The sequence below is a fragment of the Uloborus diversus genome, chromosome 2, assembly GCF_026930045.1.
Source record: "Uloborus diversus isolate 005 chromosome 2, Udiv.v.3.1, whole genome shotgun sequence".
Classification (NCBI taxonomy): domain Eukaryota; kingdom Metazoa; phylum Arthropoda; class Arachnida; order Araneae; family Uloboridae; genus Uloborus; species Uloborus diversus.
This window is the reverse complement of record NC_072732.1, coordinates 41,094,400-41,198,955: the sequence shown is the minus strand read 5'-3', so window position 1 is coordinate 41,198,955 and position 104,556 is coordinate 41,094,400. Positions and strand designations below refer to the sequence as shown.

At 35.2% G+C, this 104,556-nt stretch overlaps 1 protein-coding gene across 1 annotated transcript; it reads left to right on the top strand.

Moving 5' to 3' along the window:
* The first annotated feature begins 34,436 nt into the window (after positions 1–34,436).
* On the top strand, positions 34,437–94,936 carry LOC129216993 (dopamine D2-like receptor). Its single transcript, XM_054851218.1, has 6 exons — positions 34,437–34,495; positions 57,370–57,828; positions 87,795–87,903; positions 91,128–91,460; positions 92,354–92,477; positions 94,826–94,936. The coding sequence occupies exons 1-6, from the start codon at positions 34,470–34,472 to the stop codon at positions 94,906–94,908; spliced, it is 1,134 nt and encodes a 377-aa protein (XP_054707193.1). The 5' UTR covers positions 34,437–34,469; the 3' UTR covers positions 94,909–94,936.
* The last annotated feature ends 9,620 nt before the right edge of the window (positions 94,937–104,556 follow it).

The following is a 104,556-nucleotide window of genomic DNA, read 5'->3' as shown; positions in this document are numbered from 1 at the left end:
AGAATTTTCGCTTTCACTAATTATTAAGGAAATAATGAAAACTAACATTATTTTGAGAAGCTCGAGAATACTACTAAGGGACGAATTAATTTCTGTAGCTGAAAGCAAACTAAGACACATCGATTGCGTTAATAAATACTCAGAACAAACTGCCTGTGTTTACGTCAACAGACACACATGGAACGCAACGTGGCAAAGTTTTAGTTGCATTCGCAGTTTTATAAATCACCGCAAGGTAGCGTATTCGAGCGCTGGAGTTCCGAATAGTAGTTGTGACGCATGTTCAACAATCAGGCTTGAACAAAAAAAAAATCAGATTGCGGAAAAATAACCAAAAAGTAAACATTTTAAATTCTTCGATTTCAGGAAAAGCCTCAAAACAAAGCTCAAAATTTTATTTGTTCACATTCGAGGAAAAAATGGCAACAGATATTTTTTCTCAGTGATTTTCTTCACGCTACAAATTTTAATAAAAGTGTTGTTACGGAAAGTTGAGATGGAGCATTCAATAATAATTTGAATGGAGGAAAGCCTTAATATTTTACCTTAAAACACAAAATATGATGTTTTAATTGAATATTTATGATTTGAATTTCTCAATTCCAAAGATATTTGAATTTTTTTGCGCCGACTAAGTTTTTAGAAGCACCCCTCCCCTCTCCCCGCTCCTTGTAATGTTTTACAAATGAACTCCCTCATTGTGGCCGTGTGACATTTAATTCGCATCTTTACTCACGTGCTTTGGAAACGATAGGGTTGATAGCAAGCGTAGAGCGCCATATTTAATTCGCTTCTTGATTATCATAACGTGGGAATGCCACAGAAAGATGCGTCAAAGTGCATCATTTGTGACGTAATAAAGACAACGCAAAGTCTGAAAAATCTGGCATATAAAAAAATAATTAAAAAATAAGTTTAAAAAAAATGTATTTTCAGGGTCCATGTTATTTTATTTACTTTTTTATTTTTTGCTTATTTAATCAATTTTAGTGACGAAAAGTAGTACTCTTCACTGAAGGAAATAACCCCATTATCAAAATCTTCCCACCAAGATTTATATCAGTGGGAAGTGTTCTCTAAGATTGTCCACACGAAAACAGGGAAACTCACATTCTAACTCAGTACTATGCAAACTAAAAATAAACTGCATGTAAATCACTCATTTACTTTACGACGTGCACGGTCCTCCTCGAAAATGAAAGTTATGTCATGTGACGCGTATTTAACAATCAGGCTTGAACAAAAAAAGAAAAAAACAGCAAAATTTTGCTGCAGATTGCGGCAAAATAATCGAAAAGTAAACAACTTAAACAGGAAAAGCCTTAAAACAAAAGCCTAATTTTATTTCTTTATATTCGAGAAAAAAAATGGCAACAGATCTTTCATCTCAATGATTTTCTTCACCCGCTATACATTTTAATAAAAGCATTGTTATGGAAAGTTGAGATGAAGCACTGAATAATAATTTGAATGGAGGAAAGCCTTCGAAAAATAGGGATTTGATTTTGAAATCTAAGAGTCATAATTCGCAACTCCAACGAACTATAGGGGGCACTGAAGTCACTGTCTAATGGCGGAATTGAAAACTACAACAAACGCACATGGTAACGAAGAAAATGCTAAAAGTGTTGTGATTTTTTTTCGTACGTATGATTTTTTCGCTTTATTCTTTTTAAATTAATTTTCAAAGTCTTGTGGATATTCTGGCCCACGTAGAAAGAAATGAGAATTCAAGAAGCATTACTAAACGTCAAAGATTCATGCAAACTACGTAGTTCGTAGTTCTAAGCAGCTATTTCCACGATGTTGAATTCGATATTTATCAATTCTTGATAAAACTAAATAATAATTGTGGCCTGACAAGAATAACAATTAATGCTAGAAAATTCAATGTGACATTACAAATTGTTATCGAAAGAAGATGATACTTTTTTGCCTTGCTTGGCTAGCGCTTATTTTTTTTCCATTTGTAGCTTGAGTTATTTCTCTCGAATTCCCGAATCGGTTCATTTAAAATTTTTCTGTTTCGATGTTTCTAATTTCTGAGTTACGATTTAATTATGTCATGTTATGCAAATCATCAACAAAATTCTCACGGATATATGGTGGTAGTTTTCTTTTCAGTTGATTGACCATTATTTCCTTTCACTTATCGAATTCTGTAATCTTACTACCATTTTATTCCACTCATGATAAAAATTAAAAATGGTTTAACTAAAAACGCGAAATCTCGCCAAGGCTACTTTGCTCGCACAATACTAAAAATTAATAACCCTAAACAAATTTGGCGAAACCTTTCAGCTGAGAATAAAAGGAATAAAGTAAATTCTTTCTCGGTTATTCATTTTGTTCTACGATAATATATTCAAGAAAATATTTTGCATACTGTCCATTCCAACTAAATGTTGCTGTAAAATATGGTAAGTTTAATTAATTTAAGATTAAAAAAAACCCCATATTCTTACAAATTCATACAAAACAATAAAAAATTTTACCTTGTATAACGTTATCCAAGTTTGTTAATCCAGAATTTTCGCTTTCACCAATTCCAGGAAATAAGAAAACTAACATTATTTTGAGAAGCTCGAGAATACTACTAAGGGACGAATTAATTTCTGTTGTTGAAGGCGTTCTTAGACATGTTGAATGCGTTACTCAGAACAAACTGACCGCGTTTACGTCAACAGACACACGTGATGCGCAACGTGGCAATGTTTTAGGTGCAGACGCAGTTTTATAAATCACCGCAAGGTAGCGTATTCGAGCGCTGGAGTTCCGAATTAATAGTTTTTAATTGATATCTCCGCTAATTATTATCGGAGGATTATGTTAAATAGCCAAACATGAAGACGGGAAGATGACGAATCCATCGATACCTGGTTCGATGGTCAGTTCACTGTCGTTCGGGAGAAGAAGCTTGGACATAGATAGATAGATAGATAGATACTCAGATTTTATATGTATAAGATAGATGATAACGATAAAAATACTTCTGTAGTTGAGGTAAACTTAATGGTAGCATTGTGAAGGCTAAGCAGATCCTAACCACTGCAACACCTCGCTTCCAGGTTAGGTTTACCCCCACTATGGTGCAATAGCACTGAAGAAGCGAAGATTTCGATAATTCACATAGGGTTACTATAAATCAGCAGGGTTACCAAAATAAAATAATTTACGCCAAAAATGAGACGACAGCGCCAGATTCCCGATTATCGAAATATCCTCCTAAAGAAACCTGATGCTTGAAACTTCAGAGAAGCCTTCATTCAAAATTATTGTTACAATTACTATTAATGCCGTAATTACTGTCGTATGGCACCAAACTTTCATTATAATGGGTTTTAAAGTTAATCATTTAATAGGGAAATTGCGTGAAATTTATTGTTTTTTGTCCATAACTTTTTTTCTAAAGGACAAATATGGTCAAACAAAGTAATGGGACCTAAGTTGAGGCATCCCCTATCCATTAAAAAAATAATCATCAAAATCGGTTCACTAAGTGAGACGCTGTGAGTGGACAAACAAAAAAAAAAACATACATACGGTATGAACTGATAACCGCCTCCTTTTTGAAGTCGGTTAAAAATCCAGTGTAACATGCTTCGTTCATATTTTTTTCAGAAAATAAAAAATTAGGAACGCAACATTTTTATCGTTACTTAATGATGCTGTCATCAATGCATAATGAAAGTGGTAGTGAAGAAACTGGGCTTGGTTAATTTTTACTTTCTTCTATATCTAATGTATAGAAGAAAGTATTGGATTCGTGCAAATTTTCGAATTTCGAATTTTGACGGATTCGAACGTTTTGAGGTGTGCTGAGTCCATTTCGACTATTTTTGGAAAATGTCTGTCTGTCTGTGTGTATGTGTGTGTGTGTGTATGTGTGTGTGACCAGTTTTTTGTGGCCGCTCTACAGCAAAAACTACCGCATGAAATCGAACGAAATTTGGTACACATATGTGTCCCTATGTTAACTTGTGCCCATTGGTTTTGGCGCGAATTCCTCGAAGGGGGGTAGAGTAATGGGACGTTTTTTGAGTTACGCGTGCTTGCTATTCCTCAGGAAGTAACTGGCGGAATCAAACAAAATTTGGTCCATATGTTGCCATTAACAGGAACAGGTGCTGATTCAATTTTGGTGTCAATAACTCAAACGGGGGTTGAGCTATAGAACGTTTTTGTCGTCAATTGTGACTGCTGTATCTCAAGAAATAATGAACGGAATGAAAGAAAAATTTATCGGCAAGTAGCCCTTAGTGGGTATAAGAGCTGATTTTATTTTGGTGTCAACAGCTAAAAAGGGGGTAGCGCAATCGCCCGTTCTTTTTTTCCATTGTGAGTGCCCTATCTCAAGAAGTAATGCTACGTTCTGGTTGAAATTTGGAATATATGTGAATCCATATGTAAACAGGCTTTGGTTCAATTTTGACGCCAATCGCTCCAAGAGGTGTCGATTTTTTTTTTTTTTTTGCGAATAAAAATAGCTTTATTCGGAACTCCAGCGCTCGAATACGCTACCTTGCGGTGATTTATAAAACTGCGTCTGCACCTAAAACATTGCCACGTTGCGCATCACGTGTGTCTGTTGACGTAAACACAGGCAGTTTGTTCTGAGTATTTATTAACGCAATCGATGTGTCTTAGTTTGCTTTCAGCTACAGAAATTAATTCGTCCCTTAGTAGTATTCTCGAGCTTCTCAAAATAATGTTAGTTTTCCTTATTTCTTTCAAAAAAGTATTAAATGGTGGAAGCGTAAACAAGAAAACTCTGGATTAACAAAATTGGATAACGTTATACCAGGTAAAATTTTTTATTGTTTTGTATGAATTTGTAAGAATATGAGTTTTTTTTAATCTTAAATTAATTTAACTAATCATATTTTACAGCAGCATTTAGTTGGAATGGACAGTATGCAAAATATTTTCTTGAATATATTATCGTAGAACAAAATGAATAACCGAGAAAGAATTTACTTTATTCCTTTTATTCTCAGCTGAAAGGTTTCGCCAAATTTGTTTAGGGTTATAGTAGTTTTAGTATTGTGCAAGCAAAGTAGCCTTGGCGAGTTTTCGCGTTTTTAGTTAAACCATTTTTAATTTTTATCATGAGTGGAATAAAATGATAGTAAGATTACAGAATTCGATAAGTAAAAAGAAATAATGGTCAATCAACTGAAAAGAAAACTACCACCATATATAAACTGTGAGTACACATTTTATTTATTTTGTTCTGAGTGAATTTGAATAAATATCAGTTTTTCAATTCGATGAAAAAAAAACGAACTTAACAACATTGACTGGACACTTTTCTTAACCTAATTCCACATAAATGATTTAAATAAAATTTGTTACTACAGTATCCTACTGAAATAGACAGTATGCAAATAAATTTTCTTGAAAATATTTATCGCAGAACAGATTGAAAAATCCAGAAAGAACGTTAAGAATTTGAACAATAAAAAATAAAAGTTCGCCAAAAATCTGTTTATAGTGTTATGGTTTTAAAATTATGTGAAAGAATAATGTATCTTGACAAGATTTCGCATATCAGGTAAATCATTTCCATGACGAATGAATTAAATGCATGATTTCTTTGGATATCCAATCATATAGTCATAGAAATAAATTATCTAGTGTTAAACGTTACTCTTGACAGTCTGCCACGTATGTGCACTATGTGACAAAAATGTCAACAAATGCTGGAAATGTCACGAAACTGAACTTAATATGTACTAATGTATAGAAAAAACGGTACAAAATGAAAATGCCGTTCGAAGCGAACCAAAAATTTATGAATTCCGAATTCAACATCGTGAAAATGGCTGCTTCAGAACAACTTACTGTGTGTTCTACATTAATTGTTTACTTTCGTAATACTTTTTGGTTTCTAATCTCTTTCTATATGGGTCAGAATATCCACAAGACTTTGAAAAATCTTTTCAAACGAATAAAGCGAAAAAATCATACATACGAACAAAAATCACAACACTTTTAGCATTTTCTTCGCTACCACATGCGTTTGTTTTAGTTTTCAATTCCGCCATTAAACAGTGACTGCAGTGCCCCCTATAGTTCGTTGGAGTTGCGAATAGATTGTCGTCTGCGTATATCTCGTGATTTTAATTGTATGGAAATGGAAATATTATCTCAATGATTTAAAATTTTTGACTGTTGCCATCTTATGTTTGTTAATAAATAAAATATTTGTAATTAATTCAAGTAAGGCTTTTAAAGTAACTTTCAATTTTCGCTCTTTGTTTTGTTTTTACAATAATTCAGACATTGGGATCATAGACTAATAATAAGAGTAGACCGAGCTATGGCAACCCTTTTGCTGCTCATAAACCAAACCATGTGACTGGTGGATATCCTAGCAACAGTGGGCGTTGATCGTAGCAGACGATCAACGCCAGCGCGAAATAAAATAAATAGAATTTATGGAACAAGTAAGAATGATCTTTTATGGAGTCCGATTTGTAAATTTGTTATTCTAAGCTGTCAATATTTTGTTAATATAGTGAGTTTTTCGTTTAGATAGTATTGTGCATTTTCTTTAGTCAATTTCAATAACTCTCTAAGTAATAAAAGATGCAAGCGACCAAGAAGAATCCGCAAACGGTAAGATTTTTACCTACAGTTTCAATTTAAGATACCGATTAGTACATTTTTGCGTTAACGCAAAACGTTTACGCCATTTCGTTCACGCCAACGCTGACAGCTCCAAATGAAATAAAAGTTACCGAAAACTGATCAAAAACTATTACTAATGTCAAAATAATGCATAACTAAAAAAAAACAGTTCAATCTCTGCACCTGGAAGTTTTTTTTAATGAAAACCACATTGTCGTAAAATACATGTCGAGTGCCAAACTGTAGATAATGCTGCCATCTAGCAACCATGCTGCCAAAGTCTTCGCCAAGCCCTTCCACTAGTCACATGATACATCTATGAATCAATTTTCTTCATCAGCAAGAATGAGAAAGCTCGGTCTACTCTTATTATTAGTCTATGATTGGGATGGTCGTCAAGTTTTTGCATGTGTCATTTTGTTTTTGCTGGGAATATTGCTTCCTCGTCAAGCATGGGGAGGGATCAAAAAAAAAGGAAAAATATAGAAGAAAGTTTCGTGATGGCCACAACATACTAGTTTGAAGTTGTAGTTGAGTTATGGCTGTGAATGATTTTATCTATCGTTTTTGCGCCAACTTCAAAAATTATGTTTAAAAGTATTATCGATGGTGTTTAAAGAATAAAATTATTTTTCACTTTTTAGAGCACTTTTGAAGTCGGTTCTATTTTTTTTTTTTTCAAAATTTTTTATTTTATTCTTTTTAGTGTAAATGTATTTCAGAAATAGTAAGAAGTTACTATCACGAAACTTCACCTTATTTTTTTCATAAAAATGCTCCATACTAAAAAAAAAAAAAAAACAATAAACACGCCTTAAACTTTAAGCGATTGGCACTAAAATCTTATCTTTGCTCCTATCTGGAATTCATTTGCATGTTAATTTTTTTATAACCATTTAAATGTTACGTTTTCCCAAACTAATTTACATTTCACAGCATACAAGATGCTTGTAATGCAATCCTGTATCTCCTTACTTAGCCCCCATCATTTGTTATTGGCATAGATGATAACGATAAAAATACTACTATAGTTGAGGCAAACGTAACCTAGTAGCATTGTGAAGGATAAATCCATCGATAATAATTTTAAACATAATTTTTGAAGTTGGCACAAAAACAAAAAGTAAAATCCAGAGTAACGATGCTTCGTTCATATTTTTTTAAGAAAATCATCCGAAGTTAGGAACGAAACATTTATATCGTTACTCAAATATGCTGTTATCAATGCATAATGTATGTGGTAGTGAAGAAACTAGGCCTGGTTAAACTTATAGTTGTAGTTGAGTTATGGCTGTAAAAGATCTTTTCTATCGTTTTTGCGCCAACTCCAAAAATTATGTTTAAAAGTATTATCGATGGTGTTCAAAGAATAAAATTATTTTTCACTTTTTAGAGCAACTTTGAAGACGGTTCTATTTTCTTTTCAAAAATTTTTTTATTTCATTCTTTTTAGTGTAAATGTAGATATTTCAGTAAAAGTATGATGTTACCTAGTAAGAAGCTCGGCTCTATATCACTATAAAGCCTTTATTCAAAATTATCACTACAATTACTGTTATATGGAACCAAACTTTTATAACAATGAGTTTCATATTGTCGCGTAGATGATGATAGCGAAGACAATGTGAAAGTCAAATGAAGCGAATACTCGTTAGTCTCAACTCGAGATCTTTATTCAGAACCACGAATGAACGTTACATCTCCTTATATACAACTTGAGAAAGTGCTGGAACTTTCCAGACTTGGAAAGATGCAGAAATTAATAGAACATTCGAGAAAATACGGGAAACAGTAGAAACGAAATTTTAGTAAAATTCACTTTGTCCTAGTCGGGATTTGAACCCATGTCGCTCGTGTTGGAGGCGAGAATTCTACCACTGAGCCACCGTTTTTCACGGATGAATAGTGCGAACTTCGCTACAATATCATTTTAATCATTTAATAGGGAAATCGCATAAAATTTACTGTTTTTTGCCCATAACTTTTTTTCTAAGGAACAAATATGGTCAAACAAAGTAATGGGACCTAAGTTGAGCCATCCCCTATCCATTAAAAAAAGAATCATCAAAATCGGTTCACAAGGTGAGACGCTATGAGTGGACAAAAAAAAAAAAAAACATACATATGGTATGAACTGATAACCGCCTCCTTTTTGAAGTCGGTTAAAAACTGAAGCAAAATAAACTTCCTACGAAATTTTCTACGCATATTTGTCAACTTTCCAGTAATTTTCCGGGTATATACTATGAAAAATCGATGATTTTCGGAAAAATTCTCTCTTTTTGTCAAACATTTGCTCCTAGTGCCTCCCAGGATCAGTATTCATGAAAATTGTCAATGACAAAGTTGTAGAACTTTAATTTTTTTTTTCAATTTAATATGCTATTTTGTTATATTTTATTCAATCAATCAAAAGTTACAGAATTTCAAACATGCAGTTTCATGGCAAAAAATGGAACACTTGCCACTCACAAATTTAAAACTGACTCGAAAGGATCGCGCACTTGCTCTTTCCTCAATGAATTCGACAATCTTTATGGACAATAAAGAAGTACTATTTGTGGATTACTTCAACACTATTGATATTCAGGGTGTGGGGGTGGTTGCGAAATTGTGACAAGGGGGAAGGAAAGAGTAGGAAGTGTGACATCAAACATTTTTTAAAAACAAATATGTTTATGAAAATTAGTTTATGAAAAGTACTTTGACAATTGGAGAGAAGTCAAAAAAGTCGAAAAAAAAAAGGATTAACTATGGACAGCCCCTTACTTAGAAATTGGACGAAGATTTGCAGAACTACGTGTATGTAGTATGAATTAGCTCCATACTCATGGCATTATTTAAAGAAAGTGATATGAGGAAGTGCAGAAAGCCAGCACTTCCTCAGTACGAACTTTGTTAGAATTAATTAATAAGTAAATATACTGAAAGACTCCGACCCTGGGGGGGGGGGGAGGGGGAGCGAAAGGTGGGAAGGGGGAGCCAAATTTTGTGGCTTTCGATTATATCTCGGAAACGGCAGGAAAAATGTATTCCGAATTAAAGTGAAAGTTAACTAAATTTATTGTGAAATTGTTTTCATACATATATGTCACATTTGCAGTGGGTTTTTAGGTATGCGTTCTTGAAAACCCATACTTTTCGGAAAAAAAAAAAATCTCGTTCTTTTTGTCTCTGTGTCTGTGCCAAGCAGGCGCTCAAAAAATCTTGTGCAGCAATCATGTAACAAGGACCATGACGGTGTTATGTGTCTTGAAAATCCATCGGCTGAACTCTTGAACTGCAAATTCAAACCTGATACCAAAGAAATACGAAGTCTTTGGCCGATCACCGCGACACCCAGCTGACAAACAGTGAAAAACTGTGATGCATGTACTCAATTTCGTCACTCTTATTGAAATGAATATGTGACGCTACAGCATGATGATGAAAATTTTAATAATAGAAATAAGTTAAATGTAGCTGACCAGCAGCACCTTTTTGTAATTATAGTTTTTATTACAATATTACTAATCATATTTTGAAAGTGCTTATATGAAATATGGAGTGACAGTAATTAAAAAATGAAAATATCATCTTTAAGGTGGCATCTTCGTTTTATTCTGAGGCGGAAGGGTCATGTCATCAGCAGTGGAAAAGTAGTTCTAAGAAATTGGTAATGCATTGATGTCATCGCCGTCCCCTTCGTCTTGGATAAATATTTTGATTCCGTTGTTGCAACTGCCCTTGCAATTCAAGCTTACCGCAGAGTAGTTTAACGATAATTTTCTACTATTGACCTTCCGGTCACTCGTAGAAAAGCAGTCGGTCAAAATTATCTTCAAGATTCTGTCAGGAGCAACATATTCAATTCCGAGAGTATTGGCACGAGTTGGTCATTCCTCCTTTCCCAAATCCCCATTCCGGTACTTCACCATTAAGTTCCTAGCTACAGGTGTACCTGGTGGTACGGCAGAGTTAGAGATCAGGCTTGATATTTGCAGCTACTTTGATAAATGATCTGTAATGGAACTCGTTGAGGGACTTTTCTGTGGCTAGAGCACCATACCATGAAAGATACATATGACCCCAGCAGCCTCAATAGATTCAGGGGAAAAATAATTGTTGATATATTTGTTGATATATATTTGAGATACATGTTATATGATTACAAGGGGCCGTGGTAGCCCGATCGTAGAGTGTCGGATTCGGGGCCGGAGGGTCCTGAGTTCGAACCTCGATGGTCGAAGACCCACCGTCGTCATTAAAGGGGACTGGGCGACGTTAAATATGCTCGTGGTCTCAATGTCCTCCAAGTGAAACGATACCTCTGGGGGTGCTAGCACCAGGTAGCTATTAGCTCTTGGACTAGTTCTAAATTCTCATTAACTGTACGATCCGGTGATGGTGCTGCCATCTATCGTTTTATAAAATAATGGAGGCAAGGCACTTAGTATGCAGTCCTCGACATAAATACAGTTGTAGTCAGTTGTGACTCTGAATAGGAATAGGAATATGATTTTAAATTTCTGGTACATTTTAACAGCAGAACGTCGTGATCAGTTAGGGATTTGGCTATCAAGAGAACAACCAGGAGGACTTCCTTTCAAATGATAACTACCGAAGAATTTTGCCATCGGAAGATAGCCGTCTTCGCAATATCAACATCAACATCATCTTTAAACTCGGATCGTATTTGTCGCGATTTTCAACAGCTTTTTATTAGCGGATTCGTCAGCTGACTGTTATTATGAAAGTTGGACAGAAACCGTTTGACCGTCGTTTCAATTTTCTAACTGACATTGATGTCCACATGGTTTATACGGTCATCTCATTTTGCTTAACAGTTTTGTAGACCACCTATCCTCAGTAACAACAAATTCAAATTATAATTAAATCATTGTCGTTATTTTTTCCTTAAATAGTATGTATAGTGCTGACTTTCTGCACGTCCTCAGTCCACCAATTCATACTGCATATACGTAATTTTGCAAATCTTCGTCCGACTCCTTGATGACTCCTACATGATTGCTGCACAAGATTCTTTGAGCGCCTGCTTGGCACAGACACAGAGACAAAAATAACGAGATTTTTTTTTTTTTTCGAAAAGTATGGGTTTTCAAGAACGCATACTTAAAAACCCACTGCAAATGTGACATATATGTGTATAAAAACAATTTCACAATAAATTTAGTTAACTTTCACTTTAATTCGGAACATATTTTTCCTGCCGTTTCCGAGATATAATCGAAAGCTACAAAATTTGGCTCCCCCTTCCCACCTTTCGCTCCCCCTCCCCCCCAGGGTCGGAGTCTTTCAGTATATTTACTTATTAATTAATTCTAACAAAGTTCGTACTGAGGAAGTGCTGGCTTTCTGCACTTCCTCATATCACTTTCTTTAAATAATGCCATGAGTATGGAGCTAATTCATACTACATACACGTAGTTCTGCAAATTTTCGTCCAATTTCTAAGTAAGGGGCTGTCCATAAATGAAGTTACTCTTTTTTTTTTCGACGTTTTTGACCCCTCTCCAATTGTCAAAGTACTTTTCATAAACTAATTTTCATAAACATATTTGTTTAAAAAAAATGTTTGGTGTCACACTTCCTACTCTTTCCTTCCCCCTTGTCACAATTTCGCAACCCCCACCCCACCCCCTAAATATCATTTGTGTTCTAGTAATCCACAAATAGTACTTCTTTATTGTCCATAAAGATTGTCGAATTCATTGAGGAAAGAGGAAATGCGCTATCCTTTCGAGTCAGGTTGAAATGTGTGAATGGTAAGTGTTCCATTTTTTGCCATGGAAGTGCGTGTTTGAAATTCTGTAACTTTTGATTGGTTGAATAAAATGTAACAAAATAGCGTATTAAATTGAAAAAAAAAAAAAAAAAAATTAAAGCTCTACAACTTTGTCATTGACAATTTTCGTGAATACTGATCCTGGGGGGCACTAGGAGCAAATGTTTGACAAAAAGAGAGAATTTTTCCGAAAATCATCGATTTTTCATAATATATACCCGGAAAATTACTTTAAAGTTGACCAATATGCGTAGAAACAGTTTCGTAGGAAGTTTATTTTGCTTCAATTTTTATTTTAAACGCATTTTTTCCACCTTTCGGACATTTTCTTGAAAAACCCAACATTTTCTTTCCCCCTCCCTCCCACCTTTAGCTCACCCCCTAGGGGCGGGGACTTTTAGTATATTTACTTAATAACTACCCCTAACACTATTTTGAAGTCAAAAATTTATCGCACATTCCATGTACGCTACAATGCGTTCATTGACTGAACTCTCATCAGACCATGCGTCGTAGTAAAAGAAAATACTTTCTCAACTGGTGCAGACTTATTTTATTTCTATCATAAATAGCTGGCGCCAAGACGTGCGTTTTCATTTTTCATACAGTGCGGTGAAAAAAAGAGAAAGTAATTATTCTAAATAATCCTTCTTAGTTATTATTTCAAAACATTTTTGGTCGTCTATAATCAGATTTTTTTTTTTTTTTTGGACGCCAAGTAAACCGGCGGGGACACCGGGATTTTGTCTGAAATTCGGGACTGTCCCAGTTAAACCGGAACGTCTGGCAAGCCTGGGCATGAGTCCCAGAAAAGCGTCAACAGATCCTACAAATTCCCATCAGTAATTGGGAAAAGAGTCCCCAAAAAATTTTACTTTAGTGAGGACAAGTCTTTTAAAATCTTCATCAGAGTAAGGACAAGAGTCCCCGAAAATTCCCATTAGAATGAGGTCAATAGTTACCCAAACTCTCCATTTGAAAAATAAAAACACGCCTTAAAATTCCCTATATTATGATAAATACATTAGTTTCTAATGATCGCTGTTTGAATAAGGACACAGTTTTCAAATAACATAAAGTCTCTTTTGAAATACCTGCTTAAGGAAAATAGTTCCAAAGCCCCCTTTCAGAATGAAGAAACAATTTCAAAATATCATCTACATTCTCTCATTTAATCCACATCAGAGTTGGAACAATAGCTTCAAAAAATTCCCATTTGAAAAAGTTTTTTAAGTCTCCATTAGCATAACAACGTTAGTCCCTCAAAATCTACACCAGCATCAAAACTCTGAACTGTTAACAGCAAATCTAAAAGTCCCGATTAGATTAAACATAACTGTCAAAGTCTCTGTGACTACAACTAAAATCCGAAAATATCTTTTACCAGCAGTACAAAAAGAAATCGCGGAAAAATAACCAAAAAGAGAAGCAAACAATTCTAAATTTTCTGATAACTTGAATATCCCCAAGCAGTTCGAGACTGAATTAAATCCTAGTGGAAAAGAACAGTCCAATTGCTTGCTTTTGCGGATGACACTGATATTATTGGGCGAACTAAGCAAGCTGTTGTTGAAGCTTTTATCTAACCATCAATGAAAATAAACCAGGGTTGGCTTTCTGCCGGCAGAAACTAGTTTTTGCCATGCCAGTGGCAGAAACTGGTTGTAACCGGTAAAAACCGGCAGAAACTGGCAAAAACTTAAAAGCGTCTTCAAGAACTCAAGTAATTACTAAATGATATTTATTTCAGTAAACTAAAAAATTAAACTTCATTTTATCATTGTAAAAAATAAAAAATAATGTGTCCTTGATTTAGTTCAGAAAGGGAACTTTTCAATTGCAGATGATCATAATATTTGGATTAATCTAACAAAGGACGAAAAATCATATGGGTGCTTAGGAAAGAGATGTGACATACAGAATTAAACAGTACTGATTGTAATTTGCTCGCTTATATGCTTCATCTAAATTGCTTGTGATTGAAATTATCATGTGCTTCAAGAAGAAAATGCCAAAATTTTACTTGCCAATATTAACCTAGATTTTGAACCTAATGTCACAGCTTTGCAAAACAAATTGGCCCCATTTCTCAAAACTTATTTTTCCAGTCAAATTTTTACCACTACCTTAGTTACTACATGGTGGACCAGTTTTAAAAAATATGCAATAGATGAAAGTTTCACGAGCATTGCTTGTTCCTTGATGAATTGCCTGCTAGCTCTTCTTTATTCTAGTTTCTTATTTATGCATATTAAATTGAGAAACTGTTTAGATTTTTGAAACCACCTTTTCTGAGAGAGAAAGGTGTAAACATTGTAACATTTGATTTTGAATTGTGATAATACTATTGTAATTGAATTGTGCTTTGGTTAACAAAGAATTATTTTTTCCATGCGTTTTCTATTGTACGTCAATAATTTTTTGTCATTTTTTGAGTTTTTGCCAGTTTCTGCCGCAAATGTGGCAGAAAGTAGTTTTTGCCATGTCGGTTTTAACCGGTTTCTACCAGTGGTTTTAACCGCCTCGGCAGAAACTTGCCAACCCTGAAATAAACCTAAATTTATGATAGCATCAAACAGAAATGTGGATACAGCCCCTCTGAAAGTAAACAACTATACATTTGAGAATGTCAAGCAGTTTAAATACCTGGGTACAATGATCTGAAGCTGCAATGACCTATATATTGAGATGAAAAACAAGCTATCCATGGCTAATAGGTGCTTCTATGGCCTTAAAAACCAATTAAATTCAAATTACATCAGCATTAAAACTAAAATAATTCTATATAAAACATTGATAAGACCTGTTGTCCTGTATGGGAGTGAATGTTGGGCTCTCAACAGGACAGAAGAAGAACTGTTATTGATTATTGAAAGAAAAATTTCAAGAAAGATTTTTGGATCAATAAAACAAGATAACTGTTGGAGAAGAGCTTGAACCATGAAATTTATAAAAAGTATAGTGAACCTAACATCTTAAAGGTTATAAAGGCATCTCGCATTAGGTGGCTGGGCCACATATTTCGATATGCAGATGCAATCCTCACAAAAAGAGTCACCTTCTCCAACATTGAAGGAAAACACCGAAGAGGAAGACCCCCTGTCAGATGGCTGGATGGGTAGAAAAGGACTTAAAGGTGGTCGGATTGAACCGATGGAGGGCCATTGCAGGGGATAGGGTTAGGTGGGAAAGACTTCAAGAGACGGTATTGGCCTGCAACAGGCTGTAGCACCAGCGAAGAAGAAAAAGGAATAACCTGAAAGCAAAAGCAAAAACTTGATTCGTTCACACCCGAGAAAAAATAGCAGCAAATCTCCCTTCTCAACGATTTTATTTGGGCTAATTATAACTGAGTTAGCGGCAGATGATAAATTTCCAACTTAAAGTTGATTTTTTCTTACTTGAAAATTCGGGTTTCCAATCCCGCACCGAATTCAGTCCCGCGGGATTTCGGGATTGTAAAGAGCCAACCCCGCGGGATCTTGACTTTATTCTTCTAAAAATTAAATTTTTACGACCGAGAAAAAGTCGTGCTTTTTAGGAAGGACTGCTTTTATTACTTGAATTACTATTCTTCTTGAATTCTGTACAGCAATTGTAAAGCACTACAAAGTCAGATCCTAATTAGCAACTATCGTTTGGTAAGCAAAAGTGTGCCGTTCACATGGGATGGTAAAGTATTTTTACTCTAAAAATAAGGCGCTTGATGAAAACGCGTGCTGTGGCTCCACTGCAATTGGTTTTACTAAAATTAAATAATTGTGGACATTTAGAAAAAGTTCCGCATCAACTTCATCACCTTCTGAAATAGATTTTTCTTTTTTTATGCTGGTTTTTTTTTGCTCAAGAACTGCAAATTTCGGGCCAAAACGATGTCTGTTGGATATGTGTTTTACTGTATCCCAATTTAACTTTCATCGATAATACCTTTGCTGCTTTATTAACGTTGTTTATTGTATCAGTGAATTTGATTCATTGCAGCAAGAGGCTGCAATGAATCAAATTCACTGCTTGATTTCACCAAGTCACAGTCTGAGTAAAAGTGTTTGGATATCTTCGCTAATTTTACCTCTCACTTTGAAGAGGAATTCAAAAACATGAGCAGCTTAACTTACTGCACTGTCATGAGAGTCATCCTGTGTTTCATACAAGTTTCTGTCACCCCTTTTAAAGTCGTGATGAATACATAAATAATGTCAGAATTTTCATTGATTTCTCCTTTGGTAACTTAACTTTTTTTTAACTTAAAGGTTTTGAAGCATTATTAAAACTTACGAAAGTGCTCCAACATTGCATTCAGGCTAGTTAGTAGAATAAATTTACTTGCGCTTCTTGCAGATATACGAGGGAGAAGGTTCAAACTTCAGATGATGCTTGTGAAAACAATCGTTCTATGAGCGGTAAAAGCTGGAAAACGCTTGAATGGAAAAAAAAAAAAAAAAAAAAGCGGTATTGAGAGCGAAATCCCGCGGGATCCCGCGGGATTCGGGATCGGGATTTCGGGATTGGAAACTCTAATGAAAATTGTCATCTGCAAATTGTCTGTCAAGTCTTCAGCCTCTCGTCCTGATCCAGAGAGAACAGTGGCAGCGACTGGGGCTTATAGGTGGGGAGGGGGGGGATAACTAAAGCCCATGAAACTTTTAGCGGCTGCAAAAAATGAAACTATTGAATATTATCAATTCAACAATTTAATAATAATATTTAAACACTGGATACATAAACTTAAAGTCATTGCTTATGCTTAATAATGGTTCGTAAACAGATATACAAAGCAAAACAAACAATTTTGTTCCGAAACTCTTGACATTTCTGCTTTTCTTATATTACTAGTTTTGGTTCCTAATCGGAAAATAAAATTAATCAATTAACCATAAAAAGTAAGGGGGCGGTTAGCCATCCCCCCTCCCCTCCCTGAATCGCTGCCACTGGCAGAGAATTAGGATTGTTTGGAGCAGAGAAAATTTGGTTAAGGGCTGTCGATAAATGATATCACACTTTTTTTTCAACATTTTTGACCCTGCCCCTCCCCCAACTTTGGTCAAAATGTGTCCACTTCACCTTATCTCCTTCCCCTCCCCTTGTCACGCGTCACGATATTTTTCATAAACACATTTTCAATAAAAAGATGTGTGATGTCACACTTCTTGTCCCTCCCTCTCTCCCCCTTGTCACAAACTGTCACACTTTCGTGAGCCTTGCTCCTCCTCAAAGCATGACACCATTTGTGTACGGTCTCTTCCTTTGATAACCAAGCAAGTCTTCAGCTGACAACCGACATCAGACTTCATGTACAATGCTCCAATACAGTAAAGTCTCGATAATCCGGGCACCGATTTACCAGATGTCAAGTTAACCGAATCAGACAAGAACCTTGCTTTATTTGCATTATACTCTTTTTTTTTAATGAGCAGATTTTTTTTAATCTTTTTCACACGCATTAATTTGTGTGTATACTTCCGTTAGTTTTTTTTTTTAAGTTTAAGATAAAATACTAACTTTTTAACAGGCCATTTGTGAAATTCTCTTCTGTAATTGCTAGTCCTAAGCCTGGAAAAGGTGAAGGGAATTTATTTATAAAAAAAACCATCGCCATAGAGGGACGAATACAGAAAGTTTTTGGAGGGGGCACCGGAGAGTAAAAAGTGGCTCTCCTCAATTCAATATTTAATAAAAAGCTCTCATGAAGTTCTTTTAAAATGATTTTTTAGAATCACTCAAAGTAAGGAAATCTACTTTGAAGTACAGGTATATTATTTACTAAGTTACGTCAAATGCAGACGTAAAATATCTTTATATCATTTTAAGCGAATTAAATACTAAACCCTAATTTCCCCCAAGTTCTGAAACAATGAGCTATATTAATTAGAAGCATTACCATAATAATTGTAACACAAGGACTAAGTTTAAACAGACCTATAGACTCATGTTGAGTGTTTATAACCGCTTGGACAACAGGTCGTTGAATTTATCCTTACTATAAATGCAAAAGTGGCTTTATTAGTTACCTTTTCATGCCTTAACTGCTCAACGGATCATCATGAATTTTTGCATACACGTGCTCAGGGGCGCCGGGCTGAACATAGAGTAGATGCCTTTTGTTTAGAAAATAAGTATTCCATGATTTTTGTTCCAATTTTAAAGAAAACCTTAAATTTGAGAGTTATCGCATCGAAAAAAGGGTCATATTTGTTTGATTTTTGTAGTGCGTTAAAGCCCATAAAATGCTGCACAAGATGAACTTTACATTAAGTTCCAGGAATAAATAGAAGATCCCATAAATCGTCATTTTAAAGTTGTTTTCATATTCTAAAATGAGGTTTACCTTGATTTCTACATACTACTTATATTCACAGTAGTTTACGTTGGATCTTGACCAAACTTGCCTGAGAGGTACTTTTACACCGAAAAAGGGTCGTAGCGGGGGGGGGGGGGCTCCGAACGTCAAAAAATACCGAACCGGTCGAATTTTAATTTTAATAAAAAAAATGGCTTAAAACGGCTCTTTCTATCCGAATTAATGATCAGATCGGTTCGATTTTAGTCTCACTCGAAAGCGCACGAAAAATATCCCAATAATGGTTTTTTCCCCTGATATTTGAAACCAAAAAAGGTCTAAAATCACCAGGAAAAAGTTTCAAGCATTTTTAATAGGGTTTCCAATCCCGAATCCCGCAGTATATTTAGCGGGATTGATCCCGCGAGAGTTCGCTCTCAATCCGCAGGATTCCCAATCCCGCAATTTTTTTTTCATCCAAGCGTTTTCCAGCTTTTACCGCTCATAGAACGATTATTTTCACAAGCATCATCTGAAGTTTGAACCTTCTTCCTCGTATATCTGCAAGAAGAGCAAGTAAACATATTCTAAACCCGCTGAGTAGCCTAAATGCAATGTTGGAGCACTTTCGTAAGCTTTAATAATGCACTCAAAACCTTTAAGCTACAAAAAGTTAAGTTACCAAAGAAGAAAGCAATGAAACTTCTTACATTATTTATGTATTCAGCACGAATTTAAAAGGGGTGACAGAAACTTGTATGAAACACAGGATGACTCTCATGACAGTGCAGTAAGTTAAGCTGCAACGTTAATGAAGCAACAAAGGTATTATCAATGAAAGTTAAATCGGATACAGTAAAACACATATCCAACAAACATCGTTTTGGCCAGAAATTTGCAGTTCTTGAGCCGGGGAAAAAAAAATCTACTTCAGAAGGTGATGAAGTTGATGCGGATCTTTTTCTAAATGTCTACAATTATTTAATTTTAGTAAATAATGCTGTACCAATTGCAGTGGAGCCACAGCACGTGTTTTCATCAAGCGCCTTATTTTCAGAGTAAAAATATTTTACCATTCCTTGTGAACGGCACACTTTTGCTTACCAAACGATAATTGTTAATTAGGGTTTGACTTCGTAGTGCTTTACAATTGCTGTACGGAGTTCAAGAAGACTATTAATTCAAGTAATAAAAGCAGTCCTTCCTAAAAAGCAGAACTTTTTCTCTTTGTCTTAAAAATTTAATATTTAGAAGAATACAGTCAAGATCCCGCGGGATTGGCTCTTTACAATCTTGAAATCCCGCGGGACTGAATTCGGTGCGGGATTGGAAACCCTAATTTTCATTTGAATGATGCGAAAGCGGAAGGAGGATGTTGTGGAGGAGGAGGAAGTGGAAGACTATTTACTGTCCTTTTCGGCGGCTGTTTCTCTGCGCATTTCTCTGGAACACATTCCGGGAGGAAGAGGTGAGTACCGTTTCCCTCTTCTGCACACCTAAAAATAATGCATATCTTTCGTTTTCATGTGCATTGATTGTAATTTGTGTTCAGTGATGAATCATCACTCAAATGGTCATTTCTTCATCGATCACAATGAATATATTTTTTTTTTCATATGCATTAATTGCTATTAGTGCTGAGTAATGAATTGTCACTCAAATGCATATCTTACGTTTTCAATAGCATTGATTGTAATTTGTGTTGAGTGATGAATCATCCTTCAAATGCTCATTTCTTCCATGCTTCATCGATCACAATGAATTTATTTGGGTTTCATATGCATTGACTGTATTTTGTGCTGAGAGATTTATCTCATCACTCAAATCTCGTTCATTTCTTCAATATTTCATCTATCACAATGCATATCTTACGGTTTTATAAGCATTGATTTTGATTTGTAAAGAACGATGAATCATCTCACTCAAATGTAGTTCATTTCTTCAATGTTTCATTGATCACAATGCATGTCTTACGTTTTCATATGCATTCATTGTGATTTGCATTGAGTGATGTTTCATCACTCGAAGACAGTTCATTTCTTCCATGTTTCATCAACCACGACACTTTGTTGTAAGGGCAGGTTTGCGGCAGTATCCACAAACTTTTCACCTTTGATTTCTTTGCACTTCTATTTTCTAGCTAATCTCAATTTTATTGTACAATCATACTTCCGATGAACACAAAGCACGAATATAACTTCAAATTTTAATATTTTACTGGTATTTGTGGAAAATCAAAAGCGTATTTCTTCAAATAACTGTAAAACTCATTTCCATAGATAATGCCATTTACCTGCCCATGGCAGAATAATTAACAGCTTCGAGTTTTTTTTTGATTCGTTTGGGAAGAAAAATCGGATAGACAAATGGACTTCATGTTATTCTTTTTTTTATTTTTTAATATGACAAAAAATCATGTGAACCTGTCAAAGTTCGGTCGACTAAAAATTAGTTTTTTTAATAGTTAATAGAAGTGATAACTTCTTATGGGGGGGGGGGGGGTAAACCAATTTTTGACATAACGCGCGTAACGGGGTAAATTTAATTATAATATAGAATGCTAGGAACGCAGGATATGCGTAGCTTCAGTGGCTCGACCTGAAGACGCGGGCATCTCGAATCGCATCGCGATCCAGTGGGCGTAGGTTCGAGTCAGCCGTGAGGCAAATCTCAAAGGGCACTTTTCGATGAAAATCCTAAACGTTGGTAAAAATGATTTGTAAGGAAACAATATATATACGCAGGGCCGCGCCAACCCTGATCGGCGCCGTCGTGCAAATGTCTCGTGACCGCCTCTATGCTCTGGCGTTCAGGGAAAATATGATTAACACCTGGATGGAGGTTTTGTAGACAAATACAAAATGGAAAAAAAAATACGTTAGGCACTTAATTCATGTAAAAAGTAATGCGTCAATATTAACTTTGGTATGTGGTATAAGGGGCTCCGTTAAAATTTGTAGAAGTTGAAGCCTTAAAATGCAATTAAAGGCCATATTTTTTGACGTTAGAACAAGGGATGGAACTCTGGGATTCCACCCGAAGTTTTTTTTTCTTTCTTTTTGAAAAATAGATAGAAATTAATTCCCCTTCTCTCCCCTCGTATCTTTTGAAATTGAACTTCGCAAAACGCAATTGTTGGCAACTTTGAAGAGTTTTACAAGAAGGGGATTCTAGAGCTCCTCCCCCCGGGAAATTTTTTTCAAAATTAAAGTCCTAAAAACTTAAGCAATATTCTATGAGATTGGGGGAAGGGGTTCAGTGGCTTCACTTAAATTTTTCGTACTAAGTCATGTTTGAAAACCTATTTTTTATGATATTAAAGGAAGGCGGTTCAGAGGTCCTAGCCCGAATATTTTTTGAAATTTAAATTTTAAAAACGCGATTGTAAGACCATATTTGGTAACATTAGGACCGGCAATCTTTCGAAATTGAAGGTCCAAAAACGCAATTTTAAGCTATTTTCGAATGCAGTTTCAAGTGATGTTGTTTGGTATTCTGGGGCTTTCCTTGGAAATTTGCGAAATTGAAGATCTGGAAACGAAATTTGAGATGCTTCGTAATGCTTTCGCGGGGGGGGGGGGGGACTCGGTGGAGTAGCATTTTAAGACTTTCTTATTTTCAGACGAATTAGAAAAAAGAAAAGTAATGAAGAAAAAAGAAAGAAAAATAGGACGCAGGGAGACGAGTAGCTGACCAATTAGCTGTAACTATTGAAAACTTTTAATTCTAAAACTTCTTTTTCAAAATTTTAAAGTTTTACCCCAACGTAATTATTTTTTTCTTATTAAAATCACTTTGCTTTCTAAAGACGCGTTTTTTTTTAATTCTCTTCCATAATAAAGAATATTTTGAAAAAACATTCAACCCAGCATTCTCGAGGGAAGGGGGCATGGGGTGGAGCAACCAGAGTGGTGTCCTGTTGACCCCCCCCCCTCTGGTTGCACCACGGAGCAGGAGGGTACTGTTTATATTTCTAAATTGAAGGATAATATTGTAGAGAATATTCCACCTTAAAATCTGAAACTAAAACTTGCCGGTAAAACGAAAAATTCTAAATTACGGAATCGTTAAAAAAGGCATTGAATCTAATATCTGAAACAAACACATTGTCCAAAGCTTTTTCTTTAGCTTAATGCACAAATAGTTGAAGAAAAAGGGGGTGGGGGAATCGAGTAATTATGGTCAAGTCGTTACTTTTCGGAACTAAAATATTAACCTTATTTATTGTGTACAATATATGTGTATTACGCACAAGTAAATGATATGCAAATGTGCTTACCGTATTTTTTCGTGTATGATAACATAAAAAATATACGGTACAGTGGAGTTACCTCGAACAATAGTTAAAAATCACAAAAAGACATATTGCACAAATCATAATAAACCACATTCATTATAAGAACCAAAATGGGGAATAGCAAATTCCTTGTGCTTCGTATGCTCAACCGTGTGAAATTATAGACATATCGAAATGGCATTGGAGGATTGCTTGTTTTAATGAGCATTATAATTTCACCGCAACTGTTAGATATAATGAAAAATTCAATTATATTTTTTTGGGTGGTGAAGCTCGGCGCCTTTTAGACTCTGGCGCCGTCGTGCTCTGGACGACCTTGCACATAGGGACGGCGCGGCCCTGTATATGCGTAGATTGTTATATTTTTCTTATAAATTAACCGATAATCCTTATATATTATTTCTAAAGCCTGTTTTTTGTTCCTATGCGAGAACTTCCTTATTTCTTGATCGATTTCTTTGATTTACCCCTCATTTTAAATCTTATCGTGCAGGCTAATGACGAAAAATACACCCACGTTCTAAGAATTTTTCTGTTTTTTTTTTTTTTTTTTTTTTTGTTAAAAAAAATCTGTTTTAAAGCACCGGACTGAGTTTTCGGTTAATTTTATAAGTTTTACTTGCGCTGTGACTGACAGAGCTGAATGGCTCGATCGGCAGAGCGTTCGACTGGTAACCGGAAGAATGAGTATTCGAGCCCAGCCCGGACTATCTGTGTCGAAAAACACAGACTAATCACGCAATACATGAATACTTAAAATACAATAAATAACGCAAGTCAGGCAATAAAATAAATGATATTGGAATGCTCCTTGCTGTTACGAAAACTTGATGCAACCTGTAGCTAAATTGAAAGGATTTTTTTCTCTTCTGTTTTTGAAAATTAGGGCTCCGATCAGAAAACTAAAGCATAATAGAAGCGAAAATATAAGTATCAAGTTTAAGATTTCAGACTACAATAAAATAATTTTTGCTCAGAAAAAAAAAATTGTATACTAAAATGTAGATTCTTTTGCTGACATTTTTTGACCCTTTGTACAAATAAAATAATTAGTAGCCCAAATTGAAATCACGCTTTTTATTTAGCTAACCTATGAATATTTATTAGAATACGAAGCAAAACATTAAAATTACAAACAACTCGATGGGTAAAATATTATTTTTTTTCTCTTTCGGAAAAAACAAATAGCCAGTCACATTTTTACTACATTCAAAAACCTACGCTTAAAAAACGAACTTAGTTCAACTGATTTTGTATTTAACCGTGCGGTTAAATGATAAACACGTGGGCCATATAAGCCATAACAGTTCAAGCAGCCTGCGATAAGAAATTGTAGGAATTTTCGAAAATAAAAACACTTCTCTTCAATATCTTATCTTAGATATTATTTCTGTGGATAATTTTTCTGTCGGTATGTGAGATCTTTCTTCTTTCTTGAAGAAATTCCCTTCTCATATTAAAGCTTACCGGGGCGGCTAATGACAAAAAATATCCTACGGTCTAAAAACCAATTTTTCGGAAACGCCCCTTGCTGCTGCAAAACCTTAATCGAAGGATTTTCTTTCTTTTTTTTAAAGTTTTGACTCCATTCAGATAACTAAGCATAATCTATCTATACTAAAAATATAAAGCAGTAGAATTTGTTTGTTTGAACGCGCTAATCTCGGGAACTACTGGTTCGAATATAAATATTCTTTTTCTGTTGAATAGTCCATTCAATGAGGAAGGCTATAGGCTATATAACATCACGCTATGACTAATAGGAGTGGAGCAGCAATAAAAAATGTTATGAAAACGGGAAAATTTACATTATAATATAAAATATTTGGATCGCAGAATATGAGTAGCCATGGTGGCTTGACCTGAAAGTGTGGGCTTTGCGACCCAGTGGGCGTAGGTTCGAGTCAGCCATGAGGCAAATCTCGAGAGTACTTTTCAGAGAAAACCTAAACGATGCTAAAATTGGCTCGTAAAAAAACATTATATGCGTATCATTGTCTTATTTTTCTTAATAATTAGCTAATAATATAAAGCTGAAGAGTTTGTTTGTTTGAACGCGCTAATCTCAGGAACTACTGGTTCGAATTGAAAAATTCTTTTTGTGTTGAATAGTCTATTTATTGAGGAAGGATATGGGATATTTTTTGAGTGATGACTTCTTATGGGAGGGTAAACCGATTTGTGACATAACGCGCGTAACGGACCAAATCTCGTCTGGCATTCCTTTCGTTCGCACATGTGACAGAAGTGCGCATGGTCGGGGAAATTTTGTTTCTTTACTCTTTGGGTCAGCTTTAAGCGTAAAGTGATAGTAGCAAGTAACAGAAGATGGATGATCGTCGCAACATAACGCAATCTCCTAATGAAAGGTGAGTTTAAGAATACAATATAGTAACAATAACTTTGTAAACAATATATGTTCAAAACAGCATTCAATCCTTAAATTTATTTTCAAAACAAAAACATTTTTGCAATTAGTTATACTAAAAATATCTCGCTTCATTTAGGGTTTTGAACTGTGATAAGGTGTACATATTTTAAACGAACTTCATCCCCGCAGACTTCGCAACGCGGGGGTTGAGAACGACCGAGAAAACAAAAAATAATAAATAAACGTTTAATTTGTGCATCACAGCATAAAATCTAAACTAACTTTAACTTTGAAACATTCGCTCGTTAAAAAGTTAGTTATTATTATTATTTTTTCCAATGAAGTATGCGGTTAGGGTCCCTGGTGATTTTTGCAAGGGGGTGGGGCAAAAATGGTGATACAAAAATTTTGCCATCTTTTAAGCGTATTGTGCAATTAAAGCGTCAAAATAAAAGAGCAGGAGGCGTAGCAGTTTATTAGAATGATCTTGATTGCATGAATATTGTCACTCCAAATATAGGAATACATGTTAATAATGCTAGAAGCTTTAATACGGCTGCACAAAACGATATTGGTGAAATGTGTTGAAATGTCTCAATGAAGCAAAGAAACAAATTATTATTGCCAACATATATATATCCCCAAACAAAAGTATTTTAAGTATTATTCAATGTATTCATAAATAGCTTCTAAACTATACACAAGAAGGTTCTGCTTCAGTTAATGAAGATTATTATACAATTCCTTTAATTTTAACCGGAGATCTTAAGGTAAATTTTGCTTCTGATCGAACTAAAAATTTTACTATCGTTTCTACAATCCAAATTACAATTACAAATTATTAATAAGCTAGAAGAAGCAACTACGAGTCACGGAACTATACTTGATATAGTATTTGCAAGATTTTTAGATAACATACAATGCAAAAATTTCGGTGCTTATTATAGCTACCATAAGCCAATTGTTACTTTCATATGATTAAATAATAATAATAATTCAATCCTATGAAAATTATCACTTCTGCCGAGCGTCCCGTGACGCATATTTTTTTTTTTTTTTTTAGAATTAAAATCTTACAGAAACTAGGTTACTCAGAATTTATATGCTAACTCTCAGAAATTATTTGAGTGGCGCATAAAACTTTTCCCCAAACTCCTAAGAATTAACAACTTTTGTCGGTTGAACATACAAAACACAAAACACTTTAATTTCGAAAGACTAAAAACTTCTAGCGAAGTTTTGGAAATTTTCAGTTACATTTTACACAAGGTCAATTTTATTTAGAATTTTGACAATAACGGTAACATCTGTTTTGAGATTTATGAGTTTCTTTACAGAGTTTTAAGTACACAATTTTTAATTTAGATTGGGACAAATTAAAATTGAAATCCACATCATCTGAAAACTTTAGAATAACTATCTCAAGTTTAAGAAGATACTTCAACACCAAGCTAAAATAAGCACACACAATAAAAAATTAAAAATAATTATTAATGTTTGAGAAGTAACTTTTAGAACGAATAATCAGCCAGCAAAGAATTAGACAACAAAGTAAAACGTTTTTTTTCCTTCACCCCCCCTCTCCCCCCCCCCCCCGGCATTGATCAAGAAAATCAACACTAGCGATTTACCAGAGCAAATTTACTTATTTTTATTTTTATCACAGTAAATTGCATTATTCAGTTATTCTGAAGTTATTGTTTCAAAACTGTTTTTGAAGTTGTTGAAATTTTATCGAAATTGCTCTTTTAAAATTGTAACACTCCATGCAATATTATAAATTATAAAAGTCTGGTGATGTTGTGAAGTACACTGCCGTGTGCAGGTAAACGGCAGTATCTTCAGAAATAAGTTTTCAAGATATTTGAAGAAATGTGTGTCGGATTCAATACTAACTATTGGGACATCTTGGAATTAGACGTCTTTTTCGCGTCTTTTTTTCAGCAGAAACCAAATAAGCGAGCTTGTAAAATAAAGATGACGTACAATAGATGACAAAAATGCAAAAAAATGAAACATTTGCAGTTACTGCCCTTTACCTGCACACGGCAGTACAGTAGGGGATGTTTAAACATTTAGAATTTTTTTCTGTTTTAAAGTTGTCCTACTTTTATTAACAGAATTTATATCACAGCCGCCTCTAGCGGCGAATGGGGGTTGTTGAGCAAAACGAGCAGGGAGCCTAGCCTATACTATTAAAACTTGTGCGCGTCTCTTTCTCTCTGTGTGTGTGCAACTCAACCTCCTCCGGACTAGCAATGTCTATCAGGTCAATTCTGGTCCCGTTGGATACAGGACATCCAGGGAAAGCGATTGCGCCCTGCCGAGCATCCAGCCCAGAGGACATCTAGGAATGTCCTGACACGCTGAAAGGCATTGAAATCATCAATTGTCACCCGACGTAGGTCCTCACAGGTGGGGGTTGGCGAGCGAAGCGAACAGAGGCACCGCCTACCTACTGGAGACAGCAGTGACAGAGGTCGGTGCCCCCTAGTATAAACTATTAAAATATAAGTGGGGTAATTTAAAATAGTGAAATAGTGGTTCAAAGTTACTTTGAATGGCTGTATGTATACGAAAGCGGAAAGTATATATTTTATTATATGTTCAAGCTCGCATATAGCGAGCACGATGAGACCCCGATATATTTGTCCATTATAACCGAGTGCTAGTAAAAAACGAGTTCATGAAATAAATCGTCAAAATTCATGCATACAATGCTGTGCGTTTTTATTTTTCTACAGTGCCAAAGACATTGGTTAATTTGCATTGAGCAGTCTTATTGTGTCTTTTTGTGTTGTTGTTTTCAAGAAATAATCATAACCCGATAACCATCCCCGTTTCCACCCGGGCTTCGAAAATGTTTGAATTTCTTCTGCATCTCAAAAGCCATCGAGTTTGTGGTGGATTGTCAAGCTTCAAATAATCCACATTAATGAGTTGTTATCGTCTTCGCATTCATTATTTTCCTTATCTGCATTAGCTCGAATTAGAGCTACAATATACCCGGAAGTATATCTAGGAAGTGATAACGTTGGCGTTAACTTTTATATGATTTTCAACAGCTTTTCTACTTTGCAAACTAAAAACAAGGCCGTCATCACTTGCTCTCAGGAATAATGAGTCATCACTAAGTTTTGATTGACTTTCGGGACGTTACAGGAATTTCCCAAAAAAGGATAAGCTCAGCTGAAAGTCAATAGAAATTTTATGAGCCAAAAAAAATATTGCTAAAGCTTGACCGCGAAGAGAAGGCGGATGACCTTGAAGCAAAACCTCATTTTGTATCATTTGTAATATGTATCCCACCAAAAACATTCTGTAAAAAACTAGCCAAGTCTCGATGGAGCTGCTTGTTTATCTCTAAAAAGTAATGAAATCTAGACAAAGTTATGACAAGTCGAAAGTTCCTTACTGCGATTTCTGTATTGTTATAATGTTGTGTGACTTGGCCGTTAAACATTCTTTATACGTTAGTGGGTACAAGTCAATTTTGTTTACACGTTTTCCAAGTGGCAATTTTCCATCGTCAATGGGTAGCAGTTCTGGCGACAGATTGGTGCAATCGTGTCATGAAGCACCTGGAACAATAAAGAAATCGCAGTAAGGAACCTTCAACTTGTCATAACTTTGTCTAGATTTCATTACTTTTTAGAGATAAACAAGCAGCTCCATTGAGACTTGGCTAGTTTTTTACAGAATGTTTTTGGTGGGATTTCACTTCTTTTTGTAGAAACATTTAATTTGTGTAATATTCGAGTAGACTAAAGTTATGCTAAATTAAATTAGAAGATGTGTCCCACTACGCTGGACTTTTGCAATGACAGTCGATTTTTTTATGTACCAATAGTAGAAGGGGGCATTACCATATCTCTTATACAGCTGAGACCAGCTGAGGGTTCTTCATTAGATACTTCAGACTTTCGATTTTTGACATCAAATGAAGCGGCCCACCAAGTTGAATATTTTTTGTAAAAGCGGTATGTCGATCTCTAATAGTTTGGTTGGGATCTTGTGTTTTCTAATCAGGGTCACTCCAGATCTTCGATTAGCCTAGTTTTTATAGTTTTCCCTTTATGTGGCCATTAAACCCTAACTATGTACCAAATTTCACCTCTCTGAGTTTATGGGAAGTACTAGTTCTATTTTGATGATCATGAGTGAGTGAGTGTCATGAATGCGAAACTTTGCTTTCGCTTAACTTCGGAACTAAATGACCTACAGACTTGAAATTTCGGATCTTAAGTATGTGATTATAGCTTACTGGATGACGAAAATTTCTGCGTTCTGGTCTCATCAGAAAGTTCTCAAATAGGGGCCTGAAAATGCGGCGAAATGGTTCCAGTAAAGGATGGTACGGCAGTGTTTGCTTCGCGCTCGACTTGGCGGGGGCACTGCCGTGCCCCCCGATAATCAGTCAGAAAGCACCTAAAATGAAGCGTCGTTCTCACCGATCCAATCTATTACAAAATAATTATCAACCTATTACAAACGATGCAAAAGATGTTTTTGCTTCAAGGTCATCCGCCTTCTCTTCGTCGTCAAGCTTTAGCTTTAAGCGGGGTTCAATCGTAAAAAGCGAGCTATGCTCCCCCAGACTTGACATTGTACCAACCAAATCTTTCTGAGTTCAGCGTCAAATCCAGCTTCTTGAGCTTTAGTGTAAGCGAGTTTGACTGTTACTGCCATTTCATCAGTAAATAATTAATGCATAGAACGTGTTAACAAATTAAAGGTAATTATTAGATTTTTGACGCTTGCTGTTTTCTTTTTAAAAAGTTCAATATTAGGATTTGTACGTAAATTAAAGAGGAAGTGAGATTTCTAATTAATTATTGTTTTTTCTCACTATTAAGAATTTAATAGTAAGTAGAGCTGATGAGCAGTAAAAGAGGAAATGAAACTGATGTGACAGCACGTGCTTTTTTTTTATTAGTTAATGAAGTTTTCACATAATGAGGAAATGAGATTCCTGGTAAATTTCGTTCATTCTTCAAAAATATTCATGGATTCATTTGACTGAAAATTTTACAATAGCACTACGTAGCCATGATAATTATTAAAACTACTAGTACTTTTGCATGAATTTATGGATTCGTTTGACTGAAATGTTTTATGGTGTCATTACGTAGTCATAGTAATAATTAATACCATTAGTTCTATGTTGAACTTTCCGATACCTCTGCAATGGTTTTCAAAATAGGCATGAAAAATTTCTTCCCGAAATAAAGTCGATTTCACTTTTATTCCTATTCGAGAATTTGGCTAATCGGTACTGCAGTTAGTTTTTCAATTTAATTTTTATACTTTTTTTCCCGTTCATATAATTTAACCTATTTTAAATTTTTACTGCTAGCGATTCTTACGAATAGTTCACTGTTACGGAAAGTAGACTTCATTTCTTTTAAACTGAAGCTTTTTACTTCCTTTTACAAAAAAATGAAGTATTGTATTCACGAAAAATTTTTCACTCAAAATTGGGCCTTAACTTCCATTTTGCTTACCCCCGAATTAATGTTGAGTTTTTTTTTCAACCCCACACGCAGATAAGTGCCTAAGAACGTATAAACACCCGAAATATCCATTTTGACATTCCCCGAGTTAATTACAACGATTTTTCTCGTGACGTCCCTAGTTACGTATGTATTATATGCGTATGTACGGATATGCGTATGTATGTCGCATAACTCAAGAACGGTATGTCCTAGAAAGTTGAAATTTGGTACGTAGACTCCTAGTGAGGTCTAGTTGTGCACCTCCCCTTTTGGTTGCATTCGAGTGTTTCTAAAGGGGTCTTTTGCCCCTTTTTGTGGGGAAATCATTGTTAATTTCGATGTATACTCAAGTGGTGTTATAATTTAGCGGACACTTGGCGATATATCGCCAGTTTTTTGGTCGCCAAGTTTTGACGCCAACTTGGCGACAAATTTGGCGTTTTTTTTAAATTTTAAATCTGGTTTCAATTTGGCCACTGGTGGTGATATTTAGAGAGCAAACTATTGAATCACATTAAAATTGCCAGTAATGGGAAAATGACATTAAAATTGGAGTAAAAGGAAGTCATGTGATGTACACATCAGCTCGTTTTGAATAATTTTAACTAACTTAAGCGATTTTGCGACACTTCTTTTGCATTTTTTCCCGCTTAAACCGGATACAAATTGTTCTACCTCAAACATACGTGTGGGTTGTTAAGAACACATAAAGAGTGCACGGAAGTCAAAATGTCATATTTTTTCTGCTTGAATTGTCTTCAATTTGGCAACACTGAGTGTTCGTAGAATGCAAGCTATTATTCTATTTAAACAGGTGAGAAATAAAAAGGATCACGGCGAAAAATCATTCAAAAGTTTATTGTACGATGAAGAAAGACTGGAATTTTGAACTTTCAGCCGTACATTTCTCTTTTCTCCCCCATCTTAAATAGAAGAAGAAATTAAAAACCGTTGTACGATCCAGTTGCAAGCTGGGGTTACTTTGTGACAGTTTGGTTTTTCTGTTAAAACTTATGGAGAAAGAACGCAGTAATAAGGTAACCCGCAAAACTTTTTTTTATCGTACGGTACAAGTAAAAAATACCTACATGCAAATACAACCCTTTCAATTTAAAATTAAAAAAAAAACCATATAAATAACTTTTAAATATCAGGCTTTGATAAAAAAGAATACTTATCACTTCAGACGCTGCAGTATATGCATTTTTTTTTTTAAATTTCCAACGCAGCAGCATTTTGGACATAATAGTAACGCCATAGAAGAGATCAAATACATACTGTATGCAAACAAGTTACATAAAAAAGAAGCACAGTACAAAAGAACAACAAAACAAAATAAAGTAATTAAGTAAAAAAAAAATCCTCAATGCACCAATGCCATAGAGGGGGGCAGGCAGGGCTATCCACAAAGCCACTAGCGCAGCCAGAAATACCTTCTGGAGGTTTTTTTAAATCAAAAAACCTTCTAGAGGAGGTTTTTTGATGAAAAATACCTTCTGGAGGGGTTTTTTTTGATGGAAAAATATCTTCTGAAGAGGATTTTTTGATAAAAAAATAACTTCAGAAGGTTTTTTTTTTTGGATCAAAACAGCCCTTTCATACGCATAAACTAAAATGTATTAGAATTTGCATTTATGTTAAAACCAATAGATCTGGGGGGTATTTTCACCCCCCCCCCTTCGATGCGCCACTGCACCAAGCAAAGTCTATACAGTCACGTTGAGTCGTTAAACAAAAAGCAGTCATTGTAGTGAGCGATTTATCCAATGTTTTTATAGACTAAATTCTAGGCATTCTAGACTAATCAATTGGAAAAAAAAACTTTCTTAATTGTTTGGGTTCGTCTATGCTGTGCAAAACTCCTTCGTCAAAAACATAGCATCGGGCTTTGAAGGCCATTTTCAACTTTTCTTCGATCGCTCCCCGTTACAGAAACAATAAGTCACCAACCTGTTTCTCAATGAGCTTCCAAGAGAACAAATTATCTTCATAAATGAGAGCATTATTTGAACCATAAAAATCTGTTATTACATTCTTCAGTTATTTGTTATTTTGCTGCAAAGGTTTCTTGATTTGGATTTGTTGTTCCTTCACAAAAACAACCTTTTTCGGGATCGGACAACTGCTCACAAAAAAAATTGTAATTCACCGACATTTTGACAATTTTCCATCTGCCACATAGTCATATTCATCCCACCAACCTTTGAAGTTTTGATTATGTTTGTATAACATTAAAACAGAAGGATATAAAATTTTCTTAAGCATTAAATGATTGCAGATGAACATGGTTGTATATATTCTGTAGTGGGAAGGACTTTGAAGATGCAGTATCTGCAGAAATGAATTCTTGAGATGTTTGAAAAGAAACGCGTTTTGGATGTCATACAAACAACTCGCAACTCCAATAAACTATAGGGGGCGCTGCAGCCACTGTCTAATGGCGGATGAAAAAGGTAAAACAAACAAATGCCGTAACTTAGAACTTGCTTTGACGCTTTGTGAATGACAGTAATTTTTCATCGTGTTTATGGGAAGCTTTCTCTTCTATTCTTCTGAAATTACATTACACCACAAACTGTCTGAAGCCTGTAATTTACCCCAAAGAAAACACGTGGAATGGATTGTTTTACCTTTTTCGAAGTATTGTTAATCACCGCAAAGTAGCGTATTTGAGCTCTGGAGTTGCGAATCGGCAAATGTTGGAATTTTACGCTTTTTTTTCCTGCTTTATTTCCAGTATAAACCAAATAATCAAGCTTGTACAAGAAAGCTAAAGTATAAGGATGCAAAATGTAAAATTTGCAGTTACTGTGTTTTACCTTCCCCCGGTAGTATTATTTCCTATAGAACCGCCAACAAGAAACCTGTATGTTGTACATTACAAAATTTGTAAGTTTTATCTTCCGATAAAAAATACAATGTTTGACTGATACACTGTATCATTCAGGACAGTTTGCCTAGAAGTACAAGTAATGACCAAATACAGCAGCACTTGCCTGACACCCGACACAATCGTTCTGCAATATTTCGATCTCTCGAAAAGTTCAGTGTTCTCTATTAAATCATCGGAAGAAATGTTTTGTATGATGGTCGAACCTAACATTCGATCAAAAGCTACTTTTTCCAGTATGTCAAGTTAGATAACAAAATTATTTCAAATATTTTGGTAGAAATAAAAAATAAAAAAATCTTATACTTTAAATAAAATGAGTTGCATTGCTATCCTTTTCAACTTCTTTGTGTTGCATATAGGAGAAACAATGTCTTATATTCAAAATGAAAATTCTAGGCTTGTGATCAAATTATTTTTGAACGCCGCATCCTCAACCATTGGGGCGGATGACAAAAACAAGGTAAATAGTTGAAATAAGTCTCGGATATTAAGATCCACTAAATTAAGAAGCATTCCTTAGTAAAGATTAACTGATGGCAATAAATCCCGTGAAAGTCTGCTTGTTATAATCAACGCTTGGCTCAAATCTCGTTTTATAGCCTGGGGGCAATGGAAGAAGTTAGCAAAGAAACGTCGATGCGTTTCAGATTGATTTGCTTATTACACAACAAACTGACCTTCAAAATAAAAGGCTGGTTCTTGAGTTTCGCCTGCTGAAATGGAGCGGTTCGAATACTCTTTGCCGTAAGTTGGCTATTAAAAACTTTTTTAAATACTTTTTTTGATATAAATTTTATAGCGTTTTTGAAATTTAAATTACAGGCTAATTTATCGTTTCTTTAATTCTTCACTGATTGGTTAAGGGAAAACCGTGAATGAAACGTGTCTGGAACAGTGGTTGGAAAAACTACATTTTATTTGTAGCGAACTACAACTACTTTATTACAAATGTAGTTAACTACAACTACTTTTTCCAAAATGTAGCAACTACAAACTACTTTTGAAAAGTAGTCGCTACTTCGCTACTTTTTAGCTACTTTAAAAAAATTAATAAATAAAAAGCATACACCGTTTGAGGATTGAACGAAGATTCAAAAAATGATTTAGAATAATAAACTGAATCATTTGAACATGGAATATTACCAAGAATTATTTATTCTTTCCGTCGTTTGCTGAGCCAATTTGTCATTCCAAATATTTTAAACGATTTTTACGAATATTTGCTGCAAGAAAGGATTTAAAAGTTGAAGGAAATCAACCTTAAAAATTTTAATCCTTTCCTGACAGTGAATATTTCATTCAAGACAAGAAGTGCAACTCGGCTACTTGAAAGTGTAAATAGATGCAGTCAGGGGCGTGCACGGGGGAGGAGAGGAGAAGGGACAACTTTTGTGTGTGGCCCGGGCCCGAGTCTGAAAGGGGCCCAATATTTTTAAAACTAGGGGTTTAAATAAATCTAGGGGTAAATATAGGGGTGAACAATATGGACGGACCCCAAAATTTCTGTGCACGCCCCTGGATGCAGTCCATAATTTGTTTTAAATTTTATATAGTCATACATATATATATATATATATATATATATATATATATATATATATATATATATATATATATATATATATATATATATATATATATATATATATAAATGATTTAGATCATGAAAAACATATTTTAAACAAAAGAGAAAAACTTTAATCTTCATTATATCAGTTAATTTTATAGGAACTTTTTCTTTTTTTTTTTGAAGGAACTAATTAATTGATCTTGAGCTTCAAGCTAGAAGTTCGGACTAAAACAACATCTCCTTTTTTACGCCACCCATAAAATGAAATAAGAGCATTTTTTCAATTTCACCGAATAACCTCAAAAACTTAAATATTTAATAATCGACTTTTATCACGTTAATATATCAACATTCAATCATTAAAAAAGAAACAATAAAGAAATGGGAAAATATCCCAAACGGTACTAGTATTTATAATCAAATATTAATAAATATCTGAAACATGAAGCATAAATAAGAATGCTTACTTTACTTCAATGTGCAATTTAAAACTACAGTGAACTCTCGCGACAGCGGGATTCGATTTACACGAAATGCCTTTATAGCGATCTTTTCTCGAGTAATGAATTTAGAGCTAACGCGAATTCCTCACCCCGTAACACGAAAAATTTCGGATGGGAATCGCAGTTCCTAAATCCTAAGTATCACCTTCTTTACTGGCTACTGAATATTAGTTTCGTGAATGGACTTTCCCTTTAGCATCAGTGAAAGCGGAAGTTCTCCAACCGTACTAGTCGGAACATGGCTTTGTTAATTTACAAATCGCCACTCCGCATGTTTTTCATTCTAAATATGAGTTTGATGAAACATAAGTTCACATAAGCAGCTGTTTATTTAAAGTTTGAAAATGGAAGGAAAAATACTAATCTTTGACAACTAAAGATTCTCGATATGCTTGAACAACTAAAAAGTGTGTCGAATATAATTACGGTATCTATTGTAGTACTATTGTAGTGTGGCATTTTTTTATTGCTACAGGGGCATTCCACGGTATTTTTGACATTATGTAGAGTCCGTAACGTGACCTTTTTTGCCATAACTTTTTAATTTACCGTTTGATTTGCAAATTATTTTAATTTGAGCTGGTGTGTTGGTAGGAAAAGATCAAAATAAAATAATATGCTAATCAAACAGTAAATTGAAAAGTTATGGCAAAAAAGGTCACGTTACGGACTCTACATAAATGTCAAAAATACCTTGGAATGCCCCTACATACTATACGTACCGTTTCATTTTATGCCATTATCTCCCACTGATTTTGTGCACCCTAACAGTATTTTTATTCAATAACACAACTTTTTTTAAAATACAGTGAAATTTCACTTCTCTGTTCTCTGTTTAAATTCGGTAATAGGAAGTTAAGAAATGGGTTAAAACAGTTTGAGGGACGTTTTCAAATGTCTCAAAATGATTTTGTATACTCATAAAAAATCGTATACCCTTTTCCACGACGCGAAATTTCAATCTACGCTAGGAGCCTTGGAACGCATCCCTCGCGTTGAAATTCGACAGTAATATGCAGGTGACATTGATACCGTAAGCTTTTTGAAAAAGGAGCAAATTTGCAAGAAACGAAACATTCCCGTGACCATATATTTCTATAATACTGTAACATTTGTTAGCCGGCCAAAAAAAAAAGGCAGTTCAATATCATCGTCTTCCATAACATTTACAGTAGCTTCCATATTAGGTGGATATTTTGGCACAATAGTCTCATTGAAATCTAAAATGTTCATCCACGGGACATTCTCAGCTGCCAGAAAACACAAACGCGGCATGGGCGCCCGTATACAAAGTTTTAGGGGGGGGGAGGGGTCAGATATTTTTCTCATGGTTTAGTAAGATATTTTCACATAGAAACCGATTTCATTACAGATTAGAGATGTTTTTACATTTTTGCGAAGAAAAAAGTACTAAAAGAAAGAGGTAAATTCTAAAGCAGGGGGGGGGAGGGGCTTGAGCCAAAACGTGCCTTCCATATGAGCGCCCATGAAACGCGGTACTACATTGGCAGTTATCTCTTATTCTTTTCTTTCTAAGCCATAAGGTGAATATTGGGGAAATGTGAAAATTTCGATGCTAAACAAACTAATGGCGTCAAACAGATAGAACGTATGGCGTCAATCTGAGATCAGCTCGTTAATTTTCAGAGTCTTCCGAATCTGATTGGTGTAAATTTTACTCGCGTAAAATTTGCACGAGTCAGATTCGTTTGAAACCTCCGTTCCTTTCTTCTTCTCTTTTTTTTTTTTTTTGAAACTATATTTAAAAGTAGTTTTCAGAAATCGCTACAAACTACTTTTTTTTTTGTATCGAACTACTCGCTACACTGCTTTTTTTAAAAAGTAGTGCGCTACACTACAAACTACTAAAAAATGTAGCTACTACAGTAGGGTCGCTACTTGTAGCGCGCTACTTCCAACCACTGGTCTGGAAGATTGTAAACAAAATATTTAGAGAATATGCTTGAGCATTGTTGGATAACAGAGGATGCGATTAATATTGTGGCTGCGTTGCTATGAACTTTAATTTTTGTACGACTCAGCTATAATTCGCTAAATGTATAAAAGTAAGACAAAAAAGTCGAACGAAAGAGGGGAAAGAAACCATTTATGGTAGCTTAAAAAACAAAGTAACTTTTGGAAAATTTCAAAAAAAAAAAAAAAAGTAGGGGGGGGGGGATAAACCGCAGACTATAAAGTACATTTTTTTGAAATTTAACATTAGAATAAATCTTGTAATAGTGCTTAAAAGTTACATCATCTTTTTGTCATTTATTGAAAGTACAATTCCACTATTTATGATTTCGAAACAAGAAAGTAGTGAAATAACAATAATCAAGATTGTTTATTGCAGTGACTTTGCTTAAGGTACAATGTTTCTCCGAATTCTGTTGTCTTTGTAATTGGTATAAAAGAGTCACGTGATCCAATGTTCGTTTTGTAATTGGTTGATAGCGTTCATTGTCCTAAGACAGGTAGATACTGTAGTAGAATGATGATAATTAAAATATTATCCAACCTAAGAATTTTGTGTGCAAAAAATAATTGAATAATTGAATGTTTCGTTTCGAGTGATTTTCATTTTCATTTTGTTTGCTTAAAAAATTTTTTTTTTGAAAGTTACATTTCTTACCACACAAATAATAAAATTTTTGGTGAGTCCTTCATGTATTATCGGTAATATAACAAATACAATGCTATATGAGTGTTCTTCTTTTTGTATTATATTTAGCAGTAGTGGTACCCGCATGGCTTTGCCCGTAATAAAAATTAAAAGATCTTTTGGTTCGCCTGTATATTTACAAATAATGTATGGTGAATTTTCTCGCCAATTGGCTTGTACCCATGTTACGGTTCCACGTTATGATAATTTCGTAATTTACTCGTCCATCTTATGATAGTTTTGTTCTTAAAATTGGAATTGAAAAAGATCCACATCGAATTTTCGAAAAATCGCTTCGAGGTGCACACCCCCATGCTACAAACTAACTTTGCCACGAACGGTCTGGGCGCTATGCGCGTCACAGAGATCCAGACATCCAGACATCCTGCGGACATCCAGACAGAGAGACTTTCAGCTTTATTATTAGTAAGTAAAGACGAATAAAAATCTAAAGAACGGGACTGAGAGAGAGAGAGAGCGAGAAATTTATGCATATATATATATATTAGGGTGCGTCTTATTTTTGAAGATGTTATTTTTTCATGAGGCACCCTCTCATTTTGTTCCTTTAGATGAAAAAAAAAATTCACATATCTTAAAAATAAAAATTGAATAAAATTTAGAGGTTGCTACCATTGCTGCATAATTTGAAATTCTTTTTTCTTTTTTTTTTGCATCGATTATTATAATATTTATTTATGTTATCTTTCTGTCATTAATTTTAATTAGTAATAAATTAGATTGTTACTGACTTTCAAATTATTTCATATTTTATTAAATCATGTTAATTAACTGTGGCTACAATCAACTCTCAACTTCTTACCTAACTGTTGGTTAGCAACTCAAAGAAAGACAAGTTGTCAGTTAAGAACTCAAAAAGAAAATTAAAAGAGTTCTATTTCAATAATCAAAAACAAAATTATTGGAATCCATCATTAGATTACTTTTCTGAACTTGCTCTTGCAGATGATACTTTACGCAAGATTTCACTTCCAGGTGAGAAATTATTTCTAACTGAAAGAAAACTATGAGGACAAGGCGAAATTGGTAACAAATAAATCTCTATTTAAAAAGGCAACAGAACTTGCATGAAAAGAAATTTTGAAAGAAAATCATGAAGAATCTGAATCAACTGTAGTGAAAGTATTTTTTTTTAGGCTCTGTTGTAACTGAATGTACTTTGATTTTGAATCTGAAGAACAAGATTTTGCAATAAAGTTTATCTATATTTGGTCTTTTGTTGTTGAAAAGAATTTTCACTTACAAGAAGGAAACTATTGCTTCAAGTTACTTTATTTTACATCTACGTATCATTTCTGAAGAGACACATACTCCAAATTGATCTCTTTCTTAAAGAAACCTAAAAGATAAACTCCTCCAATGAAATACTGAACAGCAAATGTTGTAGAACTAATACCAAAGGGAAAAAAATAGAGGATTTCATTACAAACATTCAGATTTTTCACCATAAAGGTCTTTTCATCAAGTTTTTTTGAAGGGATGTTATCAAATAGTTTGGATGATGAGTAGCAATCAGAAAAAGGCTTGTATGTTTCACATTACTATAAACAAAGGGGGAACAATTGCAATATTGGTGAATGTAAAAGACTGAAATCGTAAACCAATAATATGAATGGCGTAGTGGAACTTTTGCATGAGTTTTGTTTGACATTATTACACAGCATAGCAACCATGAAATGCTTATTATTTTTTTTTTTTGTATGGATAGGAAATAAGTATTTGAGTTGTTTTTTTACCCTAACCAACCCGATTTCATGTTGATGTCAAATATTGTAATAGAAAATTGGGAATATATTTTTGCTCTATTTTTTCACAATGAACTTAACTTTAATCGCTGGTAGCAACCTCTAAATTTTGTTCAAATTCTATGAAACTTTTAAGTGGGTGTTTTTTCATCAAAAGGATGCAATTAAAGAGATGCCCCATAAGAAATTCAAAAATTTTTCAAAAAGTGCATTATAAGACTCACCCTAATATATATATATATATACGTTTTAACTTCTGTGACATGGTGTTCAGAGTACAGAGAGGTCAGTCAGCCTGTGTTAAGTAAGAGGTCAGCCTATGGAGTTTCGCCGGGATCATCAAATAGTGTTCAGAATATGGGGGTGTTCACCCCTATATTCGGGGGTGGGGAAGCGTTCCGATAGAGAGAGAGTCCATTGTACCTATTACTGATTTGAATTTTTACGTTAATTTACTCGACTCCGCTCCCTGCCGCTCACCAAAGCCCGAAGATCTTATTATGTATATCCTTCGTAATCTTATTTGGTTCGCAAAGATTTCAAGTGCCTGATAAGAAGAATCAGATAAAATGAATTTTCCCGAAAATTATCGATTTTTCATAACATATACCTGGAAAACTACAGGAAATTTGACAAATATGTGTAGAAACAGTCTCACAGGAAGTTTATTTAACTTGAATTTTTATTTTAAACGCATTTTTTCCACCGTTTCCGACATTTTCTAGAAAAACCCAAAATTTTCTTCCCCCTTCCCTCCCACCTTTTTCTCACCCCCTGTGGCGGGAACTTTTAGTATGTTTACTTACCAACTGCCCCTAACAATATTTTGAGGTCAAAAATTATCGCATATTCCATGCACGCTACACCCCTGTTTTGAGCACTCATTGGTTGGACTATTATTTTGAAAGTATTTTGTTACAGAAATTTCCTATCGTACACCGCGACCACCCTCTTCATTGGCTCAGTACCCCCCATTTACTTTTGGTTCCGATGTCGTACCCATAGTTGGCTGCTGTGCCAAGGACGGATACTAGGGAGGGGCGAAAGGGCGATCGCCTCTCCCTTGATGCACCCTGCAATGACGGTTTTTCTGAATTGGAAGCTCTAAAACGCGTCCTTTTTGATGACGTTAAGGAAAGAAATGGGGTTCGAATATCCGTCCTGGAAACAGTTTGGAATTGAAGTTTCAAAAAGGCAATTTTAGACGATCTTTGGCGATGTTAAGAGGAGATGTTTGCAGTGGCGGATCATGTGATTGTGAGGCCCCAGGCGCAGCCTGATCCTGAGGCCCTCACAACAAAAACGATACAGTCTTACTAATATTAACAATGCTGGAAATCATAACTTTTTTATTTTTTGAATAAACGAACAAACTTTTTTTTTGGGGGGGGGGACAGTTACATTTTTATTTAAAAGGGAAAAAACAACATTTCTGACCCCCTCCCCCCCCCAAAAAAAAATTACAGTGAAAAATTTTGCCTACTATATTTGTACGTAATTTAGTCAGTACAGGGGGAGAGATCCTCGGAGCCCCGCTTTCTGGCATTTACAGGGGTCGGAGTGGTGATTTCAAAAATTTTAGGATACAATTTTGATAAAATTTTAAGACAACAGATATCAAGTTTTTTTTTTAAACTTAAACGTAATGTATAAGCTTGATTTTCGCTGTGGATGATAAAACGTTTCAAATTCAATCTTGAAAATTACAATACAATGCATTCAATCTTTTATTCTTTTAACACAGTGATCAGTATGAAATAAAAATAAATGTACATATGTCCGATTGCTTCTTTACTTGCTTTGTTGTTGTTGAAAAAATGTCCTTAATAAGGAGGGTTTAAAAGCAGAGTGCAAGGTGCAAGTCCAAAATTCATTGCATTTTTCTTTTTATCAGATAATCTGATACTTTTTGATACCTCAAAATCATCAAAAATACCCCTGTAAATTCCAGATAAATCATTTAAAGACGCAAATGAATAATTGTTTTTTATGGCCACTAAAACTATAAGAAAACCTCCGCTTACGAAATTTTATCTTGGAGTGAAATTGAAACAAAAACTTTGGATTGCTTCATTATAACCAATATGTTTTCAGTAAAAGACAAAGAACATGGAATTTAAAATACGGCTTGATTTTTCAAGCTACTTGTCAACCTCTTATGTCTCGCCGCATCAGCATGAGACAATATCTGTGAAAATAAAATTCTTTAAATTCATCCCTGTCTGCATGGCACCATGTGCTAATTTTGCACCTATTTCTCTCTGCCTTTTCAACCACAGGGAAGAGAATTTCGTTTCCCATGTCATTTAAATAAAACAAACTGTTATTCACATTTTTAAAACAAAAAGTTAGTGACTAAATTTAAAAATTATATGTGCAAGAAATAATCCAACTTCACTGAACAGAAACACAAATAAAAGCAAACTGAGTCTTTGTATTGGAAGAACAAGCTAATGCTCAAACTATAACGCAAGATAAGCATTATAAAAATAAATATTACTTCCCACCTGGGGACGAACCATTTAACTTTTGTTCTAAATAAGCTTTTTGAACCAAGTGCTTACATTTGGGTTCTTATTTTGTTGTATAGCTTTTTTGTAGAAGAGGAATGACTGCAAGATTTAGAAAGTATAGATAAAACAGTTTTATATTGAGCATTTGTTTTTGCAACTGCAAAAAAAGTAGCAGCAGCAGTTTTTCTCTTTCTTAAAAAAAAAAAAAAAAAAATAAGGTCTACGAAGTTTATTTTGTCTTAAAATAGGCATATCAGAATGAAAAGTTTTATTTTTCTACACAAGTAGGGAATATAGTGTGCACATTGTAGAAATTTTAGGAAGTTTCGGACAATTCCTAACCCTGGGCATTTAGCAAAATCCGAGTTTTCCTCAGCTTACCAATGCAAGTATAATTCAGTTGTGCAATCAGAAAAAAGTCTAAGGAGGGTGATGCACTTAGCAAAAAGAAGAGAGAGAAAACTTGTAATCTGATAAGGAAAGGGGGGTTCGGGAGTTCTCCCCGGGAAAATTTTTGAAACTTGGAAGGTTTAAAAACGCCATTTTAGACTTTCTTTGCTGATGTTTATGGACAAAAAGGTGAAGTTGTCTCAGCTGAAAGTGGTAGAAATTGAAACCTTAAAAACGCGATTATAGGCCATTTTATTAACGTTAGGGTAAGGGATGGAGCCCAGGGAGTGCCCCCAATATATTTTTTTTAAGTAGATCGAAATAAATTCTCTGCCCCCCCCCTTTCCAATTTCAAAATTGAACTTTCAAAAACACTATTGCAGACAAAATTTACATGATAAACAATTTTTACGGGAAAGAGGTGCTAGGGCTCTTCCATGAAATTTTTTTTTTCAAAATTATGGTCCTAAAAACTTCAGCAACATTTTATATTCAGGGGCTATACCATTTTAATTTTTTCTAAGTGTATTTTAAAAAATTTAATTTTTTATGATATTAAAGAAAGTCTGTTCGGGGACCTTTGCTCGAATATTTTCTGAAATTCAAAGAGTTCATCGGCTTTCGGAGTCCTGGTGGTAATCCTAAGGCGTACGCTAAGAAGTGGGGTGATAAGGAGAAAAGATAATGAGTTCGCGCGCATGCGCAACTATGAACAAATCCAAGTGAAATTCTTACTCTCATATTTTACTTTTCCTGAAATTATTTATATACTTCTGAAATTCAAAATTCGTAATTTAATTTCCTTTAATGTTTGAAAATTCTAATTCTTCAGAAGTTTTCAAGCAAATCTTAAAGCCTATGTTTTTTTTATATATAATCATTACCATCATTTTTTTTTTTTTTTTTGAAGCCGTAAAACATGCTTTTTAGTACATGGCAAATGTTGGTGTACTCCTGAAAATAAAACTGAAACACTTCAATAGTTGGGGAGAAACTAACCTGGCAGCATTAAGAAAGCTACGCAGATTTTAATTATAGCATTACGACGCTGTCAGGTTAGGTTTGCCACAACTAGAGTTTTTATATAAAACGTTTGTCTTTAATAAGTAAATCAATCTTAATGAAGTTGAAAATGTAAAATATATTACAACAAATGGCACCAGTGAAAGAAGGAGAACACTCAAGGCATTTAAAATTTTATAGTAATTTTATAAAGCGTATTTGTAATGAATTGACAAATGGTTCTTTTCTCTGTAATGGAAATATGATTTAAAGAAGAATTAACAGTGTATTCTTTTTTTCAAAAGCAATACCTTTGTACAACTTTAATTGTAGCCTATTATATTTCAAAATTTAAACACCAAGATTGCAGCATAATTCTAAAAATAAAATAGTTATTAAAACATATTCAACTTATCTCAAAAGGAATGACGGTCTTGTCGTTGATTGGAGACACAGAGCAAAAGCACGAGCACGAGTGAATCAAAACAGCAAATGACATAACTTCTTCGTTCTTCCTCCAAAAAAAAAAAGAAAGAAAAAATTCCCGCCTTTTCCAAACTGCTTATTTAGTTAAATACGTCACAAAACTATCTTGTTACGGGTTGGTCACTGATGGGAAAGTGGGAAATTTAGCAAAAAGTAAAGAAAGAAAACACAGGAAAACACAGCTGTGCGCTGTGCCCAGCGTGTGAAAACTACTTCGATCTGGACCCCCCACAGATCTGTCTTTTCTCCCTTCAGCATTCTAGATAAGGAAAGGGAATATAATTGTTAGTCAAGAAGAGTGACCATTCCAAGAGGTCGAGTTTTACAACCCATGTTGTAAATCCTGCTGCCTGCTCCCCTTATTTAGAATAACACCGATTCGGGCGTAATCGCATCGCACAAATGACGATTGGTATATTTTGAGGACTGATATAATACTGACACAAAAATGACGACTGGTTATCAGGCCCAGATGTATAAATTTTGGGGGCCCCCTGCAAAAACTCTGTAGGGCCACTCCCCAGAGGCCAGCAGTGTGTACATTCGTACCGTTAATAAAAACTTAGTGCCAGTTTTTTTATTTTTATTTATTATTATTTTTCAATTTCTTGGGACATTGGGCCCTTTTAGGTCGTGTCCCCCCCCCCCGGCATTGCGTGGTTTGCGGGTACGCAGGGCCTGCTGGCAAGACTAACTGTGCATTTTATCAGAATAATTTTGTCAAGTATTTTACGAAGACAATTTTATGCTGAAATTGTGGGAAGAAAAAGGAAAATCCAAACTCTAGGGAAAATCCAAACATAGGTACCTGAAGCCAGGGGCCCCCTAAGACTCAGGGGGCCCTATTGGAAGAAATTAGCCCGCGCCTAAAATTCATGATTAAATATCAATTTTCATGAGTTTTGAACATTTTCCACTCAAAATTATAGCTTTCCACGACAAATTCTCAAAACAAAAATTTTAGTTTTGAGGATAGGCCAGTTCGCAGCTCCGAGGCCCCCTGCTTTTCTGGAGGCCCCAGCTAGCGCCTCATGCGCCTATGCGGTGATCCGCCACTGGATGTTTGGAGGTCTTTACCTGGACGTTTTGCAAAATTTAAGTCTTAAAGACGCGATTGCAGACATCTCAGGTAACGTTTGGGAAAAAATGGGTTAAATAACTTTCCTCCAGTAATTTCTGGAAACTGAAGTCTCAAAAAAAAAAAAAAAAAAGCGCAATTTTAAACGACTTTCAACGATGTTAGGGGGGCGGAAGTTTTGAAACATTCCCCCGCAATTATTATGAATTTGAAGTTCTAAATCGCGTTTTTAGACTCTCTTTCAACAAAAAAAGAAAGAAAGAGTACCTCCATTGCAAACGCTCTATATTTCAGTTGTTTTGAGCAAAAGTGCTGTCGCAGCCCCCCTCCCTCCCTAAGCATGTGTAATAAGATATTTAGTAAAAAGTAAGTTGAAAAAATAACCGCTCCCTCCTTTAAGCATTTCTGAATCCGTCCTTGTCCTGTGCCCACTAGGATTCGATATCGCCTCCGTCAGAAACCACTGAAAGATTAACAGCGTCTTCTAAACTCTTTCCGCCTGTCCGTCGTTTTATATATAAACAAATAAACTTCATTACAATTCTTCTCATAAATGAGGGCCATTGCACCCTTAATACCACGAGGTAGCAACGATGAAGAAAGCCTTTACTCGTAAAAGGAATGTTAAATTACGTTCCGTGTTATTTATACTCCCACGTTTACGTTTGTCATTTGAGAAGGTTAACGGTCGCGATTAATTAAGCGCCCATGCATACCTTGGGAATTGCGTGTTGTTTTGTTTATCACGTAATTATTGATTTTGACTCGCTAGGTAAACCAACAGCGCAATACTCTTTGTAGACATTGGACATTTCGCGCCGTCAGTAATTACTTGATCCAAGGTGTTTTCGTTACATAGTTCCTACTACCAACATTCAAAGGTAAGAAAATATATCCCTACCAGGGTCAGTCTATAACTGCATGCCGTTAAAAAGCTTCATTACACGTTTATTCTTCATTTCATGTTAAACTTATACAAATGAGTTTTATTAACTAACAAACATAAAAAACTCAGGAAAATGTACGAGTATTATATTGCTTTGGATGGCCCAAACTGATGACCGATGGTACTTTTCAATTGTTTTACAGCATGGATAAGTCTCCGTCATTTCAGCCGTGCCACTGCTATTTGCTATTACAAAAATAAATTGAGACTTTTGTGGTAATATTCATGTTTATGATTGCTTTTAAGAGTTTATTGACGGTCAGAAATCGTCAATGTTTTCTTCTAAACGTAGGCGATTTATCGCAGGGCCTGTAGTGATAAGAAGTGCTAAATCATTACTGGTTTATTTTTTTCTTTCTAAACTATCTCAAAAATTTTTGTTGTTCTTTTAATTGAAAATAACTCGCAATTGTATTTAAGTATATGTGCATAGGTAATTTAATACCTGTTAGGAGAAAGACAGCCTGTATTCCTCTGTTTCATAAAAAAAAAATGTCTACCATCGGGTTCACTTTTATTCTTCGAAAACTAGTGCCTTCCTTCACCAGTTGGATTTTTTTTCATCATTTTTATCTTTTTTTTTATTAATACATTTATTAACTCACTTTTTTAATTTTCATTGAATATTGATGCTTGCATGATTTAGAAGATGGTTAATATGTAGAAAGCAAATATTTGCAATTGAAGACATAACACTACAAATAAGACGATGAAGGAAGCTAGCCCTTGAAAAAGGTTCTCCGAGGGCAAGTGTAAGAAAATATTTTACTCCAAACATCGCTATGACTCTTTGGCTATGATTCTTAGGATGTGCAATCTGCTTTACGAAAAGGCAAGGTAATTTTCGAGGATCCCTAGTACTATATTTGGACGAAATCACATGTTTAACTTTCATCAGCTCTCGGAAGTTTGCTGACTCTCTCTCTTCCTTAAAACAAATAAATTTTCTTTCAAAAGAAGATTCGCCGAGACTGCAGAACAGTTCCTGGGTGTAAATCGAACAAATGCTTTGCTTCAAGGAAATGATAGACGCTTTGTGCAGGTGATTGCGAAAAATCATCTGCGAATTACGTGAAAAGAAATTTCTCTGTTTAGGTCTGTCATATTTTAAACAAGAAATTTATATCACATGCATTTATTTTTCTCTAAATTTATGTTTGAATTGAGGTAATCGTTCCAACACTCTATTGCACTACCTATTGTAACGGATTCGGTGCGACTTCCACTTTCTTGAAATGAAGACACAGTTCTTGATAAAAACACAGGAGCTTTATTTACACTATGTACAGGAGAGATCGTCAACAACTGCTAAATTATTCATCAGCAATTAAGCAATTATCACACAACACCGTAAACTCAACGTTTACACACGTATTTACTTCCAAATACGAAAACAACACAGCGAAATGCCTCGCAATAAACAGAGAAAATACGCTCTCAGTTCGAAATCTCAATCGAAACTCCCTCTTTATCCAGCGTAACGGTTTATATACACACCGAAAGAAATCTCTCAAATATTCCAAACGCTTCTGGAAAATAGTAGACCGTTATCAAATTTTATCAATGAACAAAAAAAAGAAATAGGGGGATCGTATACTTTAGCCATATGTTAATGGGTTGTATATTCATTACGGGAAACTATTTACAGGTGACGTTACTACAATAATTACTATTTACAGGATTTGTAACACTATGTTTTAAAGTTATGCTTGTTATGGGATGTTGACGGCAGGAGAAAACTGAAAAAAAAAAAAAAAAAAAAAAAAATGTGCGTCACGTTACGCTCGGCAGAAGTGATAACTTTCATAGGATTAAATTGTTATCATTGTTTAATCCTATGAAAGTAACAATTGGCTTCTAGTAGCTATAATACGCAACGAAATTTTTGCATTGTATGTTATCTAAAAAATAGAACCGACTTCAAAATTGCTCTAAATGAAAAATAATTTTATTCTTTGATCACCATTCAGACTACTTTTAAACATAAGTTTTGATGTCGGCGCAAAAACAATCGATTAAACACGCGTCCTTTCTAAATGTTTCGTTTATCAGAAAAAACACTCAAACTTACGAAACATTTTAGATTTTACCCTGTGATGAACAAATTAAATGTTTATTTATTATTTTTGTTTTTGTTTATCGGACCCATAAAAAAAGCGAGGTTGACCAGTGTGCCGGGAAATTCGAATTTTCCGGCATGCCGGATAATTCAAGGTTTATTTTGAAACCACACAAAAGTAAATTTTCCCCTCTGCTTCAACCGCAGAGCAAACTCTACAAGGAAAAATAATAATAAATTCCCAAAGTAATCTCCTTTTCAAAGACAAACCAATAAATTTCAGGTCGTCGAGATGAAAAAAAAAATCGTTTTAGTTAAATAATAAGTTAAATAATTCCTATAGTTAATAAATATTTGCACAAAATTAAACTGTTTATTAATACTAATAAACTGATCTGTACTGCCGGGCTAAGCACAAAAATGGAACCTGCAGCTGAGCTCAAAATGTGAAATCTGAAATCACTTTTCAAATTTTTATGCCTCCATGTATTTTATTTAGATGCCACTTTGTCAGGAATTTTATTTTAATATTTCCCATTCACAAATATTTATAAAACAATGTATTTAGGTAGTATATGTTACAAAAAATCACCTAGTGACAATAATTTGGATAAAAAGTGTAGATTATACTCATGTGCATAGCACACCAGTAGAGAACTTATATTATTTTAAAAAAAAGTTGAATATATATTTGTTATAGTATTAAATTGTTATTATTTTTTAACCTTGTTTTTTCCGGCATGCCGGAAAGGACCAGGAAAGGGTTGTAGAAAATCTGGAGACCCTCATATTTTGCGGCATGCCGGCAAATGCAGGGTAATACGGTAGTTTGTTCTAATTATGTACACCTTTTCACAGTTCAAAACCCTAAATGAAGCGAGATATTTTTAGTATAACTAATCGCAAAAATGTTTTTGTTTTGGAAATAAATTTAAAGATTTAATACTGTTTTAAAATGTTATAATTGTAAATAACTGTTATCACCATAAACAAACCACAAGGTTAAGCTTAAATCTGAAACGATAAAATCGGCGTATTATTACGACCAGGCTAGGATCTATATTCCCCACCCCCTGCAAAAATCACCAGGGACCCTAACCGCACACTTTATTGGATCCCCCCCCCAAATAACTAACTTTTTAACGAGTCATTGTTTTAAAATTACAGTCAGTTTAGATTTTATTCTGTGATGCACAAATTAAATGTTTATTTATTTTTGTTTTCTCGGTCGTCTCCAACCCCTGCGTTGCGGAGTCTGCGGGGATGAAGTTCGTTTAAAATATGTACATCTTATCACAGTTCAAAACCCTAAATGAAGCGAGATATTTTTAGTATAACTAATCGCAAAAATGTTTTTGTTTTGAAAATAAATTTAAAGATTAAATGCTGTTTTGAATATACATTGTTTACAATGTTATTGGTATTATATTGCATTGTTGAACTCACCTTTCGTTAGGAGATTGCGTTATGTTGCGACGACCATACATCTTCTGTTAGTTTCATTACTTTTTCTACTATCATTTAACGCTTAAAAATGACCCAAAGAGTAAAGAAACAGAATTTCCCCGAGCATGCGCGCTTCTGTCGTATACACAAACGAAAGGATTGCCAGGCGAGATTTGCGCCGTTACGCGTTATGTCACAAATCGGATTACCGACCTATAAGAAAATATCACTTCAAAAAAAAAGCGCGTTTTACCTGTTACTTTCGACGTTATCCTAGCCGGTCAGAGATCCACCGCCTTCATTAATGGTGACTGGGGAACGTTAAATATGCTCGTTGACACAAAGTCCGCCAAGGGAAACGACACCTCTGGGGGTGAAGGTATATGGATTGCTCGGTTTTCTGGTTTGGAACAAAAACTTAGGTCCAATCCAACTGGTTAAACCATAAATAGTAGGTTCGGGGGACCCTGGAGTGAAAAGCGGAAAGTGTCAACTGAGAGGTGAGAGGTTCAAACACACCTGTGACAGTGATATTCAAAAAAGCGTTGGATAATTTCTTCTCCCGACAATTATTCGGACTCCGACTCCCGGATTTCGACTCTGACTTCGCAGCTTTGGCAAAAATTTATACACGGAGGAGAAATGACGGACTCCGATTCTTAGATATTCGTCTCCGACTCCTTATCCCAAAATGAGTTTGACTCCGACTCCGCAGCTATGGTTTAACTGTGAAATAATTATTGTTGATCTGACTTGTTTTTATTTTCACGCTCAAGTTTTAATTTAGGTATTCAATTTTCGGCGAATAAACTCGAAGTCATTTATGTTTCTACATAAAGACGATTTTTTTTTTTTTTTGACAATGAAAAGTATTTCTTTAAGTTGACATTTTATTGTTTTTATTTATTTTGGTAAGTGCATTAATTCATTTAAAAAACTTTTTTTGACAACAGGGGAAAAAGAAACGATTTTTTTGATATGATGTATTTATTTTAATGAGCTTATTAATTTTAATTATTATTTTTTCGTTTTGAAAGCTATTAAAGAATTTTTTTTTAATGGAAAAAAGTTTATTAGCTGCTTTGTTTAAAAGGTGCTGCTAGAAAGTAGTATGGGTATACGGGAAAGTAGGCTCGTATAGTTCTAGACGGAACTTCTTGTTTTTAAACTTGATTGTTAAACATGTGTCACAAGACGAAACTTTTATTTTCGAGGTAGACCGTGCAACGTCGGGTAATGCAGTAGACATATACATTAAAGGTAAATTTCATAGTTCTGTGTGCTTAATGGGTGTATGGTGTGATAGTTTCCAAAATTTATAGCTGCATTCTTTAAAGATTTATTATTAGTATTTTACCTAATGTTACTAAACTAAGAAGTAAAAAGTCTTAAAGCAAGAGCAATTAAATGATTAAAAATAAACTATTTAAGACGTCAATACGAAATATAGTTCAAAGTACATTCAAATTATTGCGACTGCTCAAATTGAAAGATATAAACAAAACATTGAATTGAATATTTAAAACTTTTTCGTTGCAAAGCACTTTTGTCATGCATTTAGCTATACCATTTGCACGCCCCCCCCCCCTCCAGGAAAGTTTTGAATTAGAGAAATAATTGTATTTATTATATTTGGAAATGTTTTGTTGTTTTTCGATACAATATGTTCTGAACTATAACCTTTGCATCCCCCCCCCCAAGAACAAATCGATGTATCGAAAATATCGATATTTGGAGAGCGATATATCGCGGTATTAAAATTCTGATATCGCCGAGTCTTAGTAAAGAGAATATTGATCCAATGCTAGAAAGTCGATGTTGATATACGAGAAGTAGGCTCGTTTAGTTCTGGATGGAACAACTCGTTTGTCTCCGAGGTGTGCAGGGATTAATTTACATGGGGGACTACTTGAGCTCAGTCCTGTACTTCTATTCAATTTCGAGTGAATTTTCCCATATTGGATGAAATTGAAACTATTCAGGTATATATATGAAAATAGTTTCTGAATACTATAGGACTCCCACGCTTCTTTGAGTAGAAATTAAACCTCGGATTTGAGTACCTGCATCATACTTCTGTGTAACAGAAATATTCACGAGTTCAGATACATTGTCAAAGGTCATGAATTATGTGTACGTAATTCCGATAGTGCTACTTACCAAAATGATGCGTTGGTGGGAAATGAATATATGTATTGTACATAAATGTAGAAGGATGTAATTACGTTGGTATCACTCAGCGTGGGTGCGTAATTCATTTTCATCTTTATACATAAATGGCTACTTCTGTATGTATGTCCGGGGTAAGCTTCAAAACTACTGGACCGATATTAACAATTTTTCCACCATAGATAGCTGCATTATCAGGAAGCAACATAGGCTATAATTTATTTCTAATACACTCAGTTCAAAAAAGTTATGATGGAAAACAGTAAATTTCATGTAATTTCCCCATTAAATGAATAAATATAAAACCCATTGTTATATATACAAAAATTCGTTGCCTTACAACAGCAATATTAATCGTTATCATAATAAAAATTTTGAATCAAGGCTTCTCTGGAGCAAGCATGAAATTTATCGCTTTCTTAAGATTTTGATCGTCATCTATGCCAATAATTGATAACGGAACGAAGTAAAAAGACAATTGATTTTGGCAACAGTTGGAAAATAGAAAAGTCTTTATTGTCAAAAATTACACAAGCCTGAAAAATTCGGGTCATGAAAAAGTGATTGTACGGTATTGGGTGACTTTTATTCTACTGGATGCGCTGATTTCAAGTATGACATCCATTTTTCTCAATCATAAAGATATTTTCACCAATTGGACTTTTACCTATACACTGTTAAAACCAGGGGTTCCAGACGAGTGAAAATATTCCCTCTAAGGTGAAAGCATAGTGCCTGAAGGTGCAACACAGGCTAGAAAATAGAGCAGAGGAGCCAGAACATCATACAATCGCAGAAAGACTCATTGCGCATGCGCTTTTTGCCTTAGGCATACATTCAACCACCTCAATATGGCGGACAAATGATGATTGCGTTTGTGTGTCTTTGACATTGAATGAAGTACACTATTGGATTAAAACCCAACTTTTCTAGGATTAATTATCCGAAATTACAAGTAAGTACAGCTTTTGATCACTTTGTAGCTTTTAGGGCTTTCAAACATAGTTAAGTGTTTAAAAGTGCATTTATTGCTTTTCAGTAACCGTTAGTCTTCTAGTTCTCGTTTACCGTTACTATCGTGAAATTTCCATCATTCAAAACGCTACTAAAAATATCTGTCATTATTTTCTCGAATACTCGATAAGCAGCTTTTATTAGTCACCAAAAGAACCTTAATAAAAATGTTTCTTGTGCTTCGTAAATTATAACATAAAGCTAGCGAAAAAAAAAAAAAAAAATCTCTCTCAGTCTAGCTCTTTTTTTTTTGCTTTTTCATTCAAGTGTTAGAATCATTTCCTGTTAGCGGTCCTCGAAAGCGTTAGAACTTTCTTTTGGTTTTTTATTTAACTGTTGAAAAGCTTTATGTGCATTTTCTTTTGTTACTCTTGATTAACGTTTATGAAAAGATTTTGTTTTTCCGTAATTGTAATATCCCTGAATATTTTTGGCTCATCATTTAAATAATCCATAAGTACAGCTATGCTTCATTTTCGGAATACGTCAAGTTTTAGTAAATGTATAATTTCTCACATGTTTTAAATAATTACTCGTTTTTAAATTATAACGTATTTGTGACAGATCTTTGATACAAGTGAAGGGGTAGATATTTATTGTTTTATTAATTTTTAACATTACTTTTTGTAAAAAAAAAAAAAAAACATCAGAACCCTGAATTTTTTCACATGTTTCTTAACGACCCCAGAGTTATCTTAAGGTATCCGACTGCGTTCGAAGACATTTTTTTGAAAAATAACCTGGACACTTTTTTAAATGTTATTTTTTAACAAATTTTTTAATAAAAAAATGTAAAAACAAGCTTTTAAAATATTATTTTTTTAAAAAATGGACAAATTTGAAGAAAAATAGCGAGAAAATGTGTCTTACGCTAACAGCTATGGACAAAATTTGGTTCTAATCACACACAAACCCTTGTAGTAATACATTTGTATGACATTAATGTGTGTTTTGCTCTAAAAGTTTTATTTTATTTTTTTTTAAAGTACTGAAATATAGCCGAACAAAGTTCCTATACTGGTATTTTTTGCGGAAACAAACGCCTTTGTTTAAACTTATCCGCATGAAAATATTACTTAAAAATGAAATTAAGCTTAGCTTTTAGAGGAAAACATCAAGCATATTACAAAGAACTATCTCAGAAAATTTCACATCAATATTCGAATAACTTTTTGAGATATCATTGTTACAGTAGACAGCTTTCTTCAAAAATATCGTTCTTCAGAAAACGCGTTTAAATGCAACTTCCGTTCTGGAGTTCAGTGTAAGACTCTGTAATAATACAGCTACAACTCCAGTTGTAATCCACGTAGAGTAAAAACTAAGACAATTTTGGAAAGCTAATGAATCAGACTACAAAATGAAATCATAAAAACAATTACGAATATTTTATCGAAAATGTCGATTTTAACGCAGTCGGATACCTTAATATATAAAAATCAATGTCCTGAGATAACATATATATATACATATATACATATATATATATATATATCAACGCACAGCCAAAACCACTGAAGCTTCAGACTTGAAATTTGGCAGGCATGTCCGCATGATTACGAAAGTAACCACTAAGAAAGGATTTTTCGAAATCTCAATTAGTTCGGGAGAAATTAATTAAAACCCATTAATTTCTGCGAAATTAAAACCTGTCATTGAAATTCAAATCCCTTATTTTCGAAGGCTTTCCTCCATTCAAATCATTATTCAATACTTCATCTCAACTTTTGGTCGATAGCGAACTATAAATTTGATATTGTTTTTGTTTCTCACGTGATTCTTCGAGGCTTTTCTCAAGTCAAATCATAATGTTTCTGTCTATTGCTTTCATTTTTTCAAAACTAGAAACGAAGTTTTTAAAAACATCATCACAGGCGGACTATCCTTTTGAATTTAGAAGAGTGAAGTTTCCTGTTAAAGTTTGCTTTGCAATAACCATTAATAAGTCACAAGGAAAGACATTAAAAGTAGCAGGGACCGATTTAAGAGAAGACTTTTTTTCACACGGCCAATGTTATGTAGCTTGCTCCAAAGTCCGTTCATCAAGCAGCTTAATAATTTTAGCACCAGAAAAAAAACTAAAAATGTTGTATACAAAGAAGTTGCTTAAACATAGGTATATCAATAAAATGTGGATGGCCTGTGTTTGCAAAGATAATCAATACTTTAAAAGGATCGTTAATAACAGTTAAAGATCGGTTAAGGACAAGGGCATATATGTAAGGAGTCCAGGGGCCCCGGGATCTTCCCCAAATTAGAAAAAGTTATAGGTAATAAGTAATTATTATAGGGGATTTTCGAAACTAGGTGCACCAAGCACTGTTAACCCCTGCTAATTCCATTACCCGAGCAATGCCGGGTACGGGAATGCTAGTTATTCATATTATTTATTTTATGATTTTTTAAGAAAACGATAAAGATTTCACCGGTCCGCAAAGTTTTTCATTTGCTTTTACCGCGCCCGTGGGTCAAAAGAGGTTGAGAAGCACTGAGTTAGAGCACGATCAGATGAATTAACGCTATGAGCACTTCTTAACGATGTTGAAAACTCTGAAATATGATCAAATGCTGTAATTACATGTTTTAATCATTTCCAATACCGAGTTCAATGTGAAAAATGTCCAAAACGTAGAATATCATAAATCAAAACAAAACTAAAAAAAAAAAGTACACAACTGTATTCAAAAACGCACACAATACGGGGGAGGGGGGAGGAGGATCTATAGTAAGGGTGCCATTTCTCTCTCCGAAGGATCCTTTTTTTCACTCCGGCTGTCTAGTTTTTAAAAGGTGCCTGTTTTTCACCCTATTTAGAGGTGCGATTTCGGCTCCGTATTGGGTGCCGCTGGTGAACAAGCGTTTCTCCCCTGAAAGGTGCCGAATGCATCCTGTAGTTTTAACAGTGTAGGCAGAAAAACATATTTTTTCCTATTCTGAGAGAAAGAGTCTTTTTAAAATATGTGAAAGTTTATTACTTACACTTACAAACGAGTTGATGCATCAAACATACAATTGGAAATCAATTACTAAATATAAATATTAATTTCATAGAAATAAGAATATAGTAATAATTTATCATACCGATTCAATTATAACGGAAGGCAATCTTTTCAACTGGCGCTGTTTTTGCAGTCAAAGACTACGTAATAATGTTGAGTTTTATTTTCGACTCGACCATACGTGCATATATACCTAAGAACGTATGGACACCCGAAATATAAATTTTGACAATCCCCGAGTTTATTACAACGAGTTTTCTCGTGACGTCCGTATGTGCGCATGTGCGTATGTATCTCGCATCCCTCAAAAACGGTATGCCGTAGAAAGTTGAAATTTGGCAAGTAGACTCTTTGGGGGGTCTAGTTGTGCACTTTCCCCTTTGGTTGCATTCGGATGTTCCAAAAGGGGTCTTTTACACCTTTTTGGGGGAAGTCATTGTTAATATCAATATAAACTCAAGTGGTGTTATAATTTGGCGGACACTTGGCGATATATTGCCAGACTTTTGGTCGCCAAGTTTTGTCGACAAATTTGGCGGGTTTTTAATTTTTTTTTTAATTTGGTTTTAATGTGGCCACTATTAGCGATATTTAGAGAGTTAACCATTAAATCACATTACAGTTGCCTATTTTGGGAAAATTAATCTATGTAAAACAGTTTTTTGCTTTGTTTAGCAGCAAACTAGGGGTGAAAATATTTAAAGCGTTTCCTTGCTTATTCCAAGGCATTTTTATCATTAAATTGGCGTAAAAGGAAGTCATGTGATGCACACATGAGCTCGTTTTTATTTTTATACTCAGTAAAAGTCTGAGCCCTATGCTGAAATGTTATTTGCTCACTATTTAGAGATAAAGATAACAAATCAATTGTTTAAAAAAACCATTTAATACTTTTTACTTTGTAGTGGTCAAATCTTTTATCTCATTATCAAGAAACTTCATTCTCCTCACTGTGTCTTCTTATTTTGCTTTTCTTTTTATGAAATTTGACGAGTAACACATCTCTTTCTTCCAGGCCTCCATTTTCGGCGAAAATGAATTCTTCAGAATTCAACAGCACCTATGGAAACCAAACGCGGCATATAATTCCATCTTCGAAGCAATTCATCTTGATTGATGATACCTATTTGTTCTATGGTTATCCGGTAGTCGTTCCTATGTCTATCATCATCATCCTCATCATCATACTCGCTATCGGTGGCAACATCATGGTCATCATCACAATTCTTCGCCATAGAGGAATGCGAACTAGGACTAACATGTTCATCGTGAACTTGGCTGTAGCAGACATACTGGTTGCGGCAATGGACATGCCAGTGTCTTTAATAACTATCCTGAAAGGACGTTGGGTGTTTGGATACCCTCTGTGTCAACTAAATGGGTTCACAATGGCCCTGTTCCTCATATGCTCCATACATACGCTCATGTACATTTCTGTGCATAAATATATTTCAATTACAAGGCCATTTTCTAGGTAAGATTATTTCAATTTTGTTCTTTAAATGTGAAACAATGGTAAAATAATAAGTTTGATTTAAAGTTGTTGAGCGATAAATAGTGCCGCATCTTCAACTTTTTCTCAGGGCAGCTGTTAGCTGACTCCTTAATCTCAAAATCTATCCAACTTCGACTTCGCAAGCACTGGCGAAGTTGTGGACCTTGAGGGAAAACGAAAGACTCCGACTCTTGAAATTTTAAACCTTCGACTCTCGACTCTGACTCCTTCACCCAAAATCAGTCCGACTCCGCAGCCCTGCTTTTTCGAGCCGGGGCAAATCATTTAAGTACCTCTTTTACCACTTTCTCTCTATCTCCTTTCAATTTCTTTTTACATCGAGTTTCAACGAAAAAACACCGAAATAGGGTGAATTTGCAGTCACTTTGAAGTTGCTGCCAGGGGCAAGGTTCCCGGCTTGCTTTCCCTATATAAGGCACTGGCGACAAACAGAATGGTATCAGTAGCATGGATTTCGAGTTTGAATTCCGAAGCCAAGAAATTGAATCCCAATGGCTAAAGCTGATAATCTCGCCAGGGAACCACAAGCATATTGTAACAATGAAACTATTTAAATAGATAGCAATCAAAAGCTGAGAACATTGAGATATTTTTGCCTCAAAAAGTATTTGTCCTCGTTCTCTCGTTATCGAGACATTAGGTTTTAAAGTCTTCCGAAATCTTCAGAAAAGCGTTTAAGACTCAAGAAATGGAAGATACTTCGCGATTTCTCCGTCTGCACGTGTCAAGACCATCTGCAAAGTGTGTGAAAGGTATCTGTCCATTTCTGAACGAAAGTCATTAAATTTGGCTACTTTTCTTAAATTTCCAGACTGTAAGACTTTATACTTCGATAACGGGGACACGAAAGCAAATAATTTATGTGTAGGGTCTGATTACTGAATAGGCCAAATAGGCCATGGCCTAAGGTTCCAGTTTTTTGGTAGAGACGTACCGAGTACTCAGTAACTGTTCGGTATTCGGCCAAATTTCGATCAGATACTCGGTCAATACCGAGTAGTTGTATAATATAGAACATTTTTGAGACACATTTTACAATTAATAAGGAAGTGCAACCATATAATATACTGCAATCATTTACAATTCAAATTAACAAGTAAAATTAAAATTTTGAAAATAATGAAGTTTGTTATGCTTCAATGGAGTCAATCTTTATTTTAATGTGTCCAAAGTTAATAAAACTTATTTATTGAAACTGGGGCAGTGTAAAAAATATGAATTTTTTTTTATTATGTTTGGTGGACTAGAACTATAATAGATTGATATAATTTGTTTTAATTCCAACGTAATTAATCACACCTTTTATTTATTTGTTAATTTTTGAATTTTTTTAATAAAATTTTTGACACAAACAAAATCTTTTACATAATAATGTATAGTTAAATTTCAGCTGGAATTTTGTTTTAAAAACTATTATATGCACATGGAGGTCTATACTACTATTCCAATGAGTTCGAATTCAATACGTGTGTGTCGGTAGTCTTCTTAAAAAATAATTGGTAGAGGAGACTGTTGTACCTTGACCATGGTGTACCTTGCGCCATGCACTCTAATCAGCTAGCGCTTTTACCTAGTGAGGAATCACGGCACTATTATGTCAGCCATGACAGTCTCTCCACCTGCAAGAGTGAGTTGTTGGTTGAAATTCCAGCTTTTATGTGGACAGTGATTGTTTTGTGATTTGTGCAAACAAAAGTGCATAATTCCAGTGTTACTTAAATGAAATTGGACTTTTAAAGACTAGTGTTACCCAAGTGATTGACCATCATATCTATTGCCTATCTCTCGGTAAGTGTATTCAACATTTAGTCTTTACTTTTTACGTAGCTGTTAGGTTAGGGTTGCCACTTTTGTATAAACATGCACCCTCGTGTACCTTGAAACCAAGCTCCATCTTGTATTTTGAACCACTGGATCAAGGTACAATAGGTTGTAGTGATTGTTTTTTTTTTTTTTTTTTTTTTTTTTTAAAGGTAGGATTTCACCATGCCTCGAAGTAAAACTGGAATCAAGAGGGATCCAGTAGATGTTGAGGCATTGCAAAATGCTATTGAAGCAGTAAGAAGTAGTGATCCTGACCAAAAAAAATGACTTTTAGAGAGGCCGAAAAAGTATTCAAAGTGAGCAGGTCAACCATTACTAGGCATTTAAGAAAAGTTAAGCAAGTAGAAGAGGTCTGTCTCAAGGTACACGAGCATCATGTACCATGGACCAAATTACATAAAATTTGAAACACATACAAAAGCAGAAAAACCTTTTATTATAATCCAAAATATATTTTTATTTATGCAAAAAGGCTTGAAGTCAAGATTTAATAACTAAAAACCATAAAAATCCCACATTCTATTTTTGAAAACTAAAATGTTTTAGAAGTGGTCCAAGATACAATAGTCTCCCCTACTCGGTACTCGGCCGAGTAGGGAAAGGCCGAGTACTCGGTACTCGGCAACTCGACCAAAGTGCTACTAGGTACGTCTCTATGTTTTAGGAGCCCCCAAACGACTAAAATTGTTTTCACCGGAGGTAAAATTATTTTAGAGAATTTCAAAGTTCGACTAGAAGGGCCTCTGAAAAAGTGTTTGGCCTAGGTCCCTCAAAATCCTAATCGGGTCCAGTTCATGTCTCCCCAGAAACATGTTTTATTACGCTATCTTTTATATTTTTTTATTAATTTTTTTTCATTATTACACTATAGTATGATTTCCTGGTCCGAATTATGTAGTTTCACTTGGCTGTTATACGACTTCCCTTTAGTTGCCAAGAATTCATTTGTCGCTTATTCCTCACTACCTGCGTTGCCCGGCTTTGCCCGGTCTACCTTGAAAATAAAAATTGTGTCAAGTGACGTATATTCAACAATCAGGCTTAAATAAAAGGAAAAAAAAAAAAAAATCATGCAAAATTTCTCTTCCAAACAATGACGACAGATATTAAAATACTGTTACGCCTTCGGTGCAACTTTACACTTTCTTTGAATGACGACACAGTTCTTGAGAAAAACACTGGAGATTTATTTACAACTATGTACAAGAAATATCGTTAACAACTGCTAGACTCACCATAGCAGTTAGGCAAATATCAATTAACACCGTATACTCATTAACTCCGTATCAAACAACACCGTATAGTTTTAGATGCAAAATAATGGAACAAACGCCTAATTTATCCAGATTACAACAAATTAATCCCAAAAATAATTACTATTTATAGAATTTGTAAAAATACTTTTAAGAATTAAAATGAGAAAGAAGGAAAGAAACAATGGATTCAAAAAGCGTAACCGTGGGAAGGCGAAATAAAATTGTTTAAAACTTGAATGGAGATGAGATTTTTCGAACTTGTTTTAAAACGGCTTGTAACTTTTTTATTTCCGTTTATAAAAAAGGAAGTATTGTATTCGCGAAAAAATTTTTACTCAAAAATTGACCTTAATTTTTATTTTGCTCATCCCCGAATGAATGTTGAGTTTTTTTCCCGACTCGACCACACGTGTATATATACCTAAGAACGTATGGACGCCCGAAATATCCATTTTGACGATTCCCGAGTAATTACAACGAGTTTTCTCGTGACGTCTGTATGTACGTATATATGTCGCATAACTCAAGAACGGTATGTCCTAGAAAGTTGAAGTTTGGTACGTAGACTCCTAGTGGGGTCTATTTGTGCATCTCTCTTTTTGGTTGCATTCGGATGTTTTCAAAGGGGTCTTTTGCACCTTTTTTGGGGGGGGGGAAATCATTGCTAATTTCGATGCAAGCTTTCGATGCAAACTCAAAAGGTGTTATAATTTGGTAGACACTTGGCGATATATCGCCAGTTTTTTGGTCGCCAAGTTTTGTCGCCAACTTGGAGACAAATTTGCCGATTTTTTAAAAAATTAGATTTCAATTTGGCTATTGTTGGTGATAGTAGTAGTTAGTTATTTATTGAATCACATTAGAGAGTACAGTTAAGATAGATTGTACAGTTAACTATTGAATCACATTAATATTGCAATAATGGAGAAATAACATTAAATTGGTGCAAAAAGAAGTCATGTGATGCACACATCAGCTTGTTTCTTGATGAGATAGAAGCTTGGTTCTTCGACCAATGGTCCACTCAGATTTGCTCAATACAATGTTGCAAACAAGTTGCTCTATACAATGGTGTCAAAAAGAAAACTACGACAATTTGTTCACTTCTTATTGATTTATTTAATGACTAGTGGTACCAGCAAGGCTTTGCCCGTTATAGAAAAATTAAAAAGTCTTTTGGTTCGCCTGTATATTTACAAATAATGTGTGGTGAATTTTCTCGCCAATCGGCTTGTATCCATGTTACGGTTCCACGTTATGATAATTTCGTATCTCGCCAATTGGCTTGTGCCCATGTTACGGTTCCACGTTATGATAATTTCGTAATTTACTCGTCCATCTTATGATAATTTTGTTCTTAAAATTGGAATAGAAAAAGAACCACAACGAATTTTTGAAAAATCGCTTCGATTTGCACACCCCCATGCTACAAACTAACTTTGTGCCAAATTTCATGAAAATCGGCAGATCGGTCTAGGCGCTATGCGCGTCAGAGATCCTGACAGACAGAGAGAGATCCGCACAGAGAGACCTTTCAGCTTTATTATTAGTAATAAAGAAGAAAGTAGTGCCTAAATTCCAGCTAAGGCTAAAAAAATAGAGCTAAAAACGCAAATAACTTCTGCCGTAATTAAGTTAGAGCATTGAAAAAATTGCTTACAATGTAGAAAATTCTACCCTTTCCAACGATATATATAGTATTAATATGGGAAAGTAGTCGTCCCCCATATTCAGGATTTTCTGTGAAAATTGAGACTGAATTGGAATAAAAAGAACAATTTATCGGATCTTTTTCGAACCGGTCTGTAAACCTTTTCCGGACTTAAAGAAACAAAATGCGAAAATTTCAGCGAAATCGACCGGATAGTTCTCGAGTTTTGCGCGTTCAAACACACAGACGCTTTTTGGAGACTTCATTTTATACTATGTAGGGACGAAACACTGACAAATATTTGTGCATTCGTAATTTAGTAACTAACGTAAAAATTTTTTCGTATGTGTTAGGCATAACACGGGTTACAATGTAAGTACTTTTGTGAGTCTCATATGGAGTTTAGTGTAAAGAACAGGTTGTTAATAAGATTTAGTACCCGAATAAGCTTGAATCAGAACCACTGCTTCAAACTGCATTGGGAGGTACGAATACGATCGGTTTGGAAGGTGAATCCCATTTCTATAAAACAATTTTACGAAACTTACTGTAGCGGCGATCTCGTCGATAGATTTGTTAATTTGGAAAATCAAGTTAGGGGTGCAAATGACACAAGGAACAATGACTTTTGAATGAAGATTCTTTTTCGCTATAGGATGATAACAAATTATTAACTTCGGAATATAAATACGAGTGCATAAAAAATTTAAAGTTTCTTTTTCATTAAAAGAAAGTAATAATTTCTACTTGTTGTGGTTGTGACATTTTACGTCACGCCACAAAATGTACAAACTCACTATATTTTTAATGTGCATCAAATTTTCTTAGAAAGTTGATACAGTGAATCCTGTGTAAGTTGACCACTTGTGGTGCAGTACTGGGGTGGTCAACTTACACAGGTGGTCAACTTATAAAGGGTGGAAGTGATTTTTTTTGTCATTTCTTGCATCATGTTTTCATTTTTTTATTAATTGACACTTACTCTTTCTGTTTAACTCACTCTTATTGTTTAACATTACTTTGAAACAATAATTAAAAATGTTATTCAAATATTTTTATTTTTTTTCCCTCGTTTTTTACTAAATTAGACACTGTAGTTTTAGAAAATCTGTAAGTGTCAGCTAATTTACTCCAACTTTCTACCTTTTCAATTAATTTCAATATTTCATACTTTTTATCAATCTCAAGTTCAACTAACTTTCTTTTTGAAGCCATTTTATGTAAAACTTACGAGGCATGTTTTTAAAGTAAGTACCGTTTTTATATAAAAAAAGAACGAGTACAGATAGAGCAAAGAAATTAATTGCACAAAAATCTACCATCCTTACGCTATTTTTTGACATTGCTCCCGTGATTTTCCAAGCATTTGTCATAGCGTGGTACAGGTTTTTGTATACCTATTCATAGAAAATTGCCGCCTGTGTAGTCAGCCATGGGATAACATGTTCTCTGAGCTCATTATTGCTGTTGTGCCACAGACCACCTACGAAAGACTTTAGATGCCGAAACAAATGAAAGATGTTGCGAGCGAGGTGAGGGCAGACCAGAGGATGTTCAAAAACGCCCCAGCCAAAGCCCTGTAAGAGTCCTCATGGTTGACTAAACGGGCGGTAACTTTTTACGAATAGGTATACAAAAACCTGCACCACGTTATGACAAATGCTTGGAAAATCACGGGAGCAATGTCGAAAAATAGCGTAAGGATGGTAGATTTTTGTGCAATTAATTTCTTTGCTCTATCTGAACTCGTTCTTTTTTTATATCAAAACGGTACTTACTTTAAAAACATGCCTCGTATAACACAAATAGCAATAAGCTGGATTTTCCTAGTTCATAAGCTGAAAATGAAAATGTTGTATCTTTTAACGCCTTGCACCAGAAATAAGTAACTTTACTATTTAGCACAATTCCAGTGCTACCACATAACATTCCAACTGGAAGAAAAGACTTGGCACTTTTTACTGACACCTGTTTTCAGTCAACAGTAAAGGTTATCTCAAATAGAACAGCAAAAGAAAACCAAGTTTGGAGAATAGAGTAGCATATGCTGCTGTTTTATTTAGTTGGTAAAATGCTGGTCTGGCATCAAAGCATTAAAATTATTCTTGGAAAGCTATAAAAAAAATAAATAAAATAATTTGCTTAATTAAGTTTAAAAAAATTAACCACGTGGTCAACTTACAAAGGTTTTTTTTACAATACTCCAAACCAAATTTGGTGTACATTAGTGGTCAAGATAGAGAGGTGTTCAAGTTACAGAGGTTTTCCGTTATTATATAAGATAGGACTAATTCCGTTCCCGGCAAAAGTGATCAACATAGGCAGGTGGTCAACTTACAAGGGTGGTCAACTTTACAGGTTTTACTGTACCTTATATCAAGGGTACCAAACCTATGGCACGCGGGCCACCTCCAGCCCGCGACCCGTTGGTTAGTTCAACTTTACCAAATAAAAATCCCGATTTGTCACTATTTTACAAATTTAAAGACAAATTCTCAAATATTGGTTTATGAAGAACACGCGGGCCACATTCAGCCCGCGAGCTGATCCGTGCGACACGTTGGTTAGTTCAACTGTATAAAATGAAAATCACGATTTGTCACTATATTACAAATTTAGAGACAAATACCCAAATATTGTCTTCTGAAAAATAGAAGATACAAACTTCGCTTTAACAAAATAAGCGTCTAGTAACGATAATAACAATTCTTGGTTTGCAATTTTCATTTATTTTCCTTGTTTTTCCATGCTATCTAGAACTTTTTAAAAATTTCATATTTATTCTGGCCAGCGACAACCAATTTAATATGAGGCGTGGCACTCGGATAAAAAAAAGTTGGGCATTACTGCTTTATATTAAGATAATAATGAGTAGTTATACAGTGCTGGTAAAAAAAAAAAAAATGCATCACCCTCGCACTTTCACAACAATGGGATTATGTGAGAAGTTTTGGTCGACCGATTAACGATGAATGTATGTGAAATTCTGCAAAACTTATGAAATAAACATTTAACAGCAGGAATCCGATAACTGTTTACGTAGATGGGGGCTGTTTCCGGGCCAAGGCAAACTGCTGACCCCATGCTCATTTTTCCATTTTTGAACCTGCGTGTGAGTTCAGAGAAAAAAAATTATTTAACACCATTTCAATTTAAGTCTAATGGCAGGATAAAGGTTTTTAAATTGTTACTTACCATTTTTACCCTATGGCGCGGAGCAGAATCATCCTGGAAAATGACGTTTGGAACTGATGTAAAGTGATTCCGTATAGTAGGAAGCAATTTCTCCTCCAAAATACCAATATACACCTGAGCGTTTACTTTTCCTTGCACAAAATGAAGCCCACTTTCCTTTGCGTCGCGAGTGATGCAATTTTTTTTACTACCACTGTACTTAAATATATAAAACTAGAGGCCCGTTCCAACCTAGTTCGGGTTAATAAAAAAAACTATCTACCTTAAATTAATGTTATAAACATACTATTTAATTTGAACATTTATCGCAAGTAATATTTTTTCCCCCTTTTATGAGGTTTGAAACAAATTGATTTACCTCATTTCCAGATCAAGAGAGACCAACATATAATTCCCACTGAACAATACTATCTTCCCGTATGTAACGTTGCACTACATATCAAATAGTTGTACGTTTGATGATGGTAATGGCATAAGAAGTTTTCATTGGATATTGTAATCGCTTAAATTGGAATAGAAAGTATACGGGGACATGGGGACACAAGAAATATGAGTCAAATGATCTGCTGCTGGTGCAGTAAGAACAATACTCGAAATCATATTATTCCGTAGTGAATTATATTGAAGAGATTAGACAAATTAAAGTTGCGCAATAATATTATTAGGATATCGCCTTTAATTTTAGAAGCATAAAGATAAGTTCAGAAAAGAACCCTACTAAAGAAATTCTCCCAATTGCCCGTTTTTTCTCGTTAAAAATACGGAGTCTTTCTGTAGGAGATATTCAAAGTAGTTTTAATGTGAAGTGGCTAGTTTTTATACCTCTAATTAAATTCCCTGCACTTCCGTAAAAAAAAGAAACATCGCAGAGGCCTGTTAGTTGATTTTTGATAGAGTAGAATTTATTAATTTTTTCCAGTTCCACTGGGTATGCCGAGAACATTAATTTACCTTCCTGGTTTTCATGTACCAATCATATTTCAATAGAATTTTTTCGTTGATTCTCTGCGGCGGTGACAAACAAAAGTCCCCTGTTGAGTGTCCTCTTCATTCAGAAATTTTGCCTTTAATTTTTATATCGCTTGACATTGAACGACAATCAAAGTATTTTTGCTGACGCTGTCCTTGCAATATGTCGTCAAAGAGATATTTTTTAAATGTTTGCCATAAAGCATAGGGTTAAAAATTGACATAAAAGTTAAAATAGTTGTAAACAATTATCTGAGTTTAGGAGTGGAATCAAAAAGTTACATACATAAACTAAGGTTATTTTCACTGATATGTCGCCGTCTATAAGACTGAGTTCTTTATATGCTGCTTGATAGGTTGGCAGGATCTTTAACTGTTAATCGACTTTGTAAATATGTAGTACCACGAAAATATTTCAAATGTATTCTTATGTGACCGAATTCAGATTAGCTATTAGAATGAATATTGTATATTCTACTAAGAGATGAGTCTTTTTAAAGCTAAGGATGCCTTTTAAAATGTTGTTCTCGTTTCCACCGGGAAACTTGCTTTTTTCATGTGCCTCCATTTTTTTTCTTTTTTTTTTTTGAAATTTGCTTCTGATAGGATATTTGTGAGCTAAATTAGTTTATTATACCGTTTTTAAATGCTTAAATGCGGTCATCATGAAGAATAGTTCCGCAAATAATTTTTATTGAGCAATCACGATTGCTTATTGTTCTCATTTGACCATTTTTGGTGTCCGTGGCTTTTTCAACTTGGACCAGAAGCTTTGCAGCACCACCGCCCACCATCCTCTGCTGGCGGCGAGGCGCGGCTGCTCCGATTTTGAGCTATCCGATCTCCTGGTCGGAGGCGTCCATGTCCTACACACACGCACGTTCACACACATACACACACACGACTTCACACACGCCTACGTGCTACACACAGGTCTACGCACACACACAACTATGCACACGTAACCGCCCAGGAGGAGAGGCAGGCTTGGGGGGGGGGGACAGGAACCGTTTCTAGAAACAATAACTCCAATGAGTAGGGTCCTGTCTCAGTTTGTGATTGCGAAAAACATAATTTGGATTCAAAATTTCAGAATTCAAATTAATTTTTTTTAATTTTTTTCTCTTTGTCAAATTCTTTCCTATCCACTGTTTTTTGTTCGTTGTTGTTTTAACTCTTAACGTTGAAAGTACGGTAATTGTTGCAATTACTCTTTTAATTAATAATTTTCTAAGCTAAATGTACTTAATTGACTGCATGCAAAATTACAACTTTCAGAAACACGGATTATTATCATGTATCTACAATACTCGAATTCAAAAACTATTAAATGATTTTCGAGAAGCGAATCGCAGGTATATTTCAGTAAATTAAATTTTGAAGCTTAAACATTATGTGACTCTAAACGGTTTTCAATGTGCTAGACTAATAGAATGCGACAAACCCATATTCTGCAGCCTCAAATACAGGAAAAAGTTTTGGCGGTTCTCCTGGTGGCATCGTGATATTTTTATCTTTCACATGTGCGTGTGAAAGATAAAAATATGATTATTCTGATGAAATGATAATGTGCGAGTTTAAAGTGGAACCGTTAGCCATTTTGTCATTGCGGATGCAGAGCAAACGGGATTCGTTTTTACGAAATAAGAACAAGACAGTACGAAACATAAACTGGTAGCAAAGAGAACTTATTAGTTTTAAAAAATAGTATAAAGACATAAATGCATAATTTATAGCCTATATCACTCAGTAAGAAAGCACCTTTCACATAGTGAAGGAATTTTTCAAACAGGTGCAGTGGTTCCAGAGATTACCTCGAACAAATAAACACACACAAAAATTCGCTCTCTCTCTTTATAATACAGTGAAACCAGTGTAAGGTGACCACTTGCGGGGCAGTACTTTGGTGGTCAACTTAGACAGGTAGTCAACTGATAAAGGGTGGTAGTACTGATTTTTTTTTTTGTCATTTCTTGCATCATGTATTCATTTTTTGACTAACTCACACTTACTCTTTCTGTTCAACTCACTTTCATTGTTTAACATTATTTTGAAACAATAATTAAAAATGTTATTCAAATATTTTCGTCCCCCCCCTTTTTTTTACTATATTAGACAATGCAGCTTTAGAAATTTCATATGTGTCAGCTGATTTTCTCTTGCTTTCCCCCTTTTCAGTTAGCTTGAATATTTCATGCTTTTTTATCAACCTCAAGTTCAACTAGTTTTCTTTTTGAAGCCATTTTACGTAATACCTATAACACAAAGAGCAACAAGCTGTACTCTCCTAGTTTATAAAGGCAGTTGAAAATGAAAATGTTCTATCTCTTAATCCCTTGCACCAGAAATAAATAACTTTACTCATAAGCACAATTCCAGTGTTGCCGCAAAATATTGCAACTGGAAGAAAAGACTTGGCACTTATCTACTGACACCTGTTTTTATTGAACAGAGTATAAAAAGCTACATCTCAAATAGAACAACAAAAGAAAAACAGCTTTAAACACTATATCATGCTTGAAAATGTTCCTCCGGGAAATGCGGAGCAAGATAACTTTTTTGCGGAGCTGCGGAGTTTAGCTATTTTTGCGGAGCAGTTGGCAACCCGACAGCAAAGCATTAAAGTTATTCATGCAAAGCTATAAAAAAATATTAAAATAAAATAATTTGCTTGATTAAGTTTAAAAAAAATAACGTGTGGTCAACTTACAAAGGGTTTTTCACAATACTCCAAACCAAATTTGGTGTACATTAGTGGCCAAGATAGACAGCAAGATAGACAGGTGGTCAAGATAGAGAGGTGGTCAAGATAGAGAAGTGGTCAAGTTACAGAGGTTTTCCTTCATTATATAAGATAGGATTAATTCTGTTCCTGACAAAAGCGGGCAACATAGGCAGGTGGTCAACTTACAAGGGTGGTCAACTTTACAGGTTTTACTGTATTAGTATAGATTAAGACCCGAACTTGAAATTCCTAATTTAAATTGCAAATATATACGTAAAAAGTCCCACCTGCACCATTGGATTGAGGGTCTGAAAAATAAGTTACTTTTGTAGAAGTTAACTATTTATTTGGTCCATCATTGCTTTTTTTTTTAATTCCAAGCAAAAATTTTGCATCCTTGAGTACCAACAAAAAACAGGGAAAATGTTTGTGATGCAAATTCTTTCGTGCAAGTGGAAGTTGAATGTGTACCGGGCATTAAGTAGTCAGAGACCTTTATGATGAATGACTGGTTTCGGTTCAGTTCGTTTTCTCTGAGGTGCAAGGGAAAATACACTTACGATAAGTCATGCTTAGTCAGATGAAATATGTTTTAAAAATTTACACTTTTATTTACTTTTCTCTGTCCCAAATTAGTTGCTACACGGTTGAAAATGTTGTTCCAAATTATTTTCGATTACATTTCAATACTGTTAAGGATCCGGTGCAACTTCAAACTTTCTTTAAATGACGACACAGTTCTTGAGAAAACACAGGAGATTTATTTACAACTATGTACATGAAATATCGTTAGCAACTGCTAAATTAACCACAGCAATTAGGCAAATATCAATTAACACCGTAAACTCAACGGTTACACACGTACTGTTCAACCACGGATTGCATGGAATTTTCAAACGTGCAGATAAGAAGAATCTATGTGAATAAGGGGGAAAAGTAAAAATTTGATGCGCATATTCCGCTCAATTGAATGAGACTTTGCTTCTGCAAAAGCTGACATCGCTAAAAAATAATAGATTCGTCATTTTCCGGCTGTAAAACGGATGTTTGTCTTTCCATACAATCCGTGGTCAGACAGTATTTACATCAAAATACGCAAAAAACACAGCGCAAAGGCTAATACACACAATAACAGAGCTAAATACATGCTCTTCAGCGCAACGGCTAGGGTTTCCAATCCCACGCAGAATTCAGTCCCGCTGGATTTCGGGATTGTAAGGAGCCAATCCCGCGGGATTCCGGGATCCCGCGGGATTGTTTTTATTCTTCTAAAAAATTATTTTTTATGTCAAATAGAAAAAAATGTGCTTTTTAGGAAGGACTGCTTTTGTGAAATTAATTTGAATTGGTAGTCTTCTTGAATTCTGTAAAGCAATTGTAAATCACTACAATGTCAGTTCCTAATTAGCAATTAATTCCTAATTAGCAATAGTATCCAATTTAACTTGCATTGATAATACCCCCTTGTTGCTTCATTAACGTTGGTCATTGTATCAATGAATTTGATTCATTGCAGCAAGGGGTGAATACAGCTTGAATTCACAATTTCATCAAGTCCCATATCAGTAAAAGTGTTTGGATAATTTCGCTTACTGTACCTCTCACTTTAAAAAGACAATAAAAAACTCGAGCAACTTAACTTACTGTCCTTTCATGCAAGTCATCTTGCGTTTCATACAAGTTTCTCTCGCCTCTTTTAAAGTCGTGCCGAATATATAATAAATAATGTCAGATTTTTCATCGGAGTGCACTTTTTGTAACTTAATGGTTTTAAGTGCATTACTAAAACTTACAGAAGTGCTCCAACATTGCATTTAGGCTACTCCAGTGGGTTTGGGAATATGTAGTATACTTTCTCTATTTTTTCTAAAGCGTAATTTACTGGATTTTAAATTTTAGTTTTCGAAAATGCTAATAAGTATTACGCATTTTCTCAATAGCTGAAAGTATGAAAGCTAAAACCTCAAATGAGAATAGCAAGTCATTCTCAGAAAAATACGAAACAGTTTTTCTTACTCTTTTTGCAGATTTCTTTTTTGCAGACGAGTAAAAAGATTCAAACTTCAGATGGTGCTTGTGAAAACAATCGTTTTATGAGCGACAAAAGCTGGAAAACGTGGGAATGGAAAAAAAATTGCGGGATTAGGAATTTCGCGGGATTGAGAGCAAAATCCCGCGGGATCAATCCCGATAAATCTCCTGCGGGATTCAGGATCGGGATTTCGGGATTGGAAACCCTAGCGACGGCTAATACGATTAAAGAGCAAAAACTAACTCTCATTCACATGTCACACTGCTTTTATACTCAGCAAATAAATATCCAAATCCTATTTCGTTCTACAAATTTCTCATATTTTCTTTTTATTCCATTCACAAATCTTATCGGGACCATATACATCATACGAATGTTGGGGGGGGGGCTGTATATTCATTACAATAAACTCTTTACAGGTTACGTTTCTACGACAACTTTAGATGAAAATTAATGGAACAAATGTCAAAATTAGCCAGATTACAACAAATTAATTATAAAAAAAATTACTATTTACAAAATTTGTAATATTGCCCCCTTCCTAAGGACTGCACGTCCCGGGCAGTACAATCCCCAGAAAGGAAGCCAAACTTATATCACAAGTTTACAAATTCACAATTAAACAATAACTAATAAAACACACACAAAAAAAAACGCAATAATTACACGAAATATTACTAAATATTAAAAGAAAAAATTATCTACAACTTTTATGTTATCAACCTTGGTTGTTTACGTAATTACTCATGACCTATGGCCATAGTATGGGGCTAGCCGATCATAATGTACAACCCTAGGTTTTACGTTAGGTGATTTTTGGATCCTCACTACGACGTTATTCAGTCGGTTAAGGACTTTATAGGGTTCATCCCAATGCGACTGCAATTTCGGAGAAAGATCTTTCCGTCGGATGGGATTCCATAACCAAACTTTGTCACCTTCGTGCAATTCATGTCCAGTGGACCTTGTGTCGTATCGGGTCTTCATCTTCTCCGCCGCGATGTTGATTCGCTCTCGTGCGAAGTTATAAACGTCTTCCAACCGGGCCTGGAGATCCTGGAAGTACTCCTCAGCCGATGAAGGCGTATCCCGGGGACGACCGAAGACGAGACCACAAAGTGGCTGAAGCTTTCGACCGAAGAGCATCTGAGATGGGGCATATCCGGTAGTTTCGTGGACAGCACTGCGGTAGGCCAGCAGGAAGAGAGGTAGCTTCTTGTCCCAATCCTGTTGATTTCTGGAGACCATAAGCGAGAGATTATTCAGGATTGTGCGGTTAAATCTCTCTACAATGCCGTCCGATTGTGGGTCTAGTGGTGTTGTCCTAGTTTTCTCAATTTTGAGAATTTTACGTAGGCCCTTAAACACAGCAGAGATGAAATTCCTCCCTTGATCGGAATGAATCTACAAAGGTGTTCCATATCTCGTGATCCAATGCTGGACTAGAGTCTCTGCTACAGTGGTATTTTCTCTGATCTGGAATGGGATGTACTTCGGGCCATTTGGAGAAATAGTCAATGGAAACAAGGATGTATTTGTTCCCGTCAACAGTTCTTGGTAGAGGATCCAGGATTTCGATCCCGATTCGTTCGAAAGGAGCTCCAACGTTGTACAGATGTAGCTTCCCTCGGCTTCCTTTCTTCGGTCCTTTATGGGCAGCACAGGCGTCACAAGAATGGCACCACTTCTCCACGTCATCCTTCGCCATGCTCCAGAAGAAGCACTCTTGAACTTTATTGAGGAATTTTAAGACACCAAAATGTCCTCCAGTCGTACTACTATGTATTTCCTTCAGAACAACTGAAATCCTTGATCGGGGAAGTAGTAACTGCCACCTGGATGTTTTACCATCGTCAGATTCCCATTTTCGGTACAGTACGCCGTTCCGTAAATGGAGTGAGTTCCATAAAGCCCAGTATCTGTTTGTCGCAGGACTGAAGATGGAAACGTCCTGCCAGCTAGGTCGCCGACTGTCACTTTTCATAAACTCCATAATAGGTTTTATGTCTGGGTCTTCACGTTGATCTTTTCGAACTTGGCCGTCACTTCATGGATCAGGTTCTGATGATGTTGAAGTCACTGTCACCTGAGAGGCAGTAGGGCAAGTCGTTCCATACTGTTTCTCAATGCGGGAATAATAGCGGCAGTTCTCAGGACAGAGTCTCCTTGATAAAGCGTCTGCATTACCGTGAGACAAGCCTTTGCGGTGTTTGATCTCCATGTTATACTCCTGGAGCCGCTGTATCCACCTGGCTATCTGAGCTTCCGGATTTTTAAAGTTCAAAAGCCAAGTTAAAGAGGCATGATCTGTCCAAAGCAGAAACTTCGGCCGTAGAGGTAATAATGGAAGTGTTCTACAGTTTTAACTATGGCCAGCAACTCTTTCCTGGTGACGCAGTAATTTCGCTCCGACTTTGATAAGCATTTGCTCCAGTAAGCGATGACATGTTCGTTGCTGTCTATTTCATGGGATAAAACAGCTCCGATGCCCTCGTGACTCGCATCAGTGTCAAGGATGAAGGAGTTTTCGGGCTGAGGGTATGAGAGAATAGACGTTGATGTTAAATCCTTCTTTAATCGTAGAAATGCATCTTCGTATTCTTTGGACCATTCAAACTTTTGTTTGCTCTCCGTCAGCTTATGCAATGGTCGTGCAATGTTGGAAAAATCCTTCACAAACTTCCGGTAGTACGTGTAGAGCCCCAGGAAACTTCGCAGCTGATGGACGTTTTCGGGAAGACTCCAACTCTTGACCGCAGATATGTTTTCTGGATCGGTTTGTATACGCCCTCAGAAGAGATGATGTGACCAAGGTAGTTCACTTCCTGGCGGAACAAATTACATTTGGACGGGTTTAATTTCAGGTTGGCTTCCTTGGGTTTTTGCAGCACCTCTCTGAGATTAGCCAAACGTTCTTCGAAACTGCGTCCCATGATGATGATATCGTCTAAGTAGACTAGACAGGATTCGTAGGAGAGTCCTCTTAACACTCTCTCCATAAGACGCTCGAACATGGCTGGTGCATTGCAGAGACCGAAGGACATCACTTTGAACTGCCATAAGCCTTGTCCAGTTGTAAACGCCGTCTTCTCTCGGTCATCAGGGTGTATCGCTACCTGCCAGTATCCGTTCTTCAAGTCCAGGGTCGAAAACCTCTTGTGTCCAGACAGGGTGTCCAAAGTTTCATCGATCCGGGGAAGAGGTAACTATCTTTCTTGGTGATGTCGTTCAGCCGCTGGTAATCACACAAAATCTGGTGGAGCCATCTTTCTTTCGAACCAAGACGATGGGAGAGGACCAAGGACTCGACGAGGGTTCGATGACGTCATTCTCCTACATCTCTTTCAGGAGGGTCTCATCCTCTTCCTTCTTGGCAAACGGTAGTCGTCTTGGATGCTGCTTAATAGGGGGATGTTCTCCAGTGTCGATCCTATGCTTCGTTAAATTTGTACGGCCGACGTCCTCCGATGTGGATAAAAACAAATGCTTGAAGTCGTCTACTAATTTTTCCGCAGCAGTTCTTTGATCTTTCGATAATGGCGCACTCCCAAAACTCAGAAGACACAGTCTCGGGGTAATTGATTCTTCTAATGATGCAGTTTACTGGAGTACCAAGTTGCCAACACTTCACCTTTCCGAATATTTCTTGGCCTTCTTTCACTCACGTTGGCGACTCTCACAGGAATTACATCCTTAGAAAGGTCCATAAGCGTAGATGCTACCAGCACTGCTTTTGGGTTATTGCTTAGATTTGGGTATTTGATGAGGCCAAATCGAAAACTATTGCTTTCTTCAATGGAGCCAGGTATTAATAATTCTACTCTAGAGAGTGTATGTGAAGTCCATTTGTGCTATTAATTGATGAGTGGATTTTACGTGATTTTCTGCGTGGAAAACGGCTATGTCTTCTCTCATCCAATGCAGCTCATTAGTCTTGAAGTCAAGAGTGAAGTCATATTTCTTTAAAAAGTCCAGTCTGAGAATGAAGCCGTCCGTGATGTCAGCAACGAATGCCGTATGATAGTAAGTGGCATTCCCGAACAGTATTTCCAAGTTCACTTTACCGTCAATCTCGATTTTGTCACCTGTCGCAGTCTGGAGACTTACGCATGACGATGTCCACAAAAGTTTCAATCTAAATTCGCGAGCCACATCTGTTCTAATAATGGTCATATTGGTTCCTGTGTCGAAAATCAGCTTGCAGGGTGATCCATTTACATACCCGCAAATGAAAAGTCCATTACTGCCACTACTAGTAGAGGAAATCTGCAGAGTTCTGGTGGTGGTGATTTCCTTCCCTAACATAGCTTGGCGAGCCGAACAACTTCTTCGCAGGTGCCCTTCACTACCGCATTTCCAACACTTATGCTCTTGTTTCTTTTGGGCTTTAACGCTGTTCAAATGTCTTGCCAAGTCAACGAGTTGTCTCTCAAGTTAAGCGTGGTGGGACGACCTGGAATCAGACTCATCAGCTTCTAGAGTCCGGATTGGATGGTGATCAACATGGGCGGCCTCGTATTTCATCGCATACACCAAAGCAGATTTCAGGTCGTTTACATCCGCCATCCGGAGGGCCTGCTGGATTTCAGGATCCCGAACTCCGTTGATGAAGTAACTAAGAGCCAGGTGGTCTCGAACGTGCAGGACAGTCGTAAAACGCTAGATGAGACAGTCCCTCGACGTCCGCGCTAGCTCTTGCAGGGTCTCTCCTGTCTTCTGTAGACGAGATTTCAGCTGGAGTCGCCTAAAGTCTTTCTGGCCCTTCTCACCGAAGCGAAGCTCCAACGCAGATGTGAGGGCGGTGAAATCCAGGCGTTGGCTGTCCGGAAGGGTCTGAAGAATGTCTGCTGCGTCACCTCTCAGGGATGCTACAAGATGGTAGCCTTGGTTACACAGACCCACCCATTTGCTTCGGAAACTATTACGAACTGCGTCTTGTGCACTTGCCATGAGGATTTGCCGTGAAATGTGGCGAGCTTAATTGAAGGTCGTGTAGCCGAATGCACAACGTCAGCAGCACCGCTTCCAGACATTACCAATTTCCTTTCAAAGTCTTTAAAGATCTATTCTTTAAGTAGATGAAATAATTTTCTACAGCGTTGAATCGGCCTTCAACCGCATTCAAATTTTCTTGTTTTTCTTCGATTGCGTCAACCCTATTTTCTATTACATTCAATTTGTTTTCCATTACGTTCTTGACTGAGGCAATTTGCTTTTAATATCTTCCTGGTATGAAGTAAACTGCTCTTGATTATAAGCCAATTCACTTTTCAATTGTTCTTGATTTGCAGCCAAATCACTTTTTAATTGGTCTTGATTTGCCGTAAAACTTTCAGTCAAGTCATTTTTCACAGGTTATCAGTTGAATCAGTCTTTATTTCATTTTTCACGGAGTTAATGGCTTCCAACAATTTCTTCATCTGTTCCTCCATTGCGCGAGTTATCACCATAAAATCAGGTTCAAATACAAAGAGTCTTTATGAAAAAATGTCCAAGGTCACAGTTATTCCAAGAAAGTCCTGAAGAAACCCTACGTTGGGCGCCAAATTTTTAAGGATCCGGTGCAACTTCAAACTTTCTTTAAAATGACAACACAGTTCGTGAGAAAACACAGGAGATTTATTTACAACTATGTACAAGAAAGATCGTTAGCAACTGCTAAATTAACCATAGCAATTAGACAAATATCAATTAACACCGTAAACTCAATGGTTACACACGTATTTACATCAAAATACGCAAAAAACACAGCGCAAAGGCTAATACACACAATAACAGAGCTATTGTCCGTTTTTCAGCCGTTGAGACTTGGCCACGCCCCCAACACGTGGTATCGGAAGATTCTATATGCGTCTTTTGGGGATGAGGCTTCAGACCAACACTGAGGAAGGTTGCCAGTTGGCCATCGTTATCGCAATGGAAGAAAACGAGTGTTATATGATTTTCTAAGAAATCACCAATCACCTTCTCTCTCGAAGAAAAGGTGTGCTACATTTCTTAAGATTTGCAGTGTATTTCTATACGTTTCGGGTTAATTTATCTTTGATTTTGCAAAGGAAATCCTAAACTTTCTGTTTTTCACACTAACTAAACATTTTCTGCAAACACGGTGAACAGTTACAGGTGAAATTGGAACGAAAATGTTTTATTCTATTATGCTGAAACTTTCACAGAACTCAAACGTGGGTTTTAACGCATTTTCTAATTATAAATCTCTGATTGCATTTTGTTAACTTTGTTGGTCAACCATTTCTCACCTTATTTTCGATCCAATTTTCTTCTTTAAAGCGTTTTTTTCAGTATTACACAGTAGTATGGGATAAATGAACTACTTTTGCAATATTTCGAACTGTTTTATTTCGCATATAATGAAGAATTAATACATTTTCGAATTGCGTTTGTTGTTACTTTGCGAGTTCGACCCATTTTGAAAATAATACGTAGAATTTGTGAAGTAAACAAGCAAAAATTAATACCAAACAATCTTTTAACCACTGCATTGAAAAATAATAATAATAAAAAAAAGAAAACGACAGACGACAACTTTAATTTCGAAATTTTCTGAAAATTTTTCTATGTCACCTCGTTTTTGGCCCATTTCAAACAGTCAATATTTCGTAAAAAATGTTGGGTTGATGTAATATAGAGACAGTATAAAAAAGTATTTAACTACTATTTCAATTTCTAAGCACTTCATTTTTAACAAAACACATTTAAAGCGTACGAATAGTTTTGGAAGCCACAGTAGGTAAGTTGCACTCTGTGTGCCACATTTCAATACTTTAGTACTATTTTTTTTTTCAATATAACTTTTATTCTTCAGAAATGAAGAAAGGAACAAAACACAAGTTAAAGTTTTCACATGCCATTATGGTTATCTACAAAAATAATTGAATAAGTGCCTAAAACAACGTTTTATGTTACTGTTTTGACCTATTTATTTTTGTAAATACGAAAAAAATGTATATGCTTTTCTTTTTAAAGTTTTTGCAATTACTCTAAAAGTAATTCAGTTCTTCCAGTACTTTTACGGAACAGCGTTACGTGTGGGAATCATAAGATAGGCAAAAATTTGTTGCCCGTATTCTAATACAGCTCTGAACACGGACGGATATAAGGGAGGGGCGATCGCCCCTTCCTTGAGTCGAGATGCAGAACTCTTCCACGGCATATTTTTGATACTGAAGTTGAAAATTGTTTTAGCCTATCTTCAATAGTTTTACGAAGCTCATGCTCTCAGCAAAATGAAATTGTTTCACATATCTTAACACTTTAGAGATAGGGATCCGAACTTTATACAGGAAGTATTTCAAAGTTCAAAAAACTCAATTTTAGACGTTTTAGTTTTATTAAATAGGGTTATAATATTTTAGGTCTCTTCTCAGGAAAGTTTCGAAAATTGAAGTCCCCTCTCCCCACCCCACCCTCCAAAAAAGAGAAACTATTATGAGACACCTTTGATGGCGTTAAGGTAAGGGATGCTGTTTGGTACACTTCTCTGCAATTTTGTAGGAAAAAAAGTCCACCCCCTCCCCCCCAAAATAACTGAAATGAGACGATCTTTCATGGTGTTTGGAAGGAGGGGAGCGGAGGTTTGCGAATTTATAAAAGGGAAAAAGTGTGAAATCAATCGCCCCCTCCTTGAATAGTCTCTGGATCCGTCCTTGACTCTGAATGTAAAAGGCGTAATTTTTAGCAAGAAACGTTGCTATAGTCGACCTATTCAGTTGTTCACCGTATCGCACATTGCTCACCTCCCCCTCCGCACCATTTAGGTGAGCTAACTTTGCGATTTTTGTGTCGAGAAAGAGCATTAAATTTAGAATTTAAATCAGTAGCGGGTGCGGTTTTCCAAATTTTGAATTGTGTCACTTTCCTTGCCGGGGTGCAATATCATTCTTTGTTAAAAACATACATGATCTTAAAAATATTGTGACTAACTCTATCCAGGGGGAGGGGGGAAACCGGTCTTTTCCCTTAAAACAATTGTTAGTGCGATTTTGGTGACTTAGAGCAAATCTAAGTAGCCGTTCACAAATGATGTTACGCTAGAAAGGGGTAGGGAGGGAGGGTTCATGAACTTCTGATAGTTAGTCTCAAGGGGGAAGGAGGGGATTACAAGAAATGTGACTTCACACATTTTGGTACAAGTAAAAGCGTTCGTTATAGCAATATGTTCATCGAACATTGCGTGAGATGTGACGAGGGGAGAGGGTAAGGTGAAGTGTAACATCCTTTATGGACAATCCGTGGGGACGTTAAGCTACTGTTGTACTGAAGTGTTATAACTAACTTCGTTTCTGCCCCCCCCCCCATAGAAACAAAGTTAATTAGCCCCCCCCCCCCCGCGCTGGCAAATACTCGCCCTGGGGGGTACTCGTCATCTCTTAAGACGACCCTACCGATGAACCTATAATTTTAAAACAGTATTCCAACCAAAGTCACTTTTTATAAAGCACCGAAAATTATTACATATTTCTAAACATTAACATTCATGCAATACATAGAGAAATAATCTTGATTTTAATAGTCAATTGCATTAATATATTTCAGATTGATTTTTTTTCTCATTTACTTTTATTTCTCACATGTAAATCCTTTCTGGAACAACTGGTCAGTCCCCGCCTCTGGTTCAACCAGTTTTTTTTTTTTTTGGGGGGGGGGCGGCAACTTTTGTTCGAATAATGTTTTCAGCATTTTTTAAAAATAACTGCTACTGTAGATCTACTGATAGTGTATCCACTCTATATGATCTGAAATTTTGTACAATCCATACACAAAGACCCAGCCCCTGAGAGTTTCTGAGTCATCTCCCCCCCCCCCCCTCAAGAAAAGAGAGAGAGAGATGGAGAGAGATATGCTAGTCTTCAAAAAGAACGCAACCCTTAAGATTTCAATGCCACAGTATGTGTGGCAATGAAATTTTTCTGCCCCCCCCCCCTTTTTTTATCAGCGCACTTGCAATTTCGAATATAGGGCGTAAGTGTTTAAAAGGATATCGTTCGAAATTCAGGAAGCCTAGCCTTAATAGAAATGTTTCATTTGGAAAACAAAATACCTTTTTTTTTGTGAATACAATATTTATAGTTCTGAAATTTTCAGTTTAAAAGGTAAAGATTCCGCGTAGACGACAATTACGCGAAGTTAGAAACGAAAGGAAAGAACACAAAGACATTTTCGCAAATTTAAATGCCCGCCAAAATTAGGGTTGTCTCAACCGACTTCTTGCAGTTTTGAAACACTCGTACACAATTTTCATTGTAAATCCCTGCATAAATACGTGAGATTCAAATTGTTCATGTTCATTCCTTCAATTGTAGTTGGATAAGTTCTTATAAATTTCATAAGAAGTCATTAAATCGCAAATTAGAATAATAACAAAAATCGAAATAAATTAAAAAAGTTTCATTTCTCAAGAAAATTGCATACTTAAAACAAAATTATAAAAAAAAGACCTGTGACCCACTTTCCCCATTCAACTCTAATTTGAATTCTGGAACTTTGAATTCAAATTATGTTTTTCGCGATCACGAGTTGCGACAAGACCCTACCCATAGGAGTTATTGTTTCTAGAAATGGCCCCTCTTCCCCCAAGCATATCCCTCCTCTTGGGTGGTTATGTGTGTATATATAGTTGAGTGTGTGTGTGTGTAGGCCTACGTATGTGCACGTAGGCGTGTGTGTGTATGTGTGTAAAGGCATGCGCGTGTGTGTATGTGTGTAAAGGCGTAGGCGTGTGTGTATGTGTATGAGCATGTGTGTGTAGGACACGCACATGGACGCCACCGCCCAGCAGAATAGGATTCCGGGGGACAGTGCTCAGGAACAAAGGAGCTGCGCCGGCCGGTGGGCGGTATTGCTGCAGAGGCTCCTGGTCCAAGCTGAAAAAAGAACCACAGCATCAAGGACGGTCAAGTGGGAACAATAAGCAATCGTGATTGCTCAAAAACTGCGTGACACCATCTAAATATTCAATCGAGTACAAATTAAAGTTCAAAGAAGACAGGAGGAGTTATTTTCGAGAAACATAAAAACAATCATTTATTAGAAATATGACGCAGTTATTACATGAACAGAAAAAGATAATTTAATCGGTTTGTTAGAACAAAGGAAGAACACATTTCGATGTTTATCAGACAGACGTGAAAACCTAGTATTTCTTATTAATGAAAGACATTGTTTACACGTGGCGGTATTCAAAAGGGATATATCAGATAAGATTGAACAAAGTTTGATAATAAAGGTGATGTAAAAACAATCTGTTTTAGAATTTTTATAGTAAAGTAGAGATTTGAAATGCTTTTTTTTTTAACTTGAGTTTTCTCGGAAACGATCCTTCATTTAGTATTTAAAAGAAATATACTCTTTTTTTTTTTAACACGCTTTTATTGGCTTCACTTGTATTTTTGTGAGAAACCTCCTTTGGACTAAGAGCTAGTGGCTTATTATTGTTAGTAAATTCCACCACTTTATAAGCGTTCGTGGCAGAGCGGTCTAAGGCGCGGGTCTTCGCTGACGTCCACCTCCGTTAATTATTGGGCGTGCGTTCTAATCCCGTCGACACCGAAATTAAATTTATAATCTTGCAACTCAATTTTCGCCCACTTTTTGTGATCGGATTCTTTTGAAATTTGTAATTCAACCTCAGACCCGATGACAATGCAATATTCTATAATCAAATTAATTTATTAACGATAACTTATTAGATTATTCTAATTAACACGCTTTTATTAGCTTAACTTGTATGTTTATGGGTCCAACTTTTCCTTGGACAAATAGCCAGTGGCTTATTTGAATTACTTACAACGTAGAAATCAGAGCTGCGGAGTGTAACAATGTTTGCACATGAATTTACCAGAAAGATTCAAAATGTCTGATGCAAATAAAATAATAGCTTATAAAACTAAAAAAACACGCTTTTGTAGCAAAATGAACTAAAAAGTAAAAAATAAAATAATAGTTTAAAAAACTAAAAAAACACGCTTTAGTAGCAAGATGAACTAAAAAGTTAAAAATAATCTTTGGATGACAAGTATATAAAGTAATAGGGAAGTTTTCGATTTTTCAATTTTATTTTTATATGATAGAGTAACATGTATGAACATCATAGGTGAAAAAAATTTTGCGATACGATAAGTAGTTTTTTTTTTTTTTTAATTAATTTTTAAAGTTCAAGCCCTTGTGACGTCAAATGGCATAGGAAGTGACGTCATGCGCTCTTCCGATAGGAGAGAAACGCTAGCGAACCGGTTCTCATGTCATGGGAGAAACCGAAGAACGTGCATTCGACTTCGAAGACGAAACGTAAAAGGCTTATCTCCTCGCATTAAACTCCTCGCGTTTCTGGAACATTAAACCTCTCATCCTCTCGGAAATATTCGAATATCGTCATTGATATTATTTGAGGAAGATTATTTAGATTGTGCTTTAACGAATCCGGCCTCCATAGTGTGTTCAAAAGGATTATTGAATTTCTAAAAAATAAAAATATCAGCGCGCTCAAAATGTCCCTAGCGAAAACAAGGGATCTTCGGCGGAAGGCTGCCCATTCGCGCCCTGTGACGTAGGCTCGTGACGTTTCAGAAGAGCGCACTTTTGCGCGTGGATTTTTAAAAATTCATTAAAAATTGACCACGGTGTTTTAAAATTCGGCAATGGTGAATTTTTTAGTTTTGAGGGTCAATTAACAATATCCAATAGCCAAAATATGAACATTTAATAGGTTGCAACTTCCCTATTGACCAAACACTTATTTTTACTGTAATAGAAAAAAAGAGTGGGGGGCTTCTTATCAGTTGTCTTAAATTTCTTCCACTTGTTATCCATGCAAAAATAAATAGGCAGCCCCCCACGCTTTTTTTTTATTACAGTAAAATTAAGTGTTCGGTCAATTACTTTATATACTTGTCATCCAAAGATTATTTTTAACTTTTTAGTTCATTTTGCTTATAAAACGTGTTTTTTTAGTTTTTTAAACTATTATTTTTTTAAAATTGGGAAGAGGAGGGCACATTGGGACACGGGGTACAATGGAACAAATGGTATCTTTTCTATAATTCAAGTATTAAAAATTAAAAAAGAAAAGTGCTCCATATTTTAGCTCACCTGTACGACAACACCGCAGAGACTAGCCACTGCAACATTTCATTTTGTAGGGAAGCTGCGGCTCTTTTCATTTTAGCTATAGTTATGCTTTATTTTTGCCAGTTTTTATTTTTGAATTTGGGCTAGAAATTATTATTAAATGACGTACTAAGGCATTAACTTACGGCAGAAACTGTCTAAATGTTCTATATTCCATTAAAAATGTTGTGCAACTTTTGAGTCTTGATTTAAAAATTCTGCTTTGGTGGTGACCTTGGGGGGGGGGGGGGTACAGTGGGACAGTGTCCTTTTTGTACCTCCAACATTCCTCACTATAAAGTAAACATATTGAAATAATACAAAGTAAATATAGTATTTTAGAACATCAAGATTAAAAATTAATTTATTAGTGGACATTGGTTTTAATGAGGCCTTATTTAAACTGTATTTTCAATGGCATTTACGTACTTGGCGCATCATCTTAATTTTGCACATACTAACCTATTTGTCTGATGATACTATTATTTTTTTACTGACTAACCGCCTGCGGCGACCAGCTGATTCTCCTTTATACGCCATTTGCCTTATGCAAGCAGACACCTGCGGTGGCAGTTTGGCTAACTTGTCAGTCACTTTTTTATGCCACATTTGCCGCCTTCGGCGGTAGTAATCAATTTATATGTCTTTTTCAATATTAATTTGAATGAAGTATTTTCTATATCTATCTGCAGTTGCGTTTTGTGAGATTCACCTTTTTTCACCAAGATTGAATATTTGAACAAAAAATATGTAATTATTTTCCAAAGAAGATACAGTCGGATCCCGCTACAACGCGATCCGACTTACACGAAATGGCTATAACGCGAGTTTTTCATGAGTAATGAATTTTTCATTGCGGACACAAATTGCTCGCCTGCTACATATTTTTTTTTGTTTTTTTTTGGGGGGGGGGGGAGGAGCGGCGCGGTGCACAGTGGTTCAAGGGCGGAAAAATAGCCATTTTTAAGTTTTAAGATAAAAAATATTTCATGCCGTAATTACTTAGCCCTTGAGTTGTAGTAACTTACTCCATAAGAGTTTTTTGAAAAAAAAAATCGTTTTTACAAAAATAGGCCGAGATTGTTGAACAATTATGTTTTTACTTTTTTCGGACGTACTCCTTATACTTCAGTTTTAATTCATTCGTTCAATAAGGAGGACTAAAATTTAATAAAAGTCATTTCTGATTGATTTTTCACACTTATAGGATGCATATTACATTGTAGTTAAAAACTAAAAATTCATCAAAATTGAAAACTACCTGAAATAAAAAAACATCATTTTCTTAAAAATATAATGAAAAGTATTGTGGAATATACTTTTATCGGCGGCTTCCGGTGAGCTAAAATTTACATGTATCAATAGTTTAATCCTTCCTGTAAATGAACAACAACATTTTAGCTGCGACCACCTGCGACTGCAGTCGTGGCAGATGTTTATGTTTGATCTTCGCTATTTACGAATACCAATATAGTTAGTTAGAAAATAACTCGTAACGGTATGACAGGGGTAAATTGCTTTTTTATCAAAGAAATTGGTCTTCAAACTTGATATGCTCCAGACTAACGTATATCTCAGTTTCACTACTTTGCAGGAGAGCCTAAAAACGTTTGTTTACTGTTTCCGAAAGTTGGGGCTTTTGAAACATTCATCAATAAATATAGAGGATTTTTTAAAATAAATTTACGTTGTTATGGCTTAATGCGGAGCATTATTCTACATGCAATGCAGTAGTAACCTGAAAATAACAATTTTCGGACCCGTTTGGTTTTAAAGAAGATATGAGAAAGAAATTTTTAAAACTCATACAGAATTATATATAAAAAGTTAAATAACCATTCTGTTCATAAAACAATGAAATTAGAAAATCATTAAACGTTTGAAATTTCTGATTTCCTTTTCGAAATTATTCTAGTATAAAGCTGTTCTCAGTTTGTCAAAATTGCCAGAAAATATTGTTCAAGGGTATCAATTGCAATAAATAAACCTTGCGTGTGGCGTACGGCTGATTTTATTTATATTTTTCACTAAAAATAGAAATGAATTTGAACTACAGAGAAACCCCGATTTCACGTTTCTCAAAGACCTGAATCAAACATAAATTACATAAAATATGAGAAAACGTCAATGCAAATCCAAAAACATTAAATATGGGAAAACGTAAAATACGGGAAATGTATAAAAAGCAAAAATCAGATGAGAAAACAAAAATAGTAATAAAGTTTGCTACGATGACGCTTATAAAATGTAAAAATGCGATATTTTGCAAAAAGAACATTATTGTACACACCAGTTTAGATCATCCTAACACATTAAGTAACGAATTCGAGCGTTTAGGTTGAAAATAGTCAGTAATAATGAGTCATTGAATTCAAAGTAAATACAGCATCTTCCAGGATTGGAACACTTTGCAAAGTTTTTTCCTTTTCTTTATGATAAAGAAAATAGTCTTACACTATTATTAAACTCTTAAATGCAGTATTGAAAGAAGAGACGAGTTGTGTTTCCTCTTCTTGTTCATCTTCATTGGCGGCCGAAAAGTCCATAAGATCAGCTACGGATGGAGCAGAAGCGTTTCTGTTTTCATGGATTAACTTTCAACAGAGTGAATTATGTTTAAAAATGCAGAGAGGGAAACACTTTTCTTAATTTTAAAACATTTTTTTCTCTTTTTTTTAACAGCCAAGGGAAAACGTAAAATGCGGGAAATTAATGAATAACAAACTTTCCATCCGGGTTAAATTAATATTATTAGTGTACGGAAAAACTGGGACCTGATGATAAAAAACGTAAAATGTGGGGGGAAACGTAGATTCGAGGGACGTAAAATCGGGGTTCCGCAGTGAATACGATCAGCAAGCATGAAGATAAATATTACCATGCAACAATTTTAACAATTTTCCAAAGCATTTTTTGAGAATATTCAAAGTTATTGAATTTTTTCCGCTTTTTTGTCGTTTTGAACCACTGTGCGGCGGAGCGTTAGAATGGGCTTCGCTGACACTAAATACGTATTGTCATTTGAAGCCCTTTAAGCGAAAAAATAAAGAACATTAAACATTTCGAATTGTGGCATTCTTTTTCCAAATGAGCGATATTTATCAACGAAATGGACTTAATAAATCAAAGCTATGTATAGTATATACACTTAAAAACTTGACAAGAACTCTTTTGCTTAAAATTAATTGTTCCAGCCAATGAAATAAAATATACAAAGTAATAGAAATCTGAAGATTAAACATATTTTTATGCGACGTTTTGTGTGGGGATGTGAGCTCACTTAGCTCTGAATAAAATCCTTAGCCCTTGTTCCAACGCCTATTTGTTTTGTTTAACAACGCGAAAACTATAATCTTAGTTGTGACGAAAAGAGCATTCAATTCTCAACAACCGGAATTGTTTGGAAGGAAGGAAGTCGAAGGAAAGGAAATGTTGAAACATTACTCAGGTACATACGGGGATAAAACACAATAGCAGCGGTTTTCTAATTCGCCAGATCATAATGGAAAATCAGAAAAGTCAATTAATGTATTTAGCTTTATGAAATATAATATAAGATCGGAGTGGCCAACCTTTTTGGGAAGAGCACCACTTTCTGGAGGAAAAAAGTTCTGCCTGCCACTTTCAATTTTTCAATTTCGTGAAAATATAGTTAAAAAAGAAAAGAAAAGAAATAAAAAGTTATATTTAGGTCATACCATTCCAGGGTCCTCCGTACCTACCACCATTTGTGGTTTTACTGGTTGGATAGAGCCCTGAATGCAGATTTTTTTTTTATTTTAATCCAGGCCAGAAGTCGAGCTATCTCTGGTCCAGCACTCCCAGAGGTATTGATTCACTTGGAGGACTTTGTGACCACGACATATTTAGCGTGCCCCTGTCACCATTAACGAACACGGAGGATCTTCAAACGGCTGGCATCTAACCCGTGACCAGGCCTGTCATTTCAAAAAAATTCAGTGTGTTCAATACATTTTTTAGCAAAAAACAACAAAATACGCCCAAAAATGTCTATTTTCATTACATTTCTAAAACCTGGGTGGGGGGGGGGGAGGGGGGAGCAAATTCACTTCAAATAACAAACTTCATACAATCTGGTCAAAAAAACTAATAGCTTTCGTCTTTGTGTTTCGTTCCTTTTTCTTCCAGAGCCATGACTCCAAAGCGGATAAAAATTATGATAGCGGCTTCATGGATGTGGGCCATGTTTTGTGCCATAGGACCCTTGATTGGGTGGAACAAAAACGAATACAAAATGGTGAGTAAATTTCGGTTAGTATCTTTCATTGAATTATGGAATAAGTATGCGGACCAGTTGAAGTTTTAATCAGGTTTGCATATTACCACCATTTCCTACTTGACTGTTGTTACTTATCCTTTTGATGTAAGGAAGCTTACAGCAATTAATACATTAGATTGCATTACTGAAAGAACGCGAATATTCTCTTGTTCACCCACTTGCACAGAAGCGTCAATGCTATTACAGCCACATGAAGAAGATGGAAAGCAATAAGATGTCTCTTTTATTGCATTTACAAATATTTGTGACAGTTTTCAAGATTTGTTTATTTTCTATGTTAGCTTTCTTTACACACAAAGCCAAACAGCATTTATCTTGGAGTGAGGAAAAAAAAAAAAATGTACGTCATGGGACGCTCGGCAAAAGTGATAACTTTCATAGGATTAAATCATTATCATTATTTAATTCTATGAAAGTAACAATTGGCTTATGGTAGCTATAATAAGCAACAAATGCATTGTATGTTATCTAAAAATCTTGCAAAAAAGACTGTATCAAGTACAGTTCCGTAACTTGTTGCTGCTTCTAATAGCTTATTAATAAATTGTAATTGTAATTTGGATTGTAGAAACGATAGTAAATTTTTAGCTCGATCAGAACCAAAATCAACATTAAAATTTCCGGTTTAAATTAAAGAAATTGTAAAATATTCTTCATTAACTAAAGCAAAACCTTCTTGTGTATAATTTAGAAGCTGTTTATGAATAAATTGAATAATACTTGAAATACTTTTGTTTGGAGATATATATGTGTTGGCAGTAATAATTTGTTTCTTTGCTTCATTGAGACATTCCAGCACATTTCACCAATATCGTTTTGTGCAGCCGTATTAAAGCTTATAGCATTATTAACATGTAATCCTATATTTGGAGTGGCAATATTTATGCAATCAAGATCATTCTAATAAACTGCTACGCCTCCTGCTCTTATGTTTTGACGCTTTAATTGCACAATACGTTTAAAAGATGGCATAATTTTAGTATCATCATTTTTGACCCCCTCCCCTTGCAAAAATCACCAGGGACCCTAACCGCATACTTCATTGGAAAAAATAATAATAATAACTAACTTTTTAACGAGTGAATGTTTCAAAGTTAAAGTCTGTTTAGATTTTATTCTGTGATGCACAAATTTAACGTTTATTTATCATTTTTTGTTTATTTTATTCTGTGATGCACAAATTTAACGTTTATTTATCATTTTTTGTTTTCTCGACCGTCCCCAACCCTTGCGTTGCGGAGTCTGCGGGGATGAAGTTCGTTTAAAATATGTATACCTTATCACAGTTCAAAACCCTAAATGAAGCGAGATATTTTTAGTATAGCTAATTGCAAAAATGTTTTTGTTTTGAAAATAAATTTAAAGATTAAATGCTGTTTCGAATATATATTGTTTACAATGTTATAGGTATTATATTGTATTCTTAAACTCACGTTTCGTTTGGAGATTGCGTTATGTTGCGACGATCACCTATCTTGTGTTATTTTCTAATATCATTTTACGCTTAAAGCCGACCCAAAGAGTAAAGAAACAAAATTTCCCCGACCATGCGCGCTTCTGTCATATGCGCGAACGAAAGGAATGCCAGATGAGAGTTGCGCCGCTACGCGCGTTATGTCACAAATCGGTTTACCCTCCCAGAAGAAGTTATCACTCAAAAAACAGCCTATAACCTTCCTCAATAAATGGACGATTCAACACAAGAATAATTTTTCAATTCGAACCAGTAGTTCCTGCGATTAGCGCGTTCAAACAAACAAACTCTTCAGCTTTATATTATTAGTAAATATTAAGAAAAATAAGACGATGATGCGTATATAATATTTTTTTAACGCACCATTTGTAGCATCGTTTAGGATTTTCTCTGAGAAGTACTCTCGAGATGTGCCTCATGGCTGACTCGAACTAACGCCCACTGGATCGCAAAACCCACACTTTCAGGTCAAGCCACCATGGCTACTCATATTCTGCGTTCCAAACATTTCATATTATAATGTAAATTTTCACGTTTTCATTACATTTTTTATTGCTGCTCCACTCTTATTAGTCATAGCGTGATGTTATATAGCCTATAGCCTTCCTCAATGAATGGACCATTCAACAGAAAAAGAATATTTCAGTTCGAACCAGTAGTTCCCGAGATTAGCGCGTTCAAACAAATAAACTCTACTGCTTTATATTATTAGTATAGATAAATTATGCTTAGTTATCTGAACGGAGTCAAAACTTAAAAAAAGTAAGAACACCATTCGATTAACGTTTTGCAGCAGCAAGGAGCGTTTCCGAAAAATTGATTTTTAGACCGTAGGACTATTTTTACAGATAGTCCGAGCTGGGCCCGAACACTCATTCTTCTGATTACCAGTCGAACGCTCTGCCGATCGAGCCATTCAGCTTTGTCAGTCACAGCGCAAGTAAAACTTATAAAGTTAACCGAAAACCTCAGTCCGGTGCTTTAAAAGAAATTAAAAAAAAAAAAAAAAATCTTCGAACGTGGGTGTATTTTTCGTCATTGCCTGCACGCTAATGACGAACTTTAAAATGAGGGGGTATAAATCAAAGAAATCGATCAAGAAATAAGGAAGATCTCGCATAGGAACAAAAAAACAGGCTTCAGAAATAATTATAATAATTATTGGTTAATTTATAAGAAAATTATGACAATGATAGGTATATATATTGTTTTCTTACAAATCATTTTTAGCAACGTTTACGATTTTCTCCGAAACGTGCCCTTTGAGATTTGCCTCATGGCTGACTCGAACCTACGCCCACTGGATCGCGATGCGGTTCGCGATGCCCGTGTCTTCAGGTCGAGCCACTGTGGCTACGCATACCTGCGTTCCTAGCATTCTATATTATAATTAAATTTACCCCGTTACGCGCGTTATGTCACAAATCGGTTTACTCTCCCATAAGAAGTTATCACTTCAAAAATGGGTAGTAATCAAGTACAACATTTTGATATCGTTGCTGCTACATACTGAAAATATTTAGTAAGGTTTAATTAGTGCAGCTCGACTCACAGTTCTGAAGACACCATTAAATTAAAATATCATTTATAACCGAAACACTTGAATTTGAATATTTTACACTAATACTGAATCTCATTCTTACATAAAGCGAAAATGTTCTTGCGAAACTATTACTTGAAGCATTAATTAACATTGATTTTTCTGTAGGGGGCTAGTCAATGTGGGCCAGCCATTCCAATGGGCCTCAAGGAGAAGTCCCATTCTGCGCTGATAACCATCAGCAACTACCTAATTCCCCTGGCCATCATGATCTTCTGCTATTCCCGGATTTTTCGCGAAATCCACGTGCACATGAAACGGATACGCAAGACGTCCAACATCGACCTGGAGAACTCAGTGGCCCAGCAGAAGAAGGTGGCCATCACGCTATTCTGGGTCCTGGCGTGCTTTCTGCTCTGCTGGACACCTTTTGTGCTTTATTCGAACGCGGCTGTTTTCATCAAAGACAAGAGTAAATTGCCCCCTATACTCAATCCTCTGGTACGTATGAGTTATTCTTTGGTGGGAAAAGAAACTTATATTCTCATCTGTGTCATTTATGTTGCATAACGAGAGGGAAAAATTAATCATCTCATGCTTCTAATTGCCTTAAATAGCTCTCTAGTTCTATTTTACTTGATTGTTCATTAATTCAATAGTTGGATTAGAGCTTCTTTACACTAAACTATTCAGAACCAGTCCAGATAAAAGTGACTTTGCTTTTGATTCGTAATCACAAAGTCTTTTCACATGGATCAATAGCAATACATCGTACCATTTTCATTTTACTACTTTATTACTTTATTCCTAATCTATTATACACTAACCGTATTATTGGCATTAGGGGAGGGGGGTGTCAAAGTGTAATATTCGGACAGAAATACGGGGTCAGTGATGAATGTTTCTAAATTTTAGTCCACAAAACGTAGCTTTATAGGGTACGTTTATAGGGTTAAACGTAGGTTATATTTGGTTGCTTAAAAAAGGGGGGGGACATGACGCCTTTCTGGATCTGCGCTTTATTCAGGGCAGCATGTATAAAAATTAGAGTAAAATTAGCTAATTAGTTTTCCTACCGAAAGGACTAACACCTATGTGTAATTTAAAATACCATGTAAACCGAAAATTGTTCGATTGACATTTTCATTAAAGGTAGGGGCAAAATTGCTTTTTTTTTCCTTGCTTTGGTTTAGACTTTGTATTGGTTGTTTTCTTTAAAGTTTTTTTTCTACTTTTAACAATATTTTCAAGTGTTTTGAAAAATGTAGCAATAGCACATTGAAAGAATGTCAACGAAGGAAAAGTATTTTATCGTATGATTATCAATTTAATAATCAATCTTGGAGTTTTAAATCAAAACTCTAGATATTTAGTAATTCTTTTCGTTATGTTAGGCGTACTGGTGTGGGTATCTTAACTCTGCTTGCAACCCTATCATCTACGCCTTTAGAAGTCCATCTTTCAGAAAAGGATACAAGGAAATCATGTGTGGAACTCCAGAGCATAATCTCAGTACAGGTAAGAATAGTAAATTTTTTCAAAAACATTTTTGCGATAGTTTTCATTCGAAGATCTTAAGATTTCAATTCATCTTAATGATATTATGAAATGTGCTTTATATTGCAGAAAATGGGGAAAATTGCCGTATGAATTTCAATCTTCTTTTTTTTTTTTTAAATATTTCTATAAATTTTTTCTTTAAACTTTTACCTCTATTCAATATTTTTTAATGAAACTTTTGCTCACATTCAGTTTCTTTTATTAAAAACTTTACTCGTATTCAGAATTTTTTATTCAAACTTTTACTGGTTTCAGTTTATTCCGTATTCAGTAAATTTTCAAAAAAAATTGATAGTTGAAAACATAAGCTTGCCATGCGTGCCCTTTCAAGTAAAAAGACTATTAAAGAGAAAATCGAAACTCAACAATTGGGTGCATGTAAAGTAGAACACGTTTTTTTTAATAATTGCACCATTTTTGATCAATGTAACAGCAGCATTATGTGAAAATCGGCTCTTCCTATGAAAGTAGGGTATCTGAAGCAGGATGTTCTGCATTGGAAACATTGGGAGATAATAAGAAGAATGCCGTTTTTATTTGCTGCAAGTTTACGCAAAAAAGCTATATTGAGGCAGTGCAATTGGATCATCATTTTGCAAGAGAATTTTATCTTGAACTTACGTTATGGATTATTTTGAATTCTGCTTTTCTGTTTTGTAACGCAATGTGAAACGATCCTTTTATTTTTTTTTATATACTGATTTCAAAAACTGAGGAAAACCCGCGAAAATTCCGATTTTTCTCACTGAGTTACTGAGTTAAGTGAAATTGAGCTACATAATGCAACAAATAATTATGTCGGTAAGAAACAGCATAAAAATTAAATGAAAGAAATTTATAGTGCTTTAGAAATAGCATATGTATAAAACTAACAATCGAATGTTTCAATTTGGCATAGAAATACCCATGCAGAAGTAATCTAGCACATGTAATAATGTGTGATACTGTCAATCATGTTATCTATGGGTTCTTTTAGCAGTGAGAGCTATCGCTTTTGCTAAACAATTGCATGCGCGGAAAGGGGGGAGGAATACGAGCAGCAATATGTCACCTTAAAGAATCCCAAGCATGTTCGCTGAGATTCAAGTCCGTCAGTCGAGCTGACCATTCCAAATGCAAAGTTTTGGTGCTGAAGATTAAATTCAACTATGTAGCTCTGATTCGGCATCAAGAATACCATCTCTATTATCCATAAAAATGAGCATTCATGTCCCTCGAGGAAAGATATGGAAGTCTGTGAGTTCGCCCAAAGACACACCACTCTATGGATACAGAGTACTTACTTCGTATAATCTTTTTCACTGAAGTTTTATGGAGATCATCAGTATGGAGAGGAGTTCAAATAACGCCTACTATCGCTGTAGAGTCTAAACCTGAACTCATTCGGGAAGAGAACAGGATTTTTTTGATCGACTCTCTAGCGGTGATGCACTGTAGACTTGACGCCTGTTTTTCGGTGACTGCATCAAAAAAGAATTAGAGTTAAGTTTGGTTGCAGTTCTATGAAATTGTGTGTGTGCTTAATCGCAAAAATTGGTTATTTGTGTTAGTTAACTGTAGTTTTTCGTATTCAGCTGAACTTTCTATAGATGGTGATCGAACCAGTGTTAAGAAATTGAAAGTCAATCAATCACAGAAAGGCACAAAATCTGGTCCTCTCACTCTTTTAAGGTCCATTTTCCATTATATTTTTAGCATTTCAGTTATCTAAACCAATTAGACATTGGTTTCTCGTTGAAGATGTTTTACTTTACCTCCTTCTATTCATTCAATTTCCAATGCAATTAATAATCATTGCTGAAGTACTAATGGTATCAAAACTATTTTAAAGTCAATGAAGTCAAAATCAAGGAACAACACACATACTTCCATTATTTCATTGTTGGCATACGTTTCCATGGTGTTCTACTTAGTTTGAAATCTCGCCTGTCTCTCTTGGCTATGTAACGCTACAGTTTTTCTATTTGACAAACGGAAACACTTGATTTTTTTTTTTTTTTTTTTTGAAGAACACAAGAAATATAATCTGGTGGAAAGAGTTGACTGCAAAAATTATGACCGTGATAACGAAATGGGCAGCACTATTCAGAAAAATTTATGCCATTTTATTGAAGCTATTTCGTTTAGGTTCAACATTTTTAAAAAAAATTACTAATATATCTAAAAAAAATTTTTTTAATGCCTTATATTATAGGACTTAATTTAAGGAAGACTTAAACTTTCATTTATAAATTGTTGACCATTGAATTTTAACTTGTTTCTTATTCCAAATATTCTAAATTCTTTGCATGTTGATGTATTTTCAGAGGCATTTGTACGACGAAGAATTACTGAAACTTCCTCAAGTCTTCAAATGCCATCTAGGATACGTACAATGTCTAGATTTTAACATTCCCCTCCACACCCCTCCTTCAACCCCCCCCCCCCCTTAATACAAAGAAAAAATTGTTCTTAGTTTCTAAAATTTAAAAATTAAATTGAAAAAAAAAAGTAAACTTACGATTTTCATTCCATTTGTTCTTTTGAATTTCTACTAGATCGTCAGTGTTTTGCATCTTTTAAATTATTTATTTATTTTTTCAACGAATTACATACTTACTCATGTTTTCTCTGATTTACACTACAACGAGTATATTTTAATAGTATTTAGAGAAGTATTTTAATTAAAAAATTGTTGGGAGTGGAGTTCAGTCTTTTACTTTTGTATCAGATGTTTCACTTTGTGAGTAGTACGTGTTTTGCAATGTTTAGTTGATTTCTAAAATTTAAATACAGTAAACTCTCTTTTTTTATCCGCGAGCGGATTATCTGCGATGTGGATTATCTGCCATTCAATCGACAATTACGAACATGTATTTTCGTAGCAGAAAGCAAATACCAATAGCTGCTTTTTGTACAAAAATTGTAAATTTAAACTAACTTGTTTTTGTTTTATTTATTAATTGTGCTTTCTTTAGCGTACATACTTGTTCTTTATTGATGTTCAGTCCTGCTGTGCAAAAATACAAACTATATTTCCTCTTTGTAGAAATTGTTGCGCATCAACACAGTTAAGTTTTTAAGGAAGGATAATTTTGACCTTATTTGTCCTTCATTTCAGCCTTCTTGCGGTTTATCCCCGACTTTTATTATCCGCGGCGCGGTTGTGTCACCCAATTCCGCGGATGTTTACTGTATGTGATATAAGTTTTATCATCAAAATATAATGTAATAACGAATCCAATGAAGTATTATTGAATAATACGACGGATATTAAATAGAAAACTTTAATCAATAGATAAATCTACAAGGGCTTCCAATCCCGAAATCCCGATTCCGAATGATATTTCCCGGTATTAATCCCGCATGGTTGAGAGCAAAATCCCTCAATTTTTTTTCCATTCAAGCGTTTTCCAACTTTTGCCGCTCATAAAACTATTTTCACAAACACCATGACGCTGAAATGTGATGAAAACACATGAAGTTTGAATCACATTCTTCGTATATCTGCAAATAGGGCGGGAAAAACTGTCTCATTTGATGAACGGTGAATTTACCATTGACAACACAATAAAAGTGGGGTATATTTTTCTGAAAATGAATTGGTATTCTCTTTCGAGGTTTCAGTTTTCATGCATTCAACAATTGAGAAAATGCGTAACATTTATAAACATTTTCAAAAATCATCATTAAAAAATCAAAAATCCGAAAAATTATGCATTAGAAAAAATAGAGAAAGTATTACAGATTGTATAATCCCCTGGAGTTGGAGTAGCCTGAATGCAATACTGGAGCACTTCTGTAAGTTTAAAGAATGCACTCAAAACTGTTAACTTACAAAAAGAACATAATATATTTTTCCAAAAAAGAAAGCAATGAAAAACCTGAAATTATTTATATATTCGACCCGTCTCTCGAAGAGGCGACAGAAATTTGAATGAAACACTGGATGACTCCCATGACAGTACTCCGCTCAAGTTTTTAAATGTCTCTTTGAAGTGAGAGGTAAAATTAGCAAAACCTTTTGCTGAGATGCGACTTGGTAAAATCAAGCAGCATTCACTCGACTTCTGAAATGAATCACATGCACTGATACAGCGACCAACGTTAATGAAGCAACAAGGGTATTCTCAAAGCAAGTTAAATTGGCTACAGCAAAACATATGTCCAATTGACATTGTTTTTGTCCGAAATTTTCAGTTCTTGAGCAAACGCCAAGCATAAGAAGAAAAAAAATCTATTTCAGAAGGTGTTGAAGTTATTGGGGATATTTTGCTATATCTCCACAATTATTTAATCTCAGTAAAACCAACAGCAGTGGAGCCACAGCACGTGTTTTCCTCAAGAGCATTATTTTTTGAGCAAAAATCCTTTCCCATCCCATACGAGCGATGTTTTGTTGAGATGCTATGGACTTTTTAGGGACACTTTTGCGTTTCAAACGATGATTGCTAATTGGGATCTGATTTAGTAGTGCTCTACAATTGATGTACGGAATTCGAGAAAACTACTAATTTGAGTGACAAAAGCAGGCCTTCCTAAAAACCACAACCTTTTCTGTTTGACTTTTCAAAGTTTATTTTTTAGAAGAATAAAGTCAATCCTGCGGGATCCCGGGAGATTGGCTCCTTACAGTCCCAAAATCCTGCAGGACTGAATTCGGCGCGGGATTGGAAACCCTAAAATCTACCTTCCGTAGTAAGAAATTAATTATTTTCATTTAAGTTTCAACCATTTGAGCAGTAGAGACTTCAAAAATTTTTACTGTAGTATTAATAAGACTTTTTAAGCATAACCATTTTGCAAGAAACCATTTAAGCAGTCCTTCTTGCTTTTTATATTCAATAGAATATTCAATTAGAAGTTTTGAATGTAATAAGCAAAAGATAATAATTTCAGCACATAATGGGCAAGCAATGTTTCATCTTTCATTTCAGTTCTTCATGAAGAATAGATTTTAGATATGTAATAAATTTATGCACAAAACTGCGTAAAAATTAGATTAAAACACTGAGGTAAAAAAATATTCAAGTAATAAAACACAAATCATGGGTAAAATTACGAATTGTTAGTCAGTTATTTAAAATACTATTTCTTGAAAATTCATTACGAAACAAATCCTATTATTTTTTCCAGTTTTACCAAAATAACTAAATATTAATCGATCAGCTTAGTTTAGAATGTAGTAGACGTTCAACCAGAGCAAGTCAGAAGAAGAAAAGGATGGTAGTTTGGTAATTAGTTTTCAATATTTAAGCACACTTGAAACTAACGATCTAACAACAGCAGTCTGCAAATGCTATGAAGAGACTAAGGATTGGTGTAACTGTGCTTTTAAAAATACTAATTGTAACCTAACACTTGCATGGCTTGAAAGTTTCTGCAAATTTATCTTTACGTTAACTCATAGCTGATTGCCACCTTTAAATACGACTGTAGAAGAGGCAGATTTGGGACAAGGCAGATATCCTCATAAAAGTTTTAAGAGATAGGGTTGACAAAAGTGTAAGATCTGCATATAGTTAAATTATTACTTTATCAGCAAATGTAATCAAAGTTTTTCTAAGAACGCAACAAGCTCATTTGTTTCGGTATTTTCCAGAGGTTAGGGAATAAAAGGGTATGTAATGGTACAGTCTGTTGACGTTTGCAGTGGAATTGGCAAACGTCCAGTTAGGACGAATCTATTTGAATGAGGTGGAAAAGTGAAAATTTTGATGCACATGTTTCTCTCATTTCAATGTGACTCTGCTCAATTTAGAGGGTAACACACATTTGCAAAAGCTTGCATCCCTGAGAACTAATAAATGCGTCAACTTTCGCCTGTGAACTGGATGTTAGCCTTTCCATCTCATCGGTGGTCAGACAGTATATTTACGCAAAGCGAAAGGAGATTGCCCCCTTTTTACTTCCTTTTACAAAAAAGGAAGTATTGTATTCGCGAAAAAATTTTCACTCAAAAATCGCCCTTAATTTCCATTTTGCTCACCCCCAAATGAATGTTGAGTTTTTTTTTTCGATTCGACCACATGCAGAAAAGTGCCTAAGAATGTATAGACACGCGAAATATCCATTTTGACCATCACCGAGGTAATTACAACGACTTTTCTCGTGACGTCTGTATGTATGTGCGTATGTGTGTATGTGCGTATGTGCGTATGTGCGTATGTATGTCGCATAACTCAAAAATGGTATGTCCTAGAAAGTTGAAATTTGGTACATAGACTCGTAGTGGGGTCTAGTTGTGCACCTCCCCTTTTGGTTGCTTTCGGATGTTCCTAAGGGGGTCTTTTGCACCTTTTTGGGGGGAAATCATTGTTAATTTCGATGTAAACTCAAGTGGCGTTATAATTTGTCGGACACTTGGCGATATATCGCCAGTCTTTTGGTCGCCAAGTTTTGTCGCCAACTTGGCGACAAATTTGGCGGAGTTTTTTTTTGGTTTCAATTTGGCCATTGTTGCTGATATTTAGAGAATAAATATTGAATCACATTAAAATAGCGAATAATGGGGAAATGACATTAAATTGGAGTAAAAGGAAGTCATGTGATGCACACATCAGCTCGTTTGGTTTAGATGTACCTGGCACACAATGGATGCAACGTGTTAATGCAAAGCATTAAATCATCGAAAATCTACAGGTAGATCCATATATAACCTTTAAAAGCGCATATTTGGTAACGGGGTCATTAAGTGTATCCAAACCATCGATACATTTTTTTTACTATGTAGAACTCCTAGGAACCAGGGTAAAAATTTTCGATACGTATCTTTTTTTATTTTATTTTGTATAGCTCCATGAAAATTATTAGCATCGCCAAGTTTTTGAGTTCAAAACTGACAACATATACCGATGCAAGAAATAAATATTATAAAGGCATTTTTGGTGTAGAACTTAGTGCTGGTAGTGGGGCAGGGCTTAAAAAGTATTATCGTAATTCGTTCAACTTAATCAACAGTATTACGTGTGATGAGAGCACAAGGAAAAGACACAACCCATTTTACAAATTCAAAATTTCAAACGAATACAGAAGTTTTTTTTTTGATTGAGCCTAGAGATGAAAACAGTCGGAAAAAACCGGAAAATTTCGGAAAACAACGAAAAAAAAACGTTTTTTTTCCGAAGGAGTTAATTTTCACTCCGGAAAAATTGAAAAAATGATTTTTTTCAACTTTTCAGGAAGTTTTAAATGAAAGTTTCAGGAAAAAACGATTAGAAATTTCTCATACTTAAATTCTGATGCAATTTCCTCCCCTCTCCTGCGAACCAAATGTACACGGTGCGGCAACAAAAAATCCGAGCAAGCAATTTTCCATGTAACTTTATTAAAAATAAATAAATTAACAAAACACAAAAAATATTGGTATGAGAATGCCTTTAGCAATCAATAAATTAATTGGTTTCAAACTGACCGCCATTTGAAGTAATACAGAAGTACAACTCTAAGAGCAGGAATTAAAATGGAGGGAGGCTTAGCAAAAGCTGACCCACAGACCCCAAGTCACGTGACACAACAACGACTAATGGCGTGAAACAAGCGAAAGAAACCCGATTTCTTTCGCTTGTTCCAATGCTTGTCCAATGCTTTGCTTTAAATCTAACACGTGACTTTGAGTCTTGGTTTCATCAATGAAAGCCTTCACTCCCTCCATTTTATCTCTTCTCAATGGTGCTTATTGAACTTTTCATTCAAGGACCGCAAGTCCTTTAATCAATCCTATTCCCTATAAAGCAACTGGTTTAGAGAGCACTAACTTGTGTATAATTTAGGGTGGATCTTGGAGTGTCTACAGACCAAATCCTATTGTTCTGGGGGTTATGAGCTGGTTGAACGGTAAACCAGTGAAAGGTATCTCTTTCAGCCTGGACTTGCCGCCCTTCTCAAAAGTTTCTAGCATCATTCGTGTGACTACACGAATGCCTGAACTTTTTGGAACTCCTAAAACTTCTGTTTAAGTTGTTTTTGTCCTTAGTCGCACTTATCGATCACACATTCCCCATCTTACAAACTACTTCTCTCGCGAAAACCCACTGGATTTCATTGAACTGACTTTCGGATGACCTGACAATCAACTGAAATGTTCGCTGTTCATTTTTGTACACTTTCAGGACATCGACTATCATTTCCAAGCGACTTGAAACGGCATACACCATCAAATACTGTTTGCCGAGGCACAACAAGCAAACGAACTGTCGTTCTACTTTGTTAAACAACTTAAAAATGGCAGGTCTTTTGCTTAAAATTTTAAGAAAACCGAAAAACAATACATAAACTTGGAGATGTATTGTAAATTATTTTCCAATAAAGTGAGAAACAGAAATAAATAAGACCGCTCATTAAAATCAAATTACTTTACTTCCATTCGATGATGCAATATTTGTCCGATTTTTTTTTTTTTTTTTTGCCGCACCCTGTTTACTGCCGTGCTAAGCACAAAAGTAGAATCTCCAGTTGAGCTCTAGCTGAGATATTATGTTTTAAAGTTTGGCTCTTCCATATATTTGGTTCAGATGTTTTTTAAAAATAATTCTTGATTAAATGACCCTAAGCATTTTATTTATAAAGTAAAATATGAAACAGAGAAAAACGTGGTTATAATAACTCAGTTTTGTGCAAAAGTGCAGGCATGAATACTTTTACTACTGTGCTTAGCACGGTTGTATGAATAAACTGAAACTCCGGTTTAACTTTTGGTTCAACTTTAGAAACCATTGCGCTGTTTTAGTTTGGGGTTTCTGTTGGAAAGAGAAAGAAAAACCAATTAAGTTTTGATTTAGACTTAGACTGGAATGGAAAAAATCAAAACTCACTAGCTTTCATTTTCAGACAGCAAAGTTCCATTGTAAGGATGGAAAACCATACTTATTTTTCTTTCAAACAACATCAATCATTCAAAAAATCAGTAATCCAACGTCAGAAAGCACAAATATTTGAAGATATTGCAGACACGTGTTTCGGTGTTACAAGGAACACCTTTTTCAATGCAAAGAAATGTGAGCTTCTGGATGAAAAGTCATCCGAGAAAAAAATTGGCTTTTCTCGGATGACTTTTCATCCAGAAGCTCACATTTCTTTGCATTGAAAAAGGTGTTCCTTGTAACACCGAAACACGTGTCTGCAATATCTTCAAATATTTGTGCTTTCTGACGTTGGATTACTGATTTTTTGAATTTTCAGCACAAAGGTATTTATTCGTTATTCGTTATAACATCAATCATGTTTAAAAGTCAGAAATTACAAATATTATTTCAAGTTTCAAAGGCAGTCTAAAATAGAAATGTAATTGTTATGAATAGACACACCTAACCCAATATTATTGGTTGAACGACGACTTGACTTATTTCTGGTGTTTCACCAAGAAAGCTCTCAGTTATAAAACATATAGTTTTTTTTTCTAATTAAACTTACCTTTATGTGTACTTTTGTCGAGCAGAAAAAGAAGATGAGTGGATTGCATACATTTTTTGATGCTTAACCCTTTATATGTTCCGAGAAACCCAGAGCTATATAGCAACCCTATTTTTATTCGTAAAAAATCAAATTTTCCATTTTTTCCCGGAAAAAAACCCGGTAAAAAACCGGGTTTTTTTTCCACCACTTCAAAATTTCAGGAAATTTTACATCTCTAGTTGAGCCATATAATTCTGGAATAGAACACAAAATGTAACGGAAGAAAACATTTATAGGGGAAAAAATACTTATAATTGTTGCTGTTGGGACAAATAATGATTTTCTCTGTTATTCAAATGAATTTTCGCTCCATATTCTGCAGTAATAAAATAAAAATTACTTGGCGCATTATTGCTAATCGCATTGTGAATAGTCCACTTGTTCTGCATCAAAATATCTTAACTAATGACAAAAATATAAATCCTTACAAATATTCATTTTTTGAACTCCCGTATTTTCTTCTCTTCGCTTGTGGTGGTTTTACTCCATTAAAAGTAAAATCATCTCTCATCGAAGCCGGGATTAATAGCGAACTGGTAGCTGAAATAAACTTAGCATGCACCAGCGCAAGTCCGCCAGCAATGGTGCGGCTCAACTCGTAAATTTTAGGTAAAGTTTATTGACTATTCCAGACTGATGATTTCATAATAAGGAAGAAAACACAGTCCTTGTATGTCATTACTGGGCTGTCTGTTTGTTGCAAGTCATCTAATAAAGTATGGTGTTTTTTCAGCCCAATCTGCCTCACTTTTTCATGTCCCAAAACTCGGCCTTGGTTCCCTCAATATTAGGATTAGAGACTTTCAGAATTTCAAAGATGCCAATCTAATCGATTCCTATTACGATAAATATCTTAATAAAGGGTGTCCCAAAATTAACGCAAGATTTGAATTTGCCGCCATTTTTGCAATAAATGGTTGGCAACCCTGAAAAAAGAACAATTTGACAGCTGAAAGTTTAGGGTAATCAAAAATGGAGCGTTATACGATACAATAACGCGCTTTCATTATTGAACAATTGTTTCAAAAATAATGAAAGTTGAGGCTGGTCAAGCAGTTACTGTTATTGGCGCTCGGTATCGCAACACGGTAATGCACGGGTGGTTGTGGGCTTGTTGACATAGACCTTTGAATTCAAATAACCCCATAAGAAGAAATTTAAAAATGTTAAATCACACGATCTAGGGTGCCATAATTCTGATGACCTAAATGAGAGAGTACGCGACCAGGAAATGCCTTATGCAGTAATTGAAATGTTTCACTCTCTCTAGCTGTATGGTACAATAACACCCCATTTTTACTAACCCTAAACTCTCAACTGTCAAATTGTTCTTTTTTCATGGCTGCCAACAATTTATGGAAAAAATGGTGGCAAATTCAAATCTTGCGTTAATTTTGGGACGCCCTTCATAAGGTCAAAGTCCAACCAAGAAAAATTGGAAATGATTAGCAGGTCAATATCTTGAGAGATTTGGATTGCATCCGAGAACAAAAATCAGAATTTATAGAGTGCACCTGTCAACTTTAAGAGTAAATTTTCGCAAAGCTTTATGCATGTTGTTTTCTCTGCACTTCCATTTAATGTTCTGATACGTTTGGAAAATGTTCATATGTGGTACGCTTGAAATATGCATGTACTTCTAATAAATATGCATGCTTCATTAACGCATCTAACTTGGTCAAGATGCATGTGTGTATACTGTGATTATCTTGTTAATGTTTACAGTTGGGACAAACCTAACCTGGCAGCATTGTGAAGGCGACGCAGAGCCTCATCACAGCATTATGGACACTGCCAGATCAGCTTTGCCCCAACTGCGTTCGACGAACCTCACCGGTCGACCGGTGAGTAATTGGTTGCTAACCGAAGCGTTCTTGAGAACTACCGGTTAACTGGTTGCTTCCGATGTTGTTTTATGAGCCTCACCGGTTGATCTACCAGTCAACTGCAACTCTAGCTGGTTGATTGGTTGACGGAACCACGTGATATTTTTGACCAGTTATATGTATTTTTCACCTGCGTGTTATTTGCCTGCGTCATGTCTGTGCAAGTAACCGCCGATCAACCGAAAGCGTTCGATGAAGCATTGGTTCGTGAACAACCGGTTAGTAACTGCTGACGTCATTACTGTCACGTGATCAACCAACCGGTCGTGCTCGTCGAACGTAAACTATATGTGTGTTTACAATTACTAATAATTCAAAAATATGCACGTATTTTCAAATGTCAAATGACTTATTTTAAATGTATGAGCGTGAAGGAGGGGGGGGGGGAGTGTTGAGTTTGATCTTCACCCTTTTAAATAATTAGAAAGTTAACTCTTGAAATAGAGTGGTGTAATTATTTAAAACATACATGGCTAATATCATGTTAACTCATGTGGCAGTTTCTGAATTTAAGACATGAATTGAAGAATTTGTAGACGAGGATAGCTCTTCATTCGACTCCACTGCCAGCGGTTCTGATACACTGGTATGCAAAATTAAGAGAATTTTTAGATTTGGTCTCCAGAACTACTGGACCGATTTTAATGAAATTTGGTCATGCATTAACACAATACAAAACAAATAACAATCCAACATTCAAAATACACACACGCATGATC

Bases quoted from the DNA above. Each gene is read 5' to 3' on its own strand.
- LOC129216993 (XM_054851218.1), top strand. From the start codon at position 34,470: ATGGAGCGGTTCGAATACTCTTTGCC. The intron at 34,496-57,369 runs GTAAGTTGGCTA...TCTTTCTTCCAG, and splicing joins CGGTTCGAATACTCTTTGCC to GCCTCCATTTTCGGCGAAAA. The intron at 91,461-92,353 runs GTACGTATGAGT...TCGTTATGTTAG, and splicing joins CCCCTATACTCAATCCTCTG to GCGTACTGGTGTGGGTATCT.